Source organism: Anomaloglossus baeobatrachus, chromosome 5 (assembly GCF_048569485.1).
Source record: "Anomaloglossus baeobatrachus isolate aAnoBae1 chromosome 5, aAnoBae1.hap1, whole genome shotgun sequence".
In the NCBI taxonomy this organism is placed as follows: Eukaryota; Metazoa; Chordata; class Amphibia; order Anura; family Aromobatidae; genus Anomaloglossus; species Anomaloglossus baeobatrachus.
In genome coordinates this window covers 327,480,845-327,625,023 of record NC_134357.1, presented here as the reverse complement: position 1 = coordinate 327,625,023, position 144,179 = coordinate 327,480,845, and the positions used below count along the sequence as shown (strand labels likewise).

At 44.2% G+C, this 144,179-nt stretch overlaps 1 protein-coding gene and 1 long non-coding RNA gene across 2 annotated transcripts; one reads left to right on the top strand and one right to left on the bottom strand.

Annotated features, from left to right (window-relative positions):
• Positions 1-54,237: 54,237 nt before the first annotated feature.
• LOC142312758 (uncharacterized) lies at positions 54,238-103,026 on the top strand. Its single transcript, XM_075351745.1, has 15 exons — positions 54,238-54,271; positions 55,638-55,752; positions 60,381-60,476; positions 63,199-63,318; positions 66,532-66,598; positions 74,568-74,628; positions 76,426-76,511; positions 77,820-77,960; positions 79,556-79,600; positions 87,848-87,991; positions 94,012-94,076; positions 96,239-96,299; positions 100,336-100,399; positions 101,555-101,631; positions 102,808-103,026. Exons 1-15 carry the CDS (start codon positions 54,238-54,240, stop codon positions 102,829-102,831), a joined length of 1,200 nt encoding a protein of 399 aa, XP_075207860.1. The 3' UTR covers positions 102,832-103,026.
• A 7,876-nt stretch (positions 103,027-110,902) lies between these two features.
• LOC142310064 (uncharacterized) lies at positions 110,903-111,471 on the bottom strand. Its single transcript, XR_012754075.1, has 3 exons — positions 111,404-111,471; positions 111,263-111,305; positions 110,903-110,961 (listed from the first exon to the last, which is right to left on the bottom strand). It is a non-coding gene; the product is annotated as an uncharacterized LOC142310064 (long non-coding RNA).
• Between the last annotated feature and the right edge of the window lie 32,708 nt (positions 111,472-144,179).

Here is a 144,179-nt window from a genome sequence, read left to right as displayed (position 1 = left end):
AAGAAATGTATTTGTCTCCAACCTACCATCAACCCCCGTGTTATTAAGATATCCAGGAATGATAACTGGGTCAAATTGTGTTCGGATGGGAATCTAAGGCCCAAATCATTGATGTTCAAAATATCCAAGACAACAATAGAACCACCTTTATCCGAATTTCAAATTGTAATGTTCACATTATCCCTCATCGCTTCCAGAGCCGATTTTTGATGAATTGAAAGATTAGGATGAATATTTTTCTTTTCCTTAGAGAGTTTGATTAACTCCTCCTCAACAATACTCTGAAAATCATCCATCACCTGACTTTTAGATTGGATAGGATAATACTTAGAATTAGGAACTCTATTTGAAAAATTATCATTCTGTAAAGAAAAAATTCGACCTACAGTATCTGAAAGATCCCTTAAATGTTGTATTGAGATCTGCTCTGAAAATGATGATGGAACAAAATTCTCAACATTACTTAAAGTTTCTGATAGATGATCATTCAAATTTTCTTGAAAAAAGTGTTTTTTTACAATAAGTCTCCTGATAAAGTTGTTGATGTCCAAAATCATTTCAAACACATTTAATCTGGTACTAGGGACAAAATTCTATCTTTTCTTAAGAATACTCAATTGTTCATTTCCCAGAAGAGTAGCCGACAGGTTAATAACAGTAAGATCTTGTTGTTGATTTTATAATTCCCCGTCCAGGTGCGATGACTGTATATTTCTGTTGCGAGAATGTTTTTGCCCAGCTCATCGTGATCGTTTTCTTTTTTCTTTGTGTTTTTTTGTGACTTGGCTTTTGAGTTATTTGCACTCCCAATTTGAGTCTCATATGAGCTGGTAGTTGGAATGGTATCAGTATCAGAAATGTCCGTATTAAAATCAGAAGATTCAGCCTCTGTGGAGGAAAAACTCACCCTATTACCACTGTTTTTCTATTTTTTATATTTTGTTTTAGTATAGATCTTGGTCCAGGAGATCATCTCCTTCTGATTTGTTGTCAATTGTAAACCTGATTGGTTTCAAAGTCCAAGGTATCTCATTTACATTTTTTCTCGTTCACTGCAGTAATAGAGTCTTCCAATTTGAATAGATTAATATTTATTTTTCCTTTTAGAGTCCTGTTGTGAATACATTTTCCAGTTTGGGGCTCCCTCTTGAGGTCAGTGCTGACTGTGCAGTTGATTTGTGGAACGAAAGCCACACACCTGTACAGGACTGTCAATCAGGCCTTTCAGATTGGGACTATATAACTGAGTAGTATTCTCCTGTTACTTGCCGGTGCTCAATGGATATCCAGTGTGTTAAGGACATTCTGAAACCAGCCCTGCTCATTACCAGAACTCCTCTCAGATAAGTGGTTTTGTGTCTCTGCTTATTGTTTCCACTTTCTTATTGTTTTTTCTGATTTGATACTATGCTGGATTCCTATTTTGCCTGTGTGGAGTTCTTGGTGGAATTGGATCATTCCCTGCTGGGAGTGTCTGTATACTTAGCTCCATGATTCTGCAGTGTGTTTTGTCATGCTTAGTATTAATTCAGTCCCTCATCTATATTAGTGTTTTTGGATCCCAGTAATATTTCAGTGCTGATTTAGTAGGGGAGAGGCCGTGTGGTCTCAGGGTTTTTCCATATCAGGCGTGCTGGTATTTTTTAGGGCTACAGACAGTGCTCCTTCCTATTCATTCCTATAAAGATAGTTTGGGCCTCACCTTTACTGAATCTGTCTTTTCTAGCTTTGTAATGTGTTTTCCTATATCACCGTAGTCTTTACATGTGGGGGCTATTTACACCTTTGGGGATTGCTCCGAGGCAGATTAGCTTTCTTATATCTCTATCTGTAAGAATATTTAGTCCTCCAGCTGTGTCGAGACGACTAGGTCATCGTAGGCTCATCCCACGGCTACTTCTAGTTATGTGTCAGGATTAGGTCTGCAGTCTGTTAAGGTTCCAGCCACTCTGTTACCTTTTGGATTTCCGCATTTTTTGATCCTCCTCGGTCCTTGAATCATAACAGAGTCCTATATGAAGCATTATCAGAAAACTTGGTAAGATCGGTAAGATTTGTTTCTTCTCCACAATCAGTTTAATCAGTTTAAGAGAACATTCAGACAGGACATCATCCCACTGTCGATTTTGCTGTATGTTTTGAGGACCGGATCAGTGTGCAAAATTTTCCAATGTTTTTTGCACAATTACTGTAAATTTCAGTAAAATCAGACCATTGATTTTTGAATTTAGTAATCAGTGTCACCTCCTGTCTACAATTGGTACTCTCCTTCTTTGGCTGATATAGAAGGTCATTGCATGCAGTATTCGCAGCCCTTTTGAGGCCATGACAAATGTTGCGATGACTGTATCCCCTGTCATGGAAACGGCTGTATAAATCATCCGATTGTTGTTTGAAGTTTTTCTCCGTAGAAAAAAAAATTCTGGCATGGAGAAATTGGCCAATGGGTATGCCTCTGATGGTGCCTTTAGTATGAAAAGATTTGGCATGTAACAATGAGTTAGTTGATGCTCAAAAAATAAAGGGAACACTTAACCAACCAAATATAACTCCAAGTTAATCAAACATCTGTAAAATCAAACTATCCACCTAAGAAGCAACACTGATTGACAATCAATTTCATATGCTGTTGTATAAATGGAATAGACATCAGATGGAAATTATTGGTGATTATCAAGACACACTCAATAAAGGAGTGTTTCTGTGGGTGTGGACCACAAACCACATCTCAGTACCAATGCTTTCTGGCTGATGTTTTGGTCACTTTTGAATATTGGTTGTGCTCTCACACTTGTGGTAGCAAGAGACTGACTCTACAACCCACACAAGTGGCACAGGTAGTTCAGCTCATCCAGGATGTCACATCAATGCGAGCTGTGAAAAGAAGGTTTGCTGTGTCTGTCAGCATAGTGTCCAGAGGATGGAAGTGCTACCAGGAGACAGGTGAGTACACCAGGAGATGTGAAGGAAGCCATAGGAGGGCAACAACCCAGCAGCAGGACCGCTACCTCTGCCTTTGTGCAAGGAGGAACAGGAGGAGCACTGCCAGAGCCCTACAAAATGACCTCCAGCAGGCCACAAATGTGCATGTGTCTCCACAAACAGTTAGGAAATGACACCATGAGGATGGCATGAGGGCCTGACGTCCACAGATGGGGGTTGTGCTCACTGCCCAACATCGGGCAGGATGCTTGGCATTTGCCACAGAACACCAGGATTGTCGAATTGGCCACTGGCGTCCTGTGCTCTTCACAGATGAAAGCATGATCACACTGAGAACATGGGACAGACGTGACAGAGTTTGGAGACGCTGTGGAGAGCAATCTGCTGCCTGCAACACCCTTCAGCATGACTGGTTAGGCAGTGGGTCAGTAAAGGTGTGGGGTGGCATTTCTTTGGAGGGCCGCACAGCCCTCCATGTGTTCGCCAGAGGTAGCCTGACTTCCATTAGGTACCAAAATGAGATCCTCAGACCCCTTGTGAGACCATATGCTGGTGCAGTTGGCCCTGGGTTCCTCCTAATGCAGGACAATGCCATATCTCATGTGACGGTAGTGTGTCAGCATTTCCTGGAAGATGAAGGCATTGAAGCTATAGACTGGCCCGCCCATTCCCCAGACCTGAATCTGATTGAGCACATCTAGGACATCAAGTCTCGCTCCATCCACCAACGTCACGTTACACAACAGACTGTCCAGAAGTTGGCGGATGCTTTAGTCCAGGTCTGGGAGTGATCCCTCAGGAGACCATCCACAACCTCATCAGCAGCATGTCCAGTCGTTGTAGGGAGGTCAAACAGGCACATGGAGACCACACACAATACTGAACCTTATTTTGACTTGTTTCCACCTTCATTTTGTCTTGTTTTGATTTTCATTTTGACTTGTTTCCACTTTCAGTTTGTGTATGTCTTCAAATCCAGGGCTCCATTGGTTAAAACATTTGATTTCTATTGATGATTTTTGTGTGATTTTGCTGTCAGCACATTGAGCTCTGTACAGAACAAAGTATTCAATGAGAATATTTCATTATTACACTGTGATACCCACTATCTCTTTCTTAACAATGTGTTCCAAGGAGCAGTGTGTGTGGGGGGATATTATACAGAGGAGCAGTGTATGTATGGGGGATATTATACATAGGGGCAGTGTGGGAGAGATATCATGGAGAGGGGCAGTGTAGAGGGTGTATTGTCTAGAGGACGTATTATGGAGAGGGACGGTGTAGAGGGTGTATTATGGAGAGGAGCGGTGTAGGGGTGTTGTATTAATCTCCTGAGGGAAATACTAATATTTTTGGCCATGACTGTGTGTGTGTGTGTATATATATATATATATATATATATATATATATATATATATATATATATATATATATTTATATATTTATATTGTTAGGTTGACCTAACAGTCACGGCTGTTGCCAGCGATGTCCGAATGCAGAGAGGGTACCGGTGTCCCCCCCTCTTCTATTCCGTCTCAATGAAAACAAGCAGACGCTGTTATTCACATAAGACTGGGGATGTGTGGCTCCGAATAGAAAGTGTAATATTTTGCTTACATTACAAAGTTATACAAAGTTGATTAAGGCGTAACTATGCAACATACATATTCATTAAAGGCGTGAATTACATATTCCCAGCAAGAGAAATTAACATAATGACTTATACTCCCATAACAGTCTATAACGCTTCTTCCAATGACAAGATGTTTTTCAGTCGTCTCTAAGTCAAAACATTCTGCATCCTTGAGGTTGGTCTCATAGTTATTACGTAAATAAGTCTGGTTCGGTCTTGCAAGGGAGAATGAATTTCTATTATTTTCTAAGCCAGTGAAAAAGGTTAACTCTTTCCTGATAATCCCCCCTTTTGGCGTGAATGATGGACAGGGGGCCATCGAGAAGCTGTGGACTATAGAGAGAGCAGGCTAGCCTCCAGATACTTTCTGAGCCGCGGGTTGCTCAGGGAGTGTTGTTTCACATCCGTCACCCAGGACTGCCTGCATGCCTCTCTATAGGAGTCTCATCATGATACGCCAAGGTGATTTCTAGAGGAAAGAGTAGAGAAGAGAAAAAAGGCATATTAATAATTTTTTACGTGTGCTGAATAATTATTGTATCTACATTGCTTCAAGCAGCGGGAAAACAAAGCCATTAGCAACTTGAACACTACATAAGCCACTAGTAAACAGAGTAACACTTGGAACACTGATTGCAATATCCCCATGAACCATCCTCCTATTCCCTTAAACCAGTTTGCGGGGTTGAACATTGAAAAGGTATTGCTCCACCAAGCATCTGAGCTTCTGAGTACCTCCTCATCATTTTTTTTCCTCAGCTTTTGTATCTCAGTTATACTGGCTTGGGCTTTTAAGGTTCCTTTTAGATCTATGTAGTGACAACAGCTGGGGCCTATTATTTGGCACATCCCCCCTTAGGCCGCAGTGAGGTAATCCAGTACCAAAGTATGTTGGTTGGTTACAATGATTAATTGTCTCTGTATGGCAATGGTACTATTTACTGCTTGGAGAACCTCAAAAATTTGATCACCAAGATAGTCAGTGCTGTCCACCAACTTATCATACATCTACATTATCATGGGATAGATAAAAAGAGAACTGAAAAATTTGTTGACATGACTCATTTGAATCACATGCGGTCGGCCACTAGGCCTGTCTTTGTTGTCTGCCGCTCTCTTTACCAGTAGATGGAGAGGCATTTTCCCTGCCGGTATATCAATGGTATTGATAATGAAGGTGGCAAGGGTCAAACGGGCCAAGGTGCAGGTGCCATTTACTCCTACTGGTAGCCATTTGTAGGCATTGTAACCACAAACCCAGTAGGTTTGCGGTGGGAGATCCCAGATGGCAGAATGTTGCAATATGAGTCTATGTACTTTATCTATAAAGGCCGATATGTTTCTGAGCATACACCATCCGGGAAGTTGGCCTAGGGAACTACAATACCCTGCGGACGGTTCACCACAGGTTTCTCGGCCAGGCACATATGGGTCAGAATCATTGCACTATGAATTTCCGGGTTAGGAGTAACAAGTGTCATTTGTGCCTTCTGGAAACAATGAATTGTATACCCACCCATGGTCATGCAGATGTCTCTCTAACAGCAAGGGTTTAAATGCATCTGTACTGTCAGAGGTTCGCCCAAAACTTATTTTGATTCCTTCTGTTGGAATCTTGCCCATAGTAGGTGTTTTTGTGTAATTACGGGGTACCCATCTGCTTCCTTCAAAGGCTAAATATTGCTGGGTTCCGGGAAGGCCAGTAGTAAGGTTGCCTTGCCACCAGGGGAAATCTACCCACCCTACAATTGGTATGGGCACACTAGTGTTCCACAGTTTTTGATATTTGGTGTCATTAACTGATAGTTTATTATAACAGCCTCCCCATTGGAACACTTCATTTATTGGGACTGGTATGGCTAAGTATGGCATGGAAGAGGCTGTCACAGGTGCGTGTGTACATATCCAGCAGTCTGTGATCTCAAGTTTTTCAGCTAACACTTCATGATGGGTCTCAAATGAATTCTGCCGTGGTGTAGAAGGCCCCAAAAAGGGAGTACACATAAAAATACTTATCAGCAGTATTAGGCCTTCTTGCAGTGGCTGGCATGGACCCATGTCGATCTCCCCTCAAGTTTGACGGAGGTTGGAGTGGTCAGCCGGACAGTCAAAGGCCCTTCGAATCGTGGCTAAGGGTCTTTCTCACGTGCTTCTTTAGGTAGACCCGGTCACCAGGCTTTAGACAGTGGGTTCCTGGAACGGCATCAGGAACAGGTAGAGAAGAGTAGACCCTTTGGTGGGTTTCATTTAATCTCTTCTGCAGAGAAACAACATAAGACGTTAGGATATCACATTGCAGGTGTAACTCCTGCGGGAAGTAGCATCCTAACCTGGGTGCACTACCAAAGAGTATTTCAAAGGGTGAGAGCCTCTGCTTTCCCTGCGGGGTGGTCCTTATAGAGTAAAGAGCTATGGGGAGACATTCTGTCCATGGTCTACCAGTCTCCTCCACTGCCTTGGCTAGTTTGAGCTTTAGCGTTCCATTTCACCTTTCCACTTTCCCTGATGACTGTGGGTGGTAAGGCGTGTGTAAGGCTGACTGAATGCCTAACAGGGCACAGGTGTTCTGGAAAACTTGTCCAGTGAAATGAGTACCTCGGTCTGACTCTATGACTTCAGGGAGTCCAAACCAAGGCACCAGCTCACAGGCCAATTTTTTGCTGTAATTCGGGCTGTGGCTGAGCTTACAGGGTAGGCCTCTGGCCATCCTGAGAAGAGGTCTACACAGACAAGTACAAAATCGTAGATGCCATGTTTTGGCAACTGTATATAGTCTATTTGTACTCTTTGAAATGGGGCAAACGTCTTTGGCACGTGTCTTTGCGGGGTTTTAGTTAGCTGGCCTGGATTGTGCTGTTGACAGATGCGACTAGCTTTTATTCTCTGGGAGGCGTATTGTCTGAAGCCGGGGGCTACCCAAAAAGGTTGCATCTGGTTCATGATTGCGTTTGTGCTACCGTGTGTGGGGTAGTGGAGTACTTGGAAAATGGCAGGAAACCAACTGCGTGGCAGGACGGAAAGTCCGTTTAGGCGCCAAATCCCCTCCACCTTTTCTGCCCCCTTGGCCCGCCATCCGGCCTTTTCTTCCTCAGAGGCGTTTTCTTGTGTCTCAAAGAGGTTCTGCATTTCTTCCTCTGTCGTTGACACTGTTTCCGTCTCCTTCAAAGGGAGTAAGGCTGCTTGTTTTGCTGTTTGATCGGCCAAGCGATTTCCCCTTGCCTCGGGTGTTTGAGCCTTGGTGTGGGCAGCAACCTTTATGATTGCTAGCTGCTTTGGTATCAAGGCTACTTCCATTAGTTTCTTCACTGAGGCTCCATGCCTGATGGGATTTCCTGTTGCTGGGAGGAATCCTCTAGTCTGCCAGATAGTGCCAAAATCGTGCACAATGCCGTATGCATAGGCTGAGTCCGTGTAGATGTTCTCTGTTCGTTCTTCCAGAAACTCAATTGCCCAGATAAGAGCAAGAAGTTCTGCTTCTTGAGCAGATATGCGTGGAGGTAGCGGTTGTTTGGCTAAGACTGCATATAGAGTCACTACCGCAAATCCGGTGTGGAACTTGCCTGCTTCATCAGCGTATCTGCTACCATCCACAAAAAGTTCAAAGTCTGGATTTGTAAGCGGTGTTGCCTGAATATTGTGCAGGGACTTTGCCTCATGTTCAATGAGTTCCTGACAATCATGATCAAATGGTGCGCTGGTACGTTTGTCACTCTTCTGTCCTCTCTTCTGTCCCCCCTTCTAAACTTGTGAAGATCAGCAGATCAGCAAGGTTTAGACTTGTAACTCGAGCAAATGAGATGTTTGGGGGTAGCAACAGCGTGCACTGAAGTCTGACTTGTCTTGCCATGGAGAGGTGTTTCAGCTGCACTTGATTGAGAACAGCATAGATGTCATGGCTGGTAAGAATGGTAGTCGGGAAATCGAGTGAGATTTCAGATGCTTTCTGTAGTATATTTGAAACTGCTGTAACAGCACGGACACAGGTTGGTGCTGCTTTGGTGACGTTGTCAAGTTGAGAGGAGTAGTACCTGATTATGTGATGTTTGTCCGTCTTCTGGGTGAGTACTCCTACGGCAAATCCTTGAAGCTCTGCTACGAACAGATTAAAGGTGAGATCATAGTTTGGTAGTGCCAGAGCAGGTGCATCAATCACTAGTTCCTTGAGCTTTTGAAAGTTTTGTCGAGCTTCTTCTGTAAGGGAGAAAGGAACATTCTTTGTGCAATCATACAGCGGTTGCATGAGTAGCGATGCATTAGGAATCCACTGTCTGCAGAATGATATTAGTCCTAAAAATCCTCTGAGCTGTTTGAGATTCCTAGGAATGCTTGCTTTCCTGATAACTTCTTGTCTGTCCGGGCTGAGGTGTTTTTGTCCCGCAGAAAGGCAATGACGACCCTTGTTTTGCAGAATTGTAATTTATCGCTGCTTGCCTTGCATCCTACTTCTGCCAGAAAGGTAAGAAGGCTTATTGAAGCCGTTTTACATTCCTCTTCACTAGGGCAGCACAGTAGTAAATCATCCGCGTACTGAAGAAGGACACAGTGTTCAGGGGGCTCCCAGCCCCGAAGCACATTGCTCATTGCCTGAGTATATAGCGTAGGAGAATGTTGCATACCTTGGGACAGCCATGTCCATGTATATTGATTTTGCTTGTGCGTGAATGCAAAGAAATCTTGGCATGCTGGGTCCAGTGGTACTGAGAAAAAGGCATTAGCAAGGTCTATGACTGTGTAATGGGTGGATGCAGCCGGCACCTGTGTGAGCAGCGTATGTGGATTTGGTACAACAGGGGTGAGGGGCTCCAGTATTGAGTTCACTGCCCTCAGATCATGTACCATATGGTACGTAACTGGGTCACCTTTTTTTACTTGTCTCTTCTTAACAGGAAACAGCGGAGTGTTGTAAGGAGACTTAGTAATTCTAAGGGCTCCCGACTTCAACAGTTCTTTTATTTGGTAATCCAGGGCAGCTTCCTGTTGAGCATTGAGAGGATATTGTCTTAGCTGCAGTGGTGTAATTCCAGGCTTGACTGAAACTTTTACGGGGGGCACAGGAAGTGTGCCGAGGTCAGTTTTCGGTGTGGACCAGAGTTTTGCAGGAACTTGTAGAAGTATTGGATCCGTGTTTACCTCACGTGTAACATCAGATTCTGGTTGATCTTCAATCATCTGGAGGGTGCACAGGAATTCTTCTGGGATATCTTCTGGAATTTGCAGGATAACAGATCCATCTTCTTTGTAGACAATCTGAGCTTGCAGTCTTGATAGTAGATTGTAACGCCTGCCTGGATCCACAGACTCAGATGGGCTGTAAAGGGGAGGCTAGAGGAAAGCCACTCACCAAGTAGGACCCCCAGAACCCGGAAAACCCTTTAACCCCTATACAGGGATTTGGAATTACACAGGGAACTGGAGATCACTACCTGGGGAAGGCTGCAGTCCGATGAGAGTAGTAGTCAGGCAGGGTCAAACCAGGAATTGCGGAACAGGGACAGAATCGGCAGGCAGTGATGTAGTCAGCAAACGTAGCAGAGGTCAGATCCGGGTCAGGCAGCAAGGTACAAAAACAGTAGGCAGAAGGGTAGTCAAAACACGCAGAAGTCAACATAGGAATCACCAACAGAATAGAACGTAACAGGAGCCAGGAAAATCAGAACTATATCTGGCAGTAATCATGTGACAGGAGGGGAAATAAGAAGGGTGTGGTGTCTTCCCATTGGCTGTAGCTGAATGCTGGCAACTTCAGCTGGAAGACACATGCCACCCACAGTCAGCCAGCGGTACTGCAGATCCCAAGCTAACCCAGCCCAGTGAATGATCGGAGCCTGTGCCCACTGGTGCCGCTGGCATCGACTTCTCTCCCATCACGAGCACCATCCACGGCAAGAACACGGCGTCGCCCAGCGATCGGAGCAGAAGTCGCTGGAGCAGACTCCGGCGGTGACGTTACAGTACCCCCCCTCCACGAGGGGCCTCCGGACCCTCAAAACCCGGCTTCCCAGGAAATTGGAGGTGAAACCGTCGGACCAGACCCCTAGCATGAACATCGCTCGCAGGGACCCATGACCTCTCCTCGGGGCCGTAACCCCTCCAATGCACCAAATACAAGTTACCTTCCACCAAAACAGGAGGAGGAGGGTCACTGACTGGGTGAATGGGGACACGATATAACTTGAGGAGGGACTTATGGAACAAATTCGATATCTTGAAGGATGGGGAGACTTGCAGGCGGAAAGCTGTGGGATTAATTACCTCGATTATCTCGTAAGGTCCAATAAATCTCGGACCCAGCTTAGCAGAAGGGACCTTGAGTTTAATATTCTGTGTGGATAACCATACCCTGTCCCCAACTCCAAGGCTAGGGCCCTTGGAACATCTCTTATTAGCAGAGGAGGCTTGACCAACCTTTGCCTTCTTCGGGTTCTCTTTCACCTCAGACCAGATAGCCTTTAATTTGTCTACAGTTGAGTCAGCCTCAGGAGTATCCACCACAGCGGAAGAAAAAGAACCAAAACGTGGATGCAACCCTAAATTGCAGAAAAAGGGGGTAGTCTTGATGGATTCCTGATACTGATTATTGATAGCGAACTCAGCTAGCGGCAGATATTCCACCCAGTCAGACTGACGGTCAGACACATAACACCGGAGATATTGTTCAAGGGTTTAATTGGAACGTTCGGCCTGACCATTAGTTTCTGGATGGTAGGCAGATGAAAAAGATAGCTCTATATGGATCTTTTTACAAAACGCCCTCCAGAATTTTGAGACGAACTGTGTTCCTCGGTCAGAAACAATATTTTCCGGAACCCCGTGTAACCGCACAATATGCCTAATAAACAACTTGCTAAAAGTTTCAGAATTGGGTAATCCGGACAGAGGAACAAAATGACACTGTTTGATGAATCTATCCACTACTACCCAGATACAAGTCTTCCCTTCTGAGGGTGGAAGGTCAATGATGAAGTCCATGTAGAGATGTGTCCAAGGGCTTACTGGAGTAGGTAAGGACTGGAGAAATCCGGCAGGGCGGGTACGGGGTGTCTTGGCTCGAGCACAAGTTTCACAAGCCAGTACATATTCCTTACAATCTTTCGCTACGGTTGGCCACCAAAATTTCCTGGTTACTAATCGGAGGGTATTGCCGATACCAGGGTGACCTGACAGCACAGAATTGTGGGATTCCTGGAGTACCCGTAGGCGCAATGAGGGGGCGCCAAACAGTTTATAGACAGGGGTGGTTTCAGGAGCTTGGTCTTGGGTATTATGGACCTCTTCTATCAAATCTAAGGAAACCGATGACATAATAATGCCTTTAGCTAAAATATGCACTGGTTCAGAGTCTTCAGACTGAGAGGGACAGAAGCTACGGGAAAGTGCATCAGCTCTGGTGTTCTTGGTACCGGGCCGGAATGTTACCACAAAATCAAATCTGGAGAAGAACAATGCCCACCTAGCTTGCCTAGGATTGAGTCTCTTAGCAGATTCCAGATAAGTGAGGTTCTTATGGTCTGTGATGACTGTGACCTTATGTTTGGCACCTTCGAAGAAGTGGCGCCATTCCTCGAAGGCCCATTTAAATGCCAACAGCTCATGATTACCAATGTCATAATTTCTCTCTGTGGGAGAAAACTTGCGGGAAAAGAAGGCACAAGGACGAAGCTGAGTGAGAGACGGAGTACCTTGTGATAGCACCGCTCCGACTCCAACCTCGGATGCATCGACTTCCACAATAAACGGACGCATAAGGTCAGGCTGAACCAGAGTCGGGTCTGAGGAGAAACATCCTTTTAATTTTGAGAAAGCATGGATCGCCTCTGGCTTCAAATTAACCACATCAGCCCCCTTTTTAGTCAAATCGGTGAGGTTTTTGGCAATTTTGGAAAAATCTCTAATGAATTTGCGATAATAATTAGCGAATCAAAGGAAACGCTGCAAGGCTTTCAGAGACTTGGGTTGCACCCACTCCTTAATCGGTTGAAGCTTAGAAGGATCCATGCGGAAGCCTTCTGCAGACAATATATAACCCAGGAAATTAACCTCTGCCTCAAAAAAAACTCATTTCTGATATTTAGCAAATAGGGAATTCTCCCTGAGTCTCTGGAGTACAGTGCACACATGTTGGACATGTGACGTAGCATCAGGAGAATAAATCAGGATATCATCCAGATAGACCACCACATATTGACCACAAATATCTCTGAAAATGTCATTAACAAAGTTCTGGAACACAGTCGGCGCATTACTTGATCCAAAAGGCATTACTAGGTACTCATAACGTCCCTCTGGAGTATTAAATGCAGTTTTCCACTCATCATCACCTTCTCTGATACGGATAAGGTTATATGCTCCCCTGAGATCAAGCTTGGTGAACCACCAGGCTCCTATGAGCTGGTTAAACAGATCGGGGATGAGTGGCAGAGGGTACTGATTCTTTACAGTAATAGCATTCAGTTCACGGTAGTCAATACAAGGTCTGAGGCCATCATCTTTCTTATCAACAAAAAAGAATCCAGCGCCGACTGGTGACCTGGATGGTCTAATAAACCCTCTCTGCAAACTGTCTGCTATATAATCTTTCATGGCCTGACACTCCGGACCAGAAAGATTATACATTTTACCCTTGGGGAGTCGGGAATTGGGGACCAAATCTATGGGGCAGTCATAATCTCTGTGCGGAGGTAATTTTTCAGATTCAGCTACAGAAAACACATCAGCAAATTCCCTGAATGCATAAGGTATGAAGATAGGTTCAGCTCTAGTCAGGTTCAGAGATAAAGACATGCACGTCTCCTGACACTCAGGGCTCCAGCGCACAATCTCACCCTGATGCCAGTCTATGACCGGGTTATGTTTACGCATCCAAGGCATGCCCAATACCACTGCTGACATCAGATTCTCAAGAACAAAAAATGACACAGATATTACATGCAGAGCACCAACAAGCATGGAGATCTCTGGAGTTACAAAAGTAACCACACCCTGGGTGAGAGGTGTACTATCGATAGCAGATATTCTAATAGGTGCATTTAACCTGAGCAAATTCAAACCCAGCTCTTTTGCTACAATAGTGTTTTTAAAATTAGCAGCAGAGCCACAATCAACAAAGGCCTGCAGCCGTACAGATTTTCCCTGGTGAGACAATGAGACAGGTAACATTAACCTCATAGGGTCTGCAGGAAGTACCTGGGCACCTGAGCGTGTATCCTGGGGTCCGCTCAGGTGGTGCTGCTGCCTTGGAAGCGATTGCCTCTCTGATCCAGGCACTCCACCACGTGATCTGCTCCCTTGCAGTCGACGGGACTCTGGACATGCTGAGGTAGGTACTGCAGCGGGGGCTTGGACCTCAGCAGACCTGAGGTCCTGCACTTGCTGTGTTAGTCTATGTACAAATCCAGAAAGGGTGTGCACCTGATTTAGCACAGCATGGAGAGAATCCATTTCTTTTTTTTTTTTCTCTCCTGGTTAGATGGCCAGATATAATGTAACGCCTGCCTGGATCCACAGACTCAGATGGGCTGTAAAGGGGAGGCTAGAGGGAAGCCACTCACCAAGTAGGACCCCCAGAACCCTGAAACCCTTTAACCCCTATACAGGGATTTGGAATTACACAGGGAACTGGAGATCACCTGTGGAAGGCTGCAGTCCGATGAGAGTAGTAGTCAGGCAGGGTCAAACCAGGAATTGCGGAACAGGGACAGAATCGGCAGGCAGTGACGTAGTCAGCAAACGTAGCAGAGGTCAGATCCGGGTCAGGCAGCAAGGTACAAAAACAGTAGGCAGAAGGGTAGTCAAAACACGCAGAAGTCAACACAAGAATCACCAACAGAATAGGACGTAACAGGAGCCAGGAAAATCAGAACTATATCTGGCAGTAATCATGTGACAGGAGGGGAAATAAGAAGGATGTGGTGTCTTTCCATTGGCTGTAGCTGAACGCTGGCAACTTCAGCTGGAAGACACATGCCACCCACAGTCAGCCAGCGGTACTGCAGATCCCAAGCTAACCCAGCCCAGTGGATGATCGGAGCCTGCGCCCACTGGTGCCGCTGGCATCGACTTCTCTCCCATCACCAGCACCATCCATGGCAGGAACACGGCGACGCCTGGCGATCGGAGCAGAAGTCGCTGGAGCAGACTCCGGCGGTGACATAACATAGATTTGCTCCCACTAGGGCATCTCCACCCAGGGGGGACACTAAGAATTTAGACACGAACATCTGTGGTCCCAGTTTCACCTTCAGTGGATGTGTTATTGGGATTATCTGGGCTTGTCCATCAAATCTGGATACTACAGTAGCTTCAGATGAGATGGATCCTTCAGGCACTAGGTTCCTGGGGAGTACGGAGCGTGAGGCTCCTGAGTCCACCAAAGCTCTTATTTCCTTGTTGCCAATGTGAAGGGGGACGTGTATAAATGGACCTCTGGCATCCCTATCCCGTGCTGCCGCAAGTCAGGCAGTCTTCTCCACCTGATTCTCGGGTTGGTTTTGAGTGTCCCTCTTCTTCTTTCTACAGTCTCTGATTACATGTCCTCTGATTCCACAATAGTAGCAGGTCGGTGCCTTCCTTCTTGTACCTTCTGGCTGGCCGTCCACTGCTGCTATGACAACTTTCTTGTTGCTCCTTTTATCCTTTGCGTCGGTTTCTAAGCCACTTGCTTTGTTGACTAGTAGATCTATGTCTTCCATGTTTCTCCATTCTTGGCAGCATGCTTTCAATCTATCTGCCAGAGGTGCATGTATTCCATCCATGAAGGATCTTACCATCAGGCGACGTATTGCGGCTGCTTGTATGTCCAGCCCTTCATCTTCGAATGACTGCATCAAACTGTAGTAAAATGAGCTGACATTTTCCACAGGACCTTGATGCACTGGTCTCATTGTGCCCTTAGTTCTTTGCTCCTGGGCGCAGAAGAGATTGAGTCTTATCATGAAGTCTTGGCCCGATTCCACATTACGGGTATCGTCCGGAACATGTCCTGTCAGGTGGGCAGTGAGTTTGGCATACAGTTCGGGAGACATTTTAACTCTACACAAACCTTCCATGTCCAACCAAGTGCTTCTGTAGGAGACCTGTATTTGGTTCAGGTAATGTGAAAAACTGACTGGGTTTCTAGTCGGGCATTTTGCAGGAAAGCCATCTGCTCGGCTGGAGTCCAGGGTACGTAGTCATCATACGTACGAGGAACTGCATCTCTGGGAGCATCTGGGTTTTGTGGATTAACAGGTGGTCTTATCAGGACTCTTCTTTCCACTACGGGATAAAGAGGCACTGGTGCTGTGGCTTGTAGCTTGTGCTGTGGGGCTCCACAGGCTAGGCATGTTTCACTCCAGTCCGGATTTTGTTGGCCACAGTTTGTGCAGGTCCATTCCGGTGATCCTGCTATTTTTGGAGTCGTTCCAGGAGTAGCTGACAGGTACGGAGGAGGTTGCTTATCCTTCTTATCCTTCTTCCCAGCTTCTTCCCAAGTGTCTGATTCTTCATGGTATATCCAACCTTGATCGTGGGCTGTTTTTGCCATGTCAGAAAGAGTTCTGACCAGTTTAGTCCATGATTTATCTGCTATCACTCCTGCTCTAGTAGCTCTTATTGTGTCCCATTTGTTGGGGTCCAATTGATCCTTCCCCTTCAATCCAAATGTCTTAAAAACTTCCTTGGACTGACTGGCTGTTCTTTTGCCATGATAAGATGTAATGAGATATTGCAGGGTGCATCCAGATCTTCTGTCTTTTGATATTCCTTGCCTCATTCTTCGTCTATCTTCTTCAGCTTTTACACCCTTGAACGTCCTTTGGACTAAACCTACCTATCCTGGAAGTACTCAGAGACTAACTCCTTTTGTATTCCTACCTAAGGTGAGGTCTAGAACCACCTATCCTGGAAGTACCCAGAGACTGACTCTTGATCTGTATTCCTACTGAAAGGTGGTGTCCTAACTGTTCAGAGGGGGCTGAGTATGTTGAATGGTGCTGGGTTACCCTTCTTGTACCAAAGGTACACTCTATATCCGATGGCAATGGCAAACAGGGCTATTCCCACTAACACTAGGGCAGTGAATATCACGTCCATTGGACAGAGCAGGTACACTATTCCCTTTCAACACTCACTGATGTATGGGATCTATAGCGACCAACAAAGACAACAGCACAGAAGCAAAGCGCAGGAGAGCAGACATGCGACACACGGAGAGGCAGAGAAATACAGAGAAACAAACAAACAAACAAGGCACAGAAAACATCTGCTAGCAAGGCTCTCTCAGAGTTCAGTAGAAACCCGTCAATAACCCAGTATCAACTCACAGTGTACCTCTTGCGCGTTGGGGAGGGAATTGAACAGAGATGGGGGGCATAAAGAGAAGAATAAGGTTCAACTCTTACCTGGCCAGGTGTTTCTGGTCCCCACATCTGGTCACCTCCTCCTCAGCTTGGCAAGACAGTTCACTGCATCCTGGGATTAACATGGGTCCCTGTTTTTCGGGCGCCAGATAATGTTAGGTTGACCTAACGATCACAGCTGTTGCCAGCGATGTCCGAATGCAGAGAGGGTACCGGTGTCCCCCCCCCTCTTCTATTCCGTCTCAATGAAAACAAGCAGACGCTGTTATACACATAAGACTGGAGATGTGTGGCTCCAAATAGAAAGTGTATTATTTGTTTACATTACAAAGTTAGACAAAGTTGATTAAGGCGTAACTATGCAACATACATATTCATTAAAGGCGTGAATTACATATTCCCACAAGAGAAATTAACATAATGATTTAAACTCCCATAACAGTTTATAACGCTTCTTCCAATAACAAGATGTTTTTCAGTCGTCTCTAAGTCAAAACATTCTGCGTCCTTGAGGTTGGTCTCATAGTTTATTACATAAATAAGTCTGGTTCGGTCTTGCAAGGGAGAATGAATTTCTATTATTTTCTAAGCCAGTGAAAAAGGTTAACTCTTTCCTCACAATTTATATTTGTGTGTTTTTGCAAGAGTGGTGGTGAGACTGTAGAAAGTTTGAGGGGCAGAGGCGAAGCTGGGGTGGAGCCTAGGTGGAGTCTCAATGGGCCCGAAAACATTGCCTGTATGGGGCCCTGAAATTCCTAGTGGCAGCCCTGCTGGAGAAACTGAGAAACTATACGAGCAGCAGCACCCATGGATGAGTCACTCTACAGAAAAACACCACTTCAAAACCAAAGAGTGGGCGTCCATGCAGGACCTTTGCGTACTGTTGTGCTGCTTCATATGCTCCACCAACATGGTCAGTGCTGATGATGCCATCATCAGTCGTACTTTCCCACTTGTATGCCTACTTGAAAAAATGCTTGAGGCCATGATGGATGAGGTGGTTTCACAGAAGAAAGAGAAGCGGGAGGAACAGGGAACATTGATACCATTATCAGGACTGTTATCCTCACATTGCTCTGAGGGTGGGTTCCCGTATCAACAGCAAGAATGTACACAAGTTTGCAGCCAGGAGACAGTTTTGGAAGATGAGGAGGGGGAACCATATTCACAGCAGGGTGGCATTGAAATTTGCTCAGGGACATCACTAGAGCATGGATGGGGTAATACAGAGGACCCAGCCGACATACGTCTGACCGAGGACAGCTTGTCAATACATGCTGCTGTGCATATGAAAAAACCGCCAAGTTGCCAGGTTTGTGACCAGTGCTGATTACTGGGTGGCCACTCTGCTGGATTGCCACTACAAGGACAACGTAGCAATGTTACTTCTGTCACTGGAGTGGGATCGGAAAGTGCTTGAATACAATCGTACGCTGGTAGAGTCACTACTGACATTGTTTCCAACTAACACCAGGGCTCAGTTGAAAAGCAAAGCACAGGAGGAACAGGAAGTGGCCATTTCAGCTGGTGCAAAGGCACCACCTCAGAAGGGAGGGTTATCCTGGATGAAATTTGTAAAAAACGAATCTGCAGCATGCCACAACATGCACCACCACCATCCAATACAGTTCATATTAGCAGGAGGCAATGTTTCAACAACATGGTGGAAGAGTACTGGTCCAAATGTCTATCCATGCAAAGAGATGGGTTTCCTTATTTAACTTCTGTGTCTGCAAATTAGACATGTCGCCTAGGCTTGCTCTTTACTCTTTGGAGGTTCTGGCATGCCCTGTGGCGAGTGTACTGTCAGAACGTGTGTTTAGCATGGGAGGGGGTGGGATCATAGACAGGTTCAGCCGTCCATTCACAGCCAATGTGGACAAGTTCACATTCATTAAAATTAACCAGGCATAGATCACATAGGACTTGTTCGTACCTCTGACTGACTTCACAACTATACCAGCCGCACTAGCCATTGGTATACTTCATTTGCCATTCACAATGTTTTGAGACTAGAGATGAGTGATGTTCGAGGTTCTCCAATTTCATGTTCGAGTGATTTTGGGGGGTGCTCGAGATCGAACTCGAGCTTTTTGCTAAAAGCTCGACAGTTCGAGTTACGTTCGAGAACGGTTCAATCACCAAAAATGTAGCTTTCCAGGACGCCACATGACAGCACGGTAGGAGTTGCTCCTTTGACCTTTACAGGGACAGGAAAACGCAAGAGGTTAAAAGCCCCTCCCCACCCCCCTCTCCTCAGTGTTTTTCCTGTCCCTGTACAGGATGGACGCAAGTCTTACCGTCGGTGGCGGAACACTGAAGGCGGGAATGGACTCTGACGTCGCCCAGATCAGGTAATAAAACCGAGGGACCGGGCAATGGCTCAGTATTGTGTATTTCGCTTGTCATGGATGAGGATGACCGGTCAGATGCTGGAGCCCCTGCAGAGTCTCAGGGTCACGTAAGTGCAGGTGTACCTGGGTTCGGACCAGGGATCATAAGGGTAGTCCCTGATTCAGTTTACCCTTCATTTTAGGATTCTTCCACAACGCGCACCAGCACTATTTCTAAGAAACCTCAGAGGAAATCTGTCAGGACAAAAAAATGTGCAGTCTGCCATTCCCATTTGTCAGAGTCCTGTACAAAACAGTTATGTGACCCTTGTATAGCTGAATTGGTCTCCAGTGAACAAAATTCCCTGCTGACGGACATAAGGGCTATGATCCGCGAGGAAGTGCAGTCGGTCATTGCCAGTACATCATCCCACCAGGAAGGTCGAGACATGCCTCACAAACGACAGCGACAGGACTTGGGGATCTCTTCAGAAGAGGGAGAGATTTCTTATGACTCTGATTCTCAGTTAGATGAGGAGAAGGCAGGTCCGGCTCCAGTGGAGGGCCGTCGGTATCTCTTTTCCTCCTGTGATACGGATGAACTGCTTCGAGCTGTCAGAAAGACAATGATGGTGGAGGAGCAGGAGAAACCGAGGTCTGTCCAGGACGAAATGTTCGGTGGACTCAGGTCTCAACGCTATCGAGTGCTCCCTGTCAATCCCCATGTCAGAGCAATGATAATGGAGGAATGGCAGGAGTCTGAGAAAAAGTTAGTAATTCCTAGGGAATTTCGGGCTCGCCTCCCATTTGAACCGGATGATATTAAGGATTGGGAAGATGTACCTAAAATCGATGTCCCGGTGGCTAAGGTAGCTAGAAAGACTGCTATCCCATTTGAGGACTCATCTGGGTTAAAAGACCCAATGGACAGAAAGGCAGACGGCCTTCTGAAAAGGGCATGGGAAGCTGCAGCCACCACTATCAAGACTAACATTGCGTCTACTTCAGTGGCCAGGTCCATGTCCAGGTGGTTAGATGACCTAGAGTCCCTGTTTGTGGATAGGGCTCCTAGGGAGACTGTTCAGGATTCTATTTCCCTCCTGAAACTTGCCACAGGATTTATGGCAGATGCTTCAGCGGAATCAATTAGGTTTTCTGCCAGAAATGAAGCATTAACTAATTCTGCCCGCAGGGACATATGGTTAAAAACGTGGTCAGGGGATTGCGCCTCTAAAAACAAATTGTGTGCCATCCCATTTTCAGGTGTGAGAGTTTTTGGTCCTGCTCTTGACGATATACTAGAAAAAGCATCTGATAAGAAAGGGGGATTCCCCGAGGAAAGATTTAGTCGGGGACCTCCTACCCGTCGGTTTCGTTCCTTTAGGAATCCTGACTATAAAAGTAGGGGTAAAACGGGTAGATGGAGTTATTATAAAGGAGGAAAAGAGAGGAATCCTTCCTTTGACACTAGAAAAAACCAAAATCGGTCCTGAAGCCAAAGTGGGCCGACGTCTGGTGGAGTTCCAAATGGCATGGGAACGTATCACGTCCAATCCTTGGGTTCTCCAAGTGGTATCAGGAGGGCTCCAGATAGAATTCTCTCGGGTACCCCCTGACAGGTTTCTTGTCACACAATTTCGCTCCCCAGACTCGTCCGGCCATCTCTGGTCCGAGGTACTAACTCTGTTAAGTACCCGAGCTATCCGTCCGGTTCCTCATCGGGAACGCTTCAGGGGCCACTACTCCAGTCTCTTTACCGTCCTAAAACCGTCGGGAGATGTGCGCACCATTATCAATCTCAAGCCCCTGAATCGGTTTGTTCGCTACAAAAAAATTCCGTATGGAATCCATCAGATCAGCCATCCCACTCATCAGTCAGCACTCGGTTATGGCCACAATAGACCTATCAAGCACATATTATCACATAGCTATACACCCCGCCTGTCAAAAATTCCTGAGATTTGCTTTGGAAAAACAGGGCGTAATCTATCACTACCAGTTCCGGTGTCTTCCCTTTGGCCTGTCATCCGCTCCCCAAACCTTCACAAAAGTTATGGCAGAGGTGGTGGCCCACCTAAGAACACTGGGTGTCACCATCGTTCCATACCTAGACGATCTCCTCCTCATTGCAGCCAACCCAAGAGAATTGTCCCACCAAGTGGGGATCGCTCTATTCCAACTCCAGAGTCTGGGGTGGATGGTGAACATTCGCAAATCAAATTTGCTGGCGGAATCCAGAAAGGTCTTCCTAGGCATACTTCTAGACTCGGACGCCAGAATGTCTTTCTTACCGGCCCTGAAGGTAAGATTACTCCAACGCAGGATACGAGCCTTCCAAAGTCAGGAGAAGTGCACTATCCGGGAGGCTATGAGAGTGTTGGGACTGATGACGTCCTGTATCCCATGTGTACGGTGGAGCCAGTTCCATTCAAGACCACTTCAACAGCTGATCCTTTCAAGACCAGTGGGTCGCCACTGCTCGCTGACCAGCAACACCACCTTGAACCGCAAGATCATCCTTCCAGTGCGGCTCCGACACAGTCTGAAATGGTGGACAAACAAGGAGCATCTCTCGGTGGGAGTTCATTGGGACTCCTCGCCATCAGTTACGCTCATTACCGACGCCAGCCAAACAGGTTGGGGGGCACACGTGGGCAAGGTTTCTTTCCAAGGCACATGGCCAAACCGGTTGATGGCCTACTCTTCCAACTACCGGGAGTTGAACGCAGTCTGGCAGGCCCTCAGCAGCAAACAGCACCTGTTCCTGGGTCAACATGTCCGTATCCTCTCGGACAATGTAACAACGGTGGCGTTCCTCAGACACCAGGGCGGCCCGAGACATCACCAGTTGCAAGCTTTGGCGCACCTCATCTTCCGCTGGGCCGAGACCTCTGTTCTGTCCATCTCGGCTGTCCATCTGAAGGGATCAGACAATTGTCTGGCAGATTATCTCAGCAGACACCGGCTCGACCCAGCAGGTTGGTGTCTCAACAACGCAGTGTTCCAGTCGCTGATTGCCCGGTGGGGGACGCCTCATTGGGACCTGTTCGCATCCAGGAACAACTCGAAGTGCAAGAACTTCTTCTCCCTCAATCCCAACGACCGACCGGCAGCAGTGGATCCGATGTCTCAACCGTGGGTCATGGAGCTGGCATATGCCTTCTCCCCTATTCCATTGATTTCCAGAGTCCTTCAGAAAATCCGGCAGGACAGGGCCACAGTCATCCTCATTGTTCCATTTTGGCCGCGAAGGAGCTGGTTCTCGCTCCTGAACCACATGGCGGTGGACGAGCCCGTTCTACTTCTTCTACAGGAGGATCTGCTCAGCCAGGGTCCGGTGTTCCACCAGAATCTTCACAATCTACATCTGTCTGCTTGGATCCTAAGGGGCGATTCTTGAAGAATAAGGGCTTATCCGCTGCGGTTATTACTACCCTGCAAGCCAGTAGGAAGCCGGTTACCCAGACGATCTATCGGCGTATATGGACTCGGTTTTGTACCTTCCTAGGTGAGGAACCGAGGGACAGTGCCCGTCCGGATATTCCTCGGATCCTTGATTTTCTTCAAGAAGGTTTCCACCAGGGCCTGAAACCCAGTACTATTAAAGTCCAGATCTCGGCACTCAGTGTGTTCTTCGATACTTCCCTCGCTTCCCATCCTTGGATTGTCCGGTTTGTCAAAGGCCTTCAGAGATTGAGGCCTACTATTTGTTCCACAGTTCCTCCATGGGATCTGGGTCTAGTTCTTAATGGACTATGCGAGGTTCCGTTCGAGCCTCTGGATGATGTCTCAATTCAACAATTATCCTTTAAAACGGCTTTCTTGGTGGCCATTACCACCGCAAAGAGGATTGGAGAACTACAAGCTTTATCCATTCGTCCTCCATATCTCCAGGTCCTGCCTGACAGAATCATTTTGAAGCTTGATCCAAAGTTCCGGCCGAAGGTGGTGTCCGTGACTAATCTAAAACAAGAAGTGGTCTTGCCGGCGTTCTGTTCCGGCACTTCCACCCGCGCAGAAGAATCCCTTCACTCTCTGGATGTCAGAAGAGCGATACTGGCTTATTTGGAAGCTACCCGGAGCTGGCGTATAGATTCAACCCTTTTTGTGCAATTTGCGGGAAAAAACCGAGGGAAGACGGTGTCTAAGACAACTCTGTCTCGGTGGGTTAGGTCTACTATTTCGGCTACTTACCAGTCCGCGGGTCGCGAACCCCCCACTCATCTTAGGGCTCACTCCACCAGGGCTCTGTCTACTTCATGGGCAGAAAGGGCGGGGGTTTCCCTAGAACAAATTTGCCGTACAGCGACGTGGTCGGGTCCCCACACGTTTTGTAAGCACTATCGACTAGATCTTCTCACTGATCAACAAACATTGTTCGGTAGGAAGGTTCTACAGGCTGTGGTCCCACCCTCATAGGGATTACTTTGGCATTCTCCTACCGTGCTGTCATGTGGCGTCCTGGAAAATAGGAATTACTACTTACCGGTAATGATGTTTCCAGGAGCCAACATGACAGCACGCTTATTTCCCTCCCGTCTGATAATGTACCGTGTGTTGTACGTTCTGCATTAATAAAATGGTGTTGTCTCCCATCCTGGTGTGGTACTTTAAAAAACACTGAGGAGAGGGGGATGGGGAGGGGCTTTTAACCTCTTGCGTTTTCCTGTCCCTGTAAAGGTCAAAGGAGCAACTCCTACCGTGCTGTCATATTGGCTCCTGGAAACATCATTACCGGTAAGTAGTAATTCCTATTTTTCACAGTAAGGCTATGTGCACATGTTGCAATCTGCATGCGTCCTGCGTCCCCAGCACAATCCTTCTCTCTTTCCTACTCACCAATCACGTGCGTCTTGCTCCACGGCTGTCACAAATCTGCGGCGTCTTTTCCTCTTTAGAAAATGGTTGCCGCTTCATTAGTCAATTAGTTATTCCGTACTTTCCCCGTCCACCGGCGCTTATGATTGGTTGCAGTCAGACACGTCCCCAAACTGAGTGACAGCTGTCTCACTGCAACCAATCACAGCCGCTGGTGGGCGGGTCTATATCGTGCAGTAAAAGAAATAAATAAAAAAAAAATGCGGATTCCCCCATATTTGATACCAGCCAGGATAAAGCCGCATGGCTGGAGGCTGGTATTGTCAGGATGGAGAGCTCCACGTTATCGGGAGCCCACTACTCTAACAATATCACCCAGCAGCCGCCCGGAATAGCCGCACAATTAGGTGCGACTGTCCTGGGGGACTCTACCCAGCTCATCCCGAATTGCCCTGGTGCGGTGGCAATTGGGGTAAAAATGAGTTTAATCATGCCAGGTGTCTCCCTGAGATACGTTTCATGATTAAACTGAAAGTTAAAGTAAAGAAACACACACCGCGAAAAATCCTTTATTTGCAATAAAAGACAAAAATCAACCCTGGTTCACCCCTTTATTAATCCCAAAAATACCCCTCCAGGTCTGCAGTAATCCACACGACACTGTCAGCTAAGCGCCCTCAAGATGTAGCAGCACCATAGCAATGAAGTGACTCATGCGGTTAGCTGAGACTTCAGTCAGCACTGCAGACTTCAAGATTACAAAATCTTCCTATCTATATCGTAAGAGGCACTAGACTAGTGGATAAAGTGACTCCCTAAGAAGCATTACGTCGGGACATCTGGTCCCGGTCAAGAAATTATTAATTTTTATTTTTTTTATTTATAATTTTAAATTATAATTATTATCTATTTATAAAGTGAAAGTAAATAAACACACACCACGAAAAATCCTTTATTTGGAATAAAAGACAAAAAAACACAGTTTTACCATTTTATTAAAATCCTCCAATACCCCTCCAGGTCCGACGTAATCCACACGACACTGTCATCTCTGCTACAGAACACAAGTACTCTGTATGAGCTCCACGTAGCAATCAAGTGAATCACGTGGTCAGCTGAGATTTCAAAAATCCAGACTTCAAGATTAGCAAATCTGCCTATCTTTCACATTGGAGGCAATAGCTGAGAGAATAGAGCGCTCACCTAGGAAAAAGAAGGTTGCGAGTTCTAGACCCAGTAAACATTTTTTTTTTCAGTTTTAAATTATATTAATAATATATTTATATTATAATTTAATTATACACTAAGGGGAGGAGCCGGACATCAGCTGTGAGCTCTCTCTCTATCTCTCTCCTATTTCTCTCTCTCCATTCTCTCTCTCCTTTCTCACTCTCCTTTCTTTTTCTCCTTTCTTTCTCTCTTTCTCTCTCCTTTCTTTCTCTCCTTTCTCTCTCTCCTTTCTTTCTCTCCTTTCTCTCTCTCCTTTCTCTCTCTAGTTTCTCTCTCTCTCCTTTCTTTCTCTCCTTTCTCTCCTTTCTTTCTCTTCTTTCTCCTCTTTCTCTTCTCTTTCTTCTTTCTCTCTTTCTCTTTCTCTTCTTTCTCTCTCTCTCCTTTCTCTCTCTCCTTTCTCTCCTTTGTTTCTCTTCTTTCTCTTCTTTCTCTCTTTCTCTCTCCCTCTTCTTTCTCTCTCTCTCCTTTCTCTCTCTCCTTTCTTTTTCTCTCTTTCTCTCTCTCTCCTTTCTCTCCTATCTCTCTCCTTTCTTTCTCTTTTCTCTCTCTTTTCTCTGTCTCCTTTCTTTCTCTCCTTTTCTTCTCTCTGTCCTTTCTCTCTCCTTTATTTCTCTCCTGTCTCTCTCTCCTTTCTTTCTCTCCTTTCTCTCTCTCCTTTCTTTCTCTCCTTTCTCTCTCTCTCTCCTTTCTCTCTCTCCCTTTCTCTCTCTCTCCTTTCTTTCTCTCCTTTCTCTCTCCTTTCTCCCTCTCCTTTCTTTTTCTCCTTTCTCTCTCTCTCCTTTCTCTCTCTCTCTCCTTTCTCTCTCTCCTTTCTTTCTCTCCTTTCTCTCCTTTCTTTCTCTTCTTTCTCTTCTTTCTCCTCTTTCTCTTCTCTCTCTTTTTTATATCTTTCTCTCTCTTCTTTTTCTCTCACTCTCTTTTTTCTCTCTCTCCTTTCTCTCTCTCTCTCTCTTCTTTCTCTCTTTCTTCTTTCTCTCTCTCTCCTTTCTTTCTCTCTCTTTCTCTCTCTCTCCTTTCTCTCTCTCCTATCTCTCTCTCCTTTCTTTCTCTCTCTCTCTCCTTTCTCTCTCTCTCCTTTCTTTCTCTCCTTTCTCTCTCTCTCCTTTCTCTCTCTCCTTTCACGCTCTCCTTTCTGTAGATAAGCTAGAAAAGAGAAGCGCTGATAGGATTTTACCAGATTAAACACACGGTTAGCAAATGGTAAATGCACTCACCGATTGAGGTTGTGAGAGGTCACAACCACCACAGATAGCATGAGATAATGGCAGCTGCTGCGGCCCCACGTGTTTCAGACTTCAAAGTGGAGAGGGAGAAGGGGTTAAACCCGCGCAATCCGCCAGTAATCCAGAAGGAGATGTTGATAAATTAAACAATCTTTTATTCCATGGGTCTACGCGTTTCAAGGTCTAAGACCTCTTCTTCAGGACCAGTAAATCAAATGAGGTCTTAGACCTTGAAACGCGTAGACCCATGGAATAAAAGATTGTTTAATTTATCAACATCTCCTTCTGGATTACTGGCGGTTTGCGCGGGTTTAACCCCTTCTCCCTCTCCACTTTGAACTCTCTCCTTTCTCTCTCTTCTTTCTTTCTCTCTCTCCTTTCTCTTTCTCTCTCCTTTCTCTCTCTCCTATCCTTCTCTCTCTTTCTCTCTCTATTCTTTCTCTCTCTCCTATCTCTCTCTCCTTTCTTTCTCTCCTTTCTCTCTCACTCTCTCCTTTCTCTCTCTCCTTTCTCATTCTCCTTTCTTTCTCTCCTTTCTCTCTCCTTTCTTTCTCTCCTTTCTCTCTATTCTTTCTTTCTCTCCTTTCTCTCTCTCTCTCCTTTCTCTCTCTCTCCTTTTTCTCTCTCCTTTCTCTCTTTCTCCTTTCTCTCTCTTCTTTCTCTCTCTCCTATCTCTCCTTTTTTTCTCTCTCTCCTTTCTTTCTCTCCTTTCTCTCTCTCCTTTCTCTCTCTCCTTTCACTCTCTCCTTTCTCTCTCTTCTTTCTTTCTCTCTCTCCTTTCTCTTTCTCTCTCCTTTCTCTCTCTCCTATCTTTCTCTCTCTTTCTCTCTCTATTCTTTCTCTCTCCTATCTCTCTCCCCCTCCTTTCTCTCTCACTCTCTCCTTTCTCTCTCTCCTTTCTCATTCTCCTTTCTCTCTCTCCTTTCTTTCTCTCCTTTCTCTCTCTCTCTCCTTTCTCTCTCTCCCTTTCTCTCTCTCTCCTTTCTTTCTCTCCTTTCTCTCTCCTTTCTCCCTCTCCTTTCTTTTTCTCCTTTCTCTCTCTCTCCTTTCTCTCTCTCTCCTTTCTCTCTCTCCTTTCTTTCTCTCCTTTCTCTCCTTTCTTTCTCTTCTTTCTCTTCTTTCTCCTCTTTCTCTTCTCTCTCTTTTTTATATCTTTCTCTCTCTTCTTTTTCTCTCACTCTCTTTTTTCTCTCTCTCCTTTCTCTCTCTCTCTCTTCTTTCTCTCTTTCTTCTTTCTCTCTCTCCTTTCTTTCTCTCTCTTTCTCTCTCTCTCCTTTCTCTCTCTCCTATCTCTCTCTCCTTTCTTTCTCTCTCTCTCTCCTTTCTCTCTCTCTCCTTTCTTTCTCTCCTTTCTCTCTCTCTCCTTTCTCTCTCTCCTTTCACGCTCTCCTTTCTGTAGATAAGCTAGAAAAGAGAAGCGCTGATAGGATTTTACCAGATTAAACACACGGTTAGCAAATGGTAAATGCACTCACCGATTGAGGTTGTGAGAGGTCACAACCACCACAGATAGCATGAGATAATGGCAGCTGCTGCGGCCCCACGTGTTTCAGACTTCAAAGTGGAGAGGGAGAAGGGGTTAAACCCGCGCAATCCGCCAGTAATCCAGAAGGAGATGTTGATAAATTAAACAATCTTTTATTCCATGGGTCTACGCGTTTCAAGGTCTAAGACCTCTTCTTCAGGACCAGTAAATCAAATGAGGTCTTAGACCTTGAAACGCGTAGACCCATGGAATAAAAGATTGTTTAATTTATCAACATCTCCTTCTGGATTACTGGCGGTTTGCGCGGGTTTAACCCCTTCTCCCTCTCCACTTTGAACTCTCTCCTTTCTCTCTCTTCTTTCTTTCTCTCTCTCCTTTCTCTTTCTCTCTCCTTTCTCTCTCTCCTATCCTTCTCTCTCTTTCTCTCTCTATTCTTTCTCTCTCTCCTATCTCTCTCTCCTTTCTTTCTCTCCTTTCTCTCTCACTCTCTCCTTTCTCTCTCTCCTTTCTCATTCTCCTTTCTTTCTCTCCTTTCTCTCTCTCTCCTTTCTTTCTCTCCTTTCTCTCTATTCTTTCTTTCTCTCCTTTCTCTCTCTCTCTCCTTTCTCTCTCTCCTTTTTCTCTCTCCTTTCTCTCTTTCTCCTTTCTCTCTCTTCTTTCTCTTTCTCCTATCTCTCCTTTTTTTCTCTTCCTCCTTTCTTTCTCTCCTTTCTCTCTCTCCTTTCTCTCTCTCCTTTCACTCTCTCCTTTCTCTCTCTTCTTTCTTTCTCTCTCTCCTTTCTCTTTCTCTCTCCTTTCTCTCTCTCCTATCTTTCTCTCTCTTTCTCTCTCTATTCTTTCTCTCTCCTATCTCTCTCCCCCTCCTTTCTCTCTCACTCTCTCCTTTCTCTCTCTCCTTTCTCATTCTCCTTTCTTTCTCTCCTTTCTCTCTCTCTCTCTCCTTTCTTTCTCTCCTTTCTCTCTATTCTTTCTTTCTCTCCTTTCTCTCTCTCTCCTTTCTCTCTCTCTCCTTTCTCTCTCTCCTTTATCTCTCTCCTTTCTCTCTCTCCTTTCTCTCTCTCCTTTCTTTTTCTTTCTCTTCTTTCTCTCTTTCTCTCTCTCTTCTTTCTCTCTCCTTTCTCTCTCTTTCTTTCACTCTCCTCTCGCTCTCATTTCTCTCTCACCTTTCTCTCTCTCTCTTTCTCTCCTTTCTCTCTCTCCTTTCTTTCTCTCCTTTCTCTCTCTCCTTTCTCTCTTTCTCCTTTCTCTCTCTCCTTTCTTTCTCTCTCTCTCTCTTTTTTTTCTCTCTCTCCTATCTATCTCCTTTCTTTCTCTCTTTCCTTTCGCTATCGCCTTTCTTTCTCTCCTTTCTCTCTCTCTCCTTTCTCTCTTTCTCCTTTCTCTCTCTCCTTTCTCTTCTTTGTCTTCTTTCTCCTCTTTCTCTTCTCTCTCTTCTTTCTCTCCCTTCTTTCTCTTTCTCTCTCTCTTCCTTCTCTCTTTCTCTTATTTCTCCTCTTTCACTTCTTTCTCTCTCTTCTTTCTCTCTTTCTCTCTCTCTCTTCTTTCTCTCTTTCTCTCTCTCTCTCTTCTTTTTCTCTCCCTCTCGTCTTTCTCTCTCTCTCTTTCTCAGACCTGGCGATGATCAGCTGATGCAGTCACCTGACGGAATCAGCTGACACTATAAGTCGAACGGTGAGGCCGGCTTTTTACCGCCCGGCCGGCTAAACTATCAGCTGATGCTGTCGGATAGGAGCCTGCACTGGTGTGTAGTTTGTTTTGTTTTTTTTTACACTGATGCATCAGCTGATTGTATAAAAGCCGTTTATACAATCAGCTGCTGTATCATGTGATTCAGGCCCTTGAACCTGACATATCATCTGATCGCTTTGCCTTCCAGCAAACCGATCAGATGATATTGGATCCGGATTGGACGGCGTGGGATCCTTGACCCAGGATTACTGCGGAGGGGGGTTCTTTATTTCAATAAAGATGAAGTCACTAATTGTGTTGTGTTTTATTTATAATAAAAATATTTTTCTGTGTGTTGTGTTTCTTTTTATTGGTACTAGAAATTCATGGTGGCCATGTCTAATATTGGCGTGCCACCATGAATTTAGGGCTTCGGGCCAGTTGATAATATACAGCTAGCCCTAACCCCATTATTACCCAGCGAGCCACCTGTCACCAGGGCAGCTGGAAGAGTTGCATACAGTGCCAGAAGATGGCGCTTTTATGAAAGTGCCATTTTCTGGGACGACTGCGGACTGCAATTTGCAGCAGAGGGGCCCAGAAAGCTCAGGCCAACCTGTGCTGTGGATTCCAATCCCCAGCTGCCTAGTTGTACCTGGATAGCATACAAAAATATGGCAAAGCCCACGTCATTTGTTTTTTAATTATTTCATGAAATTCATGAAATTATTATTAAAAAAAGGGCTTCCCTATATTTTTGTTTCCCAGCCGGGTACAAATAGGCAGCTGGGGGTTGGGGGCACCTCGTAGCTGCCTGTAGTACCTGGCTAGCATACAAAAATATGGCGAAGCCCAAATAATTTTTGGGGGGCGTAAAAAGTCCTGCATACAGTCCTGGATGGAGTATGCTGAGCCTTATAGTTCTGCAGCTGTTGTTTGTCTGTTTGGAGGAGAGCAGACAGCAGCTGCAGAATGACAAGGCTCAGCATGCTCCATTCACTAGTGTATGCAGGAGAGCAGACAGCAGCTGCAGAACTACAAGACTCAGCATACTCCATCCAGGACTGTATGCAGGAGTTTTTTGCCCACCAAAAAAATGACGTGAGCTTCGCCCTATTTTTGTATGCTAGCCAGGTACAGCAGGCAGCTACGGGCTGCCCCCAACCCCCAGCTGCCTATTTGTACCCGGCTGGGAACTAAAAATATAGAGAAGCCCGTTTTTTTTTTTAATTATTTCACTTATTAGTTAGTTAGTAGGAATTTGAACCCATTCCTCCTGAAAGAAATGGTGTAACTGAGCCATGTTTGTAGGTCGCCTTGCTCGCACCTGCCTTTTCAACTTTCCCCATAAATTTCCAATAGAATTGAGATTAAGCGTTTGTGATGGCCACTCCAAAACATTGACTTTGTTATCCTAAGCCACTTTGTAACCAGTTTTACAGTATGCTTTGAGTCATTGTCCATTTGGAAGACCCATTTCCGCCCAAGCTTTAAGTTCCTGGCTGACACCTTGAGATGTTGCTTCAGTATTGCCACATAATTTTCTTTCCACATGATGCCATCTTTTTTGTGAAGTGCACCAGTCCCTCCTGTAGCAAAACAATCCCACAATATGATGCTTCCACCACCATGTTTCACAGTTGGGATGGTATTCTAAGGTTTCAAAGCTTCTTCCTTTTTCCTCCAAACGTAACGATGGTCATAATGGCCAAACAGTTCAATTTTAGTTTCGTCAGACCACCTCGTTTTGGAGTAACGGCTTCTTCCTGGCAGAGTGGTCTTTAAGCCCATGTTGATACAGTACCCGTTTCACTGTGAATAATGACACAATCTTACCAGCTTCCGCCAGCATCTTCACAAGCTCTTTTGCTTTTGTTCTTGGGTTGATATGCACATGTCTGACCAAAACAAGTTCATCTCTGGTACATGGCTCCTTCCAATTGATTGTACAGATGAACAAGGCACCTTCAGGTATCTGGAAATTGCACCCAAGGATAAACCAGACTTGGGCAACTCCACAATTCTATTTATTTATTTGCATTTAAATACATCCACAGGTGTGTCTCTACCTCAGATGTTGCCAATAAACCTATCAGAAGCTTCCAGAGACATGACATCATCATATGGGATGTCCCATATTATTTAAAGGCATAGTACGCTTAGTGCATGTAAACTTTCGACTATGCAGAAAGTAATAGAAGTGCCTTAAAACATTCTCTCTCTCATTAGTCTGACATTTGTCAAATATTAATTTTGGTCATCCTAATTGACCTCACAGGGAAAAAAAAGCATGCATATGTGTCTTTTTAGATAGTGTTTGTAATTTCTGATTTCAACTGAAGATTGATAATAGATTGCATTGCATGTACAGGTACCAGTATTTGGCCATAGAATTAAATGGAGAAAATTACATTCCCCAGGTGAGGAAAAGATTGAGAAAGTAATTTCTCCATCTCCCCCGTTGTCTGTCTTTGTGTATATTCCACTGTACTTGGATGACATCCGTGTGCAGTCCGATGTTCGACACACACCCATAGTCTTGTATGGGTGAGTGTGATCGGATATACGCTGCCAAATGTAGCTTGCTGTGATTTTGTTCTGATGTCGATTCAGCATGAGAAAAAAATTGCAGATGAAGACTTTTTAATTGTTTAACAAGAGCAATGCAATGTTTTACCAGATTGCACTCGTCCATATTAAACACAAGTGGGAGCAAGGCCTCATATGTATGGTTGTCCAGAGTGTGACTGTGTGCCATAGCCACAGCTAAAGTTGGTACGAATCAATTCACACAACACTGTCCATCCATTACATCAGCAATCTGTGGCTGCAGAACAGGAGACATCAAAACCGCCTCTTTTCTAATGGCATTAACGGATCTTCTTTTGCTTCGATCCTGGCAGGGCATTATTATTTCAAGGTGACAGAAATATCATGTTGTGTCAGACTGACTAAATAAAATAAAAGTCGCAGATGCCATCAGGGAAGTGGTGATACGGCTCTCGTCCAGCCAGCACAGAATACTGACATGGCCGATTGATTGGGTTTGGCTAATTGATTCACACCAACTCTAGCCATACATCCTACAGCCCTAAAACCAAAATTAATGCAGATTGACAATGTATCTAAATATTTTGGTATTGTTCTTTTTCCTGATGAACTTTCATATTTTGGAACTGTGGATTCAGGAGGATATGATTTTGTTTGCACAGGCAGCAGGAAATATTAAGCGATAAATATCCTGGAGACTATGCAGTCCAAGGTAATTAAAGCAGTTCCTTCTTTAATGGCCAATAATGTATGTGCATAGACATTAGGCATTCCTACAGAAGCTATCATAATTAAAATTTAAAAAGAAATACTTTGTGTACACAGCAAATATCCGCATAGTGATTCACGGTATGTTCTTTGTCAAGTCTTAGAAATGGAAACATAAAGAGAATCACCTGTCACCAGGTTTTTCCAATGTAAAGTGCAGTCTCCATCAGTGAGCCCTAATATACAGTATTCTAAAATACTGTATTTATATGTCACCAATCTTCTCTGTATTATGTTAAAACAGCTTTTATTATACTCACTTATGGGGTGGTCAAGTCTTATGGGAATCGCTGGTCTTGCGTTGTGTGGATGACACATCCTACGTCATCTACACAGTTTTCTCCATCTCGCTCCTGTGTACTCCTCACTGCCCTGCTGAAGACAGAGCAAAGTATTATAATGCACATGCGCAGAGAAATGCCAGGCAGTGTTTGCACATGCACATTACAATACTTTTCTCTTCACTCAACAGGGCAGAGCAAAGTATTGTAATGCACATGAAGAGAGGAGTCAGGTGATGGCCAACAGTTCATTCCCGTTTCAGATAGTGTTAATGTGCATGTTCAGCTCCCACTTGAACCGTAGGAATCAGCCATTACCTTTGGGATCACCTCCATTTCTATTTGATATCTCCTCATCTTCAACGGGGGGAGGGTGGTAATAATCACACGACAGTCTCTAGTAATATCAACTGGAACTCCTTTATTGTGGCACTCTCTGAATCCTTACTTCAGGTCCTTAGGACCGCTCATGCTGCTTTCAACTAACCTTGTGTGAAAAACTCCACTTCAGGCCAACTTGCCCTTGGTACTGTCCTCCAGCAGCTAAGTCCCTTGTACCTCTTCCCCCTGGAATCCCTTCTGTGCGGCTGCTGTGTCTCACTTGTGCCCCCGTCCTGGCACACAGCTGCTTCTGGCCAGTACGATGTCTGACTGGGGTCTCTGAGACCTAACATCCAACCGGTCCAAGGTCGCCGTGCCACCCGTTCACTGGGTTAAGTCTTAACACCTGGAGGGTACCCCCCATGCTCGGCAGGCCCTGGGCCATGCTATATCCTTTAGCTCCTGCCGCTTCACTAATTAATCACTTCCTGCACACATTCTATTACCTTCCGCTTCTCCTCCCTCCTATCTCAATTTCTATGATAACCTTCTGGCTGCTCATCCTGTGTTCCCTGTCTATCTCCTATTGCTAACTAACTACTCCTCCCATCCTCCTCCTGCTCCTTGATCCCTAGTTACCATTTATTCTTATCTTACTACTAATATTACACCTAACCGTACCTTACTTCCTATTCCTAAATCTGCATCTATCACACGCCTGACCTGTACTATATCCCCTGCCTAACACAGCACGAGGAGTCAGTATTCTCTATACATGTTACACAGCATTTACAGTACAAATACATTTTCCTACTACTTAGCCTATACCAGCGGTGACCGCTGGGTGGAGCTGAATGGCGCGCCTGTTCAGCTCTGCTTCATTCTCCATATACATTACAATAGACAAAATGCTTTCAGACACATGCAATTTACACTAACACTGTCCTTATAGGAGAGGGCGCTATTCGCCCCCCTCCTACACACATGCACAGGGAATGCCAAAAAGCCCCCATGCATGTACCTACAACACTTTGCCCTGCCCACAGCAGAACAGAAAGAAGTGCGCCTGTGCAGAAGCGCAAAGGAGAACATTGTGTGATGAAATAGGAGGCGTCATCCACACAAAACAAGAAGAAAGGAGGCGCCAGGTCAAGACCAGCAATGCCCATTGGACTGGACCATTCCATAGGTAATGATAATAAAAACTATTTTTTTGCCTTGCAGAGTAGTTTGGGGACATATATACATCATTCTAGAATGTTGTATATGAGGGCTTATTAGTGGTGGTCAGAGTTTATATGGGAAAACCTGGTGACAGGTTCTATTTAATTATCCCAGCTTAAAAGCATATAATGGAAAAAAGAAGGTCTTATATAGAGATTATCAGACTGTCTGAAATTCAGACTCGCTGGCTTTGTTTTATTTTAGATCCACGGACTATGTGTTTGTGCAGATCTCAATACTGGGAAGGAAGGCGGAGGGAAGAGAAAAAAACTTTACATTAACATCCTTTTAGCCTCAAAACTGCAACTTGCAAATAAAGCTGTGACATGTGTGAAGATATATCAGGCATTTTACATTTCAGGAATTAATGCAATATTCCCATCTTGTAAATGTATGTATAGTTGACTCCGGTTCCATTAATGGGACCTGTGGAACTGTGGAACTGTGGGACTTCAAGAACAGGAGTCCAGAGATGCACCACTGTCAGTGGAGAGGTGGTTGGAAATCCATCCAATTGTATTGTCACTCTGACCACCTCTCCAATGACAGCACATGTAATAGAGCTAAATTGTCACTATCTTAAATTAGAAGCAGATCCCACTAGTGGGATCCGAGTCTACAAACTAAGAATATCCCATACCTCCCAACCATTCTGGATTCAGTGGGACTGTCCTGATGTGACGGTTCACTCTTGCAGTCCTGTTGTTTACTGCTTTTGTCCCTGCTCTGCCTCTCAGTTCAGTGAATAAATTCACTAAAGAGCAGTGCATAAATTACATTCTAATCTGCTCTGGTTTCCCAGAATGGGACTAGCACTCATGAGCACTTTGTCTATAGGCTGCAGCTGTACCATTGAGCCACTGTCTGTACTGAGAAGCATAGCAGGATTTGATAATCGTGACTTATAACGCAGGCAGAGAAGCCAGAAAAAAATTATTCAGCTGCATGAAAATATAGATAGCTATATACTGTACCTCTATGTAGGGGAAGAAGTCAGATTCTTTTGTTCCTGTTGAGGATAAGAATTAAGTAACCAGAAATACTTAATTCAGCCATTTCATAGACTCAGGTATATAGTCTAGTAGATGTAAACTAACACATATTTATGCATGCTTTTGTTTCTTACTAACACGTATATATGTATATTGCATATTTAGTGATTTTCCTTAACACAGTATATACCAGTATATGTAACTTGAAGATGGCTGCCACATCCTGTCTACACCCAAGATGATGAACAAAGGAGAATTCCTAAAGCTTGGACTGACCAATCCAGAAGAGATTATGCTAATTTCTATACTTCTTGAGCCCCGACCTGCGATAGTTGATTGGACTATACTTTGTCTACACCCCTTATTTCTCCTGAACTGTATAAAGTTTCAAACAATAAAAAGAGACAGTTGCTCAGCGTCCGTCATGGAGAAGGTCCATAACCGATATAGTGTCTGTTATCGTTCTTTCTCGCGTGCACACATGACATTATAATTTGAAACAGCAGTCAGATCCTGAGAGACCGCTTGAGTCTAATCATCATTTTAACATTCTTATAAAACTGCTATAAACAAATGAGAAAAAATGACAAAAATATAATCTTATATTTCATCCTCCCTTAGAATCAAACAGCAACTTTCAAACACATTACAGCAGCCCTCCTACCTGTTGCGCTACCAGCTGTGATGACATCAGAGAAAGGATTTTATATAGATGAAGCTGCATGGCAGCCTCTGATTACACAGGATAGAGATCCATTGTACAGAGCAGCATCTCTGTGTCCTGTATTCTAGTGGGAGAGTGTAAGATTTTTTTTCTTCCAATAAAATTACTAAAACTAATACGCCAGACAGGTTTGTCAGGTCTCCGCAAGGAGAATAGTCTTCTAGTGGTCTGTACTATAGCTTCTCATAAGCCAGATCATATCTCTTACTTTGCACTGATGAGGGGCAATCACTCCGAAACACTGTCTGCAAAATAATAAAAAAAAGTATAATGTAATTTTTACTGCGCTTTATAAAAAAATCTGCAAATAACAAAGACATATTTGGAGTCCCTTTAATCGTAACGACCCGAACAACACAGAGATCAGATTAAACATTGGGATCGTGCAAATGGAAAAAAAGGCACAATTGATTATTTTTCTCTATTAAAACCCATACAAAATTTAATAAAAATGTATCACTGAGGCCGTGTTCACACGTAGCGTAAATGCTGCATTTTTTCTGCATCTGCAGGTGTCTGCACCACACAACGCAGTAACAATCTTCTCTGATTATTGTGTGTTTACTGCGTTTTTTATGCATTTTCCACAGACATTTGATACATGTTTGGTGCAGATGTGAATTTGGGTTTTTCATGCATTTTAATGTTACAGAAAAGCTTTGATTCTGCATTTAAAAATATAATGGGACATTTTTCACTTACCTTTTTTTTCAGGCTCCACAAAGAAGCCTATAGAGAAAAAACCCACTAAAACTGCACAGTTCAAAGGCTCAGCGGGTGGAGTTTTCATGACGTCTTATTCACTTTGCTTGGACATTTAGTCCATGTTCACATGTAGCGCAAATGACGGGTTTTTCTGCTGAATAAACATGCAGCAGAAATGCAATAATCAGAGATGATTAATATTGTATAATTTAGTGCGGACAAAAAAACAGTGCGTCAAAAAACAAAAAAACACAGTGTGAACATGGCCTTAAAGGCACAAAAAAGCAACATGTCATATAGTGAAACTTATATGAATACTAGCTGTAGTACCCGGTGTTGCCCGGGATAGAAACTGTCTCTCTGTCTCTGTCTGTCTCTCTCTCTCTATCTGTCTGTCTCTCTCTTTCTGCCTGCCTGTCTCTGTGTGTCTGGCTCTTTCCCTGTCTGTCTCTGTATCTTTGTCTGTCTTCTCTCTCTATCTGTCTATCTGTCTGTCTGTCTCTGTCTGTCTATCTGTGTGTTTGTCTGTGTCTGTCTCTGTCTGTCTCTATCCGTGTCTATCTGTCTGTCTATCTCTCTGTCTGTCTGTAACTGTATCAGTCTCTCTTTCTGTCTCTCTCTATTTCTCTGTCTGTCTCTGTGTTTCTGTCACTGTGTGCTTGTCTCTGTGTGTCTGCCTCTTTCCCTGTCTATTTTTCTATCTCTCTGTTTGTCTCTCTCTGTCTCTCTGTCTTTCTTTCTCTGTCTGTCTCTTTCCCTGTCTGTCTATATCTTTCCCTGTCTGTCTGTATCTTTCCCTGTCTGTCTTTTTTCCTGTCTGCCTCTGTCTGTCTCTTTCCCTGTCTGTCTCTTTTACTATCTGTCTCTTTCCCTGTCGTTCAGTCTGTCTCTTTCCTTGTCTGCCTTTGTCTGTCTCTTTCCCTGTCTGTCCCTTTCCCTGTCTGTCTCTTTCCCTGTCTGTCTGCCTCTGTCTGTCACTTTCCTAGTCTGTCTCTTTCACTGTTAATCTATTTCTTTCCCTGTCTGCCTCTGTCTGTCTGTCTCTGTCTGTATCTTTCATTGTCTGTCTCTTTCCCTGTCTGTCTCTGTCTGTCTCTTTTCCTATTTGTCTCTTTTCCTATCTGTCTCTTTCCCTGTCTGCTTTTGTCTGTATGTCTCTTTCCTTATATGTCTCTTTCCCTGTGTGTCTCTTTCCCTGTCTGTCTCTTTACCTGTCTGCCTCTGTCTGTCGTTTTAACTGTCTGTCTCATTCCCTGTTTGTCTCTTTCCCTGTGTCTCTGTCTGTCTCTATCTGTCTCTATCCTTGTCTGTCTGTCTCTGTCTGCATGTCTCTTTTTCTATCTGTTTCTTTCCCTATCTGTCTCTTTCCCTGTCTCTCTGTCTCTTACCCTGTCTGTCTGTCTGTCTCCTTCCCTGTCTGTAGGTGTCTGTCTATTTCCCTGTCTGTCTCTCTCTTTCCCTGTTTTCCTATCTCTGTCTGTCTGTGCCTATGTCTGTCTGCCTCTGTCTGTCTCTTTCCCTCTCTGTGTCCATCTCCCTGTCTCTCTTTTTCTCTATCCGTCTCTCCACAGAAATCATATTAGGTCACACATAAGCTTCTTACGCTAATAATGTCCTTTGTTCCTATAGCAACCAGCCAGAGCTGCTATTATTGACCTTCAGGTCCCAGCTCCATTGACTTTAATGGAGTCAGGTTTTTTGGAGAGTAACTGTAAAGCACAGGGTTACATTTTCCCCTCAAAACATAGTCTATGACGTTCCCTGAGTCACATGAGGCGTTTGTGCAAAATTTCGTGATTCTAAATGTGATGATGCGGATTCCTTTAGCGGACATACATGCATACACATACATACACTCAGCTTTATATATTAGATAAGAAAGTTCTGGCACTCATCACTAGTATCTTTGTACTCCTATGACGTCCATCCTATTGTTGGTCTTAAATGATGATAGTAATATTACTGCATATCTCAATATTGACAAATGTATTCAGTGGTGTAACTAGAGTCCGATGGGCCCAGGTACAAGATTCGATCCGCCACCCCCCCTTCCCGTTTGGGCAATTGAAGTATTTGAAATCCTGTAAAGACATACGATTTTCCCCCCTAATTCCCCTGATTGTGTAGCAATGAACCCCTGTCTTGTACTAATCTATCCCCATCCTGGGCCACTTCCTGGTAAATATGTTCCCCATCCTGGTGTATGTCTTCATCTTGACTATATGCTGGCACATGTCCCCATCATGGCTCCAGCCTGGTATATACTGTATGTCCCCATCATGGCCCCATGCTGGTGTATGTCCCCATCATGGTATATATATTACCCTATCATGTCCCCATCCTGGAATATATTACCTCATCCTGGTATATGTCCCAAGCCTGGTATATATGGCTCCATTATGGTATATATGGCCTCATGATATCCACATCCTGGTATGTATAGTTTCATCATGTCCCCATCCTGGTTTATATGGCCTCATCATGTCCCAACCTGGTATATCGTCCAATCCTAGAATATGTCCACATCCTGTCCATATCCTGGTATATAACCCCATCCTGATATATGTCCCCATCCTGTTATATAGCTTCTTTATGTCCCCATCCTGGTATATTGCATCACATCATGTCCCCATCCTGGTATATACCATCACATCATATCCCCATCCTGGTATATAGCCTCATCCTGGTAACTATGAACCCCCAGTGCACCGCACATTTAAAAAACAAAACTAAATGATTACACTGACCTAAGAGAGAGAGAATATAAGAATATTACGGTACTCGCTCATCTCTAAGCGAGAAAATCATGCCCATACTGATAAAAAAATAACAAAACTCATACCTACCCAAAATAAAGTTGAGTGGATCAGACAAAAGTTGAATGTGGCCCCGCTCTCCTTGATATAGGTATTTAATACTTCTAATACTGTCTGTTGTTCCTGTGCAGTCTTTGATTTGTTTTTTAACTATATTGGGTGTTTTCTACATAATATTTATGACATTACTACGTATCTTTAAAATTCCATATGTATCTGCCATTACTATTATTTTTTCACTAACTTAGACTTTTATATAATAGTGATGTGGCGCCACCTAGTGGATATTTGTGTGTATTAATTACACAAAAAATAATAATTTATTCAAAAAAATTGTTTAAAAGAACAGAGAGTCCTCAGTGGTTGATACCTTTTAATGGCTAACTGAAAAGATGGTAATAATTGCAAGCTTTCGAGACTACTCAGGTCTCTTCATGGTACCATGCCTGATGAAGAGACCTGAGTAGTCTCGAAAGCTTGCAATTATTACCATCTTTTCAGTTAGCCATTAAAAGGTATCAACCACTGAGGACTCTCTGTTCTTTTAAACAATTTTTTTATCTCTACTGGCTAACACGGTACAAAGATATATTTTACTTGTATCATAATTTATTCAATAAATTGATCGTTTTAATACGTTTTACGGTCTTCTTTGCACTGTTGTATGTAGGTCCAAAAATTCTAATTTGTGTGGGGTTTTTTTTTCTGGGAGAGTCGATTCGCAGTTATTCAACTCAAATTGAATGTCCCTTATGCTCTATGGTCTCTCCAGTCCCTAATAGAATATGTAAAAAATAACAATAACTTATTACTGCCACCAATCTGGTGACCTTTGCACCTTTGATTCGTGTTCATTAAGGTAATATCTTCAGGTCTCGGTCACTAGTGCATGCATTGACGTCATTGGTCTCAACGCGTGCCGCATCCTTTATAGGCGCTTGTGCAGGACCCTCTCAAGCCTAGCAAACCTGGAGAAATTGGCACCGCGACCGAGGCCCGGGGATTTCACTGCTGCCAAAGCCAATCCGAAGATGTGACAGTCAGGTGGGGGTAAGGATTGCAGGGGCTCAAGATGTGAGTAAAAGGTTTTGCTTTTAATTTCTTTACATATTGATGGACCTTTTATGGTTCAGAAATAAGGAAGATAATGACAGAAAATTACATAAATCTGGTGATTTTTTTGAAAAATTTGAATACAATTCTATTTTACTTGATTTTTTTGCTCACCTCTAACCCAAACCATTTTCTATTTATTTATCTATGAAGGTTTGAATTTTATTTTTACCACTCCAATGAAAAAATGACACAAGTTTGATATCACCACAAGGCCCTTTGCGCAAGGTCCAGTTTTTCATGCAGTTTGTTGCCCAAATCTTTATGTTTATTCTTATCCCAGTAGTACGTAGATAGAAATCAGGTATATATCGCGCTAATTCTCAATGGTATATTACTATAATTCCTTTATTGTTCATACAGGTCTATGCGTTTAAGAGATATCCGTCTCCTTCCTCAGGACCTAAGGTATTGTTCCTTTGATGTCCTGAGGAAGGAGACGGATGTCTCTGAAACACTTAGATCTATATGAACAGTAAAGGAATTGTATTAATATACCATTGAGTATCAGCGCGGTATATACCCGATTTCTATCTATGTCCTACTACTTACTCTAAATTTTGGGGCTGCAGCGGATATCATTACTGAGTGTGTGACATAGGGGTTGTGACTCTCTCAATGTGAGAAGGTGAGTGTACCGTGATCATATTGTGTCTCATTTCCCTACCAGGTAAGACCCTGTTGCGCGCTCTCCTTCACAGCATTATTTAATATTCTTATCCCAGCAAAGTCTATGAGAAACCAGAAATGCTGTGCATGTTGCTTCTGTTTCCTTGCAGTTTTTGGTGCAGAATAAAGACGCAGCATGTCAATTGTTGATCTGTTTTTTTCAGCCCTTCCAGCCATTGAATTCACAAAAAATAACACCCCCGAAAAACAATTCCAAAAAATCACCAAAACATTCGAAAAAACCTCATGCTTTTTTTGGTGTGTTTTTTGGCCACAAGGTGCTTTTTTGGTGCAGGAAATTTCTGCAGCATGTGCACATACCCTAATTGTGCTGACTTGAAGAATAAGATTCATGTTGTCAGGTTATTTTTACTAAACAATGAACCCCGTGAAACCGAAACTCTCCCAAAAAATGGTGGAATTGCATTTTTGTCATCATTTTAACCTACCTTGAATATTTTTTCTTGTTTCTCAGTACATTGCATGTTAAAATGAATGGCGTCATTCACCACAACCGCTTTTCCCATGTAAAAGAAGCCCTCGTACACTATAGTGACAGAAAAATAAAAAAGATAGTTGTCGCGGGCGGAGGAGGGGACGCCGCGCTCTCCTACTGCTTGGGTCCGGCTGCCGCTGCGGCTGCGGCCTGCTGCTGCTCGGTGGCTCGAGCGATGGGCCGGATCCCGGGGACTCTAGCGGCGCTCCTCGTCTGTGAGTGAAAGGGGTTTGGTTGTGGGGATTGTTTATTGTCCGTGACGCCACCCACGGTTGTGGTGATTATGTGGACACCACCGCTGCTCTGGCTGGGGATCCTGGGAGTGGTGGTATGGAGCAGCCAGTTGTTGAATTGCCCCTCCATGGGTAGGGGATTGGTGGTCCCGGGGCCCAGTGATGGGGTTGGTTTCTGTGGACAGGCGGGTTATGGGGCCTGTGGAGGTGCAGGGGCGCAGGGGCAGCGCTGTGCCGCACGGCACGGAGGTACTCACTCAGCCAGTAAACACGACACAGTTCTCGGTAAACAAACGGCTGGTTGGACGGGTCCCTCGGACGGTTACGGTGCAGATGTTCCCTGCAGTTGACGGTGACGGTCTCTTCCCTGCACCTATGTGTAGTCTGTTGGTAGCGATGGATTCCCACCGGTAACCCGCTCCCCAGCTTGGATATGAGCCGGAGGAGCCCCTCTCTTGCCCGCAGGCGCTGGCCCTGGGAAACTGGTGCCTTGGCGGTGGCGGTGTCTCCCCTTCACGGTCGGACTGTTGCCTTCAAACGGGACTTGGTTGTTGGGAGACAGAGGTCCCCTTCACTGACGGATTTGGCAAATTATGGCGACTCCTAGCCTTGCCGGGATCCGAAAGGCCCCTGCCCTGGTGCTGACTGTTCTTTGTATACCGCTCCGGTACCGCCGGGTCACCACCCGTCCACGGTCCTTTCGGCAACCTCCGAGCAATCTCTCCTGCAGACGGTCACCGCCGTCTGTCAACCTTGCTGCCTCAGTCCGGGGCACACACCCGGACCAACTTCAGGCTTCTTGCTGTCACTTTTCTCTTGTCACTTCCACTACTGTCACTTGCTCCTTTACCACTTCCTTCTACTCTCAACCCTTCACTAGACTCAACTGCTTACTCCTCGCTCAAGCTCTGCCTGAGCTAAACTGCCTGGTTTTCCCGCCTCCAGGGCTGTGAACTCCTCGGTGGGTGGAGCCAACCTCCTGGCCCACCCCCTGGTGTGGACACCAGCCCCTGGAGGAAGGCAACAAGGATTTTAGTTTTGACCTCGGTGTACCTGCAGGGAATGTGGGGTGCATGTGGTGTTGTGACCTGTGACCCCTGGCTTGCCCAGGGCGTCACATATTACTCTTGGAAAAAGTTATTAAATAAGACAAAATAAGGTTAATATGTGCACCAAGTCCTGTCTCTGACACAACTCATGGGATGGTATAAGGAAGAGAGAAATACAGTGGGAACGGAAAGTATTCACACCCCTTTACATTTTTCACTCTTTGTTTCATTTCAGTCATTTGGTAAATTCAAAAAAGTTCATTTTTTTCTCAATAATGTACACTATGCACCGCATCTTGTCAAAAAAACAGAAATGTAGACATTTTTTAAAATTTATTAAACAAGAAAAACTGAAATATCATATGGTCATAAGTATTCAGACCCTTTGCTCAGTATTGAGTATACGCTCCCTTTTGAGCTAGTACAGCCATGAGTCTTCTTGGGAATGATGCAACAAGTTTTTCACACCTGGATTTGGGGACTCTCTGCCATTCTTCCTTGCAGATCCTCTCTAGTTCCATCAGGTTGGATGGTGAATGTTGGTGGACAGCCATTTTCAGGTATCTCCAGAGATGCTCATTTTGGTTTGGGTTTAGGTCAGGGCTCTGGCTGGGCCAGTCAAGAATGGTCACAGAGTTGTTCTGAAGCCACTCCTTTGTTATTTTAGCTGTGTGCTTAGGGTCATTGTCTTGTTGGAAGTTGAACCTTTGGCCATGTCTGAGGTCCAGAGCACTCTGGAAGAGGTTTTCTTCCAGGATATCTCTGTACTTGGCCGCATTCATCTTTCCTTCTATTGCAACCAGTCATCCTGTCCCTGCAGCTGAAAAACACCCCCACAGCATGATGCTGACACCACCATGTTTCACTGTTGGGATTGTATTGGGCAAGTGATGAGCAGTGCCTGGTTTTCTCCACATACACAGCTTAAAATTATCACCAAAAAGTTTTGTCTTCATCTCATCAGACCAAAGAATCTTATTTCTCATAGTCTGGGAGTCCTTCATGTGTTTTTTGCAAACTCTGTGCAGGCTTTCATATGTCTTGCACTGAGAAGTGGCTTCCGTCAGGCCACTCTACTATAAAGGCTCGACTGGTGGAGGGCTGCAATTGACTTTGTAGAATTTTCTCCCATCTCCCTACTGCATCTCTGTAGCTCAGCCACAGTGATCTTGGGGTTCTTCTTCCCCTCTCTCACCAAGGCTCTTCTTCCATGATTGCTCAGTTTGGCTGGATGGCCAGGTCTAAGAAGAGTTCTGGTGGTCCCAAACGTTTTCCATTTAAGGATTATGGAGGCCACTGTGCTCTTTGGAGCCTTGAGTACTGCAGAAATTATTTTGTAAGCTTGGCCAGATCTGTGCCTTGCCACAAGTCTGTCTCTGAGCTCCTTGGGCTGTTCCTTTGACCTCATGGTTCTCATTTGGTCTGATATGCACTGTGAGGTCTTATATAGACAGGTGTGTGCCTTTCCAAATCAAGTCCTATCACTTTAATTAAACACAGCTGAACTCCAATGAAGGAGTAAAACCATCTCAAGGAGGATCACAAGGAAATTAACAGCATGTGACTTAAATATGAGTGTGTAATAAAAGGGTCTGAATACTTATGACCATGTGATTTTTCAGTTTTTCTTGTTTAATAAATTTGCAAATTTCTACATTTCTGTTTTTTCTGTCAAGATGGGGGGTGCAGAGTGTACATTACTAAGAAAAAAATGAACTTTTTTGAATTTACCAAATGGCTACAATGAAGCAAAGAGTGAACAATTTTAGAGAGTCTGAATACTTTCCATACCCACTGTATATCGGTATGCACACGTTTTATATCTGATGCAGAAAAATCAGTGGAAAATACTTAAGTCTTTTCAAGAAAATCGCTGCTTAACCCCTTCACCCCCAGCCTGTTTTCAAATTCCTATCCGGGCCAATTTTTCAATTCTGACCAGTGTCACTTTATGACGTTATAACTCTGGAATGCTTCAATGGATCTGAGAATGTTTTTTCATGACATCTTGTACTTCATGACAGGAAAACAGGATCATATTTTTTGTATGTATTTGTGAAAATATCTGAAATTTGCTGAAAATTTAGAAAACTTTGCAATTTTCAAACTTTTAAATTTTTTGGCCATTAAATCAGAGGTATGAACACAAAATAGTGAATAAATAACATTTCTCACATGTCTACTTTACATCAGCGCAATTTTTGAAACATATTTTTTTGTTAGGAAGTTAGAAGGGGTCAAAGTTTATCAGCAATTTCTAATATTTCCAACAGGATTTGCTAAACCGTTTTTTTAGGAACCACATCACATTTGAAGTGACTGAGAGGCATAGGTGACAGAAAATACCCAAAATGACACCATTTTAAAAACTGCACCCCTCATACTACTCAACACCACATCCAAGACGTTTTAGATGCTTCAAAGGAACTATTGAAGTTAAAGATAAAAATTAAAATTTTACTTTTTCCTACAAAAATCTTACTTTAGCCCCAAATTTTGGATTTTCACAAGGGTAACAAGAGAAAATGCAATATACAATTTGTTGCACAATTCCTCCCTCGTACATCGATACCCCATATGTGGTGTAACTTTACTGTTTGGGAGCACGGCAGGACTTGGAAGGGAAGGAGCACTATTTGAATTTTAGAGCGCAAAATGATTTGGATGCCATGTCACATTGAAGAGCCCCTGATGGGCCCAAATAGTGGAGCTCCCCCACAAGTGACCCCATTTTGGAAACTAGACCACTGAAAGAATTTATCTAGATATTTGGTGAGCATCTTGATTTCCTAGGTGCCTTATGGAATTTTATAAAATTGAGCCATGAAAATAAAAAAATACATTTTTACTACAAAAAATGTTGCTTTAACCACAAATCTTTCATTTTCACAAGGATAACAGGAGAAAATGCACCATACAATTTGTTGAGCAATTTCTCCTAAGTATGTCAGTACTCCATATGTGGTTGAAAATTACTTTCAGGCACAGTAGAAAGTGGAGAAGAGAAAGTGTGCCATATTTGAGTTCAGATTTGGGATACAATGAGATGCCTAAACAGTGGAAACACCCTAAAAGTCAATTCATTTTAGAAATATTTTTTGCCTGTTGTCTTGATGAAGGGAGCTCCTGAAACGCGTTGACCTCTGCATAAAGAATAAAGACATAAATTAACAATACCTTCCAATGTGGTGATAGTGCGGCTGAATACCCGGTTCTTCTTCTACATCTAATATACTCTTCTCAGGGCTGCAGCTGTTAGCCTATATAATTTGCCTGTTATAGGGGTTGTGACTGTCACAACCTCAGTAGGTGAGTAGTTCACTTCTACTTTCCTAATATTTATTGTGGTAAGACCCCTCTAGAGTTCCTGCCCCATCTTATTCAGATTGAGGTCTGTTTTGACACGTGGTAAGGTTTTAATACTAGAAAGTCTTAGGTACCACTCTGATTTGGGTACACCTTGTCGCAGTGGGATGGCTTTACAATTTTTGATTAAAAATAGTGTTTACTAACTTCCCTTTGTTTATTTATATGTACAATGCTTTTATTTAGTTACAGCAGGGTATATGTCCATATTATTTTCATCTTGGGTTTTCTTTATCTTATGGCCAGTGTGAACATGCGTTTATATGTTGCATGTATACAGACTCATTCTCTGGCTCATTTCTTTTGTTTCTTTGTAGTCTCTTATACTCAGTACGAATAAGGTGTGGTTCCCTTTTCACTGAGCTGGGCATTTTATTTATAATGCTCCCCAAGGCTGTGTGTCCATAGTTGGGACCCAGTCACTCTATGCCCTTATTCAGATTGAGGTCTGTTTTGACAATTCAACACAATGGGCAGCACTTTGAGCACATCCTTTAGTGGGTTACTGTCATTGCTCCATGTCACAAACGTGTCAATAACTCAATAATGAATAAAGCTACATTAAAAATGAGCATACCATTGTTTTTCTTGTGCAATTCTCTATGTGTTTGATGTGTCATATGACCCCTGTCCCATTAAAAAAAAGTAAAGTTGGATTCAAAATGGCAGCTTTGCAGATGACCGCCATGGGCATCACCCGACCTCAAATATTTTACCCCTCCCATGTACTAATATGCCACAAACGGTAAGGTGATATCAGCAACAACTTCCATTTTATCAGGGTGTATCCATACTTATGGCCCACCCTGTATATGGGGGCTGCATTCTATTATATGGAGCGGCATACTACTCTAAGGGTCTGCATAATACTATATTCAGCTGCATAATACTATATGGTACTGCATAATACTATATGGGGGCTGCATAATGCTATATGGGACTGAATAATACTATATGGAGGAATATGGGGAGTGTATAATAATAAATGTATCTAGGTATTTGAAGGCCGTTATACTTTATGCCAGCATATATACAGTGTGAAGGTTTTTGTGGGGTCCGTCATACTGTGCGGAGGGCTGTGTAGGGGCCATTATACGACTTGGAGGGTAGTATGGGCCATTATACTGCATGAAGGGCTGTGTGAGGGTCACAGTTGGGAATTTTACTATGTCAGGGTAATCATTCCTTGCTGGGGTAGTTGAAGGGGGGGTACAGTAGGGTCATCATACTGTGCATGTGGAGAGTACTGTAGAGAAATTTACTGTGGGGGATCATATAGTGTTTGTGGGGCACTTTTGTTTCCATCATACTTTATGGCTACAATGAAAGAGGAAACTAGGGACTTCAATATGAGGAAAATTACGATACTTTGTTAGGGCTGCAAAGTTGTGAAATATGCTCTTCTGTGAACCAACTGAATATTATTATTTTGGGGGTGAGCGAGGGAGGGGTCCAATGAGAAATTCTGCAATGGGGCCCAATGATTTATCTGTACACCCTGGCTACAGATTTGAAAAAAAAAAAAAAAACGCTTTAATGCTTCAATTCTGCAAGAAAAAAATAAGCAGAATGTGCATGAGATTTCAAGAATCCCATTCATTTTGGTGGTACTATAAAATGCAGCAAAACCGCATTTAAAGCGCAACATGTGAACAAGCTCTACAATGCTTGCAAATATTCAATGCCATTCATTTAGCACACTTTTTCCCTTTTCGCCAGTTTGTAACTTAATGTACACTACAGTTCAAAAGTTTGGGGTCACCTCGACAATTTTGTCTTTTCCATGAAAAATCATAGTTTTATTTACCAAATGAGTTGCATAATGAATAGAAAATATAGTCCAGACATTGACAAGGTTAGAAACAATGATTTTTACTTGAAATAATAATTTTCTCCTTCACACTTTGCTTTCATCACAGAATGCTCCTTTGCAGCAATTCCAGCTTTGCAGACCTTTGGCATTTTAGCTGTTAATTTGCTGTGGTAATCTGGAGATATTTCACCCCATGCATCCCCCCTCCCACAAGTTGGATTGGCTTGATACGCACTTTTTGCGAACCATACAGTCAAGCTGCTCCTACAACAGCTCAATAGGGTTGAGATCTGGTGACTGGGCTGACCACTCCATTACAGATAGAATACCTGCTGCCTGCTTCTTCCCTAAATGGTTCATGCATAATTTAGAGGTGTGCTTTGGGTCATTGTCCTGTTGTAGGATGAAATTGGCTCCAATCAAGCACTGTCTACAGTGTATGGCATGGCGTTGCAAAATGGAGTGATAGCCTTCCTTATTCAAAATCCCTTTTACATTGTACAAATCACCCACTTTACCACGACCAAAGCAATCCCAGACCATCATATTACCTCCACCATGCTTGACAGATGGTGTCAGGCACTCTTCCAGCATCTGTTCAGTTGTTCTGTGTCTCACAAATGTTCTTCTGTGTGATTCAAACACCTCCAACTTCGATTCGTCTGTCCATAACACGTTTTTTCTAATCTTCCTCTGTCCAATGTCTGTGTTGTTTTGCCCATATTTATATTTTCCTTTTATTAGCCAGTCTCAGAAATGGCTTTTTCTTTGCCACTCTGCCCTGAAGACCAGCATCCCGGAGTCACCTCTTCACTGTAGATGTTGACACTGGTGTTTTGCGGGTGCTATTTAATGAAGCTGCCAATTGAGGACCTGTGAGGCAGCGATTTCTCAAACTAGAGACTCTAATGTGCTAGTCTTGTTGCTCAGTTGTGCAGCGGGGCCTCACACTTTTTTTCTACTCTGATTAGAGCCTGTTTGTGCTCTCCTCTGAAGGAAGTAGGACACACCGTTGTAGGAAATCTTCAGTTTCTTGGCAATTTCGCGCATGGAATATCCTTATTTTCTAAGAACAAGAATAGACTGTCAAGTTTCACATGAAAGTTCTCTTTTTCTGGCCATTTTGAGAGTTTAATGGAACCAATAAATGTAACCATCTAGATTCTCAACTAGCTCAAAGGAAGGTCAGTTTTATAGCTTCTCTAATCAGCAAAACTGTTTTCAGCTGTGCTAACATACTTGCACAAGGGTTTTCAAGGGATTTCTAAACATCTATTAGCCTAACACAGTTAGCAAACACAATGTACCATTAGAACACTGGACTGGTGGTTCTTGGAAATGGGCCTCTATACACCTATTTAGATATTTCATTAAATACCAGACGTTTGCACTAGAAAAGTCATTTACCACATTAACAATGTATAGAGTATATTTCTGTTTAATTTAATGTTAGCTTCATTGAAAAACAATGTTTTTTTCTTTCAAAAATAAGGAAATACCTAAAGGCCCAGTCACACACAACGACTTACCAGCGATCCCGACAACGATACGACCTAATAAGGATCGCTGGTAAGTCGCTGGGAGGTCACTGGTGAGAAGTCACACAGTCAGACCTTACTAACGATGCAGTAACGATACAGGTCACAGTAGCGACCTGTATAACAATCTCGGCAGTCATTGGGACCCTGTCACACAGTGTCAAATACAGCGATGCGTCCTGCCCAGCAGGACATCGCCTTTGAAAAAATGGTCCAGACCACTCGGCAACGACTAGTGATCGCCCAGCAGGGGCCTGATCGCTGGTAGGTATCACACATAATAAGATCGCTGGCAAGATCGTTACTGCGTCACAGAAACTGTGACTCAGCAACCAACTCGTTAGCGATCTCGTTGTGTGTGACGGGGCCTTTAGTGACCCTAAATATTTGAACTGTAGTGTACATAAGAATTAAGAGCACAATCATCAAATCTTCCTGAAAAAGTAAACAGGGAGGTAAAGTTATTGAATAAAGGATAGTAAATATGACAAAATCAATTCCTCCATTTAGGTCAAGTGACTTGGTTTAATCTACCAAAGTCCACAAAGAAGAGTGGTTCTGTACCTAGGACAAAGGCAGACTAATTGTTGTAATCTTATAAAGTCCCTTTTTTTTTGGCTTTGAATTGCTGGGGTCCTGGGTTCCAAAATTGTAGGAGAGAAGTAACATTGCATGTCCACTATTCAATGAAATTGTGCTTTGTGCACTCTGCGGTGATACAAGGTTTGCCAGAGGAACAGCTGTCTGTACCGGCTCTATCTCCTCGCCAATAATTTGAGCATCTCCTGCCATGTCCTCAAATATGGAAAATAGTCTAAAACGTTCCAAAGACACTGGCTCATACGAACTTTCCAGAAGTTGCCCACAGCTATTTAACTTGGAGATTGTACAAAAAAGAATGTACTTATCAAGAATTCTGGGACATTTCCTTGATTGAGGCAGGTTGGTGAGTATATAAGGGGGAAGCAAACCAGCATTAAACTTACAGCTCTATTTTATCCATTCAGGTACCACATATTGGTTACAGACATATATATATATATATATATATATATATATATATATATATACATACATATACAGTTATTTCCTATTTATGCTATAGTTTTATAGATGATAAGGAACTGAATTGTTATTGTGTAATATATTTTGCCTTTATTTTTACTATATTATTTATTGTGATATATTCTTTTAAGTGTTTTCCAGCGAAGAAGATACTGCACGTTCATCCTGAAAAAGGTGACATTAAATTATTTAAGTATTATTTAGAAATTTCAGCCAAAAGGACAATAGGTGGCTTCTATTAAATGAGATATATTATAAGAAAATTCCATTTTAATTAAACAATTTTTATTTTCAGAAATATATTTGTATTACATGTAATTTTTCCTTGGGTTACTAAAGCATTACAATGGTGAAATGCTTCCTATTTGCTGTTGCTTTACTGTGTAGACTGAGACAGATAAGCCTCTAATAATTATCATGATAGAAAGGGCAAGTACATAAAATCTGAGTTGTGTTAGGTTTAGTAATCCCATTTTCAGATATTGTATAGTACAATTCTTAGTAAAATGGGGTCTTCTGTTTTCATCTGTGGAGCAGAGTGAGAAATGGTCACATAGAGCATCTCTTCAGCTCGAAGAACTATCCGGTATTACACAAACAACCCATCGATATGAATGGGGCCTCTGAATACTTAGGCCCCAATTCATGAGAATGATTTAGCCAGAAAACAGTTTAAATGCTGTAAAATGTTTGCACAATACAGAGTTGTACAAAACGTTTAGGACTTTCAGTGTTTTCATGCAAGTTTTGGGCTGCACTGCCCATAGGGGTGAAGCAAGGGCCGGGCAAGGCAAATCCATTAAAAGTGGTGACCTTCCTCACATCCAGCATAGGATTGTGGGTAACAATTCTGTTGAGGCATTTGCCATTAATAGTAATTTAATAAGTGACGTGCACCTTTTACTGAATTTGTCTTATTCCTGCATGTCAATCCTTAAAACCAGCCCCATCATCAAAGACACAATAGCTCTTCTCCAGAAATAAGGAACATTTTGAAACTAAACTAAAAACTTGGCCCAATTTTACGCAAATTTACAAATGATGATGTAGAAAATTTGGTCTGTATGGTGAAGTAGTAAAAATGTTTATGAAGATTTGATACTCTGACTTTTAGATACTCCCAAACATACCAAATGTATTCAGAGGCATGCAACCCTTAATATACACATATAAGTAAATGTGATAGAAATGACTCCAGCCATATTCTTTCATAGACTATTTCTATCCGCCCTGTACACGGCATAGCACATATACCGGTTTGCCGGCAGGGAGTTTCCCTTTATTACGTACCTTTGATCATTTTATACAATGCCATAATACAACCTTAATATTTCACTGCCCTTTGTACTGTAATGTAGCATATGCTGTCATTATTTTTCTTCTTCCATATTGATTACTGGGTTGATTAGCGGATCCTACCTCGCTATGGTATCAGGAAATGTTAGATTTCTACCTCTGATTTATTTTATGCACTTTCACTTTTTATCTTTTTTTAAGTTCTGTTCTGTCTCTCGTCAACACAAAATGAACTTGGTGTGGACCGTTCTCTTGTTGGCAGCCGCCACAGGGTCCGTCTATTCGCAGGCATGTGTGTCATATTCTGGGATGGCACAACGTAAGCAGAATTTGCATTATCTCTTCCATGCATACTCGTATGTGCTGTAATTAATTAGTTCATTTTAACTATAGTATTTATATAGATAATTATAACTAAATGCATAATGCAAATACATTTCATACTTTTCTGCATTTATCAAAAAAACACTATAATTTAGGGCAAAATTTGTACACCTTGTGCCTGATCCATCTGCTGCAGATCTTACAGAATGTGGTGCAGGCTTTGCATCTATGATGTATACATGTCTGACCGTACAGGTATATGGTCTGATCATACCACAGCTCCTGAGCAGGGGAAGACACAAAAGAGTATTACATTACAGCACAGGATCACAGCTGATTCTTTGTGTGAGGTAAAACATTTCCCTGCTTGTTTTTTAAAAAAAATTGCTATACCTCAAAGAATGAATAATTTGTGATCCTGTTTTGCAATGTCTGTATATGCTTTTGCCTCCTCCTCTGCCCAGGATATGTGGAATGATCAGACCATGTGCCTGTACGGTCAGACACGGCCATTACACAGTACACAGCAGGGCACATATATAAGATTATCTCAGCACATAAAAACATTTTTTTTAACACATCCAGTTGTAGACCTTATTATTATTCCAAGATCTATTGATTAAAATTAACTTTTAATACTGATTTTCTGAGACACAATGATGTCAGATGATCTCATCCATTAATTATATAAGCTCAGACTTCCTATATTTTAAAAAAAAACCAAAAAAAAACGCACTACCAGACCTACACTATTCATCACTAGTCGTCAGCTATGATCATTATTGGAAATCTCTGACCCAACATTATAAAATTTACAGTCAATGCTACATCAGTGACCTCAAAGTATAGAAATCTCAGCACAGGGTCACAGGGGGTTAAAGAGAAGCTGTCAGCATGATTTTGTAATGTAAAAGTAGAGACACTTTTTTGTTTTTCTATAATAACAATTTGAAGTTTTCTGCTATTTTCTGATTTTGAGAGCATAAGGACCAGACGGCGCACTGGGTCTTCTCCTCCCTGTCTATGATTCCCCTGAACCTACGCTGGCCTCCGGTCTGTAAATGACCTGCCTACTCTGTATGAAGTCTCAGTAGTCACAGGTCATTCACAGAACAAAGGCAGGCGGAGGGGCTGGGGAATCACAGATAGGGAGCAGAAGATCCAGTGCACAGTTCGGCCCCTGTACACCGAAATCTAATTAGCAGAAAACTTCAAATGGTGATTAATGAAGAACTACAAAGTGGATTTCTGCACCAAAGGTATCAATTAAATCAGAATTTCAGCTGTCTTTAGTTTGCATTACCAAATCTTGCTTGGTCCAGCTCTGAAATCTTTTTAGCAATAACTGATCTCTGAGTATTGATTAGGCTGAACATTTGACTAAAGAGATCATTTTGCTCATTGATACAAATTTCTGAATGGTGCCAAAGAAGTTTGAGTGCTTTAGATTTCACTCAGCTAAAGTGAAAGCTTACAGCTCAGCTCATGTAATCTACTGACACATTCTTAGAGTGTAAGCATTGTTTTAATTTTTATTTTATAATAAATGAATAGTACACATGAATATAAGTAACTTTGTAATATATCTCTTTGGACAAATTTGCTTCTTTCCCTGCCAGAATGGATCAGACATTATCAATATTCTTAATTCTGAGATGAAATCTGTATCAGTGAAGGTTTTGCCATTACTAAGATAGGAGATAGCTGATGTTACGGATCACATTCTATGTAGATAGAAGAGGGAGGAAGGGGTGGAGCTCTGACTCTAGCTCCTCCCCTGTCTCTAGCTCCTCCTTCTGCTTCTAGCTCCTCCCACCTCCCGTCATCATGGGATCTCATCAGTAACAACTGCCATGTGAGGGGACACATTGACAGGGAGAAGGTAATAGGATCAATAAACTGCAAGTGCACTGACACGCCAATGTACTTGTGAAGATAAATTGCATGTGAATAAAAGATTGAATCCACAGCAGAAGAATCACCAGATAAGGATGAAACAAATATTCTTGGAACAGTTTTATACTGCTCTAGTCTATCTCTGCTCACCCATGCAAATGTTATAGATGGATCAGGATTATGACAATATAAGTTATACACAATCAGTAGAAACTTTGTAATGAGTGTAGGTAAGGATAGAATCGATGCACCAACAGAAGTCTTCCTGCTATTTGGGTGGTCGCTGACATTTCCTAGGAATTTTTATGGCTTTGGTTGCTATCTTTTACTACTATTTAAACAGTAAGGATATGTTCACATTTTTGCTGTTTTTTATCTGCAGCCAAAACCTTTACTCTTGGTAGTAAAAATGCTGTGCATATAACACAGCGAAAAACTGTTTTGTTTTCTTTTTTCAGGTGAATTACCTGTATGATTGGTCTACAGTACATAGTAATAAAGTGTGTTTTATAGCAAAAAAAGCTGCAAAAAGGTCTGTAAAAACACATCACAAATGTTATGCTGCATTTTCCCCCTTCTCATTGATTTCTGAGGGTGAAAAATGAGGCAAAAACGCTAAAAGATTTGACCTGCTGCAGATTTACAAAAACACTGCCGATCTATTTGTATTTAGGGTCATTTATATTTAAAGTAATAATCAGCATTCTTCTCTATTTGTATCATTTGCAGAATTTAAACAAGCAATTCAGAGTGAATTTCAAAAGCAGTGTACAGGATTACTGCTTCCCGTGGTGGATTTTGGCGTATTGTCAACTCTACTCAATCCTATAACTAAAATAACTGGGTAAGTTATTTATGACTAAGTGAATATAAACAATGATTTCAAGATAGTGATTTAGTCTTTACATAAATAAAGTTTATGAAAGAATTAAAAAAATGAACTTGTAATGTAGACATTGGAAAAGTTGGCCCCCATACATATTTGGCTAACATTAGCTTTACCTGGAATTGACTGACAGGCTATTGTGTATAGGTGAGGGAACATGTCACCAGATATTTGAGGTATAAACCAAAACTAGCACCTTAAGCAGCGCCTGTGCTGCATTCTATAAAGGTGCATGTTATCATGACTCCCCCTATACACCCCACAAGTACCTTTCTATATTCTCCCGCACTCTATGTAAATACATCGGAGCGCATGCATGAATGAACTGGCGAGGTCTCTGCGCAGGTGCAAGATTTTGCCCGGGGATGTGGATGACGTCATGTTTTTGTTTCATATATTTTCCTTATATTGAAAGGTAACCTGTCATCAGGGCATTAAACCCGCCTTAACTAAAGACATGAGTGTAAAGGTCCTTTAATCCTTATTGTTTGTATTATTTTATTTAGAAATTGAAGACAAATCCAGCCTTGAAGTTTTAATCACAAGTGCAGAGGGAGAGGACATGCTCTTCATGCTCTTTATGCCTCTCTCTTTTTCTGTGCATGCTAACATCCTCCAGTCTCTGGAAGACAGGTTACTCTTGCCTCAGTAACTGTTCTCTTGGTGTGCTCATTCCCTGGAGTTGTTGTGCCACCCCCACGCCAGCCGTCGGGCTGCTCGGATCCGGATCTACGGTGTGGCCCGAGGGGTTCTACTGGACCCGTGGGTCCCGCTGACACTTCAACTGAAAAGGGAACGTATTTGTATGGGATGTATGGTAAACAGTCTGTGACGCCACCCACGGTGTGTAGTGATATGTTACACCACCGCTATGGTTGTGGGACTCCCGGGGCGATGGTATGGCAGCTGGATGTTAACCCCTCCGTGGGTAGAGATTGATGTCCCGGGGCCCAGTGTGTCTATGCTGAGGAGGGTGATTGCAGGGGCCGGCGCACCCGGCCAGGCTGGGGATGTTACCCACGGTCGACTAAAGCACACAAGTCCCGTGGTAAACCAAGGTGATGGTGGCCGTCTGCCGCAGACGGGTGTATCCTGATCCCACACCCGGGTTGATAGTCGCAATCTCTCTCCTCTGCACTCTGTGTTCTGTAGATGGAACTTCCTGGTTTAAAACACGGGAGTCCACTCCCGGTCCTTCTGTTGGGAGCCATGCCCATCTGACGCTGACCCATGGGATTTACAGGCCCTGGTGGTGGCTCTATCCCTCTGTGGGTGGTTGTCTACTTTTCGGGACTTAGGTTGGGACAGGACCTAAAATCCTGCTCTCAATTGGTTAATTAGCTAGGCCATCGGTGACAGTCCTGGCTTCAGGGTCCAAGTAACCCCTTCTGTGCACATGGTTTCCAGTCGGGTCTCCAGTGTTGGTACCGGAAGGGCTCCTACCCTGTCCCAGTCCACCTTGGATCTGGCGAGCTGTCTTCCCATCTCCTGCTGAACTGTGGCTACCATCTGCCACCTAGCCGGGATGTCAGGGCCACTACCCTGACGCCTGTCAGTTTGCCTGACCTCTCAGTTCAGTCTCTGAGCTTAAACTGTCATTTTTCCCGCCCCGGGCTCTCCAGACCCCTAGATGGGCATTTCCTACTGCCAGTTCCCGCCCACTAGTGTGTCCGTCCTGCCCTAAGGGAGGTGGCTAGGGTTTCAGGTCGGCTGCTGTGACCCGTTGCGGGACTGGTGTTATGCGGGGGCCTATATGTGCCTATATCTGGTTCCCCAGGGCGCTACATTGTCTCCTCAGAAGTGTAGTGCATGGGAGTAAGCTTCTGATGACGTTACGCAAACCAAACTGTACATCTGTGCACGCACTGCTCCCTCAGACATGACGATATGGTCAATGGCAGCGCCTGAGCATAATCTCGGGCACGGGTCATTATGAGAAGAGTGACATTTCCTTCAGAGATCAGAGGCCGGCAGAGAGTGACAAAAAGGGAGACAGGCAGGAGAACTGGAAGTGTAGGGTCTGCCAACTACCCTTGCAAAACAGAAAAATTCAAGGCTTTTATACAATTTTATAATGAAATAGTGGAAGATATGGATATGGACGTAATCGCCATAATAAACTCATATACATTATGGTTGTCTAAAGGCACAGGTACATCCATTGCCACATGTCCTAGAGTATATTCATATATTAGCAACTTGCCATAAGTAAGGTACCTATAAGAAAGGGGTTTTCTGGATGCAGGATGCTACTAAGTATAATGGTCAGTTTTTCCATACCAAGTACTATGAAAACCTGATCAATTGTCCAATAGTTTTAACACACCCTACATTATTTATAGTAAGAAAGATGCTATGCCATCAAACATAGGATTATTAAGGCTGAGTGCACATACAATTCAGTAAGGAGAGTCTCTCCAGCGTGCCTCACGCTCAGACGCGTGTGTCGATGCATCACTTCCTCAGGAAGCGGTGGAGGAGATAGAATAGTGGCCAATTTACATATGCCCACCACAGATCAGCAGGTGCCGGGTGACGTATATATAGGCACCTTACTTATTATGGCAAGTTGCTAATATAGGAATAGACTGTAGGACATGTGGCAATGGATGTACCTGTCACTTTAGACAACAATAATGTATATTGTTTACTATTCTATACTAATGAGGCCATTTGGGTGATTGCAATATACTTTGCTTGTTAAACATACCCTTGTCAAGAATACACATGTTCTGTTTGCATGATATAATATATTGTATCAATTATTTCAGCTATATAGCAAATACCTCATAGTTGAATAGTAAATATAAAAATAGTAAAAAAGAAGCTTTTAATAATTATGAAAAGGTTGTTAAGGTTTCCTTTGATCATATCAGGAGAATTTTTGGTTGGTGTTAAAAAGGTTGACCAGCCTTAAATTACAAGTCTGCAGTGTCTATGTTTCTGCAGACTTGTGTTTACATATTTTTTATTTTAAAATTTGGTTCAAACAAAACAAATTGTTCACACAGTAAAATTTAACAACAATTAGTCACATTATAATCTAAAGTTAAATTAACATTACATTTTTGAAATAGAAAAGGTGGGGCAGGGGAAAGGGGGAAAACAAAAAAAAACAACCAAAAAAAAAAAAATAGGGGGGAGGGGGGTGAGGGGAGAGGGAAAGTCTATAGCAGTAAAGAAAAAGGTAAACTAGAGTTGCAGTACAGTTTTGGCTGAAAATTTAAATTGAATCTCTTAACACATAAATTGCTAAACATAACTATTAGAATAAAAAAAGACGGAGAATAGGAATAAATCATTTTTACAGCTAGTAGCTCCACTAACTCAAGGATTTAATATAATAAGATTGAGATTGAACTTCTTTGACCAAAGATTCCATCTCACCGAGTACTTATCATATAATCTATCTTTCAAAGCAAACTTAAATTCGTAAAGATTGTGAGAGGAAATTCTTTCTATTACTTCATGTATAGATGGAACATTAGTATTTCTCCAGTTGGCAGCGAGGAGATTTTTAATCACTTGTATGATATGAGAGGTAATATGTCTATAATTTAAGTTAAGTTGATCTATCCCAATTGATAGCAGAACTAATTCCTCTGAGAGACTAATTTCAGTTGAGAATACATTATGGAGGAGAATTTCTGTATCTCTCCACAATTCCTTCAGTTTTGGACAACTCCAAAAAATATGACTGGTAGTACCTCTCTCTCCACATTCTCTCCAACATAAATCAGAATTTTGAGAAGATAATCTATGTAGTTTTTGTGGGGTATAGTACCACTCAACCAGAATCTTATAATAAGATTCTTGTATGGATATACAGGTAGAATTCGAGTATGTATAGGTTAACGGAGATTTCCATTTGTTAGATTGAAATGTCGTATTCAATTGTTTTTCCCAAAATTCCATATATTTCAATTTCTTAAACGTATAGTCATCATTAAAAATTGAATATATGTTACTGGTATTCCATAAGCCTATCTTTAATGGGTTGTTTAGTAAGTCTATGATGAAGGTGGGTAATTTTTTTGATAGAAGATGTGTTTCTTGGAGAAACTCCCATATACGAGTCCATTTATATTTCTCTGATATTGGTAGATTGTATTTTTTAAGTAATATGTCAAAAGGAATAATATCTTTATTACTTACAATATCGTCAAGGAAAAGTATACCACATCTTTTGCATCCGCGCAGCGCGGGGAATCTCTAGTGCCAAGAATGGCAGTCCTGTGACCGCAAGTATACAATATATATATACTCCCGACCACATTCTGACTAGATGGGAGCGGTTTTGCTCAATGCAAGTGTATTGAGTGAGGCCGGAAACAGTCTAGTCTGAATGTGGCCGCGAGTATGCATATTGTATACTTGTGGTCACATAACTGCTGTTCTTGGCACCAGGGAATCCCCAGAGCGAACAGTGCCCATGATATGAGGGTTCAAAAGTCTGCAGACTTGTAGCCTAAGATTGGACAACCTCTTTAAACATATGATATTGTAGCCTATTTTTTAATTGTTAATGTGATAATAAACTACTGATACTAAAAACTTTGATTTCACTTTTTTTTCATTTTCTACAGTCTTGTGATTAACACTGCAAACGTAGCGCAACTCTATTTTAGTAACGATGGTACAAAATTAAACACTGTAGTCAATCTTGGTTGTAAAAGCTCAGAGTAAGTATACTTTCAAAACTTTTTTATTATTATAGTTTTGCCTTTATTGGAAATGTTCTGTAGGAGATATGCAAATATGTAAATCATTGGGATTGTACTCAGACCAATGTTGTTCTATGGAGCCATGCACATGTCTAATTTTTTCCACGGACAGTCTGTCCTAGAAAAATGCAGCATGCCCTAGGTTGATCTTATATTTACATCACACTTGGCTGTGCAAGTCAGTGAGTGCGTTGAAAATATCTGACTGCACTTGGATGACATCTGAGTGCAGTCTAATTTCCGTGCATCTTATCTCCATCTTCTACTTATCCAAGAGAGTCGAATCACACTGTAATCAAACTCTGAACACAGTATCCAATGTTCACAAAACTTTAGCATCACTGACATACTGCTGTCCCAAACATTGAAGCTGTCTGTCACACAACGGTTTTTTGGAGGGACACCAGACCAATAATCATGGATTAAATATCCACAATATAAAGCTCTATTATATAATTTGTAATAACCTGATACTTTAACATATATTGCCACAAATGCCCATACAGTTCTTACCAAAATTTTGGTAAAGTACCAGGCCTCGGTATTTACCGCAACACGTTTCATGTCTAGCTTCCTCAGGGGGTAAGTTCAGACTTGTCATGCCCTCTCTTAATTTGTGTTCTTGCAATTGCAAAATATGTGCTAACATGCAATACCTTGGCTGATTGCCTCACCTCCAGCATTCTGGTGCATTAGCAAATGTCAGGGCCAAAAAACAAACCTTATGCTCAGATCACTTGTGGATCCTTTCAATGGTGGGGTCCTGCCAGAGGACTAATGTGCAAGCTCACCCAACAACCATGATTACTCTGAAAGCAGGCTCCGTGGCAGTATTCTGCACTGGAATTTCAGTTGCAGCATGCATGGGTGAGTCGCTCTGCGGAATAACACAATTTCACAACCAATGTGTGGGCTTCCATGTGTGTGTGCCATGTTGAACTGCTTTCAATAATCCACAAACATGGCCCGCACTAATGATGCTATCATCAGCATTACTATCCCAGTTCTATGCCTTCTTGAAAAAATGCTTCATGCGATGATTCATGAGGTGATGGTACCAGAGGAAGAGGAGAAGGAATAGGGGCCATTCCCACGATTATCTGTCCAGTCATCCTCATATGGCTCAGAGGGTCAGTTCCTGTAACAACAGTAGCCAGGTACACAATGGTATAGCCAGGGGACCGTTTTGGAGGATAAAGAGGTGGGGCAGGAGGAGGAGGAACTGTGTTCACAGCAGGGTGGCACTTAAAGCAGCTCAGGGGCTCACTGTAGTGTGGCTAGGGAATACAGAGGACACAGGCAATACACCTCCCTCCAAGAAAGCTTGCCATTGCCTCTGGGCAGCCTGCCACACATGTGCAAATACATCCTGCAGTGCCTGCGCAATGACTACCGAGTTACTCAGATTGTTACCAGTGCTGATTATTGGGTTGGCACACTGTTGCATCCCAGCTATAAGGACAATGTGCCATCCTTACTCCCATCACTGGAGCATAAAGTCGCCAAAGCAGCTGAGGCACCGGCATCACCTTGAAAGGGAGGGTTATCATGGCCAAAATGTGGGAAAACCTTCTCAGCACGCCACAAGATCCAGCACCACTCTCCGTATTAGCAGGAGGCAGGGTTGCATAACACGATGGAAGAATATGTGTCCATGCATCTCCACATACTACGTGATTGGGTCTGCACCATTTATTTTCTGGGCAATTGGACACATGGCCTGAGCTTGCCCTTTCCGCCTCTTCCACCTACACCGCTAAGTCCATCTCCTCCTCAACCCCCTCCTCCACTTGTACCTCCGCTTCCTGGTTCAAGATTATTATTTTTTATTTTTTTACTTTGTTATTTTAAGTAATTTCCATATCCACATTTGTTTACAGAGCAATTATCCTGCTCTTACCCCCATTTTGCTTCCTTTTGCAGCCCCCTAGCCCTTACTATGACCATTATACAGCACAAAAGTTTGGGTCCCTGTTGTTGCCTATAGGATTCTTCTTCAAATTCGCATAGAGTTCTGGTACCTGAACTGAACTTTGGACTACAGTTCGGTCAAACCCAATGAACGAGAACATCCACGAGTCCGCTCATCCCTAATTATAATCAATAGATACCATACTGAACAACTAAGGTGCAAAAATAAAAAACTAGCTGCAGCGTGAAGGGGTTACACAATAACATGATAATGCAATGAATATGTACTATAATTTAAAGAATATTTTTACACTGAAACAGTAATGCATATTTTGCTAAAATATTCAACCTATGGTCAATAGTGATGAGCGAACAGTTTAGTATTCGGGTATTCTTATAGAGCAGTTGGATGCTCGGATGGGTGTGACTCAAGTATCTGAGTAAAATGCAAGTCAATCGGGGACTCAAGTATTTTTCCAGAAAATCTTCCAGAAAAATGCACGAGTTCCCCATTGACTTCCATTACACTTGGGTACTTGAGTCGCGGCCATCTGAGCATCAACTGCTGAACTGTTTGCTCATCACTAATGGTCAAGTATAATATTCCGGAATATATGATTAATATAGTGATAGCTGTGAACAATTATTTATCAGTGTAACACAATGAGTTAATCAACTCTGTCTTCAATAGTTTGCAAGGATGCTTGTTCCGGTAAGTAAAATCATGGAAAAGTTCTAAATCCATTCTGTACATTTTTCTGCTTCAAAGGATTGCGATCATTAACATCCAAGTTACCATAAGCGTTCCCATTACTTTTGATGTGTTGAATGGCTGTCCTCATTACATCTTTAACGTGAACTTGGTAGTGATCAATTTATCAGTAACTGGGTAAGTACACTAAGAAAAGAAGGTATAGTAGTTTCATGATGCTTCCAGTTATGCGACCTAGTTTGTCTTATACAATTGATATTTTTGTATTATTATTATTATTATTATTATTATTATTATTAATTATAATTGGTATTGATATATTGATCTAAAGTCCGTCTGAAGTCGGCGAACCTGAACTTCCACGGGTTCACTTGTCTCTACTTTTAATGGATGCCTGAAAAGATGGTAATAAATAGTGAGTTTTTCAGACTACTCAGGTCTCTTCATCAGGCTTGGTATAACATAGTATCTAAACAGTCAAATATTTATTCACAACATGACATAGGAAACGTTCAGTAAATAAGACAAGTGAGAAATATCAATTTGAGAAGAGGAGAAACAGTTGTATCAACAAAGTTTGGCTTTTGTGGGCACTAAATTTGGATTTAAAGGGAATCTGTCAGCAAGGTTTTGCTACCTCCTCTGAGTGCAGCATGATATAGGCAAAGAGACTCTGCTTCCAAATATATATCACTTAGTTTACTGGATTCATCTGTTTTGATATAATCAGAGGTTTTGGATATAGCAAAGTAGCAGAGCTGAAAACTGTCCCACACACACAAGGCATAACAGCACGGAGTCTGATAAAAGAGGCATAGTTGATTTTTGTGCTATTAGGTTGCTTCCAAGTGAAAGGACACTCGTTCGAATTCCAGGAGAAGCCATGAAGAAGATTTTCCAAGAAAAGATTAACAGGATCATCCAGCTCATCGAAAGCAGTCTCTGGGTCATGATAATTGCCAAACTGCATCATGTGAGTGCCATGACAGTTGGAAGAATATGAAATGACATCCATCCATCCATTTAAAAGTCAAAAGGTTGATGTCCAGGTAAAATATCGCAGTCAATAAGTTGGCTCACCACAAGGTCTATCAGTTCTTGAGTGACAAAGACAATAGTGGAGGTGGCTCATATTCTTAGTAATAGTGAGATCACAGACATCCATGCAAGCACTGTGCTATGCACATTTCACAAGTCTGGAAAGGTGACCCGAAAAAAGGTGAAGAAGCCTTGACTTCAATATCGCCATAAGAAGTATCGGCTCGAGTTTGCCAAAAAGCATGAAAAGTGAACAGAAAAAGATTGGAAACAGGTCATTAGGAGCAATGAGAAAAGTCAATAGACTAGGTTCTGATGGGTGCAAATAGGTCTGGAAAAAACAAGGAAAAATGGTTTAACTGATCAAGAAAATGAAGGAACTGTTAGGGGTACTTTGCACGTTGCGACATCGTTACTGCGATATCGTCGGGGTCAAATCGAAACTGACGCACATCCGGCACCAGTAACGATGTCGCAAGGTGTAAAGCCTATCAGTGATGATGAACGAGCGTGAAACAGTCAAAAATCGGTGATCTGTGTCACGTCGTTCATTTCCATAATTTTGCTCCGATGGACATACGATGTTGTTCCTCCTTCCTGCGGTAGCACACATCGCTGTGTGTGAAGCCGAAGGAGCGAGGAACATCTCCTACCTGCGTCCAGCAGCTATGCGGAAGGAAGGAGGTGGGCAGGATGTTTACGTCCCGCTCATCTCCGGCCCTCCGCTACTATTGGCCGCCTGCCGTGTGACGTCGCTGTGACGCCGCACGACCCGACCCCTTAGGAAGGAGGCGGATCGCCGGACAGAGCGACGTCGCAGGGCAGGTAAGTGCGTGTGAAGCTGCCGTAGCGATAATGTTCGCAACGGCAGCTATCATAAGATATCGCATGTGCGACGGGGGCGGGGACTATTGCGCTCAGCATCTCTAGCATCGGCTAGCGATGTTGCAGCGTGCAAAGTACTCCTTAAGTTCGGGTGGAGGAAGCTTGATGATACGGGGGTGCTTCACAGCCAAAGGCATTGGATACCTACTAGGATAGATGGTGGTTTCAATGCTGAGCTACATGCTAGTTACTTCTCACACTGGAGCACGATGCGTTAGACAGGACGACATATTGTTTCAGGAGGACAATGACGTGAAGCATATGTTGAAAAGCATTCATCAAGATTGGCAAATAAATGCTTCAATGACAATGAAGTAAAAGTGCTGGATTGGCCTCCAAAGTTCCCAGACCTCACTCTAATCAAACACTTGTGGATAGAGGTGAACAGAAAGCTGTATACATACCCAAGTGAGTCGACCAGTATGCACCAACATTGAGAACGTGTACAAGAGACCTGGGATCAGATTTCAGTCGAATCATGCTTGAATCTGATGTAGAACATACCAGAAGGAATTAGGCAGTGTTCAAACTAAAGGTGGATTTACAAAATACTAACAAAATAGTAAAAATTAAATTTTTAGGAAGAAAACAGTAACAATGCAGTGACATGACAATCTGAATAACTAATTATATGCTAGATAATGGAAAGTCCAATTTATGTATGAGATAGCCAAGATGATTTTCTATAAAATGAAGGTAGTCTCACGCTCAGAGCTGTAGTGGATGGTGAGATATGGAGCCTGAAAGTCAAAAGTTCAAAACATTGTTACTCTTTTGCTGATCAGTGAATGCCATGATTCGATGCTTTCTAATTAATCTAATACCATAGTCATCCACTATAAGTCACGCAAAGGGGTCAAAGTATGGTGCAAGAATAATAATATAATATAATATTTATTCATTTATATAGTGCTGTTAATTCCACAGCGCTTTACATACACTGGCAACACTGTCCCCATTGGGGCTCACAATCTAGGTTCATTATGAGTATGTTTTTGTAATGTGGGAGGAAACTGGAGAACCCGGAGGAAACCCACGCAAACACGGGGAGAACATACAAACTCCTTGCAGATGGTGTCCTTGTGTGGGATTTCAACCCTGGACCCCAGCGCTGCAAGACTGCAGTGCTAACCACTGAGCCACCTTGCCGCCCAAGAAAGCCTGTGTTGTCCGTGTTTGTGAAAAAACTGTACGTGATTGAATTTTTTTGATATTTTAAGTTCAGCCATTGAAAGTATAAAAAAATTACCTTTTACTTTTCAGTTTTACCCTGCAGACTTGTGTTTACTTTCTATTTATTGACTAACATGCTACAAAAATAGAATTTTCCTTTAAGTATAAACAATTTCCTAGATCTATTGAACTAGCAAAATAAGCAAAAAGGCAAACTTCTTCCAGTTGTTTATTGCACTCCCTAAGTATATTTTATTGTCCTCACTAATGATGATAACGTTATTCTTTTTGCAGACTAAACCTTAATATCGCACTAGGTCAAGCTCTTGTGACAGCAGTTCTGCAAACTGTGACTGTAACTGTAAGTAAAGATCAGAAGCACAATCCTCAAACATTAGTTACATCTTTATTTTCTTCATTTATTTTGAGAGTGGGTAAAGGGAAAGTAAGGTAAAAATGGGTTAAAGGATAATCCTATCTCAGAAATGGTAGCTTGGGTAATTTCTAAATAAATTTCACCTACATATCAGGACACCTTTTATGTGCAACCCTCTCCAAGATAGAAAGGACTATATACAGCAAGTGTGGGATGTTCACTATGCTAATGTAAGCTGCTCGATGTGATAGCCATGGACAAGAGGCTCAGATTCCTCACTCCGGCACGCTACCAACAAGGGTTGAGTGTGTGGAAGCTTTACCTCATGGCACTGGTTCCTCTCACCCGAATTCCGGCTTCTTATCATCTGATGCACACTGTGTGGTACCGCGTTCAAAGTCATTAAGGAAGAGTCTGCAACTGTTAAAAACTGCATGCGCTTCACTATTAACAAGTTTACAACACCATGCCACATTGCTTGCGACACATTTCAAACAATGTTTCCTACAAAGCATTGACATTTGGGCACAGACCAGCGCTTCCATTACAGTTGCAGACATGTTAGTTATTCTTTCCACTTCGGCTACCACGGAGGGACTTATCTCTATCCAACTGGTAACTAACCACATGGGTCTATGTGTTTCGCTGTGCCTAGGGTACCCAGCATGACTATGCTACTTCTCTTAGATTTGATTCTCCAGTACCAGTGGCCCTAAATCGGGCGGCCTCTTTTTCTCTAAAAGAAAGTTCCTTGTTGCACTGGACCTTTTCACACAGCCTGCTTGGGGGGGAGGGGGAAGGTCCCCCCTTGTCTCTCAATTCACTTCCATAGAACAAAATCTGCACTCAGATTCCGTCACCTCTGCTTCCTCCTGCATGTGACTTCTGCCTTAGCTTCCACTACACAACTGCTCTCTTAAACCCAGGAAATATCCTTCACTATATTCTCTTTACTCCACCCCACTGTGGGCTGGCACTAGAGTTAACCCCGACAACACTGTCTCTCTGCTTAAAACCACTCTCTCCTATATGAAACTGTAAATTAGTGATGGGCAGTCCGGCTCTTTTTGATGAGCCGGCTCATTCGGCTCGGCTCACCAAAAAGAATCGGCTCTTTCGGCTCAAAAAACGGCTCTTTTTTTTAAAAAAAACCCTCTGCTACACCTTGTGATGATACAGAACCTCCCCTGTACATTGGGAACCTCATTCTACACCTTGTATGTATCTAGTGAAGCAGTAAAAACAGTTTTTAGCATTATTGTTTCCGTTTCCTCAGATTGTCAGCTCTTCTGGACAGGGCCCGCGCTCCTCTTTTATGTGGTGTTTTTTGTACATGTCCTTTCTACATTAGTCAGTGCTCTGATATGTGTCGCTCCTACAAAAGATGCAATTACTGTGCTGCCTGTCACTATATGTGCAACACACACACACACACACTGTACATACTGAACACAAAGGACACACATACATACACACATTGTACACACATACTGTACATACTGAACACAAAGGACACACATACATACACACATTGTACACACACACTGTACATACTGAACACAAAGGACACACATACATACACACATTGTACACACACACTGTACATACTGAACACAAAGGACACACATACACACATTGTACATACACACTGTACATACTGAACACAAAGGACACACATACATACACTGTACACACACACTGTACATACTGAACACAAAGGACACACATACATACACACATTGTACATACACACATTGTACACACATACTGTACATACACACATTGTACACACATACTGTACGCACACCAAAATATGGAAGCATAGGATACTGAATAGCAAAATCAGTTTATTTCAACACAACCTGGAACAGAAATGTTTAAATGCTAACATAGCATGGGTCCAACTTCTGCTGGTGGTGCACAGCACTACAAGTCCCAGCAAGTGGAACACAATATGGCAATGCAACACTAGTTACATACCAACTTTTTTAACAGTTAAGTGACAATAAATGTCATTGAGGTAGTATTGCACATAAAACAAATGTATAGAGGTTGTCCTAACATTGATGGCCTGGCCTTACTATAGGTAATCAATGTGTGATGGCTGGAGGGCGGATGTGCGGTATCTAGCCGCTGTCACTACATACAAGACGGAGCACCTTCAAATCTGGCCAACATTAAGAACAGCTGATCACCCGAGGTGTCGGGTGCGGCCCTACAGCAATCACACATTGATCAACTAAAGCAGAGGTGAGGACCTCCAGGTCTGGAGGGTGCAGGTCATGTGTTCAGGATTTCCTTATGGTACTGTCACACTGGTGGAGGATCGCCTCTGAACATGCCTGTAGTCCAGGCGAGGCAGGGAGCTATACTCTGTATGGCTCCCGTCATGTGTCAGAGCACTATTGCTGCGTCACACGCGGCAATGTGTTCAGATCGCCTGCTCCTCATCGCCAGGTTTCCCAGCAGTGCTAGGCAACCTCCGAATTCAGGAGATGAGCGGTGGCAGCGGGAAATTGCCCTGTCACACGAGGCGACACACTGGCGATGTCATTGTAACTTGACCATGCCTACTAAGTTGCAGCATCGCCAGTGATACCTCCCTGTCTGACGGGGTCTTTAGTATTGCACAGTTGATAATTGAATCATCTACACTGTGTGTGGCACTCAAGACCTGAAGTTTCCCATCTCTGAATTAAAGTAAGGGCCCTGTCACACATGTCAATGTGGTGGGCAACGTCGCTGATGACCGTGTAACCCCGCCCACCGCATCAACGTCACGGGTGAGATGTCATATGTGACGATCTCACCTGCGACTTCTCCTGCAATGTCGCTGTGTGATGCCATAGCATCACACCAGTGTCTCCAGGAGCTATAGTGCAGCTCCTGAAGTCGCTGGTGTGAAGGTGTCACATGCAGCGATGTCGCTAGATTGCAGTTGCGTGGTTTTCGGTCCGGACCGAAAACTTCGCGACTGCGACCAGCGATAAATTGTGGGGCGATTTTGCCGGGTCACACGTGGCGATGCACTCACGATATCGCCGCAGTGACATCGCTGTGGCGATATCGTGAGTCACATTAAGCTGCGGGGAAACCAGGAGAGGTAAGTACAGATTTATTTTTAATGAGTACATGCTCGCCAGAGGATTATGGGGGAGGAGGGGGGTGCATTATAGTCTATGGCGAGTTGTGAGGCTGCATTATGCTATGTGGAAGGCTGTGAGGCTGCATTATACTATATGGAGGGCTGTGAGGCAGTATTATACTATATGGAGGATAATGGGGGTGCATTATTATAATTGGATGACTATGGGGGACTATGGGATGCATTATAATATATAAATGACTATGAGGGTACATTGTGATATATGGAGGAATATGGGGATGCGTTATAATAATTGGATGACTATGGTGGTGGGAGGGGAAGACCATATATACCAGGATAAGGGACATATATACACGGGGCCCATACATATGATCTGACCAACATGTGTGCGCGCGGAGTGTGACAGGTGGGGGAGTGCCCAGGTCTACATTTCACACTGTGGCTCACCAGACTCTAGTTACGCCACTGATAATTAGGAAGCGATACAAAAAAAGTGTTTTATAGATGTGTGCAGATGTCAGATCTATTTACATCTAAAAATGCCAGGATTTGTTAACAGAAATAGAAAAAAAGTCTTAACTGCGAGAATTGTGACACCACAACGCCACAGACACATGCATATAGAGGCTAATGAATATGTTGTATGTAGTCACCAAACTAGTAAAAAAATATCAATTGTGGTCACAAAAAAAAATACACACACACACACACACACACACATGCACAGACACTCACACACAGACACACACACACACAGACACACACACACACAGACACACACACATGCACAGACACACACACACATGCACAGACACACACACATGCACAGACACACACACACACATGCACAGACACTCACACACACAGACACACACACACACACACACACACAGACACACACACACATGCACAGACACACACACACACACACACATGCACAGACACTCACACACACACACACACACACACACAGACACACACAGACACACACACACACACACACACATGCACAGACACTCACACACACAGACACACACACACACACACACACACACACACACACACACACATACACACAGACACACACCAGCTTCCACTAAACATTAAAGGAATGGAGACATGGCTTATTATCAATGATTTTCTCTTATTTATGCCAGAAAGAAAACCTTACAGGGTTAAATGAACATGTCAGCGGTCATCTGTGCTGTGCACACACTGGACACTAACTCTATACAATGATTGAAGCTGTATACACTTCTTTACATATGTTTGGTCTAAAATGCTATTACCCAGCAACTGGTCAGGTCTTTACTGTAGTGGTCCTGAACCCTAATACCTAGAGAAGATGATCATTGTTATCAGCAAACAAGCTGAGCCCCTCTCCTCCTACACATTACCATATGTGCCAGTCGAGGTCAGAAAACTTAATCCTAGCACATCATTCCCTGGTACTCAATTGTGCCCACTGAACTAAGGAAGAACCACTATGTGTGTATAGCTTTAAGTGTCAGCTCCTGCCCAGAGCTTGTGTTTACTTTACTCTTCTCCTTATCTCCTGCTTCCCCCTGAAGCAGAGAAAAAAAAAAAAAAAGCGGCTCTTTATGGCTCGTTCACTTTGATGATTCGGCTCATATCGTTCACTTCAAAGAGCCGGCTCAAAGAATCGGCTCGTTCGCGAACGACACATCACTACTGTAAATCAGAAATCGGTAACACCTTGTGTTGGTTGGCAGTACTGAGGCCGTATAACATGGGAATAGACAAGTTAACATAACTATACTTATAACCCCACATTAGTCATAAAGCAAAGGATATTTTCAGTATAAAGTCCCATGATCTAGAGAACTTGATCAATGAACAAGCGAAGGCTGCCTGATACCCATTTCCAGCCTCCTGTCATGGTGCCTAACTGCCAGAATGAAATCGATGACAAGGCTAATGCTACAGTCTTCTATGGTAACAGGTTTCTGCCCAGTTTTGATGGCAGCTGGCACACCTCACTGAATAGAAAATCTCAGTGTGTGGTGTCTTATTATAGCAAGCTGCGGACGCTGGACTGGTTCACCAAAATGAAAGAAACCTACTTTAGAAGGAAAAAAATAAAAATTAATAGAATGTATATATATATATGTATATAAAGAAAAAGCAGCAAAAAGACATCAATTGTAATTGATAAAGTAGCACAGTTTAAAGTTTAAAGCTTAAACTCCCTACTCTATTCATTACTTAATATGTGATCATTGAAACGAAAAATAAAAAATTAAACTCATTTGAATTAAAAATAATCCTAATTAGGAAAAATTAGGAAATTATATATTGGAAGAAAATTGTCAGGAGTTGTGTAGTACTGATTCTTCATAGTACTATTCATTAAGGACGTGGTGATACCATGTGGGCATTTCTTTTTATTATTAAACTATCAACTTTTCTTTCTGAAAAATTGTGTTTTATGTTAAAATTTTTATAAAACACAAACGTTTTTTTACAATATTATGCTTTGACCTATAGCAGGCCTGGAGAACAGGCCTCTGGTTGTCATAGCAACCATTGGCAACCCGCGATCACGCTAAGCGAGATGATGGAGTTAGGCGGGCTTTAAACGTTGCGACATCGCTAGCAATTGCTCGCGATGTCCAGCGCAATAGCAATCTCCCCCATCGCACATGCAATATGTAGTGATTGCTGCCGTAGCGAACAATATCGCTACGGCAGCTTCACATGCACATACCTGGTCGGCGACGTCGCTGTGACTGCTAAACAATCCCTCCTTCAAGGGAGAGGTGCGTTCGGCGTCACAGCGACGTCACCGCGACGTCACTAATCGGCCGTCCAGTAGAAGCGGAGGGGCGGAGATGAGCGGGACATAACATCCCACCCACCTTCTCCCTTCCGCATTGCCGGCGGGACGCAGGTAAGGAAATGTTTGTCGTTCCTGCGGGTTTACACACAGCGATGTGTGGAGCTGCAGGAACGACAAACAACATCGTACATGCGGCCGCACCGACATTATGAAAATGAACAACGCTACACAGATCAGCGATATTGTTCGCTTTTGTGCTCGTTCATCATTGCAACTAGGATTTACACGTTCCGATGTTGCTACCGGAGCCGGATGTGTGTCACTTACGACGTGACCCCGACGATATATCGGTAGCAATGTCGCAACGTGTAAAGTATCCCTAACAAAGGGAGAATCTGTTACATACAACAGTTACAAGGCTTGGACTGACCCACAGGAGAACCGGTGAATTCCCCGGTGGGCCCCTGTGCAGGCATGGGCCCCCAATTTCAAAATATGAGCAGCAGTTGGCACAATATACTTGGTTCTCTATGTACAGATAAGACAATATCTCATCATTTATTTAACAAACTACTCAGATTACTACTATATAGAAGTTAAAGTAAATTTGGAATGAGGGAAATGTAATATTTGGATGTAGCTAATCAGTCGGACCTGAGTAAATGCTACTGGTGGGCCCAAGGCTCCCCAGTCCTAGACTGGTAGTCAATATAGAAGGAGTTAATTGAGCCACTGCAGACACTAACTTAGTTCCAACTGCAACATCTTTCCTCGCAGGGGGAACTTAACACCATCAAGCAGTAGTAGCCCTGGGATTACAATATTTGGAGGAAGATACGTTGGCTTTCCACGTTGTAATGGACAGTGGCACATCAATTATGATGTTAAAAGCCAGTGACATGATTGGATGTGGTTAAGTTGTTAAATTAAAAATTGTACCTACTCCCAATCTGGTCTCCTCTTCTTTATTTTCCTGGTCAGCACCCAACCGCAGGAATAGAGACTGATGGGGGACCCAGGGCAGGAGTAGATCTATAGGTAGGGGTAGCAGCCGGTGATCCATAGTTGAGTATATGCTACTTTTAAATTGAAAAGGAATGTATCAGCTTCTCTGACTACCCACAATTTCTAATATAGCAGGATCAGTGCAGATTTCTTTAAACTGTACCTCACCAATTGTGCAATGTTTGAAAAGTCAATTGTACCATTATGGAGTCTGTCGATCAAGCCCAGGATCAAGCTATTAGAAGATTAGAGGTGATACTAGTTTCTCTCCATTAGCATGTGTGGCGTTACAGAATGAAAGTTGGTTCTCAGAGCCCACTACTTAATTTCTTGCTGTTCTATCACCATCAGCCATTGATTCCTAGCTAATTTCTATTTATTCTGTACCAACATATAACGGCTCTACTAATCACGGTATAGTGTCACACATTATCACTGCAGCTAAGTAAACATTTCCATTTGGAGGATTTATAAGATGACTATGGGTATACTCACTTACGAGTATAGACCATCAGGTATGTTCACACACTGGTCAAACACATCTGATTTTCAGGTAGAGGATGCTTCAGGAATTTCTGCCTTTTGGGGGCATCTCTTATTAGCAGTTTCCTGTCATTTATCTAAAATCCACAAGACAATTAATAAAACATTTACTTTTTTTAGACGAAAATGTTTACAAAACACTTAAAAAAAAAAAATGCTGGAGCATCTTTTCAACCTTCCCACTGAATTCTATTGCACAGTATGGAGCGTCTTCCTAGTGGAAGATGCCTGAAGAATAGGCAAGTTACTTCTTTTAAATTCTTGGCGTCTTTGAAAGCCTGAAGCATTTAGGACACTCAATATTCTAAACATATGAACAGCAAGTCATTAATCCATTGGAAAAGAAAATAGAAAGATCCTTTTGTTCGTCTTTCTGGCCTTTGTAGTCAAACAATGACAGGAAAAGATGGCGTGTATAACATTTTATTTTCTGATCTGATACGGTATCCAATATGTCTGATACTTCCTGTGTAAACAAAAGGTGTTTCTTAACATTTTAGGTGAAATCTGTTTTTGTCGTAGTCGAAGGGGTCGTAAATACGGCTTACAGTGCAGTCACAGGTAAGTAATAACTCAACTTTTATAAAGACCCATTACACATTCTTGTTGTCAGGGCTATATTTTTAGCCTTCTAGGGGTATCCTACCTTATACATTTACGGCATATTAAATTTAACTCCTTAGTGACTGAGCCAATTATGACCATAATGACCAAGTCCCATTTTTCACATCTGACATGTGTTTATTTAGTGATAGCTCTGAAATGCTTCAGCTTATCCTACTAAACCTGAAACAGTGTTATTTTTAATGGAAAATTGCACTTGGACATTTGGTGATAATTTGTTAAAAAAAAATGCAATTTTCAAACTTTGAATACTTGTAGCCTTAACCACACAAAATCGTTATGTTTCATCTGTTTAATACCATGCATACAGAAGGCAGTAAATCACCAAAACACAAAAAAAAGTATATAGACGTACAACAAGGAGTACTCTTGGTGAACCCAAAGGCCTCGATTCTTCATTCAATTGTTGTAAATTCTTCAAAATGGTGCATATGGGTTGATGAATTTTGAACATGCTCTTTTTTGTCTTTTTCTCGTTTTGCACCTTTTTAGACCAAACAGTTACATGATCCTAATGTTATAATTTATTCTCCACCTGGGCAATAATAAAACTAGACAGATTTTCTACTCCACTGGGATACTGGAGTATAATTGTACAATAAATGTTGCAATATTTAGTAAAGTAAAAAATGATGAATTAGGCTAAAACATCTGGATAATACACACTGTCCACATTGTTGAACAAAAAGAAAACAGATGAAACCTACTAATGTTAATGTAAAATGGCACAAGTTAAATAATATAAAAGTGCACACGTAAAAGTCATTATTAAAGCCATTTTTACTCCAAAAAGAAGCGTAACGAAAAATAAAAATCAGGGCCATGAACTCAAATAGTGAAGCAAATTTAAAAAAGACAGAGATTTGACTAGGTGCGACCCCTTATGCCAGGCATTCAGAATTTTTAAAAGTATAATTAAAAGTATATTCAGCGTAAAGATGGTGAAACATAAAAGTATGGATTTTGCAGCATTTTTAACATTAGTTCATGGGTTAATTTTAATACCTTTTCTTGATATTCATATGCATTTGATTGGTGGACGCTGAAAACCATATGAAAAATCCCATAGTATATGGCTAGTGTCAGACGACAGTATAAAAAAATAGATCTGATTTTCATTCAGAAAAGTGGGATGACTTGTCATCCTCATGCTGTCTGTATACAATCCATTTTTTTTACCATAGCATCTCTTAATCATTTACAGGACCATTTACAGTTTCCTATAGTACAGAACTCCAATGTATTCGTAAGAATCAGATGCTATATTGTGACATCCGATATTTTTTCTCACACCCATAGACTTGAATGGGGGAGTTTCATCCAATTTCAAATTCAAATCACAACATGTTGTGATTTTTGCCACAGACTTATTCTGTCAGTGAAAAAAAATCGATCATCTGCACTTCCCCATTGAAAATGGCACACGTCGGACTTATATACTTGTGTGAACAAGCCCTAAAGAGCTCCTTCATTGTGTGCACCAGGATATTCTACGACATACAGGGCATCTCCCACCCAAATGACCAGATCACTGTGGAACAGATCACCACATACACATGATGGTCGAGCATTGACAACACTAGTAAATTGTTTATTCAGTTATCAGACGATAGTTTTCTTATCGGTAATGCTAAGACAGGCAGTAATAAATGGAAAATGCTGAACTCCAACAGGTATGCATTACAAGAAAAGTAAAGAAACCAAAGTTAACCTCTTCTTTGATTTTTTTTGCAGCCGTTTTCCAACTTAATGGAGTATCATGCAGCTACTACCACCAGTCGGTAACACCGTCTACTAATTATGTTATTTACTCCTATTCCGTAAGTTAATCTTCATGTCTATTCCATTTACAATTTGTTTCCTAAATCATTGCTCACATTTACCTATGACCCATTCCGCAACAATGTTTTACGTTACAGGCCTGTGCTTCATTGATTACCTTTAGCAATTTATCATTTAAAAAGTAGACTGAAAAGTAGAAGATATTGAGATGTATTTATTGGCTCTACATCAAGTATGGCTGTGTACTTCATACGTCATTGACTATAGTTGCTTTGCCCCTTAAATGTCCCCTCAAATTAACTAAAGCTTGTGCATCCATCAACTAGAGATGAGCATCGATCTGCGAGGCATCAACTTTAAGTGGAATTTCCTAACATTCACAGGTTCAAAAATTGCCATTTGATCTCCTAAAAAAAAAAAATGTCGGATGTTATTTTACACACTCCTGAAGACTTAAGTGGGCTTTACACACTATGATATCGTTAATGTTTTATCGTCGGGGTCACGTTGTTTGTGACGCACATCCGGCGTCATTAACGATATCGTAGCGTGTAACAGTTATGTGCGATCTAAAACGATCGCAAAAGCAGCAAAACTCGTTTGCCGCGGAGAGGTCGTCCTAAAACAAAAAATCGTTTACCTCTCATTAGCAATGTTGTTCCTCGTTCCTGCGGCAACACACATCGCTGCGTGTGACACCGCAGGAGCGAGGAACATCTCCTTACCTGCCTCCACCGCCAATGCGGAAGGAAGGAGGTGAACGAGATGTTTACGTCCCGCTCATCTCCACCCCTCCGCTTCTATTGGCCGCCTGCCGTATGATGTCACTGTGACGCCGCACGACCCGCCCCCTTAGGAAGGAGGCGGGTCGCCAGCCAGAGTGACATCGCAGGGCAGGTAAGTCCGTGTGACGGGGCAAGCGAGGTTTTGCGACATGGGCAGCGATTTGCCCGTGTCGCACAACCGACGGGGGCGGGTACCATAGCTTGCAATCTCGCTAGCGAGATCGCAGCGTGTAAAGCCCCCTTAAGAGTCTCATGGTGCTAGCCATGGCCTTCACCATATTTCCCTGCAGCTATCACATCACCCGCTCTAGTGCAGTTAATCAGTCTCTCTCATTTTTGGGAAAAATTTGGCAAACCCGGCGAATTCACATTTAAAAAGATCTGCTCATATTTACTGAGAACTTATCCATACATGGCATTCTTCTTCATTCTTTAGTCACCTTTAGTCTACTGAAATCAACCTAAGAGAAGGAAAGAATAATAATTGTTCTGATTCCACAATAAACTGATATCTTTTATTAATATAACATTTTTGATGAAAAAAATGTTTATCTCTTACAGCTCATAGGAGACGACTTTAGCATATCAAATACTAATTATCCAGTCACACCCTCTCAAGGCACTGAAGTTAGTGTTTTCCAAATGGCTGAAAACACTGCAGCAAAACTGATTAGTCTGGCTGCAGCAAATCTGCAAACTAAGGTAATGTCCTATGTATAGGATTTCATATATTTATTTGGATGTTAAAATATAAACATTTCAGATTTTTTAAAACTCTGAAACATGTATTAATTTTGGGCAAGAAATGAAACTGTTAGACATAGATTAACATGTGTCCTTATTAAGAAACATGATATTGTTCTTTTAAGTTCCTTATTCATTGGTTTTCTCAGGTGAGAAATAAAACTGTAAGCTCAAAAGGCAATTTGGAGTGACACATATAATACATTATGTTTTAAAGGGATATTCTCACACCACTATTCTCTTGATCTTACTGATCGCTGAGGCCTCAGTGATACCAAGAACGGGCTCTGGATCTCATGAAAGAGGCTCTAAAATCAATGCGGGAAGGGAAAGTGTTAAAAACTGCTCTGCTGTGAAGAAGAAACTGAAGTATCTGCAGCATGTGATCTTTATTTCTACGCGTTTCGGAGGCACAGCTCCTTCATCAGATGTACAGCTGTGATTTTTCACCTGATGAAGGAGCTGGGCCTCCGAATGGCTCGATCCCCACCAGAGTGCGTTAGATCATGCTGCCAAAGTTTGACAGTGCAATCCAACTAGTTAACAGGTGTGGGTGGATCTCCAATCTCTGATCTAGCCATACCCGTTAGCATCACATGTCTGACAATCAGATCAGTAGACATGTGCAGGGAATAATGCGAACTCATACTGCCATTATTTAGTCTAAGGCCGCCTTCACACATCCATATAAAACACATAAGTGAAAAATCTGTACCAATGTCAGTCAGTGTTTTGGATCAGTGTATCATCAATGTGTCATCCATGTGTCTGTTTTTGCATTCATTCATCAGAGTTTTTTTTAGTATGGATAAAGAAAGGATGACATTCTATACTTTACAATGTTAAACACGTACAGCACACAGATGGTACACTGATGTCATCCATGTGCTGCACATATCACAGACCCAAAGAGTTTTATTGGCCATTATCATCCGTTCTGCCATAAAAAAATGGACATGTCACTATGTGTGTTGGAAGGACACATAGTCCATCTAAAAATTGAGCTGCTCTATAGGTTATAATAGCTATGTGTGGTATCTATGAAAAAATGGATGCCACACATACCGGAAACACGGATGTGTGAAGAAGGACAAAAAGTTAAACCGCATTTATAAATCTTCTGCAAGGTGTCAAATCTGCACTGAAAGAGCAAAAACATAATAGACAGGGTAGATGACTATTGAGTATTACGGTGCGGACGCACAGAAGGATAATCATGCAGCATTTCTACCCGTGGGAGCATGACCTCATGCTAATAAAGTTATAGATTTCTTTTGCTGGCGCATTATGTTTCGCCTTGCTGTGTGTCTTCAGGAATCCACTACAGTGACAGCAGTAAGACTGGTAATGATAAAACACACTGATTGTCACTTAGTTTTCCTAGAAACAAATCTCACGAAAAAATGTTGAAAGAGAAAAAACTAATTACAAAATACCATTAATGCTTTACAATACAGTTGCCATTCATTTATTACTACCGTATGTATTGGCACTGTGATAAAATAATACAGTTGATCACCCACCTGAAAGAAATGTGTTTTCTTGGTTTACAGGTCGCCTTAAGCAGCTCAGACTGCACCTCACTGGGTTTGGGCAGTGTAAGTATCTTCACTTTTTTGCCATCTAATTTCATTACTGGTGTCTCATCAATGATCTGTTACAGAATCTACATGACTTAGGTAAAATAAAACAATGTTTCTTAAAGTACAAGTGTAATACAGCGAAGTAGGTATGTGCTTCCGATCATTGAGGCTGGAGCCACACTTGTGTGAGGATCGCATAGTAATCCTCGGACTATACTCCACTCCTGGGGGCCATGAACCTAGAACCTATCTTCTGTATTATCCTGGCACATCTTAAGCCAAGTTTGTTATGGAGTAACTTTCTCTTTTCACTTTGCTATACGTACATCTCTCTCTCTCATTATATATATATATATATATATATATATATATATATATATATATATATATATATATATATATAGCCGGGATGATCTGAAGCACACTTTGGACAATTGTATAAGGACCTATTTTTTTATATCCTATTTTTTATTGCATTTATAATACATTGGTTACATTTTTTTTCCCTTGCAGATTTGGTGCAGATTTTAATACAGAAATAATAGGCAGGATGTCAATTGTTGGGGTGTTCTTTCCTGCGTTTTTTAGCCTAAGACTTCATTAAGAAAAAGCACAGGAAAAAAGCACCAAAAATGGAGGAGGAGTTTTTTGGTGCGTTTTTCTGCCAGAAGGTACAGATTTGATGCAGAACATTTCTACACCAAATCTGCAACATGTGCACATAGCCTACGAGATTCTCTATCTACCTCTTACAATAGAAGCGGCTATTATAGTCTATTTGATTGTCCTGACATGGGCTGTTTAATTGATGTGAATTTGCACTATGGCATTTTTTTCTAATAAGAATATACAGAAACACTATAGCACTTTATGAGAGTATTTTATCATATGTGCATTACCGCATTTGAAGACATGCACATTTATGATATATACTGTGGATCAGGAGCTGTCAGGGAGGGTCAGGTAAGCAGCTCCTTACTACTGTATAGAGATCAGAGCACTAGGAATACTGGCCAGGCTTTTGTGGTCAATCTCCTTGACAGTGAGTTGTAAACAGTTTAACACAAGAGCTATCACAGCACAAAAATCACTGCAGATAGAAAAAGCAAGTCTGCTGCAAACTTACTTATTTCTCTACTATTACAGTTTATTAACACGAGAATAACCCTTTAGGCTAAAGTGGGCATAACAAGTGGTGCAAAAAGAACAGATGACAAATTCAGCTCTTCTCTTACTAGATATTTAAAGAGGCTCTCTGAGGAATACTCCAGGTTGGCCACTGTCACCTACTCCAGGCTGCAACCCAATCTAGGCACGCAATAGAATGGGGCTTAAGCCTGAGAAAGCTACACAATGAGATAAGCAGTTGGAGGGAGAAAACCTGCACTGCAGAGATCCTGCTCTGCTGTATCTGTATATAGAAGAGTAGAGAGGCTAACTGAGCTGATTTTTTTCTTTCCTGGTCATATCCGTTTGTAAACCTATCAGGCTGACTGAGCCGATACGTTATACTTATGACTGCTGAGACCCTGAACCCCCCAACCAACACGTCCCATGTCCAATTAAACACACCGACACCAATGTAACCAAAATATAAAACTTTATTGGAGAGCTTTATCAAAAAACACTCATACTCTCATCTTTTTTGTGGAGGTAGGTCGGTCACAGCAAAGATAACCATAACTTTTAGCAACTTCCAAAACGAAGCGTTGTGCCAGGCCGGACTCCCGGCGCACTTCAGCTTAACAAACATACCAGTTTTGGATAAATACCGCTGTGACTTGTACAATTCACAAACATTAGGGAGGGAGGGTGGGACAGCTTGATCCGGTTCTCACGCAGTGAGGAGAGGCCGGAATCAGGAAGAGAGGGACTTTATATATGGGAAAGAACTATGGAACTCTGGGAACGATCCCATTGGGCCAAATCTATAAGGGGAGAGGCAAAATCTATAAGGGGAGGGTGTGTTAAATCGGACATGGGAAGAATGCTTAACCCTGTACTGCCTGGGCACAGCAGTCAGGGTGCATCCAGTTAATTACTGACATGCCCTATAGACTGCTGAGACCCTGAACCCCCCAACCAACACGTCCCATGTCCAATTAAACACACCGACACCAATGTAACCAAAATATAAAACTTTATTGGAGAGCTTTATCAAAAAACACTCATACTCTCATCTTTTTTGTGGAGGTAGGTCGGTCACAGCAAAGATAACCATAACTTTTAGCAACTTCCAAAACGAAGCGTTGTGCCAGGCCGGACTCCCGGCGCACTTCAGCTTAACAAACATACCAGTTTTGGATAAATACCGCCACGGAGGAGCAAAGACTTTAGACTGCGCTCCGACCCCCACCCATCAAACACAGCGCTTGCTCTATGCCGTCTTGTAAGCCAGACAAGAATATGTCTAAGCCAATTTCGTTCAAATGAACGCCATCCGTAATCATGAGGGGCGAATTGTCCCCTTCTAATTGCCGATGTCGAACCACAATTCCTGCTTTAAAACGCACAAATCGCGATATACGCGAATTGAGCGTACGGCGAGAGCGCTCGAGCGCTGCAGCCCCCTGGGACCTCCGCCATACAACCCGAGAAACGACCTCGGACCACACGATGACCAGCTCTGGGAAAAATGCATGAAACTTATCTAAGTCCGATCGCATGGTAGTAATGAGCTCCGCCAGACGACGAGAACCGAGGTCATTTCCTCCGGCATGGATGACAAGGACCACTGGTGACGGGGCTGACCTAGCGATCCCGACTACCTCAGGGAGAACCTGAGGCCAGATCAGACCTCTAATTCCTCTCCAGTTGACCTCAAAGCCACGGAATCCAAGGGCCCGTCCGCCAGGTCGATTCTCAGCTCGCTGTCCAGCCCAGAAAATATAGGAATGGCCGAGCAGCCAAATCACCGGTTTAGCAGCGCCTAAAAGTAAAAAACCGTTAGCGTGGGAACAGCAACTGGCATTTAACTAACAACCTGCAAAGGAAATTATCAATGAAGCAGTAGTTCCGGTCTGATATAGCGCGCAAAACAAGCCGAACGCCAGCGGCCAATACGCTGAATAACTTCGTTGGGCAATCCTGCCCGGGCTGCCTCCGTTGCAGCCCCGATCCTAAAAGAATGAGTGCCAAACTCCAATGGAGAAAAACCCAAGGACCTGAGGCATTTCCGAAAAACTGACAGGAACTGGAATCTCGTCATAGGGGAACCATCTTCATGAACTAGGAAGGAAAATTCCCCATGGCGGACCGCCATATAATTATGAACTAATCTAACGGGGCACACCGGTCCGGATATGGAAAATAAGGGAATCCAGCAGCCTTTTCCGGATTGGTCAGTCTTGGATTTACGTATGCGAATACGTAAACCCACATTAGTCAAAATAACATCGTCATGCCAGAGGCCACCATGGGTGCCTTTAGAAGAAGACACCAACTCACCGATGCGTAATGCACCAAAAAAGGCCAACGCGAAAGAGGCGGAGAAGAGGGCAGACTCGAAAGGAGAAGGGCAGACGGCAGGTATGCCGTCAATGATGCGAGACAGGAGGCTAAAGGAAACTGGCCTCCTGCTCTCTTTGCTAGGCCGCCCTCTGCTCCATCCCTTGACTGCCTGCCGCACTATAAAAAATTTGGTAACATCCGACCATCCCCGTAGCTTAAAATGAAAGGCGAGGCCGGACAACCGGTTCCTAGCAACCGCGCTGGACAAACCATTGTTATACATATTCATCAGGTATTGGCAAGTTGCTTCCAACCTGGAACATTCAGATGTCGCGATCGGGTGGCCCGCAGCAAAAACTAACCATTCGGCCCATGCCTTACCGTAAGAACGCCATGTCACCGGGGCCACGGAGGATGTCACCAATGGCATCAACTGCAGTCCAGCAGGTCCCACATGCTGGATGGGCACGAGATTCCCTCTGCTTGAGCTTGAGGGTAAAGGTGTCGGAATTTCTGAAAGTCAAAACAGGACAAGGAATCAGCTATCATGTTGCACGTATCCGGAACATAGCGAGCTTTTAACCAAATGTTGAGCTCCAAACATTTAAAAACCAAAAATCTCAGCAGCTTGATAACCGGCAGGGAAGACGAAGTCAGGTGATTAATCGCGTGGGCCACACTCGAGTTATCCGAGTAAAATAAAATTCGCCTATTTTGAATAGCAGGGCCCCACATAGCCACAGCTGCCACAATGGGGAACAACTCAATAAGCGTTATATCGGAAATGAAACCGTTGGTATGCCAGGAGGAAGGCCAACGCTCCGCGCACCATTGGTCTTTAAAGATAACGCCAAAACCCAACGACCCAGATGTTTCAGAAAACAGTGGTAGCTCTGTATTGGACACGAAACTATCTTGAAAACAAGTGCGACCGTTGTACCTGGAAAGAAATTCTTCCCACACGGCCAAATCCTCACGCAAGCGGGAGGTAATCCGGATACGATGATGGGGGAGCCGAACACCTGTTGTAGCCAGTGAGAGCCTGCGGGAAAAAATTCTGCCCATTGGCATAACCCGACAGGCGAATACTAAGAGGCCCAGCAACGATTGCATCTGACGTAGTGTCACACTCCGTACAGCGCCGAACCCCTTTATCATGGACAGCAGCCTCGAAACCTTGTCATCTGGGAGCCGGAAGACCATTACGTTCGAATCGATCTCGATACCTAAAAAAGATAGGACTGGAGAAGGACCGATAGTTTTGTCCTCAGACAACGGAACGCCAAATCTGGCCATGAGTGTGCAGAACGTATCCAATAAGACTTGACAACGGGAGGAGCCTTGAGGGCCCACAAACAGGAAGTCGTCAAGATAATGAATGACAGATTGGGAACGGGATTCAACCTTAACCGCCCACTCTAAAAACGAACTGAATAATTCAAAATAGGAACATGAGATTGAGCATCCCATAGGAAGGCAGGTGTCAAAGTAGTAATAGCCATCTACGAAGCAACCGAGTAAATGGTAACAATCCGGGTGGACCGGCAGGAGGCGGAAAGCCGACTCAATATCTGACTTGGCCATGAGCGCGCCCTGACCCGCCTTCCTGACTAACTCGACGGCTCTGTCGAAAGATACATAAGTCACCGACGCCTCACACTCGAGTATACCATCATTAACGGAAGAACCTCTAGGGTGAGATAGGTGGTGTATCAAACGGAATTTTCCAGGCTCTTTTTTTGGTATGACTCCGAGGGGGGACACCCGCAAGTTGGAAAATGGTGGTGAACGGAAAGGGCCTTCGATTCTGCCTTTAGTTAACTCAGTGTTAAGCTTGTCTAGCAGGACGTCATGGAATTCATAAGCGGACTTAAGATTCTGAGCAAAAAGAGGGAGTCTGGTAAAGTTGAAGGGGATGAAGAACCCGAAACTGAATCCAAAGCGCAACTGCGCGGCAGCCTCTTTATTGGGGTAACGGTCGAGCCACGGCCCCATCGCGGCTACGCTCACTGGGGTCTTTGTGGTCGGACGGAGTTGACGATTTAGCTGGCAATTTTGGGGAAGGTCTGGAGCACTTGACTGCGGCATGTGTGCCTCCGCAATTGGAGCATTCATGTTTATATCTGCAGAGACCGAAGAATCGACAGTGACCCTCATTGAACAACCAGCACGTGCCGGGTCTACGCACGGCCACTGAACTGGAACCGGCGGAGTTGCCAGAGGCCGCAGACGGAAAGGGGGTTTTTGGCGTCATCATGAAACGCAACCATGAGTCCGTAGCTTTTACTCCCCAACCTAAATGGGGTTGGAGTGCTAAACGGCGCCGAAAGTCTTCATCATAGCGCCACCAGGCCGAGCCGCCATGCGCTTTGAAAGAGTTATAAATTGAATCGGCATATATAAAGAGCTCAGAACAACGTTCGGGGTGCTTTTGACCCATAACGCAACCCATGACAAAAAAGGCTTGCAGCCAATTGTTAATTGTTTTTGCGACTCTGGGTTTCCTCTCAAAAGGCCGATCAGCGGACCGCCGCTCTTTATCAATCGTAAATTGTTCAGTGGATACCAGAGACCAAATGTCAATGTAGTCATTGGCCCATATTTTATTAGTAGTTTCGGCATCAAGGTGCGAACCCAAGGGGGAAATACCACAAAAAAACGTGTCCCTATGTATATCCGCATGGGGAGGGGGGTTGGGTCTCTTTTCCGGTTGCTGACCAAGTAATAACGGGTTAACTAATATCTTATTACCCGGGGTATTAATATGTGCTAGCAGTGTTTGTAATGACATAGCCGTTTTATCAGGCCCTGCCCAAGCCCCCGAATAATTGTACTCACCGACAGCAGGAGGGTCTGTAGGATTAAGCGGTATCTGTGGAGCAGCTGAAACGTGCGCCTGGTCTATATATGTCTCGGCGTCCCTCTGGCGGCTGGTTCTGTGTCGAGAGGGCCTACCAGACACTCCAGACTCATCAGACGACTCCGCCGTGGTTGAAGGCGAACGCCATCTTGAGGACCGTGAACGATGACGTCGGCGAGAGGACCTGGACCGGCGCGTAGCATAGCCGGTATGTCGATCCTGATCCCTATCGTAGCGACGACGCCTATAAGGGCTTCGAGAATGCGAAGAGGCTGAGGAGGCAGCAGAGCGGTTACCGCGCCCACGGCGTCGCCGACCGTGGGCCGTGCTTCCAGCACCCGCTGCGTAATCCACCCAGGGGGCAGATTGAGTAGGAGGGGGCTGGGGTACGTTCTGCACTGTGGGAGGCAAGGCCATCATTGCTTGTGCTGCAGTCGGCAAAACCATCGCCGCAGGCGCTGCAGGAGGCAAAGCCATCGCCGCAGGCGCTGCAGGGGGCCAAGGCATCACCGCAGGTGCTGCAGGAGGAGGCAAAGCCATCACCGCAGGTGCTGCAGGAGGCGAAGCCATCACTGCAGATGCTGCAGGAGGCCAAGCCATCACTGCAGTCATAGCAGGATGACCAGTCATCCCCCCTTGATTGTTGATGATTTGTGGCATTGTTTGGGGTGCTACATTTGTGGCTTCTGCCACAGATCCCACCCTGCATACTTCTGATGCATTGCAGGGTGTGAGGGAATGATAATTAACTGCCATCGGGGGCATAGATTGTGCAGCACACTCCTCTGCTGAGGAGGAGGAGGAGCTGCTGCGACTATTATGGCCTCCCATAGCAGAGGGAATCAGCCGTACAGGAGGTGGAGGAGGTGCAGAGCTCTGCAGCGTGTTGGGGACAGCAGACGGAGGCAGAGCAGGGAGCGATGATGTTAAAGATGGCAGCGCCGCTTTGCCTGCAGGACAGGTAAGGCTTGCGGCCGCTGCATGCGTTGGAGCTGGGCGGGTGGGCGGGGCTTCGCATGAGGGACGTGAACGCGCGCGTCCTGAGCGCGGGGCGCGCACACGCCCCCCGCGCCTGCGCAGAGACGATCCTGCAGAGGGGCTCAGACGCTCCGGAGGGCGGATTGCACGGGCAGGCCGCCTGCCGACCGGTTGATGTGTCTGTGCCTCAGGAGGGGGGGGGAGCTGCTCACCAAGAATTGCAGCAAGCCATGCGTCCCCTTCCCTCCTGATCCTGTCCCTGACAGCGTCACCTAGCATGTCAGTCATCTCTCACCAGCTTGATCCGGTTCTCACGCAGTGAGGAGAGGCCGGAATCAGGAAGAGAGGGACTTTATATATGGGAAAGAACTATGGAACTCTGGGAACGATCCCATTGGGCCAAATCTATAAGGGGAGAGGCAAAATCTATAAGGGGAGGGTGTGTTAAATCGGACATGGGAAGAATGCTTAACCCTGTACTGCCTGGGCACAGCAGTCAGGGTGCATCCAGTTAATTACTGACATGCCCTATATTATGATGCTACTGTCCAGCCTGAAAGTTTGAGCGACATGTCTCCAGCAGCATTTCTTAAGGTTGCAACCCATTCTAGTGCATCCTTATGTATGCAATGGACTTTGGATATGAGACAATGAGCTATAGGAAACAAAGAGGGCACTAGGGTCTTCTCCAGATAACTGAGATGACATGCAGTGATATCTTGCTCACCTTCTTTGATTATGGTAGTCACAACACGGAACACGTATTGTATATGACAACTGCTGCAGAAAACCCAATAACGACAAGGAAGGAAAGGAAAACATGGTCTCTGCGCTGCTGTAGAACCTATGGAACCTCAGGGAGAACATACAGATTCCTTACAGACGTTTTACTTGGTGGGATTTGAACCCGACATCAATGGTTTTGCTTTTTAATTATTGAATAGTTAACTATATTTTAATTTGCTTTTCTACAGTTAGGTGTGACCACTGGCCTTTACCTTTACGTGACCTTTGGAGAACTGACAAGCTGTGTAATTTCAAGTGCTGGAGTCTATGTAACAGCGGCAGTAGGCATTTCTATCCAAGCAGGTGGCACTGTGTATGTCCAAGCTTCAGCTGTAAGTATAAAATATGAAAGCAAACTAATAGAACTTTGCAATGAAAAAAAAAAACTTAACCATTTTTTGTTTTTAAAATTTGTTCATAAGTTTGAGTATCATGATATGCCCAAACACCATGAAAAAAATATATCGTAAGTAAGGCGACATCTAGTGACTCGCCCACCCCAGGGCTATGGGACACCCGGTGCCGGGCCGGACTAGTCCGGGGATCGTCGGTGGTGGCGGGGCCCGGCTCCGTGGCCCTGGTGGGTGTCAGTTAATATGGCTGGTGACTTGGGAGTAATTAAAGTTTATGTTTTCGTGACGCCACCTGTGGTTTGCGGCTATTAAGCCGCCGCTGCTGTATGGGGCCTCCGGGGCTGATGGAATGGCAGCTTGGATGGTCCTGCTCCCCACAGGTGGAGCGATGCCCCGGGGACACTGTTAGTGCTTGTAAGTGTCTATGCAGGCGAAAATAACTGAGGCAACTCCAGAGGGTGCAGTTCCAGGTTTTTACTCACAGTTCTTGTCAAGGCCTGCAGGAGCCTTTGGACTGCTGGGACCACCGTCAGGGATCTCCGCCGATCCCGGGTAGATCTGGGGGTAAATGCCAGTGCACCCCTCTAATTGTGTGCTTTCTCAGCTGACTTCACTGGCCACCAGCTCTGAAGCTATCTGTGGCCCTGGAATCCCTTCGTTCCCTGCTTGGTGTCACCTGGACCCTCCGAGTCCCAGGGTCTTCACCAGCAAGCGTCACTTTCTTCTTTCTTTAGCTCCTGCCTGACTGGAGCTCTTCTTCTACTCTCTGTTTTTCTCCTTCTCTGTTGCTTTCTTTCTCTCTTGCGGACACTCTGAACTCACAGAGCTCCTTTCTCTTTCACAGCTACATGCTGGCTCCTCACTCTCTCACTCCCTGAGGTAAACTGAAACTCTGACCTTCCTCTCTGCTCTACACTCTCTGGCTCTTCCCACCCCCCCCCGGTTGCTAAGCTACCACCCTATGGGAGCAGGGATGGGTCTTACGGCCCCTCCAAGCATGCAGCATGGGAGGGTTGCTGCCACTGTCCCTGGTCCCTGTGTGTACCTAACAATGGTGTAGTGCAGATTTGCCTGTGAACTGGCATGTACCCCTTTCCTTACCCAGGATGGGACATCACACCTCTGACTGGGGTGCAATGTCCCTGTGGCGACGGAAGCCTCAGGGGCGCCACACTCCCCCACAGCGAATCCCAGCACGTCCTCGGGCTGAAACAACAAAAAAAAACAATGGGAGAAACTGCAAAATTTTGTTATGCATAAAACATTAAAACTTTAGGACATTACATCCCTTTATGGGAGGCACATAAATGACACATTCACCGGGGACCACATTCCAGTCCAGTGGCCTGGTAACACATAAACAGGGGGGGGTCATCTTCAAAAAGAACAGGGGCCAAGGATTCAGGGATAGGGTGTCATCTTCAAAAAGAACAAGGGCCATGTACTGTCAACACTCCATTAACTCCTTGTCGTCCTCCACCAGGGGCTCCGACCCTTGATGGCGCCCACTGGGACTCCGACCCAGCGGCGGTCAACAAGTCAGACAAGGTCCTCCTCCTTCCACCTCTCGTGCTGGGTGGCATCTCCTGGAGAACTTAGGGACGTTCAACAAAGGCAGGAGGCATAATTTCTGGAGCGGGCCCTTTAAAACTTTCAACTGGCACTTTTAACTTCAGGGGTTAACTCACGGATGCGGTTACCATGCAGGGGATCGCACTGTGCCAACTTCGTACGGGACACCGGACTTCCTCTCCAGGCACAATACATCCCCGGGCTCTGGACCTCCAGCGGGAACGGTGGCGGGGGCAACGTACACGGTACCTCTTGATCCCGGAGTGGTGCTACACAGGGCTCACTTGTCACGGTGCTGTCGGGTTCTGGCTCCCAGCTGAGAAGGGATGCCGTGGGGGTCTGCGTGGCTTTATCTTCACGCGACACGGTTGCTGCGGCGGCTCTCTGTTCCTGGGCCCACACCATGGCGACCATCCTCTGGACTTTCGCCTTCCAGTCGAGCACCTGCTGCAGCGTCTGCGCTCTCACCCGGACACAGAATCGACCCAGCTTCCGCTCCAACCAGGCAGCGGTTCCCGCGGGGAGCTCACTCGGGCCGCGATCATCCACATCAAAAGCCACTCCGCCTCTTCCACTTCGGGGTCCCGCCATCCCGCCGACAGGGCTGAACGCAGACATCTTCCGTCCGCTCCCCCTTGGTCTTTCCGTGATCCTCGTTCTCCGGCCGGTAAGTCGACTTCTCCTTTCTCTAGGCAGCGAGCTCAACTGCCGAGCAGTAAATTTTCTTTTCAAATTCCCTTCTGGGTCGCGCGGGGTTAACGGCTCTCTGCTCTGATGGCGCGCTCCCTTCGCGCTCTTTTTCGGGCACGCCCCCCTTCTTCCTGCGCTCAGCGAGGCTAACGGCGGCGGCAGTTTTCAAACAGGGAAAGTCTTTTAAGCACAGTTTCTGCAGGCGCACAGTACCCGGTGGGACCGGGCACGAAATCCTGTTCGTGACGCCAAGTTGACTCGCCCACCCCAGGGCTATGGGACACCCGGTGCCGGGCCGGACTAGTCCGGGGATCGTCGGTGGTGGCGGGGCCCGGCTCCGTGGCCCTGGTGGGTGTCAGTTAATATGGCTGGTGACTTGGGAGTAATTAAAGTTTATGTTTTCGTGACGCCACCTGTGGTTTGCGGCTATTAAGCTGCCGCTGCTGTATGGGGCCTCCGGGGCTGATGGAATGGCAGCTTGGATGGTCCTGCTCCCCACAGGTGGAGCGATGCCCCGGGGACACTGTTAGTGCTTGTAAGTGTCTATGCAGGCGAAAATAACTGAGGCAACTCCAGAGGGTGCAGTTCCAGGTTTTTACTCACAGTTCTTGTCAAGGCCTGCAGGAGCCTTTGGACTGCTGGGACCACCGTCAGGGACCTCCGCCGATCCCGGGTAGATCTGGGGGTAAATGCCAGTGCACCCCTCTAATTGTGTCCTTTCTCAGCTGACTTCACTGGCCATCAGCTCTGAAGCTATCTGTGGCCCTGGAATCCCTTCGTTCCCTGCTTGGTGTCACCTGGACCCTCCGAGTCCCAGGGTCTTCACCAGGAAGCATCACTTTCTTCTTTCTTTAGCTCCTGCCTGACTGGAGCTCTTCTTCTACTCTCTGTTTTTCTCCTTCTCTGTTGCTTTCTTTCTCTCTTGCGGACACTCTGAACTCACAGAGCTCCTTTCTCTTTCACAGCTACATGCTGGCTCCTCACTCTCTCACTCCCTGAGGTAAACTGAAACTCTGACCTTCCTCTCTGCTCTACACTCTCTGGCTCTTCCCACCCCCCCCAGTTGCTAAGCTGCCACCCTATGGGAGCAGGGATGGGTCTTACGGCCCCTCCCAGCATGCAGCATGGGAGGGTTGCTGCCACTGTCCCTGGTCCCTGTGTGTACCTAACAATGGTGTAGTGCAGATTTGCCTGTGAACTGGCATGTACCCCTTTCCTTACTCAGGATGGGACATCACACCTCTGACTGGGGTGCAATGTCCCTGTGGCGACGGAAGCCTCAGGAGCGCCACACTAGCAATTCAAGTTTTACAACACGCTGTCACCGGCCTCTGAATGGCAGACATCCCCAGGATTAAACATCCAAGTTGATCATCATTAGTAGTGTCAAATAGAAAGATCTCCCATATTTTATCCCCCAAAGTTGTCCCCTTATTGTATATTACAAAAACCATTGACAAAGTAGACGTCACTCTGTCAGCATATGGATGAACTATGTGAATAATTTTTTGATGGCCAACACTTGAATTATTGCTGTCGAAGTGTTAATTTTTCACGTTCAGTTTATTTTATCAGTTAAGTAATAAAAGACAAGAGTCAACAGATGGACCTGTGCAGAATCCATTGTGGCTATACGTTATACGAGTAGTCAGAATGTCAGTAGCTTAAGTCTATATCACTGAGTGGTTTTTTTTCACATACAACGTTCATCCCATTACTCAGAGAATACTGGAGAGCATCATATTTAGAGTTCAGAAATACACACACTACAATTGGAATAAAAAACACAAATTTTACGCTATTTAAATGCAGGAAAATGTTTTCAAAGTGTATTACATCGAGACACAATTCCTCTATATTTGCGAAAGAGTCCAATTACATTTTTGGTGCTAAGTGTACTATATTGACATGGAGAAGTATCATATTTTTTAGACTATAAGACTCACGTCTTTCCTCTAAATTTTGAAAGAAAGTGTGGGGTGCCTCTTATAGTCCAGTTGTATCTGGCTGTGGATGCAGAGGGGAGTGATGCAGTGTAGCGGGTCATAGGAGGGAGGACCAGGTTCACAAGAGGCAGGAGCTGGCACCAGGGCTAATAGTGTGACTGCTATTAAAAAAAAAAAAGAACATTCACTGCTCCTCACTCCCATAATATAGCCATCATCTCTGCACTGAAGACATGCAATGAGACATGGGCTAGCTTAAGGGTGTGAGGAACAGTGAATATTCATTCTCTCTAATAGCGGCACATATGATCACCCAGCCGCCGGCTTACTGGAGCTGCTTGGCGATCACATGTGTACGTTATTAATGAAATGGATATTCACTTGTCCCAGTGCTCATAATTCCAGGCATGGGGAGCAGTAAATATTCTGGTAGCTGACGTCAGCATGTGTCTGGGTGTGCATGGCACTGACGTCATGCGCCGCGCTGCTTTCACTCTGAAGTCAGTTGCCACCATCGGAAGATGACACAGCGCACGGGAGAGCGGATGGAAGGTGAGTAGAATTGTTTTTTTTTTATGAGTGCAGCATGATGGGAGGTATATACACCAGGATGGGCCCATGATGGGGGACATAAATACCAGGATAGGGAGCATATACACCAGGATGAGGATGATACACAGTATTCCCAGTTGAGGGATATTTATACCAGAATGAGCCCAGTATGGGAAACATATATACCAGGATGGGGTTCATATATACCAGGATGGGACCAGGATGAGGCCATTTACACGAGAATAGACCCAGGATGGGCATCATATATACCAGGATGGGACAAAGATGGGGAACATACATACCAGGATGGAAGACATATACACCAGAATGGAAGACATACATACCTGGAAGGAGCCAAGGATGGGGGACATTAGTACAGAATTTTGGATCATAACATGGTCATCAGCAGATCCAACCCTATAACAGTGCGCCATAACCAATTATTTTCTTCCTATTTCCCCCCCTCTAAAACCTAGGTACGTCTTATAGTCCAAAAAATACTGTGATTCACACATGAGAATAAAGCGGGCTTTACACGCAACGACATCGCTAACGAGATGTCGTTGGGGTCACGGAATTCGTGACGCACATCCGACCTTGTTAGCTGCATTGCTGCATGTGAAACGTACGAACGACCACTAACAATCAAAAATATTCACCTAAGCGTTGATCATTGACATGTCGTTCAAATCCCAAATATCGTTGCTGGTGCAGGACGCAGGTTGTTCGTCGTTCCTGAGGCAGCACACATCGCTACGTGTGACGCCCCAGGAATGACGAACAACACCGTACCTGCGTACTCCGGCAATGAGGTGGGCGTGACTTTCCTGCGGCTGCTCTCCGCCCCTCCGCTTCAATTGGACGCCTGCCGTGTGACATCGCTGTGACGCCGCACGAACCGCCCCCTTAGAAAAGAGGCAGTTCGCCGGCCACAGCGATGTCGCTAGGCAGGTAAGTATGTGTGACGGGGACTAATGATATTGTGCACAATTTGCCTGTGACGCACAAACAACGGAGGCGGGTGCAATCGGCAGCAACATCGCTAGGGATGTCGCTGTGTGTAAAGTGGCCTTAAGTCTCTAAGGCAGATCAGATTACATCAAACAAAAGACAAGATCAAGTTTCTTCTCTTGATCCCTCTGGAGTTTGCAAGAAAAAAATCAACAATTATAGAAAAAAGAAATGCTTAATAGTAATATGAAGTGAAAATAACACTCCAATCTTTTTGTTTCCACACAGAGTTTAATGTTAAGCGCACAGGTGAATGTTAATGCTGGATCAATCGGTGTGATCATCGGTGAAAAGTAAGATCATGTGATTTTTAGCAGTAAAGCAAAACTAAACATGTCATGTGAAAAAAGCAACACAGAAAAAATACATGGCCAATATTTTAGCACCACAAGACCTCTATCACCTCCTGAGACTTCTTTTTTCCCTTAGTAGAGTTTATCATGACCATGATATTGATGGCCTGTCTTTAATGGGTTGGTCTGATATTGCGTGTCAGGCACACATCACTCCTCAGTCTCCCTCCAGCTTCCTGGCGCAGGCACTCCTGCTAACAGTTCAAGCCTGTAGCACTACAATGTCATTGGTTTGAGCTGTCAATCGAGCAGATGCACCTGCCATCAAGCGGGAACCCAAGAGGCTGACGAGTGGTGTGCTCACTGATGGTGGGGCATGAAGTTTTGCCTCTGCAGAATTGGAGGAGAATAGTAGCACTTAAGATGGTGGGGAATTAACTCTCGACTTCAGTGATCCCTACCAGTGCAATGCTTACAAACTAAACAGAAAAGAGCTTATAAGAACGGCGCATGTTCAGCCACTACTGCTACACTGCTATCAATACTCAATTGGTGAGATCATGAGGCCCATAATGATCAATTATATTCAGGTCCCAAAGCCGGCAGGGTATTGAGCTTGACTACCAGAGCTCCGTACACTGTGTAGTGGTTATTCTCAGTTACTGTGTCTCAGCTTCTATTCACTTAAAAGGTATTTGTCGCCAGGTTTTTGCCAGTTAATCTTAATTCAAAGACAGATCCCCTTTCCAGTGTATACAGGGAGAAGCCAGTCAGTGGTGTGGATGGAGTTATGCTAAAAACAGAGAACACAAGATGACACATAGCTGGAATCGTGGTCTCTGCCCGTACATCATGTGGCTCTCAGATTCCATAATGTACTAGGTCCGTCATCTCCCTGATTTTGATGTGGCCCCGCAGGACAAGCCTGCATCTTTTCCTGCTGCGGATTTACAGTGGATTTTACCACGGATTTTCCGCGGATTTGCTGCAGAAAATATGTCTAACATTTCTGCAGTCATTCCCCAGCAAAACCTATGGGTATAAAAAATGCTGTGCGCACACTACATTTTTTTTATACCTGCGGATTTACCCTCAGAATTTCTGCTGCGGAACTAATGTGCATGTCACTTCTTTTCTGCAGGTATCTGCAGTTTTTGCAATAGATAATTGTAAAAAAAACACAGGGACCAACCCACGCAAAAACCGCGGCAAAACCATGGCAAATCGCAGCAAAAACGCGGGTGCGGTTTTACCCCGGTTTTTACCGCGGGTGCAGTATTCTGCCAGAGGGGGTGGATTTTTATTAAGAAAAGTCCATTTTCTAGTGCGCACATACCCTAGGCCCAGTGCCCACACTGTGTTGTTTTGACGCGTATTTTCAGAAATCTGCAGCAAAATCTGCATGTCCCTTGTGAAGCCAACAAAGTCTGTGAGAATTCAGAAGTGCTGTGCCCACGTTGTTTATCTTTCCCTTGCGTATTTGGTGCAGATTTGGTGCAGAAAGAAAGAAATCTGCACCAAATACGCAAGGGAAAAATACTCAACGTGGGCACAGCACATCTGAATTTTGCTGGCTTCACAATGGACATGCAGATTTTGCTGAAGATTTCTGAAAATCTGCATCAAAATCCGCATCAAAATACAGAGCGTGGGCACAGAGCCTAAATTTTACCACTCTCGGAAAGTCACAAACAAGATTTTATTTTCAAAAATTTCTGAACTTTTTTCACCACTTCAATAAAACAAGAACTATACATGTTTGATATCTACGTTATTGTACTGGCCTGGAGAATCATACTGCCAGGTCAAATTTATGCTAAAATGAACGCTGTAAATAAAAAAAAATATTGATTGCAGAATTTCACTTTTTTTTTTTGCTATTTCACCACACTTGTCATTTTTTTGCTGCTTACCCATTACATCATATGATAAAATGGATGGGGTCATTAAAGGCAAAAAAAGAGCCCTCAAATTGCTATATCAATGGAAGCAGAAAAAAGTTATGTCTCTTGGAATAAGGGGGAGGAAAACAATAGCACAAAAAAAATAAATCACCCAGTTCTTAAGGGGTTAAGGTGTTAAACAGGCACTGAATCTGTCTTATGATATATGCACAATATATATGTGACTATACTAGAATGTATACTTTTCTCTCTTTCCAGCATTGCTGCTAGTAATGTACAAGTGACTACTGTGATTCCAGGATGTGGCTGCCTTACTACAGTAAGTATACAAGCTTCTTCCCATCCCATGGGTGATTGTTTATGTGGTGGTTTTATTTTTCCTTGCAAGTCTCTACAGCTGATGAATGGGAAAATCAGAAGGGATTCTGTCAGCACAGGATGACTGTTCCATCATGGCGGGGCCAAACATTTAACTACACCTTCCCACCTGCTTGTTTTCCCTCTATCTCCACCCTCTTCTGTGATGGACATCTCCGGTTTCACAGAACCAGAGAAGGGCGGGGAACAATGGAAAACAAGCAGGTGGGTAGGTGAATTTAAATGCTTATCCACACTATGATGCTCCAAGTGCCTGTGTGGCTTGAACAGTCATTCTGTGCTGATAGATTCCCTTTAAGCCAGGTTCCCATGATCATGATTAGCAGCATTGTGAAAGCAGCGTATTTCCACACAGTGGATGTACTTGTGCCACGCCTGCAGCAGTCGAACTGCTCGGATCCGGGGTTGCTGTGGCTCAAGGGTCTGTGGGCCCGGTGGCTTGCGGCCACTCAAATGTAAAGGGGGTATTTACTGGGGATGAATGTTCATGATGCCACCTGCGGGTTACAGTAAAGTGGAGTACCGCCGCTGCCGAAGGGAGTACCGGGGCAGATGGTGTTGGGCAGCCAGGTGTCAGTCCCTCCGCAGGTAGGCAAGGCCCCGGACAGTGGGGATTTGGTAAATGGGTGGCTTGGCCTTGGAAAGCAGGGTGCAGGGGTCAGATTACTCACTGCGGTAGTCGTGGTGCTGGATTAGGTGGAATAAGGAGACACTCACACAGATGGTAAACCAAAGTCTCTAGGCACTGCAGTCTCTACGGGGGGAGCCCGTCCAGGTCCCGCTCCCAAAAGTGTCACTTGGTAAGTTCGTAGCCCTGCCTCCGTGCATAAATTGATTGACTGTTGTGGCCCCTCGGCTTGAAGCTTTCGGGGCCCGCTACCCGTGTGCATGGCAGCTGTGCTCTTGGTGGCTTGCACTTGGGATTTCAGTAAGTTGTTTAGTTTGGAGAACCCTATCCCCCACGTTGTGCTGATGCCTTCATTCACTGAGCTCTTGGGGAAAGTTTATCCTCCACAGGTGAATTATCAGGTTACGTGAAGCTACTCCCTGATCTAGGGTCCAGTACCCCGCCGTGCTCAGTACCAGTCAAGTTACTGGACTTCTGGCGCCGACCGTTCTCCAGAACTAGGCTGTTACACCCTCTCCAATACCCTGCGACCAGGTTTCCGACTCCTGCAGTCCCAGACCACCATCTGTAACCCAACTTGTCACCTCCCTGGTAGCTCCAACTCCCTAGCTCCTCACCTTTTGTGGGCTAACTCTCAACTTTTCTAGAGCTTCTGCTCCCAGCTGCTCACTCTTTGGGGGCTCTCACTATTCTGACTAAATCCCTCTCACCAGTTTGCCTGACCCCTAGGTGGAAGGCCCTGCTCCAACCTGACCAACCCACTGGTTTGTCTGCACAGGTCTGGTGTGAGGTGTGGTTGGGATTTGTAGTTCGGGTGTTAGTGACACTGTTGATGGAAACCTGGAACCATGGGGGGTAAGCCCTGCACCCTGGGGGACAGGATGCAGTTCCCTGTAGCACCCTGATGCAGTCAGGGTTGCTACATTCTTCTTTTCTTCGCAGAGTAAACTGACATGCAGAGCAGCTTCCCGAGCCGCAGCATGTCAACTTATGGTTGAGGAGATGCGAGTGTTCTCAGCAGAGCCCTGAACCCTGATTGTGTGCATAGGCCGCTGCGTTCTCCCGTGGAGAACACTCACATCTCCATAGGAGGGCTGACACTGCGTCCAGGACAGTATCTCCGGACGGTGGGAAAAGGCCTGAAGACTGTAAGCACAGAATGACTGTTCAAACGAAGCAAAGCCACCTGACTAAGCTCCATTTGTATCTCCACTACCTTCCTTAATTTATAGTTCTAGCTTTACAGGAGCCAGGGAAGTGAAATAGTGCTGCAGCCCATCAGCGGACACTGGGGTGGGTCACCTGATAGTAAACTAATGGCAGAAGTAAGAGAAGAGTCTGGCATTGTGAGAGGACCTTTGTTCCCTTAGGTGCTAATTTCCAGCCAGAGATGGCTACCTAGGGAATGTTCATACTAATCAATTATGTTCTAAAATAACGACATAAGCCTTCCTATTACATCCCCTATGCGGGTCCTGATGTGATCCGGTGACTACTGGGGCATGACAACATCATTTCTAGTAGTAATGACTATTTCATTTTTTTTTTTTTATTTTGTTTAGAAGCTAAATGTCCTTTAATATACCGTAATTTATTTCAATATAGAAAAATATGAAACTTCACAAATCACTTTATTAGGTAATTTGTCTTCATTCCAGTAAATATTGCATGAAAGCGGCTTTCAAAGCCATTGGGGAAACAGTCTATTTGCTGAACATACACATGTGGAGTATACTTGATGGCATGAGAGTGTTCTGGGGCAGCAGATTGCTCTTGTGAGAAGGATACAAGAGGTGACTAGTGAAGGGCGAGCAGTATCATTCTCGAGCACTCATTATTGGAGTCGAGCAAGTCACACGCTCTGACGGGCTCAACTTGAGTAACGAGCATTATGGAAAGTCAATGATTGGGCAGTTCAGCTCTCCACCTCCATAAAGCCAGCCATGTACAGAGCATTTCCGGGGGAAGGGAGGGCAGGGTGTTGTTTTTGGGAGGTCACACTATATCCAAAAATGTTTTAACCCCCAGTGAAAGCCATTCAGAGACTGCAAATGGCTCTCCCTGGGGTGTCTGCTCACAACATACAGTTACGGGAGTCGGCGCTTTGTATCCATTATTTCACGGACGACACATCCAAGCAATCCTCGATTAATTACTTAGCAGTGCCGAGCATGTTTGCACATCACTAGTGGTGACCCTTTCACTGCCATCATCTGTACTCTAAATAAGTTTGGAGAAAAACAAGCTTTGAAAAACACTTTCTTGCAATTTTTTTACAGAAATAAAGTGATATGCAAAAGTTTCATGGACAAAAATATATTTATTTATTTATCTTTGTTTAGTTACTCTTTAAAAATAAGCAAAAAGTCGGGAACGTTCTGAAAAAAATGAAAAACTCTTATTCCTTGAATTCCCCTCCTCATGTCATGCCCAGTAGTCACTGGATTGCTACAGAAAAAACGTGGCCTCAGGGCTCACATGCATGGTGGAAAGATAATGGGTGTGATAGGCAAACAATGCTTATTTCATTCATTTACAAAAATACTCTATTCTTGGCCTAATATTAAAAAGCCCTGAAAATCCCTTTGCCCCTTTACCTTCTCTGCTGGCCATGAGTAGCCTGATCATTCGTGTTTGAAAAGTTGTCTCATGTAAAAGTTGATCTTAATGGAAGCATTTTACTCTACCTGCACATCTATTGAGACCCTGTACACAGTAATATCATTTTAGGTAGACAGAATTTTTAGGGATCCTCGTCATGCCCAATATTCAGCCCTTGAGTTATGCAACGAGTAACGTCAGGCTCTGTTCCCATATTTAGGCCCCAATTCATTAAAGTGTTTACGACAGAATTCTGGTGTAAAAGCCTCTTAATAATGCGCGATAATGTTGCACAACTTCCTAACTGTGCAAAAATGTTTCACTTTTGGCATTTACATGCCAGTCTACAGCAATATTGGGCATAGCATGGTTGGAACTGGGCATTGCTGCCCTTGCCCATCAAATTCATGAAAAGTGATACCACTTTAGTGCCTAGAGTACATTTCTGGCGGAGGTACAATGCTAGCTGAGAGAAGCTTCTAATTCATTAAGTGGTCTGCACCTACTAAATAATTAGGCCCATCATACCCCAGCTGCCCCATTCATTAAGGCTGGCATGTGCAACGCCAGTGTTAATGAATTGGCCCTTTACAGTATACTGTTGTAACAAACCTTCTTTTTATTTTTTTGCTTACAATTAGAAAGAGGAGGTTTAAATATAATATTATTAAGCATCAAAAATATAGTTGAAAAAAATGAATGGTATCTTGCTCAACACCTTTCTAGTTCTTTTTCTTTTAATTCCCAGGTATTGCAAAACTTGGCTTCTGTTATTACCAATAGTGCTGGGACCCTACAAGCTGCGCTAAACGGTGAGTATGATAGTTTTTGCTAATGAGATAATATAGATTAAGGAATTTCTGAAGTGTTTGTGACTAGTCAAATATATATAGTGCAACAAGTAGTGATGAATTAGCACTAAAATGATCTGGTGCTTATTACTTGAATCGAGCAGGTCAGGTGCTGGGATGGGCGTAATTCGAGTAATAAGTATAACAGAAGTCAATGGGGAGCGTGAGTATTTTCCCAGAAGACCCCGAAGAGGGCTGGGGAGCAGGAAAATCACTGAATTTGAAAGGGAAAAGCATGTAGAAGACACCTGGACGCATCTGAGTCTCAGGTTGTCGCTGGGAACTAAATAAAGAATTTTAAAAAAAATATGTGGGGTCCTCCCCATTGATGCTAACCTGCCATGGTAAAGCAGACAGATGGGCGCTGGTATTATTAGACTGGGAAGGTCCATGGTTATTTGGCCTTTTCCAGCCTAAAAATACCAGCCTGCAGCTGTTGCAGAATTGGTGCCTAAATGGTATTTTTAGCCTTGTTTAACCTACTAAATAAAAAAAACGATGTGGGGTCTACCCTATTTTTAATAATTAGTCAATGTAAGGCAGACAGCTCTAGGCTGGTATGATCAGGCTGGGAAGGTCCATGGTTATTGGGCCCTTCCCAGCTTAAAAATATCAGCCTGCAGCTGCCTCAGAATTCGCCTCAGAGCCATGAAACATGAGGGGCGGGGACTCAAGAATGGTTCTCGAGCACCTCCAATACTCAGCAGCGGAAAGAGCATTCCCAAGCACCCTGATGATTGATCAATTATCAAGCAGTCGCGTGCACGCGCACTCATCACTAGTAATGTCATATGAAACATCCTTCTTAGTATAAAATACACATTGACGCTCCTTAGCTGCCCATAGCTATCATGTGTAAAGACTAGAAACAACTCCCAAGATAATAGTGGTCATGTGATTTACTCATGTTCTCTTACTTAGTCTTGCATGGACCATGCTAACTGCTGACAATACTAGGTAGGTCTCCAGGTCACTTATCTTGCAGGATTCATGTACTGACAGCAGTTTTGCAGGGTTCATGTAATAAAAAAACCTTATGATCATAATAATAATACCTCTATATTTGATATAATAAACCTTACTGTGGCTAATTCATTAACATGTTATTTATTGCAGTTCATTTTCAAGTAGTTGCACCAATCCCAGCAGTTCTTGGATCATCAGGAAGTACAGGAGTCTGTACACCTAACGCTGTAAGTTCTAAATTCTCTATACCTATAATTCAAGTTTAAAGCTATAATTTCAACTATGTGTTTCGTGAAAACACATGCTAATAAACAGAATAACCTAAACATATTGTGAACCTACACTAGAAGATTCGGGAAATGTATTATAGAACAGTTGAGAGACATCAGAATGAGCAGTAGCAGAAATTAGATCACTTTTAGTAATACTGTACATATTTCAACTTTAGGAAACTGATCTAAATGTTGGTTAGTTGACATAAAGCGGAAATTAATTTGCAGGGATTTCCTAAAAAGTCCAGTCCAATTAATAGATCTTGTAAGAAAAGTAAGTTCCACAATTGGATGTGTTAAAAAATGTCCCTGTGCTGAGATAATCCTTTAAATGTGCCCCTGCTATGTCCTGTGTAATAGCTGTGTCTGGACGTGTGGACGATTTCCGGCTGATGACGCACACTTCCCAGTAGGTATCAGACATGATGTACTGTTCACAGGTGCACGATTGCCGGCTGATCACACACACTTCCCAGTAGGTATCAGACATGATGTAGTGTTCACAGGTGCACGATTGCCGGCTGATCACACACACTTCCCAGTAGGTATCAGACATGATGTACTGTTCACAGGTGCACGATTGCCGGCTGATCACACACACTTCCCAGTAGGTATCAGACATGATGTACTGTTCACAGGTGCACGATTGCTGGCTGATCACACACACTTCCCAGTAGATATCAGACATGATGTACTGTTCACAGGTGCACAATTGCCGGCTGATCACACACACTTCCCAGTAGGTATCAGACATGATGTACTGTTCACAGGTGCACAATTCCCGGCTGATTACGCACACTTCCCTGTAGATATCAAACATGATGTCCTGTTCACAGGTGGATGATTGACTGCTGATCATGCACACTTCCCAGTAGGCAATAGCACTCCTCACCCCAACAAGAAGGAAAAACAGCTAAAGCTGGCCATATACAAAACTGCAGTCTGCCAGCTATTTCCAACAACTCCACCATAAGCCTGCAGGGATCAACATGAGCTTCAACTCCACTTTTAAAACAGAAAAGATGGATTATGGCAGCTCACACGACATACTTGCTTAATGCGTAAAATCTGCTGGTTTGACAATAACCACACACATTTTGTAATCTTATTATCTGCTTTTTGTTTTTACAGGGTTACTGCAGTTGTCTATTTTAGGACTAATCTGTCAAGACCAACATACAAGGATAACCCAGCTCAATAGATTCCAAATGTCATTTCAATCACTTTCCAAACTGTCCTACTTCTTTCATGCTTGCATACGACATTACTAAGTAACTAATCATAAGGCTTGTACACGCTGCTTATCAATCTATTCTACAAATCTTTAATAAACCACTGCAAAGCATATAACCGTGTCCAATGTTTTTTCTCTTCCAAGAAAAAAAAAACAAATACATGTGACAAAATTCTATGCAGGTCTATTCAAAAGAGTTAAAGGGAATCTGTCACCATTTTTTTTACCTAATCTGAGAGCAGCATAATGTAGAGATAAAGCCTCTGATTCCAATGTATTCCAAGTACACTGAAATTGAACCTTTGATCGTTAGATTGCTTGTGCTATATACACAAGTACAACATCAATTCTGCGTAGAGCAAAAATCATTTTCTCCTTTGAAGCCTGGCCACAGGCAGGGTATCAAAGAGCTCCCTAATGACAGGCACAAATGTCTTCAACAAACTCTCGGCTATCATAGCAACCCACAATCATGTCCCATTGGTGCAATGTTAATGCCGCTGTCAGAGTTTAACAGCGGTATTTAAAAAAATTGACATTAGTAAATGCTGCTTTGTGACACTCCACAGTTGTTAGAGCCATTCATTACTTGCCTATTATGGTCCCTGTGAGCCAACTCCATACAACCGCAACGACTTGTGCCATAGATGCAAGCCGGATGTCGGTAAGGGGTTAAATAAAGGTCTCTGATTCTAAATTATGCTGCTCTCAGATGGGGGACCAAAAACCTGGATTCCCTTTAACAGTAAATAACAATTGAAAATATAGATAAAGAACATTCAACTGCTTCCAAAAGAAACATATTTATGCATTACTGAGGAAGTAAGTTAATACAACAAACATACAACAAAGGAGATTTCCTAATTTTTTAGTAAATCTTGTATATTAAGTGCTCAAGTAGTTGTTCAATATAATAATAATTATAAAACAAGAGCACCAAATTGTAGAGCGGTTCCGCTTTACTTGTTCATACACATAGCAGCTGATGAACACTTAAGTCCTCGCTTATAGCGTTTGCTGCAGATAAGTCGCCTTCAGTACCCAGCAACACGCACTATATTAGCGGCCATCATTCATAAGAGTCTCAATCTTTACTATGCAAATGGCTTCTTCAGAGAGGGGGAGGACGGGAACTCTAGTGCCACCTATTGGAAGTAGCCATCCTACACATCAATAATGATCGATCCCTAACCCCTTAATGACCAGGCCATATTTTAGATACCTGACCCTTTATGAGGTTATAACTCTGGAACGCTTCAATCGATCTCAGTGATTCTGAGTTTGTTTTTTCCGTGATACATTGTACTTTATATTAGTGGAAAAATTAGGTCAATATTTTTGTGTTTTTGTGAAAATACCGTAATAGAATTGGTTACAATTTAGACAATTTTGCAATTTACAAACTTTAAATTTGCATATTCTTAAATCAGTTTGTCATGCCATACAAACTAATACATTATATTTCCCATATGTCTACTTTACATCTGCATCATTTTTTAAACGTCATTTTATTTTGTTAGGATGTTAGAAGGGTTAACATTTTAGCAGCAATTTCTCATTTTTTTTCAAAAAATGTACATAATTTGTTTCTTTAGGGACCTATTCAGATTTAAATGGAATTTGTTTAAAGGGCCTAAATAATGAAAACTACAAAAAAGTGATACCATTTCAGAACCACACCCCTCAAATACTTCACTACTGATGTCAGGAAATTTGTTAACCCTTCAGGTACTACACAGGAATTAATGTAAAGTACAATGAAAAATTCAAAAATAATAATGTTTACTCTAAAATGTTACTTTAGCCCCAATGTATTCACTTTTACATAGGATAGCATGAGAAAATGGTCACCAGAATTTGTCACCCACTTTCTTCTGAGCGTGGTAACACCCCTCACATGGTCAGAAGGTGTTATTGGTTTACATGGCCAGGCTCGGAAGAGAAAGAGCAATGTTTGAAAATTTGGAGACAAATTTGGCTGAAATAGATTGGGTGAACCATGTCATATTTGTGGGGCCCCTGATGTGATTAAACAGCAGAAAACCCCCACAAGTGTCCCCATTTTGGAATCTACACACCTCAAGACTTTATCCAGGTGTATTGTGAGCGTTTTGAACTCAGGGGTACTTCACAGAATTTTATAACATTAGGTTGCCATATTGAAAATATTATGTTTTTCACACAAATGTTGCTTCAGCCCCAAATTTCTCACATTTGCAAGAGGCAGAAACTAAAAGTAAACCCCAAAGTTTGCTACCCACTTTCTTATGAGCGGGCGAGCCACTGAAAAAATGACATGAAGTCAAGTATAAATCTAGATAAAAAAATTATGTTATTAGAAAAAGTAGATAAAAGGAGAGTACATGGTGAACTTACAGCAGGGAAAGGCGGCATATTACACTAATGGGTTGTGAGGGGCTCACAAAACATGTTATGACATTAAGATGGTATACAACAGTGTAAATACAATACATGTTCAGCAAAGAGGTATTAGTTTAATGAAATATGCTAGTGGATTAGTAATAGTGTAAAATGCTGCACGTTGTGAAGCAGTCACAGCTGTAATGAATGTATTATAATAATAGTAGAATATAAGGATCAGTGTTCAATGAGTAATAAGGTAGAGAAATTTACAGTAGGAAGAACAACACTGATCAAGATAGGTACAAGGAGCAGGCTGTGGATAATAAAGTGACAGTGCAGGCAGATAGAAATGGTAATCTGCCGAGAGATACCTGATGGCAGGAGGAGCCTGTGACACCCACCGGATGGGCAAGATGTACTGCCAGGACACAGGAAGTGAAGCAGAAATGCAGAAAGGTATAAAAACAACATAAAACTTCCAAGAAAATGATTCTTAAACATTTATAGCAAAACCAGTAACTGGCTCAGGTTAGTGGACAACCACTTCAATTATTAGCTTCACAGCAGAAGGCAAAATAAGATCAACCCAGAGGAAGGGACTGTAGTGTTGATGAGTTGGTTCTACTGATGGGCGAACTCACAGATACCTGGGATCGGCGGGTCCAACTAGGTTTAAAAAATAAAAACTCGGTTCGGACCTGGAATTGATCCCAGATATTTTATCAGATGCAGTCCCCATACAAATCTATGGGGACCCAAATCAGGAGCTTAAAAATGGTGGATTGGGGGATTGGAACAGGTACGTTATACTTACCGAGACTCCCGCACGGCTCTAACACTACTATCGGGCACCAATCATTAACTTCATACATATGCACTGCTTCCTCTGCTCACCAGCAGTCCCCATGTCTGGTTTCTTGCACAACCTGTGTGACAGCCTGTCTCATTGCTTTCAATCAAAGAAGGGCACATCTCTATTGCTGTAAAAATAAATAAAAAATTGGCATAGCATCCCCCTGTATTATGAGACCCAGCAAAGATAAAGCATATGGATACAGGCTGCAGCCCCCAGCCATGTGCTTATCTTGGCTGCGTATCAAAATAAGAGGGACCACATGCGGATTTTTAAAATTTATTAAACTAATTCATAATGGGAGTCTATAGGCAAAGGATCCATTAGTAAAGCATCTATTCACCTAGCAGTTAACAAACTCGTTTCCCATAGACTACCATTTTGCTTGAATGGATCCGTTGCTCATAGACTCCAATTCTGCTTGAATGGATCCATTGTCAATAAATGCTAGATAGATTAGGATAGGCTAGGAATAGACAGAAAGAATAGATAAATAAATTAATAGATAGATATATAGAGATATATAGCTTGTACAGCTATTTAGAATAATTTAAAAAATATTTAAGATATATAAATGACGTGAGGTCCCCCAATGAAAACTGGGAGGGGTCTCACATCATTTTTTAATCTAAAATTAATTTTAAATTCTGCTAAAAAGCTGTGCAAGATATCTAGCTATATCTCTATCTATCTATGTATTCTATTTATGTAGTCTACCTGTTCTATCATTTCTTTCTTTCTATTCTATATCTCTATCTAGCTATCTCTATAAAATGATAGATCAATTGATTATAATGATAATGGATCAATGAATGGAGCGGTTTAAAAAGTGATCAGTTTGTTAAAGGTCCGTTGTTAGACATCCGTCATATTCGTTACAAACGGATCATTACAGAATTTGTGAACCCAGTCTAAGCCTTGTTGGGGCTCTGTCGACACCTGGACTGACAGAAAGATATAGGGAAAACCATATGAAGAAGGGAATGACATTCCCTGGTATCAGACCTCCCCATAATTCCATAAAAATCCAGGCACAAGAACAGGACTTAAATCCTCCATATAAAGTACACTGATGTTCACCGATATCAGCGAGCTTGGTCAACAGTCAAATGTATATGGAAGCCTCTCCACTCTCCCCGACACATGATGTAGGGAGAGATAAGGATTTGGCATGTCTGATGTTTTTTGAGCTCCGTGAGATAAGCAGCAGAATGAGAATTCCTGTGTATGGAGGAGTTGGGGAGATAACTGTCGGTCACATGATGGTTCAGCAGTTATTTACGGTGCACGGAGATCCGAATTCAGAGAACCGGTAGAGTTGTCACAGAGAAAACAGTGATTTTATCAAAACTGCAGCATGCAGCCAAGTATGTTTCATACTTTCAAGGTTGAAGGTAGACTTATGTCCATGAAGTTTAACTTATAGCCTGAAAGGTTGATCCAGAGAAAGGCAAAAACTCCACGGGGCAGACATTAATAGTACCATAACAGGGAAACAATTCCTACCTGTCTTCACATATAGCAAGCAGACTTGCTCCCTTGATCATCGCCTCATCCCAGAACCCATAATATTGTATATTTCAAGTAAGGCATTCAGGCCTTTCTTGACTTCTAGTGGTGAATCAACCATTATAACAAGTGACAATGAGTTCCATAGTCTCACTGCTCTTACAGTAAAGAACCTGCGTCTGTGAATATGACTAAACCGTCTTTCCTCTAGACACAGAGGATGCTTCTTTGTCCCTGTTGCAGGTCTAGGTGTAAAATGATCACTAAAAAGATCTTTGTACTGTCCCTCATATACAGTGAAGGAAATAATTATTTGATCCCTTGCTGATTTTGTAAGTTTGCCCACTGACAAAGACATGAACAGTCTATAATTTTAAGGGTAGGTTAATTTTAACAGAGATAGATAGAATATCAAAAATAAAATCCAGAAAATCGCATTGTATAAATTATATAACTGTATTTGCATTTTGCAGAGAGAAATAAGTATATGATCCCCTACCAACCATTAAGAGTTCTGGCTCCTACAGACCACTTAGACGCTCCTAATCAACTCGTTACATGCATTAAAAATTGTTACCTGTATAAAAGACTCCTGTCCACAGACTCAATTAATCAGTCAGACTAACCTCTACAACATGAGAAGACCAAAGATCCTTCTAAAGGTACCGTCACACTTAGCGACGCTCCAGCGATCCCACCAGCAATCTGACCTGGCAGAGATCGCTGGAGAGTTGCTACATGGTCGCTGGTGAGCTGTCAATCAGGCAGATCTCCATAGCGATCAGAGATCAGCCACCGGCCACCAATGACCCGTGTAATGACGCCGTGCTTCGTAACTATGGTACACATCGGGTTACAAAGCAAAGCGTTTTGCTTATAGTTACCCAATGTGTACCATGGCTACATGTGCAGGGAGCAGGGAGCCGGCTTCTAGAAGCTGCGGATGCTGGTAACCAAGGTAAATATTGGGTAACCAAGCAAAACCTTTGCTTGGTTACCCGATGTGTACCTTGGTTACCAGCGTCCGCAGAAGCCAGCTCCCTGCTCCCTGCACATTCAGATTGTTGCTCTCTTGCTGTCAAACACAGCGATGTGTGCTTCACAGCGGGAGAGCAACGACCAAAAACTGGTCCAGGACATTCAGCAATGACCGGCGACCTCACAGCAGGGGCCAGGTTGTTGCTGGATGTCAGACACAGCGATATCGCTAGCAAGATCGCTGTAGCATCAAAGAAACCATGACTCAGCAGCGATGTCGCTAGCGATGTCACTTAGTGAGATATGGCCTTAAGGATGTCAGGGACAACATCATAGACCAGCACAGACTGGAATGGGCTACACAACCATAGGTAAGATGCTGGGTGAGGAGAAGACAACTGTTTGTGTAATAGTAAAAAAAAAGGAAGAAATACAAAATAAGTGTCAATCGACATCAATCAGGGGCACCATGCAAAATCTCACCTCGTGGGGTATCCAGGATCATGAGGAAGGTGAGAGATCAGCCTAAAACTACACAGGGGAACTTGTTAATGATCTCAAGGTAGCTGGGACCACTGTCACTAAGAAAACCATTGGTAACACACTACACCGTAATGGCATAAAATACTGCATTGCCCGCAAAGTCCCACTGCTTAAGAAGGCATATGTGCAGGTGTGGCGCCCTGGACTAGCCAGGTCGTCACAGGTAACACACGCACACCCCCACCCCCACTAGACAGTAACATTAGCCAAACACAAAACCCTTGTTGCCTCCCTCCAGGGTCTGATGTCCACACCAGGTGGGGCGGAGCCAAGCGGTTGGCCCCATCCACCGAGGAGTTCACACGCCTGGAGGCGGGAAAAGTGGCAGTTAGAAGTTGGAGTTGAGTGGAGGAGGTTGAAGTGAGAGGACAGTGTCTGGGTTTGTGGCCCAGGCACTGACAACAAGGTTGGCAGATGGTGGTGGCCGTCTGCAGGAGTGGTGAATCAATGCGGAACCGTAGGACCGGGGTCGGGCGGTGGCCCGCCGGTACCGACCAGGGAGCAAAGTGAAACCAGCACACACAGGCAGGGCCATCGGACCCCGACTAGGCTTGGAGTCGCCGTCAACAGTCAAATCCTAGTGTGACAGGAACCCCAGGGGTTTCCTAACAGCCAAAGACCCGTTAGAAGGCAACCGTCCGCACCATGAGGGTAAACAGCTACCGCCTAAGGCTAGAGACCCAAGGGCCAGCGCCTGCGGGCAAACGGGCTCCTCCGGCATCCATACACCGGGGAGCGGACTACCGTTGGGGACCCATTGTAGTCAAACAGTACACAAAGGTGCAGGGAAAGACAGCCGCCATCACCTGTCCGGTGAAAGACACAGCAGCCGGCTGCGGGACCCGTCCATCCAGCCGTTTGGTTTACCGAGGACTTGTGCCTCTCTTACTGAGTGAGTACACCCGTGCCATCCAGCACCGTGCCGCGCTGTCCCTGCACCTCACCAACCCTGCCTCCCCGTCACACCACCGGGCCCCGGGACCACCAACCCCTACCCACGGAGGGGGAAAACAACATCCCAGCTGCTCCCTACCATCGCTCCCGGGATCCCCGTCACCAGCAGCGGTGGTGCCCATCTTCACCACAAACCGTGGGTGGCATCAAGGACTAAATCCTCCCAAAACCAACCACCCTTTTCACTCACGAGTGAGGAGAGCCGCTCGAGTCCCCGGATCCAGCCCACCGCTCGAGCCACCGAGCAGCAGCCGCAGCAGCGCCGGACCCGAGCGTTAGCGAGCGCGCCGGCGGCATCCTCCCTGCCCGCGACACAGGCCCATCTGAAGCTGGCCAGCGAACACCTGGATGATTCTGAGAGTGATTGGGAGAAGGTGCTATAGTCAGATGAGAGAAAAATTGAGTTCTTTGGTCTTAACTCAACTCACCGTGTTTGGAGGAATAGAAATGCTGCCTATGACCCAAAGAACACCGTCCCCACTGTCAAGCATGGAGGTGGAAACATTATGTTTTGTTTCTCTGCTAAGGGCCCCAGACTACTATACTGCATCAATGGGATAATGTATGGATCCATGTACCGTAAAATACTGAGTGACAACCTCCTTCCCTCTGCCAGGACATTAATAATGGTTCATGGCTGGGTCTTCCAGCCCAACAATATATGAAATAACATGACACTTCTAATATTTAGAGACTTTGTGCTCTGGTAGGGACCAAATCCATATATCCAGAATGAGAAGAACCAGGCACTCCAAAGTGGATGAAAGGAAGAACAATTTTTATTCAAAGTGGTAAGACAGTTCAAATGCGGCAGACGTCTTGGTCGATACAGTGACCTTCATCAGTGGAACTGTGAAATATGTAAGCATATACAAACAAAAAAGAAACAATCAACAAAGCTGTCCGACCTAACAGTGATTATGTACAAATATACAAATATCTAGCCTACCAAGAAAAGGAAATAACAGTATATCATTTGAAATGCTTGTATAAGAGAATCAAAGTGTAATGTGTGAGATATCACACAAAATATCACAATCAAAAGAACAAGAAAAAATGGAAGGGAAGAGGAGGAGGGAAAAGGGGTAGGAATAACGGGATGGAAAAAGACTGAGTACGTGATATAGATGAGAATAAAGTTGACTTCTTACCTGGCTATATGTGCAGAAACCGGAAAATCAAAAAGAAGAAATTCTGGTGCAAACACACAATAGTAAAGAAATAAGAAACCCAAGAAATATAATGTAATGTGAAAAGAAACAAGGGGGAAAAAAAGAATATGCTATTCTTACCGAAGTTGCATAGAAGTGGTAGATTATAAGGCAAGAAAAGACTCAAATATGAGAATACTGTGAAACTGTATGGAAAACAAGGGGAAAGAAAATGGAATAGATCTGAATATGCAAACAAGGACAAGAACAAAGAAGAAAATGACATAAAAAAGATGAAATAAAATCAGGAAATGAAATGAAATTGAAAAAATGTGTAAGACCTGGGGTGAGAAGGTAAGTGTCCGTCGGTCCTCACTTAAAGGAGGTATGCATAGAAGGAGCTGCCTAAAGGCAAACACAAAAGGAAGCATAAAAAAAAACTTGATAAATGCATAATCAGGATAAAAGGAAGGAAAAAGAAAAATAAATGCTACCTTTTAGAGATGTCAGGCACTAGATGACAATACACGACATCTGTAGCTAGTGTGCGGGGTGTAAAACACTATAGGGATTGTATAATGGACCACTCGCAATATCCTTTGCTTGTCTACTTGCTAGTGAATGACAAAAAAATATATAAGATAAACAAGTGAGTAATACTGTTAAAATAAAGATAATAGGAACTATCTAAATGAGATGGTTGAAGAAGCCTTACCTAGGTTACATCGGTGAATGAATGCTAAGTAAATGAATGGACACTGTTCTCCATAATATTAACCCAGTGCTAACATACATATCTCTTCACTTATTTTCTCCATTCATTCTCGCACGCATGCGCAATACATATACTTCATGTAATGACACTTTTTACGTCATCTACCTACTTATACCCGGACGTTTTCCTCACTGGGTTTCCCATACGCGAGCGGTAGATCCCACATGATTCTCCAGAGGCGGTATTCTCATCGTAGGTAAGGTCATTCATTAGCGTTTGCTTATTTGCCACCACATGATTTTTATTTATTCCACTAGGAAGTACATTCCCTAGACCGGGTTAATATTACGGAGAACAGTGTCCATTCATTTACTCAGCATTCATCCCCCGATGTAACCTAGGTAAGGCTTCTTCAACCACCGCATTTAGATAGTTCTTACTATCTTTATTTTACCAGTTGTTTATCTTATATATTTTTTTGACGTTCACTAGCAAGTACACAAGCAAAGGATATTGCGAGTGGTCCATTATACAATCCCTATAGTGTTTTAGAACCCAGACACTCCACCCTTAATGTGCTTATAACTAGAGATGAGCGAACCGGCCGTGGTTCGGCTCGAGTTCGGTTCGCCGAACGGAGGTCCCGTTCGAGTTCGGCGAACCGGTTCGGCGAACCACTCGAACCCCATAGAAAACAATGGCAGGCAATCACAGACACATAAAAACACCTAGAAAACACCCTCAAAGGTGTCCAAAAGGTGACAACAACTCACAACACAACACAAACACATAAGAAAGTGACAAGGACATATACTCATGCGAAAACAAAAGAGCTGGACAAGGAAAAAGAGGAGAAGACACAGATATATGAGTATATGCAAGGAAACATCGATGCCATTACTGTGCAACTTGAGCCCTGCTCATTTTAGGCTTCCAATCTGGATAAATTGCCTGAGCTCGCCACGTACGCCTTGGGGATCTTGTCATGTCCTGCAGCCAGTGTTCTCTCGGAACCTGCCTTCAGTGCTGCTGGGGGTCTGCTGGCAGATAAGCACACGCGTCTGTCCACTGACAATGCGGACATGGCTCTCAGAGGACTTTTCTTCCCCTGGGTCAGCCAGGGGAGGCGAAAGGCACGCGTATTTTTGAGAGTGCTTCATGCAAAGCATCTGTTTCATTTTGAAAAGGGGCATCAACTGATGCCAGTCAAGTGGAGTGCGTGTGGCCCAATTAGTGGCAACGAGGGAGACTGTGTTTGGAGTCCCCTCGCTGTGTTTCTAAAAGAACCAAGATGAACAAGTCATGGCTCTCAGAGGACTTTTCTTCCCCTGGGTCAGCCAGGGGAGGCGAAAGGCACGCGTATTTTTGAGAGTGCTTCATGCAAAGCATCTTTTTCATTTTGAAAACGGGCATCAACTGATGCCAGTCAAGTGGGGTGTGTGTGGCCCAATTAGTGGCAATGAGGGAGACTGTGGTTGGAGTCCCCTCGCTGTGTTTCTAAAAGAACCAAGATGAACAAGTCATGGCTCTCAGAGGACTTTTCTTCCCCTGGGTCAGCCAGGGAAGGCGAAAGGCAAGCGTATTTTTGAGAGTGCTTCATGCGAACCATCTTTTTCATTTTGAAAACGGGCATCAACTCATGCTAGTCAAGTGGGGTGTGTGTGGCCCATCTAGTGGCAACGAGGGAGACTGTGGTTGGAGTCCCCTCGCTGTTTTTTACATGATTTTCGAAGTGCATGACATGCCTAAGAGGTTTAGTTTCAGCATCTCAAACTTGTTGGCTACAGAAAGGCTGCCTTTACACCCTTTTGTCACCGAGGATTTTCGAGACGTTATGCCCATTGCAGTGCCCCAAGAGCCGATGGCCATTTGCCACTCCTTCTCCAAGAAAGGGGTGCCCGCGCTAACGCAGCAGGTCGCACACAACATCACCGCTTCCTTGAGAAACTCTGTGTGTGACAGGGTGCATTTCACCACAGATACTTGGAACAGTAAGCATGGACAGGGGCGTTACATGTCGCTGACTGGGCACTGGGTAACTATGGTGATAGATGGAGAAGTGTCTGCTGTACAAGTCTTTCCATCCCCACAAGTTGTGTGTTTCAATCCTTCCTCTGTATGTACAAGTTCCTCCACTGCTTCTGCCTCATCAACCTCGTGTTGTTCCTGCACCTCAGCCCAAACCCTGTGTGGTCAGGCCACCCTTCCTTGTAACTGTGCCCAAGGAATCCCACACACCTCCTTACTATGCTGGCAGCAGAGCTCAAGGCCATCAGGCGGTCAAATGTTTACTTTGAAATGTAGGGGAAATATGAGACACCGCTGAGGAGTTGTGGACGGTTAGCTCTGTAGAGTGAGACCGAGTTTCATCAATGGTTGTCTCCACTCAACCAGCAGCCAGGGAATGCCGGGTGCAACAATGATGCTAAACAGTCTGCGGCCCTTCTTCAGGGCAATGTGACACACGTGCCTTGTATGGCTCACGTGTTGAATCCGAATCTCCAGAAATTTTGAAAACACTATCCCGGCCTACATGTCCTTCTGTCAAGGGCACGGTGTAACGCCTGCCTGGATCGACACACTCAGACGGGCTGTAAAGGATAGGCTAGAGGGAACCCACTCACCAAGCTGACCACCCAGAACCCTGAAACACTTTAATCCCTATACAGTGATGTTGAATGACACAGGGCCCAAGTTGATCAATACCTGTGGAAGGCTGCAGTTCCAGAGAATAGCAAAAAAAAACGGAAAATTGTGGTTTAAGGGATAACAATAAATATTTTATTAGCTGGCAAATACCATATTATAACACTCATAATTTGCATATGGAGAGCAGGGGGCAAAAAGGGTATCCAGGTATTCAGTTAATTAAATCACATTATTGCTACATGGAAGTACATGTCCACAGAGGATACAGGGAATAAAGTGTCATGTGCAATACAATTACTATTACCACAGAAACAGGGGGGTTACATAAACATTGCACACAGTCCCATATAAAGTGCTATGCATATCCTAGTGGATCAGACAAGAGTTTTAGCAGCACATATGTTTTGTGAACAACCCACACGATCACATGACCAGGTTGAGATGCAGAAGGACTCGTGCAGGCAGCAACTGCACATGTGCGAGCATTCACATTTTCATTGGCTAAAAGCATACCATGTGATCGTGTGGGTTGTTCACAAAAAGTCCTGTTCCTGTATCATTGCTGCCATCCTTACCTTGCCTGGTTGATAAAGCTACCCGTGAAAACGTGCGTTCTTAGGCTTGGTGTGCATCCCCTCCACCTCTGGGTACTGGTATACACATGACTGTTACTTGACTTGTTATATATGTGCTGCTAAACCTCTTGTCTGATCCTCTAGGATATGCATAGCACTTTATATAGACTGTGTGCAATGTTTATGTAACCCCCTGTTTCTGTGGTAATAGTAATTGTATTGCACATGACACTTTATTCCCTGTATCCTCTGTGGACATGTACTTCCGTGTAGCAATAATGTGATTTAATTAACTGTATGCTGAATACCTGGATACCCTTTTTGCCCCCTGCTCTCCATATGCAAATTATGAGTGTTATAATATGGTATTTGCCAGCTAATAAAATATTTATTGTTATCCCTTAAACCACAATTTTCCGTTTTTTTTGCTGAATTATGCCTGTGGTGGGTTATTTACCTATTTGTTTTACAATATGATATGCCCTGCTATAGTACTTTGGATCGTTCTTCTGTTTATACGTAGTTCCAGAGAATAGTAGTCAGGCAGGGTCAAAACATTAATTGAGGAAGAGGAACAGAATGGGTGGGACAGGACTTAATCAGAAAACAAGCAGACGTAAAATGCAAATCGGCCAACGAGGTACCTAAACAGCAAGCAGGAAAAGTAGTCAGGTAACAAGCACACAAACTCATAAAACTAAACTGGGGGTGACAGTAACCAGAGGTTCATAGCTATGTCTGGCAGTGGTCTTCAGACAGGAGGGGCCTAAAAAATAATGTTGTGTCTTCCCATTGGTTGTAGCTGAATGATGGTACTTCATCTGTGAGATACCCACCACCTGCATTCAGCCATTGGTTCTGCATATGTCAAGGTAACGCATCCCAGTGGGTGAGCATAACCTGCGCCCACCTGCGCCGCTGGCGTCGACTCCTCTCCCATCATCAGCACTATGCACGAAAGGAACACGTCGCCTTGCGACAGGAGTACAAATTGACGTAGAGGACTACGGTGGTGACTTAACAGCGGTGTGCGGCAATGATGCAAACATGTGGCAGCGTGCCTTCGTCAGGCCAATGAGACACACGTGACTTGTATGGCTCACGTGTTTAATCTGATTCTCCAGCAATTTTTAAAACAACATCCCAGCCTACATGGCCTTGTACAGCGGGCACGCTCACTATGTGCTCACTTCCATCATTCGCACCCAGCAGCTCAACAACTTTCATCGCTCCTGAAGTCTTAAGGTCTGGCGGTTAAACGTCAGAAATGCGATGTTCCGACTCGCAGGAATTTTAATCTGCACATGTTGCAGCGTCTGTGGCAGCACCGCAGAGCCCAGCTGAAATACATTATGACGTATACCCTGGGCTAACTTGATCCAGAGGTGGTGCAGATCACGCTGCTGGAGTGGTGTCAGATCAAGGACATATGCACCGTTCTACACAGTTTACAAATGTCGACGCAGATGTTTAACACTGGCGATGACATTCTCAGCGTGACAATTTTGGTCATATACAGTCAGGGCCAGAAATATTTGGACAGTGTCACAAGTTTTGTTATTTTAGCTGTTTACAAAAACATGTTCAGAAATGCAATTATATATATAATATGGGCTGAAAGTGCACACTCCCAGCTGCAATATGAGTGTTTTCACATCCAAATCGGAGAAAGGGTTTAGGAATCATAGCTCTGTAATGCATAGCCTCCTCTTTTTCAAGGGACCAAAAGTAATTGGACAAGAGACTCTAAGGGCTGCAAATAACTCTGAAGGCGTCTCCCTCGTTAACCTGTAATCTATGAAGTAGTTAAAAGGTCTGGGGTTGATTACAGGTGTGTGGTTTTGCATTTGGAAGCTGTTGCTGTGACCAGACAACATGCGGTCTAAGGAACTCTCAATTGAGGTGAAGCAGAACATCCTGAGGCTGAAAAAAAAGAAAAAATCCATCAGAGAGATAGCAGACATGCTTGGAGTAGCAAAATCAACAGTCGGGTACATTCTGAGAAAAAAGGAATTGACTGGTGAGCTTGGGAACTCAAAAAGGCCTGGGCGTCCACGGATGACAACAGTGGTTGATGATCGCCGCATACTTTCTTTGGTGAAGAAGAACCCGTTCACAACCTCAACTGGAGTCCAGAACACTCTCAGTGAAGTAGGTGTATCTGTCTCTAAGTCAACAGTAAAGAGAAGACTCCATGAAAGAAAATACAAAGGGTTCACATCTAGATGCAAACCATTCATCAATTCCAAAAATAGACAGGCCAGAGTTAAATTTGCTGAAAAATACCTCATGAAGCCAGCTCAGTTCTGGAAAAGTATTCTATGGACAGATGAGACAAAGATCAACCTGCACCAGAATGATGGGAAGAAAAAAGTTTGGAGAAGAAAGGGAACGGCACATGATCCAAGGCACACCACATCCTCTGTAAAACATGGTGGAGGCAACGTGATGGCATGGGCATGCATGGTTTTCAATGGCACTGGGTCACTTGTGTTTATTGATGACATAACAGCAGACAAGAGTAGCCGGATGAATTCTGAAGTGTACAGGGATATACTTTCAGCCCAGATTCAGCCAAATGCCGCAAAGTTGATCGGACGGCGCTTCATAGTACAGATGGACAATGACCCCAAGCATACAGCCAAAGCTACCCAGGAGTTCATGAGTGCAAAAAAGTGGAACATTCTGCAATGGCCAAGTCAATCACCAGATCTTAACCCAATTGAGCATGCATTTCACTTGCTCAAATCCAGACTTAAGACGGAAAGACCCACAAACAAGCAAGACCTGAAGGCTGCGCCTGTAAAGGCCTGGCAAAGCATTAAGAAGGAGGAAACCCAGCGTTTGGTGATGTCCATGGGTTCCAGACTTAAGGCAGTGATTGCCTCCAAAGGATTCGCAACAAAATATTGAAAATAAAAATATTTTGTTTGGGTTTGGTTTATTTGTCCAATTACTTTTGACCTCCTAAAATGTGGAGTGTTTGTAAAGAAATGTGTACAATTCCTACAATTTCTATCAGATATTTTTGTTCAAACCTTCAAATTAAACGTTACAATCTGCTCTTGAATTCTGTTGTAGAGGTTTCATTTCAAATCCAATGTGGTGGCATGCAGAGCCCAACTCGCGAAAATTGTGTCACTGTCCAAATATTTCTGGACCTAACTGTACATGATGGAGCACACTGTAAGTATTATGCGGAGTCAGGTGTTGGTCCAAGAGGAAGGGAGGAAGTACTGGAGGAGTCATATGCGGAAGGGATAACAAGATCTACAAGGTCCAGACGGTCAGCGGTACCTTGGCGGCAGTCATGGTACAGTGGGGGAGAGGGATTACCAAGGGAGCATAGTTTCAGCAAAACAGTTGAGGAAGGTGCAGGAGCCCAGGAAGAAATGGAGGACGAACTGGCGATGGGCATGGAAGACTCAGCAGATTAGTGAGAGCTTGCTCACATTTTGGTTGTGCGAGGTTGTGGGGAGAGGACAGAGGAAGGAGGCACGATTCTCACCTCTCCACCACCAACACACCAAGGACTTGGTCCTCCTGGATTCTCAAGGCACATGAGCGCCTTCTTGCTGCACTACCTACAACCTGACCCTCGGATTGTACGAATTCCAAGTCATGCTGACTACTGGGTTGCCACACTGTTAGATCCCCGGTCAACACAAAATTTTGCGAAATAACTCCTGCCATAGAAAGGGACGCACGTATGCAGGAGTATCAGCAGAAGGTGTTACGCAATCTTACATCTGCTTTTCCACTAAACACCAGTGCTGCACAGAGTCAATCTCAACGCTTTTTCATCGATAGGAGGAAATGGTCTTACTTGTCCACATCTGAGGGACCGAGGGCTGGCTGCTGTGCTGAGACGGCGTTGAGTACGGTGTCTCTGCAGAGTTGCATTTTTGGTCATATACAAACTGAGTTGAAAAAGGACAGATGTTGGTGGAAAGGGGAACAGGTGTGTTGGAAAGGGTAAAAAAGTTTGTGTCCGTGGGTTTGGTGGTTAAGCAACATTAACATTTGCTGAAGAAAAAACATCTGGTATGGTGGGACTGGCAGATTTGGATAAGGTGGTATATACTATGTTACCGCTATATAAAAAATATTAAGAAGAAAAGAAAGAGAAAGGTAGATATCCCAATCGCCATTCGGTGTCCACCGTGCTCACAGATGGAAAAGGAGAGGTTGGCAACTGGAAGGTTAGGTGGAGGATACAGAGCAGGTTGACTCTCAAACAAATAGTAGCCTGAACCGAGTTAGACGCCACTCGGATCTGGAGACTGGGAGCCCTGTTAGCGTGACAGGGTCCACACGACCACCCAGCCCCGGAACTCCCTGTTAATAACACAGGGGCCATTGGTTACACTGTTCGTGTGCGTAGGGGACACACCTGTGGACAGCAGGCGCATCAGCAGCAGCAGGCCTGTTTATACCACTGGGCTGCACTAGCAGGACTGGTAGGACAGGAGCTGTTCTTAAACGTTCTGCGTTACCAACTGTGGTGGCGGCCTGCATCGATGACCTATCCCTGCCTACCTCTGGACTAAAGCCGCAATGGGTTCAACACATGGAGGTGTGCTCTTTCGGAGCATAATAGCAGACTGGACACCTTCTTCTTGGCTCCAGCCCCTTTTATAACCTGGGTCCGCCCGAAATCAGGGTGGACCACAATGCACCTCCTGGAGACAAAAGCAGAGTGACACGTCATGAGTGGCATAACTAGCGTCCTATTTTGAACCGCCACTTGAATGATGACCTCATGGCTGCCACAACCAAAACACCTCAACAGTCATCGTCTGACTAACAACAATGAGGTGACAAGTCATAGGGGCGGCCCTCTGCAAGCCTGTTGGGAGTGGCCTGGCCAAATTGTCAGGACACCTGATGCCCTGTGGTCTATATGGGCCCCCCACATCAGGGGCAGGGCCAAAGAGTTCATTACCCGACCTAGCCTATGATGCAGTAAGTGCCTGAGCATGCTCAGTAGCATGAAATACAGTTTCTGAAAAAAAGACTATCCGCTTCAGCATGCTGTCTAGGCACAACACAGGACTTAGACCCAGCACGGAGTGCAAGTACCTGTGCAAAGAGGCTTTTCTCAGTCAGTGTGAAGCCCCACATGTGTTGTGTTGGTGCATTACCTTCAAGGACTCCACGTGGAGGAAGAGTCTGGTCACACTTAGGTTGCTTCTTTATATGTATTTTTGTGACGCCACTCTCGGTATTGCGGTCAGTGGGGACCGCCACTGCAGTGTAAGGGGACACCTGGGGCTGATGTTGGCTGCAGTTAGTTTTAGTGGCCTCCCGAGAGTGAGTCAAGCCCCAGGACTAGAGTTGAGCGTGGTTCTAGGTTCGTGGTTCTCCAGTTCGCGGCTCGAGTGATTTTGGGGGCTGTTCTAGATCAAACTAGAACTCGAGCTTTTTTGCAAAAGCTCAATAGTTCTAGATACGTTCGAGAACGGTTCTAGCAGCAAAAAGCAGGGCTTTTTACAGCTACAGTGTGCAGGAGCCATCGCTGGCAGCCTGCCACAAGCTGGTAACCAAGATAAAGATCGGGTATCCAAGCAAAGCGCTTTGGTTAGTAACCCGATGTTTATCCTAGTTACGTGCAGGAAGCCCACACTTCCCCGCTCAGCTCGCTCCGCCCCCTCCTGCCCGCGGCATGTACACATACATACACACACACACACACACACACACACACACACACACACTCTGCACACATGGTCCCGCTCGGATTACCTGCGGTGATGAAGTCCCGCCATCCCGACCTCAGCGCTGTCACTGTCCTCCATGGCCACCGCTTGTCACATCACCTCTCGCTTCCGACCCGAGACTGACTAGCGGTGACGTCACGGGCCTCTCGCGATACTTGGCTGTGAAGGTCATTGAACTCAGTGACAGGTGCTGTCAGTGTGCTGGAGATCAGCGCAGGTAATGTACCTCGCTGACAGCAGCACTTGTCATCCCCTGCAGTGACCTGGGCTGACCCATTGATGTTAGCTCAGGTCACTGCATTGCTCTCCCAGCCAATGGGGAACATTCTGCTCTTCATTGACTGGGACAGTGTGGATCGTCATGGCAACCCCTTGGATTACACCAGACCTGGATTTGTTTTTCTTTCTAATAAATTGGTTAAAGAGGGAATGTATTGGGGAGTGTTTTTTCAAATAAAAATGTGTTTGTCGTCTATTTTTTTTTATTACTGACTGGGTTGGTGATGTCGGGTATCTGATAGACGCCTGACCTCACCAACCCCAGTGCTTGATGCCAGGTGACATTACACATCTGGTATTAACCCCATATATTACCCCGTTTGCCACCGCACCAGGGCGCGGGATGAGCTGGGGCGAAGCACCAGGATTGGCGCATCTAATGGATGCGCCACTTCTGGGGCGGCTGCGGCCTGCTATTTTTAGGCTGGGGAGAGTCCAATAACCATGGACCTCCCTAGTCTGAGAATATCAGACCCCAGCTGTCTGCTTTACCTTGGCTGGTGATCCAATTTTGGGGGGACCCCTACATGTTGTTTTTTTTAATTATTTATTTAATTTAAAATAACAGCGTGGGGTGCCCTCAGTTTTGGATTACCAGCCAAGGTGAGGTTGCCAGCTGTGGTCTGCAGGCTGCAGCCGTCTGCTTTACCCTAGCTGGCTACAAAACTAGGGGGAACCATACGTCATTTTTTTTTTTTTCATTTTTTTGGCTAAATACAAAGCTAAGCACCCCTTAGTGCCACATGAAAGGCACCAAAGGGTGCAAAATTACAAAATGCAGGAGAGTGGGACATTATGTGTCTTTCTGCCATTATAATGACAGAAAAGACTGATATGAAGTGCACAAGCACAAGAAAATCACCAGAGCGCTCTACGCTGTGAAAAGCAGTAGAAAATGGCACTGGAGTGAACATGTGACCGCCTCATGTAGGATGAAGCTATGGATCCTGGGTAAATTTATGCATTTACCCTCCTTCAGTTTTTTTGCAGTACACAAAAAAAACGGAAGGCACATGGATGACAAACAGATGACATACGGACCGTCTACGGAACGGAAACGGATGCCACACGGATGCACCCGTGAAAAAAAACGGACTGTTTTTTGCAGACCGCAAAAATGGATCGGTCGTGTTAATGTAGCCTTATTCTGATCTGCCGTTTATAAACAGCAGGCAGAAATAAGTGAATAACGCCCCCCGGCGTCAGAAAATCTCCGGGGTTTCAGGGCTAGCTGAGACCCTGGAGATCATGATTCAGGATGGTTTTTCCGGTCCCCGCTCACGTGATCACAGGTATACACCGTACACCGATGATCACGTTACAGTAAATGACAGCGCCGGTAAAAAATTATTTATCTCCCATCTGGCATGAACAAACACTTCTTCTCCACTTCTTCTCCACCTTTTCTCCACTTTTTCCTCCATTTTTTCTCCACTTTTTCTCCACTTTTTCTCCATTCTTTTCTCCACTTTTTCTCCACTTTTTCTCCACTTTTTCTCCACTTTTTCTCCACTTTTTCTCCATTTTTTCTCCATTTTTTCTGCACTTCTTCTCCACCTTTTCTCCACTTCTTCTCCACCTTTTCTCCACTTTTTCTCCACCTTTTCTCCACTTTTTCTCCACTTTTTCTCCACTTTTTCTCCACTTTTTCTCCACTTTTTCTCCACCTTTTCTCCACTGTTTCTCCATTTTTTCTCCACTTTTTCTCCACTTTTTCTCCACTTTTTCTCCACCTTTTCTCCACTTTTTCTCCACCTTTTCTCCACCTTTTCTCCACTTTTTCTCCACTTTTTCTCCACTTTTTCTCCACTTTTTCTCCACTTTTTCTCTGTTTTTTTTCTATGGTCGGTCTACCCATTAGCTCTGCCATTCATAGTGTAGCTCTACACCTACTGCACATGTTACTTTATGATTGACATCTCTTTCGTACCAGAGCTGTCTAAGCCTACTCTGACCCCATATTTGTCATTACTATATTGTCCTTGTACTGTATTATGACATTTGTATCATGTGTTTCATTTCTTGCTGTGTTGCAATTTTTTTGCTGCATCCCAATTGTACCTCTACATTGTTCGAGTTTATGTTATTGTTCTCTCACTCTTATGTGATACTGATTATTGTAATTTTTCAGGATTACATGCAGATAAGTCCAATCTGACGAAGGCTCAGGCCGAAACGTCATTTGTAACTTGTTTTGGACAAAAACATATATGCTTGTGAAAAATTTTTTTTTCTTAATACGGACCAATAAAGAGTGATTTTGCATTACTATCCATTGTGACTTACTGACTTAGTCTGGGAGATTTAGAGTGCCGAGGTTACTCACTAATTTTATCTATTATTACCTCTGAGCACCTATATACCAGTGAGCAGACCTTCCTCTACAGTAGTTCTCCTGATTAGGCATGCCCTTACCTCATGAGCAGGGCATTGCAGCTTTGGTAGCAACCATTACGACATGGACTCTGCTGCTGTGGACCCGGGAAGAGTGAGTGCAGTTTCATTGCACCCACACTCCTCACATGAAGGGTCCACACTCCTAGAAAATGGGGGATACGTTCCCTGAGTGTCTCCCCCCCATATTCTAGATGGTCCAGAGTCGTCGTGGGACCCCTTTATTTTTTTTCCTACAATAAATTGGTGAAAGAGGAAATGTTTTGGGGACTGTTTTTTCAAATTTCTTTTGTCGATTTTTTTTTTTTTTTTTTTCTGTTAGTACTGACAGTTTATGATGTTGGGTATCTAATAGATGCCATGACATCACAAACTGCTGGGCTCGATCTCGGGTGACTTTACAGCTAGTATCAACCCGATTTATTACCCCATTTGCCACTGCACCAGGGCACGGGATGAGCTGGGGTGAAGCGCCAGGATTGGCGCATCTAGTGGATGTGCCACGTCTGGGGTGCCTGCGGCCTGCTATTTTTAGGCTGTGAAGGCCTAATAACTATGGACCTTCCCACCCTGAGAATACCAGACCACAGCTGTCCGCTTTACCTTGGCTGGTGATCCAATTTGGGGGGGACCCTACTTTTTTTGTGTAATTATTAATATTTATAAAATAATTATAAAAAAAGAGCCTGGGGGGACCTCCACATTGGATCCCCAACCACGGTAAAGCTGCCAGCTGTGGTTTTCAGGCTACAGCCGTCTGCTTTACCCTAGCTGGCTATCAAAAATGGGGGGACCCAACGTCATTTTTTTTTTTAACTATTTTTTAAATAGAAAAAAATTAATGGGCTTCCCTGTATTTTGATTGCCAACCAAGATAACGGCAGGCAGATGGGGGTAGCAACCCATAGCTGTCTGATTTATCTGCGCTGAGAATCAAAAATACCGCGGAGCGCTACGTCATTTTTTTTATTTATTTTTACAGCACTGTGATGTCCAGCAATCAAAATACAGGGAAGCCCACTTTGTTTTTAGTTATTTAAATAAATAATTAAAAAAAATATATATGGGCTCCCGCTGCATTTTTTGTATTGCTAGCTAAGGGTAATCCAAGCAGCTACTGGCTGCTAACCCCCACTGCTTGGTGTTACCTTCACTGGCAATGGAAAATCCAGGAAAGCATTTTTTTTTTTGCCAAAAAACTACAAAAAAAGGACGTGAGCTTCGCCATATTTTTGTATGCTAGCCAGGTCTAGCAGGCAGGTGCTGGAAGAGTTGGATACAGCGCCAGAAGATGGCGCTTCTATGAAAATGCCATTTTCTGAGGCGGCTGCAGACTGCAATTCGCAGCAGTGGGGCCCAGAAAGCTCAGGCCAACCTGTGCTGCGGATGTGCTGGGAACCAAAAATAAAGGGAAGCCCTTTTTTTATTATTTCATGAATTTCATGAAATAATTAAAAAACAAATGACGTGGGCTTCGCCCGATTTTTGTGTCCAGCCAGGTACAACTAGGCAGCTGGGGATTGGAATCCGCAGCACAGGTTAGCCCGAGGTTTCTGGGCGCCTCTGCTGCGAATTTCAGTCCGCAGCCGTCCCAGAAAATGGCGCTCTCATAGAAGCGCCATCATCTGGCGCTGTATCCAACTCTTCCAACAGCCCTGGAGCCGGGTGGCTTGTTGGGTAATCATGAGTTAATACTGGCTTTGTTTTACTAGCCAGTATTAAGCCAGAGATTCTTAATGTCAGGCACGTTTGACCCGGCCATTAAGAATCTCCAATAAAGGGTTAAAAAAAAGACACCACACAGAGAAAAAATACTTTAATAGAAATAAATACACAGACACATTAGAGACTCCATCTTTATTACCCCCTGTCAGCCCAATAAATCCCCAATAAACCAGCGCTGATAAGAGGTTTTTAATAGAGGCTTAAATTATAAGCAGCAATTTCAGCGTTCCAAGTGCCTTTATATGAATTTGAAGAAACTGCACTTCAGGATTGTAGTGAGGATTGTAGTGAGGATGAGGTGCCCCAGCCCATCACACCTCATCCTCACTACAATCCTCACTAGTGTAGTAGTAGTGACGATTGTAGTGAGGATGAGGTGCCCCAGCCCATCACTTGATGAGCTGGGGCACCTCATCCTCACTACAATCCTCACTAGTGTAGTAGTAGTGACAATTGTAGTGAGGATGAGGTGCCCCAGCCCATCACTTGATGAGCTGAGGCACCTCATCCTCACTACAATCCTCACTAGTGTAGTAGTAGTGACGATTGTAGTGAGGATGAGGTGCCCCAGCCCATCACTTGATGGGCTGGGGCACCTCATCCTCACTACAATCCTCACTACAATCGGGAAGCAGCGTGCAGCCTTCACTCCGTGAGTGATCAGTGCTGCTAGCGGTAACAGCGGTAACGCTGACAGACGCGTTACCATAGCAACGGTGCTTCCGGAGCCGCGGTTAGCGGTGACGTCACCGCTAACTGCGTTGCTATGGCAACGGTGATCTCCGTTAATGACCGGCTGTGTCAGCCGGTCCCTAACGTAACGTGGAGTCGACCGTGTGCTAGAGCATATCGCCGGTACATGGCGATACACAAATGTGCACCGTGTACCGGAGAGATGCACTCGCAGGTCCTACATGACGCGTCATAGTCATGTGACCAGTCTGTAGCAAATGAGATAATAGCCACGTGACTGGTCACATGGCTATTTTGACGTCACGATAGGTCCTGCTTCTCTGCTGGCAGTGCCGGTCACCGGGAGGATTCAGCGATCATTGGATGGAATAGCGGCAGGAGACAGAGTGCAGGAGGGATCGCAGGGATCGGTAAGTGTTATGGCAATGTTTATTTACTGTATGTGTACATTTATAATGCATTTTTATGTGTTTGTGATTGCCTCCCATTATAGCCTATTGGTTCGAGTTCGGTTCGTCGAACATTCGACGAACCAAACTCGAACGGGAGCTCCGTTCGGCGAACCGACCTCGAGCCGAACCGCGACCGGTTCGCTCATCTCTACCCAGGACCCTGTGTAAGTGTGTTGAGAATGACTCAGGCACAGTCCAAACGAGCATGTGCTGTAGCCCAAAATGAAGACTTTGCCTCAGGAATGACACAGTCAGGCAGAGCATACTCAGTTGGCAAAACACTGGAGTTAGGCTGCGGCTGGGATAAATCGGCACACAGGAAGGAGACACCGCGGAAACACTTCGTTCAATTGTGAAGGGAGTCATTTTGGAGTTTGGTGAGGAGTACCGTAACGCCAGTGAGCAGCATCCTGTGCCACAGACCAACATTCTTCCGGTGCTGTCTATACTGTTAACCATGATAGCAGCGTAAAGTCTGTATTTATGGCAACTGGACATCACATTACCCGGGTACGGTAGGCTGTGCCCAGACAGTAATGTGTGCACGCAACACTTTGTTTTATTATGAAAACACATATCTGTTCTGGGTAGGACATATTGCGTTGTTTTGCTGCATACTGTGGATCCCACCAAATACAAGGCTTAAAATTAAGCATAAGTCGCAAAGGGAATTTCACTGTGTTACAATGCGGGCTATCGGGGCTGTGCAACCACCGCCTGCCCCATCAAGTGCATCTACGTGCTCTTCATCTTCTGTGACTGTGGGGACAGCAGTCTCACATGCTTTTTCATGATGAACTTCTACCCCTTTACCCGTAAGCGGGAGTGTGATTGGCCGGTCGTCACTTGTTTTGGAAGTGAAAACAGATAGTATTGTTGAGCTGTCAGACATCGAGAGAACCACCATTGGATGAAGGCAACATTATATCCACGCCTGCACCTTCGTAGCAGATTGGCTGGACTACCTGCAGTTAATAATTGCGTTACAGAAATGGAAATGAGTGTAGAATGCACATATATTGTACCTTGCTTGGCAGCAAAGGAACACTAACTTAGTATTCCAGACAATTTTAGAATAGCAGAAAAAGTGTCAGCTCTTTGGACAAATTAAATAGCGTGGCAAAAGTGGGCAGGTGGGTACAGTGGCCGTGTTCTGTGTGTACCAGGACAGTAAAGGAAACCTCACTTTCTATCCCTCCTAATGATGAAATGCAGCAAGGAATTCCCTGAGTTTGCTATAAAAAATATCGTTGCAAAATGTGCAGGAGGGTGTAATGCAGAGGTGCTAGAAATAGCTTGGCACCATTGGGGCACAAATGTAGTACAACAGCCACTTTTTTATGCCACTAACTTGCAGCATTTTTTGCTATTATTATAGCTTAATAAAAACAGAGCAGGAGGGTGTAATGCAGAGGTGCTAGAAATAGCTTGGCACCATTGGGGCACAAATGGAGTACAACAGCCACTTTTTTATGCCACTAACTTGCAGCATTTTTTGCTATTATTATACCTTATTAAAAACAGAGCAGGAGGGTGTCATGCAGAGGTGCTAGAAATAGCTTGGCACCATTGGGACAGAAATGCATGACAACAGCCATTTTTTTATGCCACTAACTTGCAGCATTTTTTGCTATTATTATACCTTATTAAAAACAGAGCAGGAGGGTGTCATGCAGAGGTGCTAGAAATAGCTTGGCACCATTGGGACAGAAATGCATGACAACAGCCATTTTTTTATGCCACTAACTTGCAGCATTTTTTGCTATTATTATAGCTTATTAAAAACAGAGCAGGAGGGTGTCATGCAGAGGTGCTGGAAATAGTTTGGCACCATTGGGGCAGAAATGCATGACAACAGCCACTTTTTTATGCCACTAACTTGCAGCATTTTTTGCTATTATTATAGCTTATTAAAAACAGAGCAGGAAGATGTAATGGGGCACAAATGGAGTACAACAGCCACTTTTTGGATGCCATTAAGTTTACTCAGTGTTTGTTAGTATAATGGCTTAGTAACAATGAGCTTGAGTGTGCAATGCAGAGGTTCTGCAAATAAATTTGCACTAGTGGGACACTAATGGAAGTCCAACAGCCACTTTTAGGATGCCACTAAGTTTACTCAGTGTTTCCTAGTATAATGGCTTAGTAACAATGAGCTTGAGTGTGCAATGCAGAGGTTCTGCAAATAGATTTGCACTAGTGGGACACTAATGGAAGTCCAACAGCCACTTTTAGGATGCCACTAAGTTTACTCAGTGTTTGCTAATATAATAGGTTAGTAACAATGAGTTTGAGTGTGCAATGCAGAGGTTCTGCAAATAGATTTGCACTAGTGGGACACTAATGGAAGTTCAACAGCCACTTTTAGGATGCCACTAAGTTTACTCAGTGTTTGCTAGTATAATGGCTTAGTAACAATGAGCTTGAGTGTGCAAAGGGCAGGAGGGTACAGTGGCAGGATTGTGGATCTGGGTAGAGGAAAGGAAGCCTCATTTTTTATCCCTCCTAATGGGGAAGTGCAGCGAGGAAATCCCTGACCTTAGCTACACAGACGCTGTTATCTTGTGTAGCTGTTAAAATCTGTTTTCACGGACCTGACTGTCGCCTATGGCTCTGAGCCTGCTGATATTAGCCCTTACAAGGGCTAATAGAAACTTCTATCCCTGTTCTGTATAGCGCTGTGTGTAGAGTATACACAGCAGTATCGGAGACAGGAGCAACGCCAGCGTTCACTGACACCCAGACGCAGAAGGCAGATAATGGCGTCCAGACGGGCAGATGCCCGTATTTATAATGCAGGGACATGTGACATGGACATCCTATCACACATGCCATTGCTTCTTTGGCTAATAGTCCACTTAGCTGTGTGTGTGTCTGGGATTGGCTGACATGCTGGCCTGCCCCACTACACACGCGCGCTTATGGAAGGAAGACAAGGAAAAAAAAAAAAATGGTGATCTCCATTATCCCAGCAGCAGTGATCTGAATGCGCTGTTCCAGCACACTATGGGCTGAAATTTCATAATAGTATGAGTCACAGAGTGACTTACACTATTACAGCGGAAAGCCAGCTAGTAATTAGCTTGGCTTTTTGCTGCTAGAACCGTTCTCGAACGTAACTAGAACTATCGAGCTTTAGCAAAAAGATCGAGTTCTAGTTCGATCTAGAACAGCCCCCAAAATCACTCGAACCGCGAACTGGAGAACCACGAACCACGAACCGCGCTCAACTCTACTTATAACCACATCCAAGAAATTTATTAACTAGAGTTGAGTGATGTTCGAGGTTTGAGGTTCGCCAATTTCACGTTCGAGTGATTTTGGGGAGTGCTCGAGATCGAACTCGAACTCGAGCTTTTTGCTAAAAGCTCGACAGTTCGAGTAACGTTCGAGAATGATTCGATCACCAAAAGCGTGCCTTTTTACAGCTATGTGTGCACGGAGCCATTGGTGTCAGCCTGCGGTAAGCTGGTAACCAAGGTAAATATCGGGTATCCAAGCAAAGCGTTTTGGTTAGTAACTCGATGTTTACCCTGGCTACGTGTGCAGGAAGCCGACACTTTCCCGCTCGGCTCCGCCCCTTCTGCACTCGGCATGTACACACACTCGCACTCACCTGTCCCCAGCCATGCAGTCCCCGACACTGACGTCCTCAGCGCCACATGACCCCTCTCGACTCCACCCACCTCGCACTCCGCCGCCCGCACATATGGCCCCACTCGGCTCCATCCACCTTGCACTCCGCTACTCGCACACATGGCTCCACTCAGCTCCACCCACCTCGCACTCCGCCGCCCGCACACATGGCCCCGCTCGGCTGCACCCACCTCGCACTCCGCCGCCCGCACACATTATTCCGCTCAGCTCCACCCACCTCGCACTCTTCTACCCACATACATTACCCCGCTTGGCTCCACCCACCTCGCACTCCGCTGCCCGCACACAATATCCCACTCGGCTCCACCCACCTCGCACTCCGCTGCCCGCACACATGGCCCCACTCGGCTCCACCAAACCTCGCACTCCGCTGCCCGCACATATGACCCCACTCGGCTCCACCCACCTCATACTCTGCTGCCCGCACACAATACCACGCCCAGCTCCACCCACCTCACACTCCGCTGTCCGCACACATGGCCCCACTCGGCTCCACCAAACCTCACACTCCGCTGCCCGCACACATGGCGCCACTCGGCTCCACCCACCTCGTACTCTGCTGCCCGCACACAATACCCCGCTCGGCTCAACCCACCTTGCACTCCGCTGCCCGCACACAATACCCCGCTCGGCTCCACCCACCTCGCACTCCGCTGCCCGCACACATGGCCCCGCTCGGCTCCACCCACCTTACACTCTGCTGCCCGCACGCATGGCTTCACTCGGCTCCACCCACCTCGCACTCCGCTGCCCGCACACATTCTCGGCGGCCAGCTATTGTGAATGATCAGCTAATCGCTCTCATTAGCTGGCTGCCGGGAGATTATCTGTTCGTTCTTACCTGTGGTGATAAAGTCCTGCCCTCCCGACATCAGCGCTGTCACTTTCCTCCATGGCCGCTGCTTGTCACATCTCATCTCGCAGCTGACCCGAGACTGTCACTAGCGGTGATGTCACAGGCTCCCGTGATACTTGGTTGTGAAGGCGGCGGTCATTGAACTCAGTGACAGATCTGCTATCAGGAGGGCAGTGATCACTGCAGGTAATGTACCTCGCTATCCTCCTGACAGCAGCACTTGTCATGCCCTTCAGTGACCTGGGCTAACCTATTTACGTTAGCTCATGTCACTGCATTGCTCTCCCAGCCAATATGGAACATTCTGTTCATCATTGACTGGGACATTGAATATGGTATGGATCATCATGGGAACCCCTTGGATTACACCAGACCTGGATTTGTTTTTCTTTCTAATAAATTGGTGAAAGAGGGAATGTTTTGGGGAGTGTTTTTTCAAATAAAAATGTGTTTGTCGTCTATTTTTTTTTAATTACTGACTGGGTTGGTGATGTCGGGTATCTGATAGACGCGTTACTTCACTAACCCCAGGGCTTGATGCCAGGTGACATTACACATCTGGTATTAACCCCATATATTACCCCGTTTGCCACTGCACCAGGGCAATGGGATGAGTTGGGGCAAAGCACCAGGATTGGCACATCTAATGGATGCGCCACTTCTGGGGCGACTGCGGACTGCTATTTTTAGGCTGGGGAGAGTCCAATAATCATGGACCTCCCTAGTCTGAGAATATCAGACCCCAGCTGTCCACTTTACCTTGGCTGGTGATCCAATTTTGAGGGGGCCCCACGTGTTTTTTTTTTTGTAATTATTTATTTAATTGAAAATAACAGCGTGGGGTGCCCTCAGTTTTGGATCACCAGCCAAGGTGAAGCTGCCAACTGTGTTGTGATTTTAAAATTTATTTATTTTTTGCTAAATACAAGGCTAAGCACCCCATAGTGCCACATGAAAGGCACCAAAGGGTGCAAAATTACAAAATGCAGGAGACTGGGACATTATGTGTCTTTCTGCCATTATAATGACAGAAAAGACTGATATGAAGTGTACAAGCACAGGAAAATCACCAGAGTGCTCTACGCTGTGAAAAGCAGTAGAAAATGGCACTGGAGTGAACATGTGACCGCCTCATGTAGGTTGAAGCTATGGATCCTGGGTATATTTATGTATTTTCCCTCCTTCAGTTTTTTTGCAGTACGCAAAAAAAACCAGAAGGCACACGGATGACAAATGGATGACATACGGACCGTATACGGACGGAACGGAAACGGATGCCTCACGGATGCATCCGTGAAAAAAACAGACCTTTTTTTCGGACCGCAAAAACGGATCGCTCGTGTGAATGCAGCCTTATTCTGATCTGCCATTTATAAACAGCAGGCAGAAATAAGTGAATAGCGCCCCGCAGCGTCAGAAAATCTCCGGGGTTTAAGGGGCTAGCTGAGACCCTGGAGATCATGATTCAGGCCGTTTTTTCCAGTCCCCACTCACATGATCACTGGTATACACCGTATACCGATGATCACGTTACAGTAAATGGCTGCGCCAGTAAAAAATTATTTATCTCCCATCTGGCATGAACAAACATGTCAGATGGGAGATAAATCTCCTCCCCAGTCCCCTCCGGTCCCCCGCAGTCGCCAAAGTGCCCTCCCCCGACCCCTCCCGAAAATCCAAGATGGCCGCGCGCACAGCAGCGTGCCGTACGCATTCACCCTCCTCTGATTTCTGTTGCATGTGCCATGACACATGCGACAGGAAATTCCTCCCCAGGCCCTGCCAGGTCACCCCCTATAACCACACCAGTGTTCCCCGGTGTCCCACGGTACCTGTGCAGCGTTGATCTCCCGCGGCTCCCTCCTTCACAATAGACGCTGCCGCATCCACAGAGCAGCTGTCAGCTCTGCTTCCTGTGTTCAGACACAGTGAGTGGCGGTAACCATGAATCTGTAAGCTACTGCAATGCCCTGCTCATGAGGTAAGGAACATAGTTGATCAGGAGAGCTATACTACATTTCCAAATGGAGGTATTTGATTTTATAGTTGCCCTGCTGAATGAATACCAAACATGACAGTCCGTTATACGTCACAAGAAAACATGTCTAAATAGCGAGCTCTGTTGTTGAGTATATATTCAGCTGGATAACTGGACTTAAAGGGGTATTCCATCTCTAAGATCCTATCCCCAATATATAGTAGGTGGAATAGCAATAATATCAGAAAATACCAACATTTGGAAATATAGAATAGTTCTCCTGATTAGGCATGCCCTCACCTCATGAGCAGGGCATTGCAGCTTTGATAGCAACAGTTACGACATGGACTCTGCTGCTGTGGACCTGGGGAGAGTGGGTGCAGATTCATTGCACCCACACTCCTCACATGGAGGGTCTGCACTCCTAGAAAATGGGGGATACATTCCCTGAGCGTGTCCCCCCCATATTCTAGACGGTCCAGAGTCGTCGTGGGACCCCCTTATTTTTTTTCCTTACAATAAATTGGTGAAAGAGGGAAAATACATTTTTTTTTGTCTATTTGTTTTGTTACTACTGACAGTTGTGATGTCGGGTATGTGATAGATGGCATGACATCACAAACTGCTGGGCTTGATGTCAGGTGACCTTACAGCTAGTATCAAACCCATTTATTACGCCGTTTGCCACTGCACCAGGGCACGGTATGAGCTGGGGTGAAGCGCCAGGATTGGCGCATCTACTTCTGGGGTGCCTGCGGACTGTTATTTTTAGGCTGTGAAGGGCCGATAATTATGGACCTTCCCACCCTGAGAATACCAGACCACAGCTGTCCGCTTTACCTTGGCTGGTGATCCAATTTGGGGGGGACCCTACTTTTTTTTTGTAATCATTATTATTATTTATAAAATAATTATAAAAAAGAGCCTGGGTGACCTCCACATTGGATCACCAACCACGGTAAAGCTGCCAGCTGTGGTTTTCAGGCTACAGCTGTCTGCTTTACCGTAGCTGGCTATCAAAAATGGGGGGACCCCACGTCTTTTTTTTTAAACTATTTTTTTAAATAAAAAAAATGAATGGGCTTCCCTGTATTTTGATTGCCAGCCAAGGTAATGCCAGGCAGATGGGGGTGGCAACCCGTAGCTGTCTGCTTTATCTGCGCTGAGAATAAAAAATACCGCAGAGCGCTACGTCATTTTTTATACTGATTTATTTTTACAGTACTGTGATGTCAGGCAATCAAAATACAGGGAAGCCCATTTTTTTTTAGTTATTTAAATAAATAATTAAAAAAAATATATATGGGCTCCTGTTGCATTGTTTGTATTGCTAGCTAAGGGTAATCCAAGCAGCTACTGGCTGCTACCCCCAACTGCTTGGTGTTACCTTCACTGGCAATGGAAAATCCTGGGAAGCATTTTTTATTTTTTTTGCCAAAAAACTAAGAAAAAAAAATGATGTGGGCTTCGCCATATTTTTGTATGCTAGCCAGGTACAGCAGGCAGATACGGCTGCCCGCAACCGCCAGCTCCCTATTTGTACCCGGCTGGGAACTAAAAATATAGGGAAGCCCTTTTTTTAATTATTTCACGAATTTCATGAAATAATTAAAAAAAAAACGATGTAGGCTTCACCCCATTTTTGTGTCCAGCCGGGTACATCTAGGCAACTGGGGATTGGAATCCGCAGCACAGGTTAGCCTGAGGTTTCTGGGCAACCCCCTCTGCTGCGAATTGCAGTCCGCAGCCGCCCCAGAAAATGGAGCTTTCATAGAAGCGCCGTCATCTGGTACTGTATCCAACTCTTCCAGCTGCCCTGAAGCCTGGTGGCTTGCTGGGTAATGATGGGTTAATACTAGCTTTGTTTTACTAGCTAGTATTAAGCCAGAGATTCTTAATGTCAGGCAAGTTTGACCCGGCCATTAAGAATCTCCAATAAAGGAAGAGAAAAAATACTTTAATAGAAATAAATACACAGACACACTTAGAGACTCCATGTTTAATACTCCCTCTTATCCCTCCACGATCCATGGTCTTCTGTCTGCTTTCTCCTTCAACCCATGCAGCTCTGCTACATCAGACAGCACTGCATGGGGGAAGACGCTGTGCTCCGTGCAGTAACCACTTAGTGGGAATGACCACAGGCTGCTGGCTGTAAGCGGTGACGTCACCGCTGAAAGACAGGTTACCATTGCAACGGTGCTCCGATCACGTGATTCCTGGTGCCGGTGCATGCTGAAAGTTGTGATGTCACCGCTGACAGACGGGTAAATAGCGGCATCGGGAATCACGTGATCGGAGCACCGTTGCTATGGTAATAGCAACGGTGCTCCGATCACGTGATTCCTGAAGCCGCTATTTACCGGCTGTGACAGCTAGTCCCTCCATGTGGCTGACTACGTAAAGAGCATCTACATGCAGGAACGGGTAGTCAACTATGTACCAGAGCATTTCGCAGGTACACAGACATGCTCAAACGAGCACTGCGTACCAGAGATGCACTGACAGGACCTAGCATGATGTCACATACCAGTCTGTAGCCAATGAGATAATAGACATGTGACTGGTCACATGCTATTTTGACGTCACTATAGGTCCTATCATCAGTGCTGGTTACCGGGAGGACGCAGCAATTATCGGAAGGAATAGCGGCAGGAGACAGAGTGCAGGACATGTCACAGGGACAGGTAAGTGTTATGGCAATGTTTATTAACTGTATGTGTACATTTATAATGTGTTTTTACGTGTTTGTGATTGCCTCTCATTGTTTTCAATGGGGTTCGAGAGGTTCGTCGAACGGCTCGTCGAACCAAACTCGAACGCGGCCTCCGTTCAATGAACCGAACCGAACTCGAGCCTCTAGAGGCTTGCTCATCTCTATTATTAACCCTTTTGGGGCTTAACAGTACTTAAAGCTATATAGATATGAAAATGAAAATTTTACTTTTTCGCACAAAAATGTTGAAAATTTTGCCTTGGCCTAAAGTTTTTAATTTTCAAAAGGGGTAATAGGAGAAAATGAAAGATAGCATTTGTTAAGTAATTTCTCCTGAGTACACCAATACCCCATATGTGGCTGCAAACTAATTTTGAGGTATAGTGCAAAGCTTAGAAGCAAAGGAGCCCCATATTGGAGAGCAGATTTTGCTGGAATGATTTGAGGGTGCCATGTAACATTGGCAGAGCTCCTGAGGTGTCAGAACAGCAAAAGTCCCTCATATGTAGAGATGAGCGATGTTCGAATCGAACCATTCGCCAATTTCAAATTCGAGTTGTTTTGGGCGGTGTTCGAGTCGAGCCTATCTCTCTATCTCTCTGATCCTGACACATCATCTGATCACTTTGCCTTCCAGCAAACCGATCAGATGATATTGGATCCGGATTGGACGGCGCAGGACTCTTGACCCAGGATTACTGCAGAGGGGGGTTCTTTATTTCAATAAAGATGGAGTCACTAATTGTGTTGTTTTTTATTTATAATAAAAATATTTTTCTGTGTGTTGTGGTTCTTTTTATTGGTACTAGAAATTCATGATGGCCATGTCTAATATTGGCGTGCCACCATGAATTTCGGGCTTTGGGCCAGTTGATAATATACAGCTAGCCCTAACCCAATTATTACCCAGCGAGCCACCCATCACCAGGGCAGCTGGAAGAGTGCATACATCGCCAGAAGATGGCGCTTTTATGAAAGCGCCATTTTCTGGGGTGGCTGCGGACTGCAATTCACAGCAAAGGGGCCCAGAAAGCTCAGGCCAACCTGTGCTGTGGATTCCAATCCCCAACTGCCTAGTTGTACCTGGATAGCATACAAAAATATGGCAAAGCCCACGTCATTTGTTTTTGAATTATTTCATGAAATTCATGAAATAATTAATAAAAAAGGGCTTCCCTATATTTTTGGTTCCCAGCCGGGTACAAATAGGCAGCTGGCGGTTGGGGGCAGCCCGTAACTGCCTGCTGTACCTGGCAAGCATACAAAAATATGGCGAAGCCCAAATAATTTTTGGGGGGAGCAAAAAGTCCTGCATACAGTCCTGGATGGAGTATGTTGAGCCTTATAGTTCTGCAGCTGCTGTCGGTCTGTATAGAGGAGAGCAGACAGCAGCTGCAGAATGACAAGGCTCAGCATGCTCCATTCACTAGTGTATGCAGGAGAGCAGACAGCAGCTGCAGAACTACAAGGCTCAACATACTCTATCCAGGACTGTATGCAGGAGTTTTTTGCCCACCAAAAAAATTACGTGAGCTTTGCCATATTTTTGTATGCTAGCCAGGTACAGCAGGCAGTTACGGGCTGCCCCCAACCCCCAGCTGCCTATTTGTACCCGGCTGGGAACTAAAAATATAGGGAAGCCCATTTTTTTTAATTATTTCACTTATTAGTTAGTTAGTAGGAATTTGAACCCATTCCTCCTGAAAGAAATGGTGTAACTGAGCCATGTTTGTAGGTCGCCTTGCTCGCACCTGCCTTTTCAACTTTCCCCATAAATTTCCAATAGAATTGAGATTAAGCCTTTGTAATGGCCACTCCAAAACATTGACTTTGTTATCCTAAGCCACTTTGTAACCAGTTTTACAGTATGCTTTGGGTCATTGTCCATTTGGAAGACCCATTTCCGCTTTAAGTTCCAGGCTGACATCTTAAGATGTTGCTTCAGTATTGCCACATAATTTTCTTTCCACACGATGCCATCTTTTTTGTGAAGTGCACCAGTCCCTCCTGTAGCAAAACAATCCCACAAATATGATGCTTCCACTACCATGTTTCACAGTTGGGATGGTATTCTTAGGTTTCAAAGCTTCTTCCTTTTTCCTCCAAACGTAACGATGGTCATAATGGCCAAACAGTTCAATTTGAGTTTCGTCAGACCACAGAACATGTCTGCAAAAATGAAAGTGTTTGTTCCTGTGTGCAGTAGCAAAAATTAATCTGTCTTTTTATGTGTCTTTTGGAGTAACGGCTTCTTCCTGGCAGAGTGGTCTTTAAGCCTATGTTGATACAGTACCCGTTTCACTGTGAATAATGACACAATCTTACCAGCTTCCGCCAGCATCTTCACAAGCTCTTTTGCTTTTGTTCTTGGGTTGATATGCACATGTCTGACCAAAACAACATCTTTGGTACATGGCTCCTTTCAATTGTTTGCTATAAAAATATTTTAGTGTAGGACTGCCTCAAATGAGATTTGCCGTGACGTGGCGAGGCAGCTCAAGAAATTGCAATTTTTTGCCAAAAATCTCAAAATTTTTTATAATAAGTACAGTTTGGAATTTTTAGTGCTGAAGTGCACATTTAGTGCTGGCTTTTTGTTTTTCTTCATTGAATTGGTCGGTGGCTGACCCCCACCTTGCTATGCACCCCAATTTGGGATGTATTCCATCTGTCTAGATTTTGACGGTTGGTGACTGTTCACATTGTCATCAGGCCTTGTCCACAGGCTATTTACTTCATGCAGCATTTGCTTGGACCAGTCACGCACACAGCCATGACTCAGTCATGGGTACGGGATTGAAATAGACCAGGTGAGTGCTGCTAAGAGCAGTTCTACTATTCATATGTGAGGCCGTATGGCACATTTTATAAAAATATTTTAGTGTAGGACTGCCTCAAATTAAATTTGCCGTGACGTGGCGAGGCAGCTCAAGAAATTGCAATTTTTTGCCAAAAATCTCAACATTTTTTATAATAAGTACAGTTTGGAATTTTTAGTGCTGAAGTGCACATTTAGTGCTGGCTTTTTGTTTTTCTTCGTTGATATGCACATGTCTCACCAAAACAAGTTCATCTCTGGTACATGGCTCCTTCCAATTGATTGTACAGATGAACAAGGCACCTTCAGGTATCTGGAAATTGCACCCAGTGATGAACCAGACTTGGGCAACTCCACAATTCTATTTATTTATTTGCATTTAAATACATCCACAGGTGTGTCTCTAACTCAGATGTTGCCAATAAACCTATCAGAAGCTTCCAGGGACATGACATCATCATATGGGATGACCCATATTATTTAAAGGCATAGTACGCTTAGTGCATGTAAACTTTCGACTATGCAGAAAGTAATAAAAATGCCTTAAAACATTCTCTCTCTCATTAGTCTGACATTTGTCAAATATTAATTTTGGTCATCCTAATTGATCTCACAGGGGAAAAAATCATGCATATGTGTCTTTTTAGATAGTGTTTGTAATTTCCGATTTCAACTGAAGATTGATAATAGATTACATTGGATGTACAGGTACCAGTATTTGGCCAAACAATTAAATGGAAAAAATTATATTCCCCAGGTGAGGAAAAGATTGAGAAAGTAATTTCTCCATCTCCCCCGTTGTCTGTCTTTGTGTATATTCCACTGTACTTGAATGACATCCGCGTGCAGTCCAATGTTCGACACGCACCCATAGTCTTGTATGGGTGAGTGTGATCGGATATACGCTGCCAAATGTAGCTTGCTGTGATTTTGTTCTGATGTCGATTCAGCATGAGAAAAAAATTGCAGATGAAGACTTTTTAATTGTTTAACAAGTGCAATGCAATGTTTTACCAGATTGCACTCGTCCATATTAAACACAAGTGGGAGCAAGGCCTCATATGTATGGTTGTCCAGAGTGTGACTGTGTGCCATAGCCACAGCTAAAGTTGGTACGAATCAATTCACACAACACTGTCCATCCATTACATCAGTAATCTGTGGCTGCAGAAGAGGAGACATCAAACTCGCCTCTTTTCTAATGGCATTAACGGATCTTCTTTTGCTTCGATCCTGGCAGGGCATTATTATTTCAAGGTGACAGAAATATCATGTTGTGTCAGACTGACTAAATAAAATAAAAGTCGCAGATACCATCAGGGAAGTGGTGATACGGCTCTCATCCAGCCAGCACAGAATACTGACATGGCCGATTGATTGGGTCTGGCTAATTGATTCACACCAACTCTAGCCATACATCCTACAGCCCTAAAACCCAAATTAATGCAGATTGACAATGTATCTCAATATTTTGGTATTGTTCTTTTTCCTGATGAACTTTCATATTTTGGAACTGTGGATTCAGGAGGATATGAATTTGTTTGCACAGGCAGCAGGAAATATTAAGCGATAAATATCCTGGAGACTATGCAGTCCAAGGTAATTAAAGCAGTTCCTTCTTTAATGGCCAATAATGTATGTGCATAGACATCAGGCATTCCTACAGAAGCTATCATAATTAAAACTTAAAAAGAAATACTCTGTGTACACAGCAAATATCCGCATAGTGATTCACGGTATGTTCTTTGTCAAGTCTTAGAAATGGAAACATAAAGGGAACCACCTGTCACCAGGTTTTTCTAATGTAAAGTGCAGTCTCCATCAGTTAGCCCTAATATACAGTATTCTAAAATACTGTATTTATATGTCACAAATCTTCTCTGTATTATGTTAAAACAGCTTTTATTATACTCACTTATGGGGTGGTCCAGTCTTATGGGAATCGCTGGTCTTGCGTTGTGTGGATGACACATCCTACGTCATCTACACAGTTTTCTCCATCTCGCTCCTGTGTACTCCTCACTGCCCTGCTGAAGACAGAGCAAAGTATTATAATAAGGAGTCAGGTGATGGCCAACAGTTCATTCCCGTTTCAGATAGTGTTAATGTGCATGTGCAGCTCCCACTTGAACTGTAGAAATCAGCCATTACCTTCGGGATCGCCTCCATTTCTCTATGATATCTCCTCATCTTAAATGGGGGGGGAGGGGGGTGGCATAAATCACACAACAGTCTCTAGTAATACCAACTGGAACTCCTTTATTGTGGCACTCTCTGAATCCATACTTCAGGTCCTTAGGACTGCTCATGCTGCTTCCAACTAACCTTGTGGGAAAAACTCCACTTCAGGCCAACTTGCCCATGGTACTGTCCTCCAGCAGCTAACTCCCTTGTACCTCTTCCCCCCGGAATCCCTTCTGTGCGGCTGCTGCGTCTCACTTATGCCCCCTTCCTGGCACACAGCTGCTCCTGACCAGTACGATGTCCGACTGGGGTCTCTGAGTCCCAACATCCAACCGGTCCGAGGTCGCCGTGCCACCCGTTCACTGGGTGAGGTCTTGACACCTGGGGGGTACCCCCTGTGCTCGGCAGGCCCTGGCACTGGGCCATGCTATATCCTTTAGCTCCTGCTGCTTCACTGATTAACCACTTCCTGCACACATTCTATTACCTTCAGCTTCTCCTCGCTCCTATATCAATTTCTATGGTAACCTTCTGGCTGCTCATCTTGTGTTCCCTGTCTAACTCCTATTGCTAACTAACTATTCCTCCCATCCTCCTCCTGCTCCTTGGTCCCTAGTTACCATTTATTCTTATTTTACTATTAATATTACACCTAACCGTACCTTACTTCTTATTCCTAAATCTGCATCTATCACACACCTGACCTGTACTATATCCCCTGCCTAACACAGCACGAGGAGTCAGTATTCTCTATACATGTTACACAGCATTTACAGTACAAATACATTTTCCTACTACTTAGCCTATACCAGCGGTGACCGCTGGGTGGAGCTGAATGGCGCGCCTGTTCGGCTCTGCTACATTCTCTATATACATTACAATAGACAAAATGCTTTCAGACACATGCAATTTACACTAACACTGTCCTTATAGGAGATGGCGCTATTCGCCCCCCTCCTACACACATGCACAGGGAAAGCCAACAAGCCCCCATGCATGTACCTACTGTAAGATCTGATAACATTTACATATATAGGTTAGAAGACTGTGGACTTTTCCTTGTTATGCTGCCACCTACTGTCAAAACAAAGAACAGCGGGCACAAACCCCTGCTACTTGATTTACTTGGTACAGTCCTGAACAGGATGTGCAGAGGAGCTAGTTTTGTTTGGTAGCTGTTTTTATGCAGAGAAGTGTGTGTCCGGACGTGCAAAATAAGGCAAGGCCGCATTCTGCCCTGCTGAACAAGGTCCAAGTACCTGAGTGTTGCGTGACATCTCCCCAAGACACAGATCCAAGAAAGGCTGGATGTGGAGCGAGGAGCCAGACAGCACGGGCAAATTACAGAGACGGGACAAAGACTGAACTTTAGAGGTGTCTGCCGGCGGAATACGGGCCCCAACGGTGACGAGGTACCCCACGCTGAAACCTGCAGTTAAGTGCGCACACTACTTTTAGTTAGGGACAGATAGGAAAAGACTCTGCACAGTGTTATACGAGTAAGGTAACAAGGACCCTGCGTTTTTTTTGTTTAATAAGGATTTCTGTGTTTTGCTTTTGGGAGTACAATCTGAGGCTTCCTACCCTTGACAAGCTATTCAAAGTAGTTGTATGTATATTGCATTATCTCTACTGCTGTGCTCCTTTCCCGCATTTTTCCTCCACCTGTGTTGTGCAATATGTTATTTAATTTGCATTGATTAACCCCCGTAGTTCCGTGCAGTCCTTGCGTATCCCGTTACCTGCAGGTTATTATATTTGGCGTAGTCAGCAGGATACGCAGGCTGGTACGGAACAATGGACGGACAGGGGGGTGTCGCTGATGGGGGTGTCGCTGATGGAGGTGTTCTAATACAACCAGATGGGGGAATACCAGCAAGGCAGCTGTCCCTGGAGGCTATGCTGACCCATATACCAAAATTTACTGGCAGCAATGTACTTCTCCATGACTGGGCGCAGAGAGTGAGGGGCATGTTGAGAGTAGCAGGAGTGACTGCTGAAAATCAAGGGGAGATACTGTTGATTGCCCTTGAAGGCCATGCTCAAGAGACCATTTTATTGCGCCCTGAGAGTGAACAAAAGACGTTAGAGCAGGTGGTGAAGATTCTAGAGAGAGTGTATGGCGGGAAACCAGAAGCAGGAGATTTACAGGCGCAACTGTTCTACAGGCTGCAGGGTGAAGAAGAAGGTCTGCCACAGTATGCAAATGCACTCCAGAGAATAATGAGACAGATGCTTACAGCAGAGCCAGAGCTAGCACAAACTCCCGGTTATGCTGACCGTACCCTACGAGATCAATTCCTCCGTGGGTTACATAACCCCAAGATCAAAGGTGCCCTCCGTGAACGGCTCAGGGTAGAAAAAAAACTAACTTTCCAGCAGATATTGGAAGAAGCAGTCTCCCGCGCACAAACTGAAAATTGCGACCCGCAGAACGCCTGGGGTGAAGTTTGTATGCATAAGGTAGTCCCGGGTGAGAAAAACCGAGAACCGAGCCAGCTTGAGGCTAAAGTGGATCAGTTACAAGAGACTGTTACTGCTCTACAATAGTTGCTGAAGAATATGCAAGCCCCGGCGTCAGAAGTAGGAACTACAGCACCGCGGCCAAATACCCGCACGCATACCTATCAAGAAGAGAGGGGACAGATCGAGCAGAGACGATCAAGACCCGCTGGAGACTACCAGTGTTGGAACTGTGGAAATCGGAACCATTTATTCCGACACTGTCCGGAGAGGAAGACGTCTCAAGAAAGACCGCCGTTAAACTAGTGCCTCCCTCCATGGATGGGCACATGGCGGGGAGACCAACTGAACTTAGAGAAAACCAACGCCCTGAAGATATAGCAGCCTGCACGCCGACGATCACGGCCGAATTTGAAGGGAAAGAAGTAAGATGCCTGATGGATACTGGGTCCCAAGTGACCACCATGCCAGAACAGTTCTTCTACCAACATTTTGGACAAACTGTATCCATTGACAAAGGGGCACATATCAAACTGAGGGCTGCAAACAATCTTCCCATTCCGGGTGTAGGGGTCGTGTGGATGGACATACGTGCCTGTGGCCAGAACTTAGGCAAAAAAGGGATTGTGTTAACGAAGGGCCGGTACGACAGAGAGGTGCCAGCTATCGTTGGCATGAACGTCCTGAAAGAATTAGACCAGTTGCTCTTCAACAAGGGGGGCTGTGATTACTGGAAGACAACAGTTGCTAACAGGCCCGCCCAAAAGGTCTTCCAACACCTTATCCGTGCCCGAGGACTGTGGAAGAATGGTGGGAGCCGCTACCCGGTGGGGAGGGTTCGAGTCCCAAGACAGACAACAATTACTCTACCTCCAAATCGTGAGACAGTCCTCACCTTGCCAGTCGGGGCCCACCGTACACTCGAGGGGATGGAGGTGTTGGTGGAGCCTTACCGTGGTGAAGAGAACAGAGATGAACCGTTGGTGGCTCGCACTTTAGCAACAGTAAGAAATGGAAGGGTCCCTTTCCGTTGCGTGAACACC

Bases quoted from the DNA above. Each gene is read 5' to 3' on its own strand.
- LOC142312758 (XM_075351745.1), top strand. From the start codon at position 54,238: ATGAAGAACTACAAAGTGGATTTCTGCACCAAAG. The intron at 60,477-63,198 runs GTAAGTATACTT...TCTGCTTCAAAG, and splicing joins CTTGGTTGTAAAAGCTCAGA to GATTGCGATCATTAACATCC. The intron at 100,400-101,554 runs GTGAGTATGATA...TATTTATTGCAG, and splicing joins CCTACAAGCTGCGCTAAACG to TTCATTTTCAAGTAGTTGCA.